The sequence below is a fragment of the Myxine glutinosa genome, chromosome 8 (genome assembly GCF_964187855.1).
Source record: "Myxine glutinosa chromosome 8, kmMyxGlut1.1, whole genome shotgun sequence".
Classification (NCBI taxonomy): Eukaryota; Metazoa; Chordata; class Myxini; order Myxiniformes; family Myxinidae; genus Myxine; species Myxine glutinosa.
The window spans coordinates 92860506-93004684 of NC_136268.1; the positions used below are offsets into that span (position 1 = coordinate 92860506).

The 144179-nt window shown below is 46.0% G+C and overlaps 1 protein-coding gene across 1 annotated transcript; it reads right to left on the reverse strand.

The window, feature by feature from the left end:
* Window positions 1–7329: 7329 nt before the first annotated feature.
* On the reverse strand, window positions 7330–66977 carry LOC137432713 (gelsolin). The gene is made up of 17 exons (XM_068124845.2): window positions 66847–66977; window positions 51336–51529; window positions 48385–48545; window positions 48048–48209; window positions 47339–47485; window positions 47081–47170; window positions 42173–42305; window positions 38509–38597; window positions 31518–31733; window positions 29558–29685; window positions 24299–24389; window positions 20315–20485; window positions 18689–18863; window positions 16765–16886; window positions 15980–16057; window positions 15444–15504; window positions 7330–7744 (listed from the first exon to the last, which is right to left on the reverse strand). Exons 2-17 carry the CDS (start codon window positions 51526–51528, stop codon window positions 7572–7574), a joined length of 2190 nt encoding a protein of 729 aa, XP_067980946.2. The 5' UTR covers window position 51529; window positions 66847–66977; the 3' UTR covers window positions 7330–7571.
* Window positions 66978–144179: the final 77202 nt, after the last annotated feature.

The following is a 144179-nucleotide window of genomic DNA, read 5'->3' on the forward strand; positions in this document are numbered from 1 at the left end:
CGGGGACGAGTCGTCAGGGCATCATCCATCATCAGCTGGCAAAACAGGTATTTCGTTGTACCACCCCCAATGGCCTAAGCCTTCGATGACAGATACTGATCATTAAGTATTTCTTACCTGAGGCAAGAAAATAAAGGGCGAATGTGTGACACGTGGCCTACTGCGACAATTACAAGATGGTCCAAATTGTTCCTGAGATATGGCTTTAATCTTACTTCCCCGATGGGCCATTCTGGACCATTTTCCCTTCTTTCTTGATTTTACCAGGGCTCGGTTTCAGAGAAATAGTCCAGGATACTGAGAAAAGGTATAAACGACGCAGAAAGCATCGTCACGCCTCTGGGCAGTCGTTTTGAAATGCTCCGCGAGTGAAGCCATAAAGCCATCAATGAAAGCTCGGACTACTTCCAAACTTCAGCTCCCAACGAGATTGCACCATGGAAGCACATCAATCAATTACCCTCACGAAAGGAGAGGATATTGCATTTGGGTCTGTTTGTTTGTGTGCACAGAACGTGAGTATGGGTATTCATTACATTAGACCCTTTAGAACCTCAAAACCCCTTAAAACCCCTAAAACACTCCACAACCCTAAGAAATTTGAGACCCATAAGTCTCTTCAGACCCCATTACACACATACTCATTTGTACCCATTAGACCTTCACACCTTTCAGACCTATTAATACCCTGAAGACCCTTTTGAGACAATTCTGACCCTTTAGACCCCTTCAACCTTTTAAGACCCTTTAGACACTTGTTTTTTTCACTTTCTGAACTTTTCAGACCTTTGACCTTCACATATTTACAACTAAACCACTTAGACCTTTCATTTAGTAATTTTAGTACATCCTTCCATTTATTTGCAAGCCTGGTGTTGGCTCAATGGTTAAAGTGGCTGTCTTAAGATCTTAGGGTCTTCAGTTTGTGCCCCTCTCATTCTGTTGAAATAACACCAGGTGGGTTGACTCAGCCTGTCATCCTTCTGACGTCAGCAAAATGTGTACCAGCTTACGGGGAAGAATGAGCCATTTGAGTACCTAGCTGCGGCGGAGTGGTGACCTGTCCAGGATTGTGCCCAATAGCCTAGGAAACCGCTTCGGCCGCCCTATGTATCTGAGGATGCACAAGGAGTGGTGTTATTTCATTTATTTGCCACACAAAACAAGTCCTGTCAAGGGCCTGCAATCTGATTGCTCTATCGTTTCTTATATGGCACTTTCCATTTTAAAATCTGTGCCTTGAAAACATTTTAATCACTAACAAAGGAAGAAATTAAGTAACTAGAGTAACATCACCTTGATCATAGAAATATAACGTATAAGCACCAATATAATAAATATAGGGGCAATACCCCTGGCGCTCACCTGGTAGAATAAACTATACTTCATTGACTAAAGATACCTATTTTGGAGACTAAAGACCCGACCCCCCCCCCCCCCCCCCCCCCGCCACCGTAGACGCCCAAAGGGGCAGATTTGTTTAATGCCGTGAACAAACGTTGGTACAGCATGTGTGGTGAAGGGTGTGGTCACGTTACATCGAGATAGTGTGTGTTGTTTCACAGGTAAAAGCCAATTCCTTTTTTTTTTTGAGGGGGAGGGGGTGGGGGTCAAACCTGGATCCACTTTGACCCCAGTAAACCCCCTTAGACCCCGATTTTATTTAATGCCGTGAACAAACTTTGATCACAACACAACAAATATAATTTGTGCCAAATTTGGTCGCAATCCCATCAGCGGTTTCAGAGAAGAAGTTTCAAGTGTTTACGGACAATATGCCATCACATAAGCTCCCCTGAACTTCATTCCAGGTGAGCTAAAAACAAAACGACAAAACAAGAAAAGAGAAATCTGGAGGAACTGGTAAAGTGACGGATGGCCCTTATAAGCCACGTCTGCTTGCAGCAACGCCATGGCCATTGGCACAGTGGAAGAGCCCCAAGGGTGACCATGGCCTGCAATGCGATAGATTATGCTGCAAGGAAATCCTGATAATCAGTATGCAGTGCAAACCCACAAGGAAATGCTGCCAAACCAAAACCAACCACAACCAGAAGTGTTCCACATTCAATCAGTTCCTGTTTTAACCAACGTACCAATCGGCTCAAGAAACTAGTTTGAAACAGTCACAGGCCTAACAAGAAACTAGTTTGAAAGTCATAGGCTCAAGTAGGATCAACAAGTGTTACGCCTAGGTCCGTCACTGAAGTGGCGAGTTGACAAAGTGGAAGACGCAAGGCGGCCATCTTGGATTTTGACGTGGCGACCCAATTTTCACTAGCGTTCTCCCTTGTGTAGATACACCCACACACCAGATTAGAAGTTCGTTTATTTTTCAAGATATTTCACTCAAAGTTCAGACATGTATATGGTGGCGGCCATCTTGGATTTTTACGTGGCGACCCAATTTTCAATAGCGTTCTTCCTTATGCCTAGATACACCCACACACCAGATTAGAAGTTAGTAGTTCGTTTATTTTTCAATATATTCCACGCACAAGCTTCAGACGTATACATGTGGCGGCCATCTTGGATTTTGACGTGGCAACCCAATTTTCAATAGCGTTCTTCCTTATGCCTCGATACACCCACACAAGATTAGAAGTTGGTACTTCGCTTATTTTTGAAGATATTCCGCTCAAGGTTCAGACATACATGGCGGTGGCCATCTTGGATTTTGACGTGGGTTGCACCCACACACCAAATTAGAATTCGGTCCTTCACGCACGCATGCACGTACGGATGGACGGAAAAACCATAGTCCCCCTTTCGCTCCGCGGTGCGACGGGGGGCAATAAGATAGTTCGAAACAGATGGACCAGGCATGAAAATAATTGTCCAAATTTGAAGAAAAACGAACCAAGAAAGCAACATTTGGTTATAAAATGGCTCACCTTCTCCACTTCAGTGGTCAGCGGGCAGCTCTTAACGGGATCCTCCAATATCATTTGTCAATCCTGGAGTTCCCCAGGGCAGTGTATTGGACCCATCCTAGTCCTAATATTAATGAATGATCTCCTATTCCCTGGAAAATCCTGCTCATCTCTTTGATGATTCCACCCTATGCAGTATCATTTCTCATCCTTCAGGCAGGCAGCAACCTCTTCCCTCTGCAGACCTTCATAGAATCAGGAACCGGTCCAACACTTGCAATATGTCTTCCAACCCTGACAAATCACACTCACCCTGTATCTCCTGAAGGACCAGCTGGCAAACCCTCCTAGTACTTCCTAAATCCACTTGCAGATAAAGTCACTCAAATGTTTGGAACTCACAATCAGCCATTATCTTTCTTGGGCAGATCATGTTTTCTAGATGGCCTCCAACGTCAGCTACCAGCTGGGCCTCCTTTAATGTCAAGGTCTTTCATTGGCCAGTCTGAACCTTGGATAAACTACAAGGCGGACATCCACAGCTTGGAGTACTACTTTCCTCTTTGGGCTGGCATCACTAATTGCACCTTGCTCTTGTTGAGGCTGTGGAAAGCAAGGCCCCCAAAATAAATCATTAGGATCTCCCACGACAAAGCTGAAAGCGTCTCGGCATGCTACCTTCGCATCACAGGCATGTGTGTGGCCTCTATTTATATGACCTCCTTTTCGATCTTGACTCTCCGCTCCATCTTGGCTGTCCCTCCTAAGTTTCTTCAAGGTGCACAGTCAGTAACACTCTTGTTAAACTCCCAAAATCCAGGCTCATGTCTCACTTCCACTCATTTGTTCCTCTTCATCAGTGGAACCCATCCTTCCCAGTCTGTCGGTCCCATTCTGTCAGGGCTCAAAACAGATATTCAGCACTACCTCAAGTCACCTCCCATCCATACTCGTCTCCACTGCAAATTACCCCATTTCCAAGCACTCTTTTCTGCTTCATTCAGCCCGAGTGCAGCTTGTTCACACCAGTGTCCGTCTCCCTCTCCCCTTGATATCTCACTTCTCTGCTGTTGCCTCTTCTATTTTGTTCCCTTCCATTCTGTTCTAACTCTTCTACCAGCCTCAATTAGAACAGCACTTGGTAGAGCACATACCCCCACCAGGCTGAACAGTTTACCTTTTGTATCCCACCGAGTGGACAGATCTGCATCCGAACCTGAAAAAAAATCGAATCCGCTTGTTCTCGTCACCTACCCAAATCATAATCTGTCCACAACTTTTTGAAAGCGTTTTTTTTTTGGAAATATCATTTCTGGCCCCATCTCTCAATGGTGAAGAATCACCTAAAATTGAAGTATCTGGATCAGAATATTCACCAAAACAGAATCAATTAATCTTCATCACACCCAACCTGTCCACCAAGATTCATCTGAATCCATCCACAATATTGAGATCGAGATCTGCTCAGACAGACGGGTGAAAACAACCTTCTGTTACTGAAGTAATCATGTCTACAATAAAAGTCATATGTTGGTTTTTTTTTCATGCATTGACTGTTGAGGGAAGGTCGTCTGTGTTGCACTGGCCTCCACCCAGTGACAACTCCATATACAATTCTCAGACAAGATAGACCAACTGAACCACTAATCCTAACCCACTTCATGTGATTGCAATTGGTACCATGCAAATTGGCTGGGTTGTGGTACCTTTCTCACCAGCCACGAGTCAACATTTCAGCAAAGGACTTCTGAGACTCCATGGGACCGACTCAATGCGTCACCTAACCAACCAGGATGTCTCCCAAATGGCAAATCCTCTTTTCTGAATTTGATAAACTTCCCTGCAAATGTCTCCTCGAATTGGTTCATATAATCATGATTGTAAGTAAACATCTCTGGCAATTCTCAGAGAGCTTCCTCAGTGCTGTAGAGTCTGGCAGGGACTACAAGCAGCCAGCACTTGACTGGTGTCCTATATCTACCACACCTGAAATCAATTCAGCTTCGGAATTATTCCACAGAAACCTGCTCTTATGCAAAGATCCACCTCTTCTTCAGTTATCCTACCCTTCTGCCCACCCATTGTACACCAAAGGTGGTGAGGCAGTTATTGTGAAACAACTTGCCTTCTCTTCCTGGAAAGTAAACCGAACCAAAGGCAATCTCAGATCATTCCAAAAAGCCCACAACAAGTGTCCATTCTCAGGAGAGCCAGAAAAAATATATATCTGTCCAACCACCAGTTTGAACTTTCCAACTGATCTCGCTCTAAACCATGGGGGACCGAAAAACTGGGGATCTGTCTGGAGTATGCTCCCCTTCCATTCCTTCCCTCACTTCAAATGTCATGACAGCCAACTCCGCTCATGAGAAGGCCAAATGCCTCAATTTGGTCTGCTTCCACATCTGGTCCCAACTGCCTTTCACTCTGTACCTACCCTACCCAATCATACTCAACTGCTCCTGGACTCAATTTTGTACCTGAGAAGATGGAAAACTTTCTGGCAACCATCGACTCATTCTGCAATTGGACCGGATGGCATCAGTTCACGAGTCCTAAAAGCCTGTTCTTGCACATCCTGTTTCTGCTCTTTTCACCCTATCATTTTCCCAAGGTAATGTTCCATCTGCTTGGAAATTGTTCATCACTGCATTGCATAAAAAAGAGCAAAAACAATCCCCTGAACTACAGACCTATCAGCGTTTTCCCACTCATCAGCAAGTTCAAGGAATCAATCACACAGTCGATATTAAATTATTCCTTTTCTCCAACAGCCTCCTCAGCTCACAAATTTGGTTTCAGACGAGGTCACTCTACCTTGGACATGCTGATTCTATTCAATGGGTGGAGGCTATCAAAGGCAGACGAGATCAGGGCCGACTCTAGTCGAGGAATATCTCATGCTTTCGATAGTCTCGCACCTCATCTTGCTCTCCAAACTCTGCCTATGGGATCCAAGAAACTCCACATGGCTTAGTCAGCATGGCTCAGCGGAATCCTTACATCTCTCCCCATAAAGGTTGGAATGCTCCAAGTGTTCTGGGCCCAGACCTATTCGTAATCTTCAGTGATCCCTCCAACTCTGGAGTAATCCGCATAAATAAATGGGGATTTTGCACCCTTTGCTGCAACACCCCTCATCCTTCAGAAAGGCAGGCAGGAGCCCATTCCCTCTTTCGACCATATGATCAAATCACAAGCTGGTCAAACACTTGGAATAATACTAATACGGAATTTAGTTGGTACCTGACGATTTTTGACCATGATACATTCGGTCGTTACTTATCCAATCACAACCAAACTTGATCGGAATACTAAGGGTCACACGATGGAGGTTGTAGCGATTTAACTCCCCCCAGCCCATATGGGGTTTCCCCACCATTGGGGTGCGTGTTTGTGTATATACGTTAAGTTAGCTTTGTCGTGGTATTTTTCCAAAGCCGCTTATAATAACAAAAGTAACATTAAATACAATAGCACAATGTTATTACAAAATAATAATACGAGGGCACGGCAGAGTTTATGCTGATTCTCATAGGTTTTCTCTGCCCTCAGGACATGACAGTTTATAGGTGATCCTCATCCTCAGCTGAAATTCAAACCCAGGATCAACAGCTCAACCAATTACATACATCACCAGGCTGCTCTGGCAACCTTCCTACAGACAGTCTTGTGAACTTGAATGGCATCTGGAAGAGGTATCAATGGCATCAATGTCAATTCTAGACATGGCATTAAGCCATAAAAGAAAGATGAATATTACAAATATGGGTTTGAGTGTTAAAATGTTGCATGAACCTTTGAGAACCTAGCTACACCATGAAGTACATTTTAATATATCCATCTCCTGCATGTCAGATAGATTTTCATATAATGTTAATGAAGCAAATTTGTAAGTATATTTTATCCCTCTTCAAGAGCAAGGCTTATAGAGTAGCAAGGTTACATTGATAGTGGTATAGCAGAACAATTGGGCACAAGCAAGGTAATAAATGAACATGAAAGGAAGAGAAGGGGAGGAAACAAACACCAGCAAGAGGGGTGGATTAGGAAGGGTTGGATGGGGTGAAAGTTGCAAACCAACTACTTCTTCCTCTTCATGACCTCAAAACTATTTCCTCACTTCAGCTCCAAATACTCATTCAGCACCCTCCATCCCAGCCTTCTGCATTAAACACAGGAGTACGAGCAAGCAAATGAACCCATATCAATCCCATATCAATCCCATACTCGGTTTTTGGCATTTCTGGTGATGTTTACGAGCGATAAAATAGGATGAAAACTATGTTGCTTATTTAAAAAGTGAACATTGATGGCTTCTATAAAAGACATCTTAGGACAATGTACTCCACTGGCCCTCAAAAATGACCAGATTGTACTTCGCAAGGTACAAATACATAAACAAAGCAGTTTTTAATTTTTTTTCCACTTTATCTTTTGAAACAAGGAGGCAATATTCCAGCAGAATTAATATTTATTGCAATTTTGCATATGTGAAAGACAGAACAATGCACATATAGTTGCATTAGCAAAATTAAGCCAATTTCTATTTCATCACTTTTGCTTTGAGAATGGCAGCAAAGAATAGCAATTAGAAAAAGTACAAAGTCAGCTTGCAACTTACGTCACTCGTGTTGTCTGGAGGTTACAAATTTTTTTTTTTTTTTTTTTAACTGAAGTGAGAATCTCAGCAAATCACTATGCAATCTGGAATTTATTTTTAGCTTTTTCAAAGAAGTCATCATTCCACATATCGGGGTCCCAAGCCAGGAACCATCCAGTGAAGGTTAGGGGTTCATGGCCTTGCTTTACAGTCGCAATCGAAATGTTGCTTCCACGACCGCTTGGGTCTGTCTCCAAGTATCGTTCAGCTGCAGAGGAAAACATAAGTTACTATTTTCCTGCACACATTAGCCAATAGGACTCGTACTATGACACAAAAAAAAAAATATATATATATATGTATTATATATTTATTATAAACTAGCAGGAGTACCTGGCATTGCCAGGAGGGGGGGGGGGGGGGGGGGCGGGGTTTGGTTTGGGAGGAAGCAGAAGAGGGAGTGGTGAGGAAGGGAGTGGGGGAGAATGGAAGGGGGAGGAGAGGGAAATGTGATAGGAGAGGGGAAAGATGTACTGCATATACATCTTTCGGTGAGGTGGGGAATGGGGAAAATTTTTCCCATGCAAAGTGCTTCATAACCTGTGTTGCACAACAACAACAACAACAACAACATGCATTTTAAGGCCATGTTCCCTGCTAGAGCGGGGGTTAGCCTTGCGGTCCCCATGACAATCTTCTCCATTTTGCCCTATTTTCTGCATCTCTCCTTGTTAACCCCCTTGCCCGCATTTCTTCTTCCACCATCTTTAGCCAAGTCTTTCTCGGTCTTCCCCATCCTCTACTTCCTTCTACATTAACTTCCATCACTCTTCTCAACCAGTCACTTTCATCCTTCCTCAATACATGACCAAACCATCTCAACCTGTTCCTCTTCACAGCATCAATCACAGGCAATATTCCCATCATCTTTCGCAATTCATCATTTGTCTTCCTCTCTCTCAACGATACTCCGCACATCCATCGAACCATTTGCATTTCCACCCTTTCCAGCCTTCGTTGCTGCTCTACGTTCATTACCCATGTCTCGCTCCCATAAATCATAACACTTCTCACACATGCAGCATACACCTTTCACTTCAGCATTCAGCGACACTCTCCTCCTCATCAGCACGCCACTCAGTTCCCGAAACTTCTTCCATGCACATCTCACTCGAGCAACCGTTGCCGAGTCTGATCCACCTTCTCCATTCAGCATGTCTCCGAGGTAGCAAAATGTTTTCACACCTTCCAGCTTCACGTCGTCTCCAAGATCCAACTCAACATTTCCTCCATCTGCAGCTCCCTCTGTGCACACCTTACATTTGAATGTAGCTGCCACACTGGTTAATGACCCTCTCAGACCACTACATTTTTGATGAACCCACTCAGCACACATTGTACATTGAATGGAGTTCACTCCGACACCCTTCCTGCACACAGCACACGGCCACTTCCCAGTTCTTTCCACCTCACCACATGCTTTACCACTTGCCATCACCTTTGTCTTTCCGATATTCACCTTCAGACCTTTTGTCTCCATACATTCCTTCCACTTGTTCATCTTTTCCTTCAGTCCATCCATACTTTCCGCAATCAACACCAGATCATCTGCATACAACAACTCCCACGGTAAACCCTCCTTTACGGTCTGAGCCAGCACCTCCATCACAGCTACAAATAGTAGTGGACTTAGTACTGACCCCTGATGCACTCCCACCTTCACCTCAAACTCACCACTGTTCCCGTCCTTCGTCCTTACAGCTGTGCGTGCTCTTTTGTACATTGCCATCACTACTCTGATCAACCATTCCTCCACTCCTAACTTCCTCTATGCCCATGTCAATACTTTGCGTGGAACCCTATCGAATGCTTTCTCCAGATCAACAAACCCAAAAAACAACTTCTTCCTCTTATCCATGTACTTCTCCTGCAACTGCCTCACAATGAAAAGCGCATCTGTCGTTCCTCTTCCTGGCATAAATCCAAACTGCATTTCGTCGATCTTCACTTTCTTCCTTATCCTCCTCTCCAACACCCTTTCCAATACCTTCATTCCATGCTCCAATAACTTTATCGCTCGGTACGAGCCACACTCCAGAGGGTCACCTTTCCCCTTGTATAGAGGGACGAGGGTACTCAGTTCCCAATCCACTGGAATGCGGCCTTCTTTCACCACCAGATTACAGATCTCTGTCATTCTCTTCACACCCCAACTTCCTGCTGCCTTCAACATATCTCCCACAACTCCCGTCGGCCCTCCCGCTTTTCCACTCTTCATTGCTTTTATCGCTTCCTCCACTTCCTTCTCAGTTATCTTCTCTGCCGGTCCTAAAACTGGGTTACTCTCTATGTTGCCATCCCATTCATTCTCTGTATTCAACAGCATTTCCATATGTCTTTTCCATCTTCCTTTAATTCCATCTGGGTCGACAACGATTTGTCCCACTTCATCCTTCAAGCAACTCACCCCCATCACATCTCTTTCGCTATCTGCTTTGCAATCCTGAATACTGCTTTCTGACCCTCTTCCGAATCCAAGCGTTCTCCGAACATTTTCCTACATGCCTCCTGCGCCTTTGCTACCTCTTTCTTTGCAGCCTTCCTGGCTGCCTTATAACTTTCATGCTCTGCTGTTTCTGCTCCCGTACCCTTCGCCTTCTGCCACTCTTTGAACTTCTTCCTCTTCTCGTCAATCCTCTTTCCAACCTCAACATCCCACCACCATGTTTCCGAGTGCCTCGGAGGTCCTTTTGTCCATCCACATACCTCACCAACGGGTCCCAACAGACTAGCTTTCATTGACACCCAACCACTTTCAAGCTCAACCACATCATCCTCTACCCTACTCAGCCTCTCTTTTAATGCCTCCCTTACTGACACCTCTTTCAACCTCCACACCTTCATTCTCGGTTGGTACTTCACCCGCCGAGCTCTCCTCGCACCTTTCACCCTTATGTCGCAGACAACCAAGTGGTGCTGTGAAACAGCCTCCTCCCCCGGGATCACCTTTGTGTCCCGGAGGTGCCCCCTATCTCGCCGACGCACCATCAGGTAGTCAACGGTTGTCGTCGACCCACCTGACGTGTATGTAACAAGCTTATTGTCCTCTTTCTGGAACTGAGTATTACAAATCAACAAATCAGCTCCATCAGCAAACTCCAAAATCCTTTCACCTTCTCCATTTCTCACACCATATCCGTAACCCCCATGAACTCCCTCAAAACCATCCATACTCCTTCCCACATGTCCATTCAGGTCTCCTCCCACCACAACAACTTCCTCATCTTTCACGTTTTCCATCAGCCTCTCTATCGCACACCAGAACTTGTCCTCTTCATCGCTTCGACCAACCTGCGGAGCATATCCCGAGATGACGTTCACCAAGAGCTTTTCAATCATCATTTTCACCATCATCAACCTATCACTCACTCTAGTCACTCACCACACTGTCTACAAACTCCTCAGAAAACAGGACACCAACACCATTCACGCCCTCCGGGCACCCTTGCCACACAAACTTGTATTTCTGTCCCTGCCTACCCTTCACCATTCTCACACCACTTCCCTTCCATCTCGTCTCTTGCACACAACATATGTCTTCTTCTGACCAATACTTCCACCACTTCTCCTGATCTCCCTGTCATTGTCCCCACATTCCATGTCCCAAACCTCAGAAACCGATCTCCACTTCGGGCTGCACCCTGCCCATATGTACTTGTGATTGTCATGGTTCTCTTTTTGAGGCAATGTTTTTTTTTATGGCCGGATGCCCTTCCTGACGCCAACCCTCTTAGTCGTCTTACGACACACAGGGATACGGTGTACCTATTCTGACCAGGGTACACACTGGGAAACGTTTAAAACATGTAAATTCTGGGGGGGGGGGGGGGGGCGTCAGCATCACGGCTGCGGTTTAAACATATTCCAACAATATCCAAACAGAACGATGGGGAAAAAAAAAAAAAAAAAAAAAAGCGTTGCACAGGCAAAATAGGAAATTGTAATACTCTGCCACCATCACCAGGTGACTACACTGTACACATTTGCATAGAGAATTATGCCCCTCTCCCGGTCCCCCACATCCCCGAATGAGGCCACGGCCACATAGCCTATGTTATCCCCCAGACAGTTTAGACAAAGTATTTGTATCCCAAGTTAAGTATAAAAGTGTTTATAGCTAGAGGACCTGGCATTGCTCAAGCAATAAAGACCAACATATTTGAAATGAGGGCAAATATAATGGAAAAGCAATTGCATCCAAATCAGAATCCATCACAAATGTCAAATCATTATTTTACTTTTGGTGAATATATGCTGGTGAATGTACTGTTGATCACGTTTGAGTCAAGTTTGATGACGTTCAGAAAGAAGCCTTACCACCAACTTCGACCACTTCCGGAAGTTTTATTATTTGTGTTCAAATTTCTGGTGATCGTTTTGTATTTATTTATGCAAATGTGCACTTGTATATAACTGTGTAATCAAAAAGGCTTCGGCACTATAGCGCGATTTTTTTTTTCATCCCCAAAAACAGGTTGTTTTTTTTTAAGGGAAATATTGCATTTTTTTATTTATTTTTTAACCAATCACAGTGTCAAAAACAGCGTTAAAGTGTCGATTTCACCAGTGACTTCACACAATGAACCCATGTTGATCCAAATGGTGGTTTACATAGAGCAACAGTGCATGAAGAGTTCAGATTCCGATACCACCATCATTCGCAACTCGGAAGGTTCTCCATGTTTAATCTAATCAGTGTGATTGTGAAGAAACTATTGAAGACAAAATTTGTGATGGAAACGCTTTCAGGGGAATTGTTGAGCCATATCGTCTCGAGCATTATGTGAAAGATTCAGCTGAAGATAGTGTTAGTGAAGATGAAAATGCCAGTCACATGTTCAACAGATTGGTTTGTTTTGTTTTTCCATTCAATTTCCATTCATTCATTTCCATTCATTCATTGTTTTTCCATTCAATTGATCAGGAATTTTGTATCAATTGACAAATCGGCAACATTATTCCAGAACAAATACAGCACGGACACCACCAACCAAATGGGCAACAAATTCATTGTCCCTCTGTAGCAGGCTGACCCTGTATCCTGTAGGTTACAGGATCATCCAGTTTCATACTTTTCCAGGACACCATTTGCATTCATGCCAATGTCCAGCCCCAGTGGAGGGAGGAAGGAGAGATGGTAGCAAGGTGAGATCGGTCACCAGCAGGCCAACACAAGCATTTGATTCATCGCTCAAATCATATTTCACTGCTCAAGCCATCTCTACCGAGCCAGTAGCTGGGTAGAGATTGTGTTCGTTTTGAGCAACAGCTGGGTTTTCCACCGCCCCCCCCCCCCCCCACCACTCAATTGTTTTTTTTTTGGCGTTTTTCAAGACGGACTTTTGTTCAATTCCAATATTTGGTGTTTAAATAAGTGAAAAGCATTTCATCTGGCCAACGAAGGTGGACGGACCCTTGTCTATTTGTGAACAGGATGTCTCAGTTGTGGACAGATTCAGACTAAATATGGTGGAGATATTGGGTATGTGACAAGGACAAAATGATTAGATTTTAGTGAAGATACTGATACGAAAAATTCCAAGTGATTTTTCACAATTGAGAGATCGGACCAAAACAATACAAAGCATGATATTTCAAAAAGTTGTGGATGAGTTGTGACAAAACAAGGTGAATGAGTTGGCTAGGTGACAAGCAGATTTGATTTTGGTTCATGTCTGAACCCAGATCCAGTCCATCAGTAAGATACAAAACGTAAACTGTTCAGCCTGGTGGAGATATGCTCTGCCCAGAGGCGTTCTAGTTACCTCCACCACCAAAGGTGGATGGTGGTTATGTTTTCACCCCTGTCTGTGTGAACAAGACATCTCAAAACGTTGTGGATGGATTCGGACGAAATTTGGCAGAGAGGTAGCGTATGGGACAAGGACGAAATGATTAGATTTTGGTGAATTCGAAGATCCAGATTCGGATCCAGCTAGTAGAATTTTTCAAGTGATTCTTCACATTGGGAGATAGGGACAAAAACGATACATAACAAACAACATACATTTTAAGGCCATTTTCCCTGCTAGAGTGGGGGTTAGCCTACAAATCGATACATAATAGGATATCTCAAAAACTTGGACAGATTTGAACAAAACTTGGAGAGGTTGGGTGTGTGACAAGGACGATTCGATTCGACTTTGGTGAAGATCTGCATATGGATTCGGACACGATAATTATTTAATTTTTTAAGTGATTCTTCAACATTGAATGATAGGGCTAAAACCAACATAAAGCAAGATATCAAGATATCTCAAAACGTTATGGACGGATTTGGACGAAACTTGGTGGATTGTGTGTGTGACAAGGATTGATTCAATTTTGGTGAAGATCCAGATTCGGATCCAGCTAGTAGAAGTCAAGCGATTCTTCACCATTGGAAGCGAGTGCCAAAAACGATACAAAGCAGGATGTCTCAAAAGGTTGTGGATGGATTATTTTGATGAACTGCGATTCTGTATTGTGATTTCCTAGTCTACTCTGGGATACAAAACGTAAACTGTTCACCTTGGAGGTATGCTGTCTACTGAGTGCCGTTCTAGTTGTCTGCTTTGGGGAAATATCAATTACACATTGCAAGTAAGTGCATAACCCCATCTTGTCCCATACAGGAACTTGCCCAAATTTTAAACCTTACTTTAATCATTGGATTTGTTCAAATGGTCAGGCATCTCATACAAGGCTCAACTGGCAATAGGGGTGAAGTGGGTTAAGTGGGACACTGGCGGATGCTCATACTTTCCATATTAGAACTGGACTAATCCAGAAGAGTGTGCGATCCATTTCAAATGTAAAGCAGCTTTTCTCTACCATTGTATTGTACACTCTACAATTATCTTTTCATCAACAATCTTGTTTGCAAAGTAATCATGATACTGCATACAAAAATGTATTTTCATTTTTCTTTGAACCGAAAGCTTATACCAATATTACATGCAGGATAAGGATAGTATAAACACTTCACAGAAGTAGAACCAAAAACAAACCAAGATGAACCAAAAATAAAACCTGTGCAAAACCACATTCCTAAAATATAAGCATGTACACAAGAAAAATGTGCATAGTCATTATTCCAGCACACCCATAAATGTACAATACTGAATGACCAAAAATAACAATTTATATTTTCAGCACCATTTGTTGATTACATCACTTATTGAACATTAGTTTTGAATACAAGTTCAACAACAACATGCATTTTAAGGCCATTTTCCCTGCTAGAGCAGGGGCTAGCCTTGCGGTTCCCATGACAATGTTCTCCATTTTGCCCTATTTTCTGCATCTCTCCTTGTTAACCCCCTTGCCCGCATTTCTTCTTCCACCATCTTTAGCCAAGTCTTTCTCGGTCTTCCCCGTCCTCTACTTCCTTCTACATTCATTTCCGTCACTCTTCTCAACCAGTCACTTTCATCCTTCAACACATGACCAAACCATCTCAACCTGTTCCTCTTCACAGCATCAATCACAGGCTCTATTCCCATCATCTTTCGCAATTCATCATTTGTCTTCCCCTCTCTCAACTATACTACGCACATCCACCGAACCATTCGCATTTCCACCCTTTCCAGCCTTCGTTGCTGCTCTACATTCATGACCCATGTCTTGCTCCCATAAATCATAACACTTCTCACACATGCAGCATACACCTTTCCCTTCAGCTTCAACGACACTCGCCTCCTCGTCAGCACGCCACTCAGTTCCCGAAACTTCCATGCACATCTCACTCTAGCAACCGTTGCCGTGTCTGATCCACCTTCTCCATTCAGCATGTCCGAGGTAGCAAAATGTTTTCACACCTTCCAGCTTCACACAGTCTCCAAGATCCAACTCAACATTTCCAATACTCAACATGTGTATCCAATTTGAATATACATGTCAAAAACAGAGTTTAAGCCTTCACTCACCAGAGGGTAATGCCCCATTCTTCTCGATTTCATTTGCCTCATTTCCAATCCACACAAAAACCTGAGAAAATTACACAAAAACAAACGAAAAATAAATAAACATCCTGCCATTTCAAGATATAGAAAAACATTATTAAATGTCCGACATCACAGCATGCAAAGAGAAACCTATTTAAGTTAGTCATAAAAATCAGATTCCACAGTTTTCTGGAGAATTAATCAATTGATCTATGCGATATTAATCCACAGAACATTGATTGATAAATTTACTGCGTACGCAGATTAATGTGTTGATGAACCAATACATTTTCTGCACAGGTCTACATAGTTTCCATGAACTTGCTTTGGGTCGACATCACACAGGCAAAGTTTAAAGCAAGCTGGACAGGTATTCTGTGGCAAAAATAAATGCATCTGCACTCAACTCCTCTTGCCTAGCAGCAGAAAGTGGATGTAGTGTCAACATGTACAGTCAATGTGCTCATGGCAATGAGGCATTGCAAGGGAGTTTTGACCTTTCATGTGAAGTATCATACCTGTTCCCACGTGTCCAACAACATTACATCATCTGGAGCCAAGTCACTTTGACAGAATTCGCCAGGTACCTCCTCAATCTGCAACATGACAAAAGTCATCAATTTATATTCAAAATTGGTCACAAATTTCATTCTTTCAGCTCGAACAACAACAAACTTTTAAAGTACCGTTCCTGTAAATAAATGCAAAGGCTGCTTTTTGTGGTGCACAAACCACATTGAAAGTTATGGCATTTATTTATTTATTTGTTTGCAGGTAAACCATTGCGTGCACAAAAGAAAAAAAATTCCACATACAGTAATCTCTATAAACTGACTTTTTTAAGCTTTTGCAATCAAATTTGTTAGTTGTATTTTTGACAGCACACATGGTCAGCCATATTGAACTTAGGATCCTCATTAACATAGCTTTTAAAATATTTCATAAAAGTGTCATGACACCATTTCCAACTGACACAATTGACTGACACAATTGACCTTGAGGGAAGGAAGCTCCAACAAATGTTTAATACATGCAAAGCATTCAAGCAGAGTAGACAGTTATATTGCAATAGAAAAGTTGCTGCCAAGTAAAACTGCAAGCAATGCAGTACAAGTTCAGCATTTTGCTAAAAACGTCTTTCTATAAATAGATTGGGGAAAAAAAAATTGTTAACCTGCTGGATGATTATGTTAACAAGCTCCTCAATCTTTCCATGTCCAAAGACCGTCAGTCAATAAAACTTAGTGCATAATTAAGGGAACACTTAAAAAGTGGAAATGGTGTGCTGATTGCTTATACTCACCAAGAAATTCCCAGATTTGTTACAACAGACAAACAAGCGGGGTGGATGCAAGTCTGTTGTTGTACGTAGCTGTAGTGTGGTTTGGTACTCGGACTTCCCACCAAGAGCATCCCAAAAGTCATCTAGGATAAAGTAAAAACGCACGTTTTTACAAATGGATGCAAACAAAATCCTATTCCATCATCGTGATCGACCAACTGATTTCCAACCTCGTCATTAACCCAAACATCAACTGTGAACCTGAACACTTGTTGTGTGGGTGGACAGGGTTTTGTAAATGTGTAACCAAACCACAACTTTTAACCATTGAGCTTTTGTCAAATTCAAAACTTTTATTATGAGAATAGGAAGAAGACAAATTAATAAATTGGCTCCAAGGGTCAATGGGCAAGGTTATAAAATCAATCATCTTCCTATGGATTTGAAATCCTACTCTCAATTTGCAATTGATCACTGGTTTGACAAAAAAAAAATAATTACGGACTCTAGGCATCAAAAAGCTACATAGAATTGAAGTTTCAAATTGAGCAGCACGCTGCCATTAGAGCATTTAAATTGCATCAGATGTGGCAATAAATGTGAATTGTTGCTCCCAGCTGGCTGGCTCGATGACAGAAGACATCATTTGCATTTTTTCTTCCCCCATTACTTCCCCATTTAGAATGCAGTGTTGCCACAGGCAACTTGCTAGTTTGAACAATTTGCATATCGAGTCATCGAATTGGTTCAATCAAAAGCAAGAACCCTATTGAGGTCCAACGGTCAAGGTCACAGCAACCAATTTCACAAGTACCAGTCTGTCTGGCCAGGCCACAATTATCAAATTTTCAACAAACTTCAGAATTTGAATAATTAATAATTTTTTTTACCGTTATTTTTGTAAACAAGGATGAATACAATGGTAGAATGATGGAGCCGATGCTTCACCCTATGAGCCATTAATTTGAGCTGAAATACATCGATTCATTCAATCTTAAGCAACCAGAATAACCAAAGTTTTGCATTCAGGTTTTAATATTTTAAAGAAAACAAAAATATCACTATCCAAAACAATACTGACGCCCTATCAAAAATTTTATTCAGAACTTCCCGTTTATCATACCAACATCATACAGCTCAAGATTATCATGATTAATCAGTGTAACATTAACACCTCTTCCATGGCTGCCAGTACTGTGGAACATACCTCCAAACACCATGACTAAAATTGCAAAAGTACTCCACATTGAATTATTAAATTGTACTCGAGATTGAGAGCTGTATTGAGAGAGTACTCCTAGAATCCGAGATGGGTAACCCAGAGCTCCCGTTCTTTCAAATCAGTCATCACTGAACAGTCTCAAATCAAGGAAGCCTTTCTGGATATATGGAGAAAGGCTCCTTCCTGCTCTCAGCATTGGACAAACTGGCACGATGTGGCGAGCTAGAGGTTCCCAAAAAGTAACTTTACGAACAAATAACTTGGCTCTCAGCTACCAAGAAGGCCTTCACAAATGGGAGATTCTGTAAATGTGGGGGCAGTTCAATCAGTCATGCCCCTTACATTCTTAATAGTTTAACAGATATCTACATTTCACCAAAAGCTTTGGAAACGAACATCAAAATTGTGCATTTGATGATACACACCACACACACCACATGGGAAGGAAACTGCATGCTGGCCAACCAACATTTTAGGTTGTGGATATGAACCCCATGGTATCGTTCAAAACGATGTTGTGCTGGCACCCTGGAGCAATATACTGTTTGGTGAGAGCTGTGCAATTATTATGACCAGCCTGCAGTTGATAGCAGTGCTGAAAATGATGTGGAACAGGCAAGATGGACCAACCAACCTATACTTATCCAAGTTATCTGTCAACAGCAACTAGGATCAATTCCACATATCAGCAATTTGACTTTCAGCATCCACAGAAGAGCTCACCTGGCTCAGAACCCTCAGTGATCTCTGTCGCTTCCACATCCAGCACAGACGACAAGCAAGCACCAGCCTCTTTTTCCATTGCGTTTGATCCAGCACCAAGCCACAAATACGTTGCGCTTGGCATCGTCAGCAAGAATGCATCATTTGAGTTGAGATTTGCTGCAACTGCATCAACCTGGAAAAGATTAAAGTTTTACTTCATTTGAGAAAGATTGAACTTTCCCCACAGTGAACACCAAATGGATGGGGGAAAAAAAAGAAGTAGTAAAGAAAAGGTCAAGGTATGCTTAGCACCCAAAGGAGAAACTGACGTTTCAGCCATAAACTCTTTATCTGAGCATACTCTTGCTCTGACGAAGGGTTGACACCAAAAAGTTCAGCTTCTCTTTTCTTCCCATGGTATTTGGTGTACGTTGATCACAGTTTTAAATTTCATGCATCGTTCTACCTGGCCACTAACAATTGTCTTTGAGTTTGACCAGCAAGGTTGACCAGCAAGACTAGGCCATTAAATGATAGCATTCCATAACACTAGGAGCATTATACTTTTTGGAGATAAAAGGAATTAGACATTGTTGGCAAAGTAATGGTCATGCCAAATAAAAAAATAAAAAAGAATAAACTTAATAAAAAAACTCAAATATTCTAAAAAGCAATAAAAGGAACACACCAAAGGATGTTAACAAGGATGAAAAACAACGCTTGCACAAAGCCCATGTTTAAGACCTCGATTCGTGCTTGTGGCTTTGAGCATGCAAATTACTCATGTACAGGCTGCCTAGCATTGACTGTTCAACATTGAAGTTCCACCTGTATTGCTACCATAGAGGAAGTGACTAAAACAGCAACCTGAAAAATATGTACTGGCAGAGACGATTGCAGAACAAAGTACATTGACATAGAGAACAAATGGGATTTCCCCCCCCCCCGCCCCCCCCTCAAGTTGCCAGTATGTGACATAAAACCTGCACATAATGTTAAATGTCCCTAGTTAAAGGCCAATGTAGGCAACAAATAAAAACTGGGAAGAAGTCTCGCACATCTTTGCTGATCCAGGCAGCTTTCATCAAAACTAGTAGATTTTTTTTTTTTTTTTTTTCGTATACAAGATCGAGGCTCGTGAAAGAGCGAACATTAATCACACAGAAAGACAAACCGACACATAAAACATATAACATCGGGAGCGGTAGACAAGATGGGGAGAGAGGGGGAAGGACACAAACATTTGAGAGCAGGGACCGAGAGACATGGAGACATGGAGACATCGAGAGATCAGAGAGGGCGAGGGCTTTGGGGGGGGGGGCATGGGAAGGGGGTGGTGGGAGAGGTATAAAACATATGGACACTGCCAGGACTTCCAGGAAAGAAGTTGGAATTTCAAACAAGGTGGATCTGGGGTGAATTAGCGGGGGTAGAAAAGATCAAGGTTTTGGATGGGGGAAGATAAGAGATGGTGATGAACAGCTGTTTTAAAGACCTGGAGGGAGGAGTGGGATTGAAGGGAGTGAGGGAGTTTGTTCCAGAGGCGGGAGAAAAGAGGAATGAAAGAGTGAAGGTGAGCAGAGAGCCGAGATTTCGGCAGTTTAACCATCAGATTATCATTATTCACCAATTTTAAATGCTCACCTCCACAGCACGTGTACCGCTGGCGGAATTCCTGCGTATTTGGAAGAGCCGAGTCTCTGCCGCTTCACTCTGGCCTCCCTCACGTGATGTGCCACCAGCAAATGTGATAAGGGGCTTTCCTCCAAAGAGGCTGATCAAATGTGCTGGCTCCTTTCCTTGAACCACTCGTACCTGCAAGAGAGAAAGTTGATTGGAATGCACAAAATTGAATTGTTCAGGTGCAAATTTTTACAAGTTAAAAAAAAAGAACAAAAAAAAAAGAATTCAGCATTTCATTGGCAACAAGCAATCAGAATTTGAGTAGTCATATCAAGTGTGTGCCAAGAGATTTCCCATAATTGGTAAAAAAGCACAGAATTATTTTTTAAAAAAGTTTTAATAAAGAAAAAGAATGAATAAATTAATAAATAGAACTGTGGCTTCAAACAGTGCTAACATAAATTACAAGATTTGCAGTGGGAAGGAAGCAGTTCCAATGTGAACTCTGTCGGTAAGGAAAAAAAAAAAAAAGTATTCAATAATTTTTTGGCATGTGGAGGTACAAAACTCCATTGGAGTGGAGTGGATTTGGCAATAATACTCCATTGGAGTGGAGGTACAAAAACCCCATTCATAGAACTCCTTACCCCAGTCTTAAAGGGCAAAGGAATCGTCATTTAAATTCTTAGTTTGCATTTCCAAGCACGATCTATATTTACTACGAGCCATGATTGTCTGAATCTATTCCCAACACCGAGTGACAAATTTGATTGGTCGGGATGGTGTAATATTTTGTCCAAGCGATGCTAAAGTGGAAGTTTTTGGAAGTGCCAACCAGGCGATTGTATTCTATGTTAAATTATACAGTACAATTGAAACGAGCAATCAGATTGCAGACCCTCACCAGGACGTGTTTGTAGTGTATTTTTTGTTGTTTATTTGCTGCTGTTTGCTTTATTGACGAGGTAGATTTATGTTCCATCCAATATGGCTGCCGAACCACATAACCGATAAAACCATCATTTTAATTTTCCCCATATAATTTTTGTGTATATCATGCTCAATTTAAAACTGATCAGATCAAGCATTCTACTCATCCATACATTGTCATAATGAAGGCACCAATGACATCATAAACATATGTTGTTGTTCATGGAGACAAGTACAATTGAATGCAGTACTTGACAATGAGACGTTTCAATTTTTTCCCTGCAGCGGTTTCAGAAATAAAGGTGCAAAGTTTTTTTCCAAGATGGTGCCCATACCACGAGACGCAGGAGGTCATAATTATTAAAAAAAAAAAAAAAAATTACAGGAGACACTCCTATGGTGAAAATTTCTTGGCAATCAGACCAACAGTTGCAGAGAAAAGCATACTTGCATTCTGTGCGGACAAACACCCAAATGCAATACCTCTGTTGAGGGTAATAAAGCTCGAAAGGCTGTAGAGAAATGTTTATCGAAGTTTACCGCTGTTGATGTATTGTCTTTTACACCAGTTAACACGTTAAATTAGTCCACTTCCTCCTGATGACTCCATCTTTGCTCTTAACTTCTTCTGGTTCCTTCTGATGACTCCTATGCAGTATTTCATTTTCCGTTTCATCCTTAATGTCCGTTTGGGTAATTTGTGACATACCTAAAGAAACAAAGTTTTATATATATATCCCTGTATGGAATGACTTTCAATCTTGTTTGACTGCCAGACAGGCAAACGGCATAATTACCTTACTTCAGCACGCTCAAGATGAATGAATGAATGAATGATCGTTTTAAGGCCATTTTCCCCGCTAGAGCAGGGGTTAGCCTTGCGGGCCCCATGACAATCATGGTTCCCTGTTTGAGGCAATGTTTTTATGGCCGGATGCCCTTCCTGACGCCAAATAAAACATTCCATACAATTTGCCAAATTCAGAGCCGTACAATTTGGGAGTGGAAAGTACTGCTAAATTACAACTTAGTGTTCCGATTAATGTTCCATCGTGATAAAAATCAAAAGTTCAATTGGGATGAATTAGTTCCTCTATCAGACAGATATCGATGACCCAATGGCTTAACCCCACTTGGTGCTTCAATTGTGGGGTAATTAGTACCAGGGATAGCATTTTCAGGCACAAGGTAGCAACACCAAACCAGCATGAGAAAAGTTGGGTTAGCACTCATTAGCATTTGCACCAAGAACTGGCCAAGTAAGTTGAGCTATTTGTGGTCTGGGAATTTTATTTTTTATTTTTAAACCACAGTTTGATGGAAACTGTCACCAGAATAGTCCATTGCGCTCAAATGGCAAATTCCTACTTGCAAACATTTATTTAGTGTGGCAAATACTCAACATAATGAACAAAGCCTGGTAGAGTATTTGTTATCTTAAGCCTTGCAAACAAGCTCCTTGATTCGTTTTTCCAATACCATTTCTATAAATTCTATGACAACAGGAATTCTTTGTAATAAAGTGCGATGGGCACAAACATGGATGGCCGCTCCTCTTTTTAGTAAGATGCACGACTCCATTCCATCCATAAACCTCCACTGTTGGCAGAAAAATGAATTTATGGCTGCACTTGGTTTTCTACCAGTAAACTACCCTTGTCAAAACTTGGCCACAACCTCCATTTGCTGCACCAAAATACAAACAGAACTGGGGTAACAAATTATAGATACATTTGCGCACTAGATTGTACCAATCATCCCAATTTCAAAATCAATTTTCAACAGAGATCTTAATCAAATCTTTTGAAATATTACTTGGCAATGTGAACGTTAAAAACATCATTTGGCTTAATCCTTCATCAGTCAAACTGGTGGGCCAAAAGCAGAGCCTTCATAATCGGATCAGAAATAGAATAACTCGAAGGGGAATACACCACCTGAGCTAAGCTGTTAGGCCCCAGGATGGAAATACCTTGAGAAGCATTTCCATGTTGGTTTTGACAATAAGTTTATTATGCATTTTCTCCATATTATGCATTCATTCATTTTCATTCTTTGAACCTAAAGCTTATACCAATATTACATGCAGGATAAGGATAGTATAAACATTTCACAGTAGTAGAACCAAAAACAAACACCAAGATGAACCAAAAATAAAACCTGTGCAAAACCACATTCCTAAAATATAAGCATGTACACAAGAAAAATGTGCATAGTCATTATTCCAGCACACCTGTAAATGTAATGTCCATATCCCGGTGTGTACCCCGGTTTAGAATAGGTACACCGTATCGCTGCGCATCGTAAGAGGCGACCAAGGGTTGGCGTCAGGAAGGGCATCCGGCCATAAAAACATTGCCTCAAACAGGGAACCATGATTGTCATGGGGCCCGCAGGGCTAACCCCTGCTCTAGCGGGGAAAATGGCCTTAAAACGATCATTCATTCATTCATGCATGCATGCATTTTGTTCATACATCTGGAAACTCGCGTTTGAAAGATTAGAGTTAATAGGTGCCGCTATCGATGGTTCTCCATCGCTTAATTTATCTGCCTTGCCAATTTTCCTGGTAAAGGAAAAACTTCCTGATTGGCTAAATTTGAAATGTATATCAAGATTTGCCATGTCAAATTGAATATTAAAAATGTAACTGTTGCAAGAAAAGATTGCTATATCTGTTTTGCTCCCACAATTTGAAAAATGTTTTTAAAAAGACCTCAAGAGATTCCATACGTGCGATAATGGGCTGCATGGATTCCTGATTTTGGGGAAAAGGGAAGAAAAAGTAATGCAAGGTGGGAGACCAAGTTGGCAAAATTTATCAAATAAATTTTGGTTATAGATCCTCAATGCACACAATTTGGTCCCACTGCACATACCTGTACCTTGGTTGGAGGAAGGGAATGAAGGTCAAAATAAAAAGTACCAATTCTTGTTGCAACATGGTACAACTTCAAAACCACGTAGTGCTTTTTAAAACAATTTCAATGTAGTTTTATAGGTCATTGGGAATTACCCACAACCACACAAAAAAAAAAGTGCCTTTAATCAGATTTATGTGAGAATATAATGTACCTGCACAGGTGCACCCCCTAAAGAGTCATCCAGCTCCACTGCCAGGAAGGCTGAACGGCCAATTTCATCTTGAGAGGCAGACAGTCCCTGCCTACAACAAAAAATAATAACATAGCAAAGAATACACTTGGAATCAAACACTAGATGTCACTCCAAGATATCAAATATATATAAATAAATAAAAGATGCATAACTTTTATTTTTAAATTTTACTAAACAGGTCTTCAAAAGATTAGTGAGACTTCTCCAAAGAAAAGGTTCACTTAAATTGTTCACAAATGACAATTGCATAAAAAGCAAACTTAAAAATAAATGTCAAAAGGTTAGTTGCATTTTTGAGAAGTATTTGTCGTGAAAATCAAGCTCAGACACGACTTGACCTCTGGGTAGGTTTAATATCATTTAGATCTGTAGTACACCCTGTAAGAATACATGCATGCAACAGGCATTAAAATCAGAGTATTTCATGAGCAGCAATGGTCGATTCAATATAACAATGGTCCAACAGAGAGGACAGTCAGCGCAGCATTTAGGGGCGTACATACCATTCAAACTACAGGACTATGTCACAGTGAGTTCCGCTGGAGTGTCCGCGCGCCCCGGTTGTCCCGGGTCTTATAGACGCCCCTTCTGTAGCGAGCACACCCTGGGTTCACCTTGGTATAATTTCACTACATTCTCCCCGCCGTTAGAACTATACTGCCGCTCAGCAGGTTGCAAGCAAGCATCAGCAATAAACGAATGGGTCACGTCAATCCACGTCAGTCGGTCCACCCGTAGCGGTCGGGGCGGCGAACTTCCCTGCCAGTTCGTGTTCGGAATCTACCGGGCACGGCGTCCCCAAGCCCGGAGTCCCCCGCGTCGGAATAGCCGCCGGAGGTGGGAGTCGGAGGGGGCGCCCCTGCGCCTTCGGGCACGGGAGTGGGGGACGACGGGAGTAACGGTGGTAGTTCCATAGGGGAAGCTTCGATAGAGTCCATAGACTCGTAGACGGGTTCGTCGATATCCCTGTCGTCGTCCCCACATGGGGCGAGATGGCGTACGGAGACAGTAGACTCGCGGCCATCCGCCGTTAACACGCGAGCATGCTCGGGATTAGCCTGGAGGACCTGCACCTTGTCAACAAGGGGGTCGTACTTGCTAGCGTGAACCGCTCGTTTGAGATAGGCGGGCCCCGGTTCAGCGAGCCAGCTGGGTAAAGATTGGATACTGCCGGAGCTTCTAGGGTGGTGGAACAGTCGTTCGTGAGGAGTCTGGTTGGTGGCAGTACATAGGAGAGCCCGGATCGAGTTTAGAGCGGCAGGTAGTGACCACGCCCATTTATCGAGGCCTCGGCCGAGGGTCCGAAGGCTTAGCATGACGGCCCTCCATATAATCCCATTAAAGCGTTCGATCTGTCCATTCGCTTGGGGCCGGTACGGGGTGGTGTAGCTCGAAGCGACATTATGCTGGAGCAAGTAGCCCCTCACCTCCTGGGACAGGAACACCGCACCCCGATCGGTATGCACGTGGGCCGGATACCCGAACATAGAAAACAAATTCTGCAGGCACCGAATAACCGTGGCAGCCGACATATCCCCGCACGTGTAAGCAAAGGGGAATCGGGAATACTCAGACGATAGTGAGCAGATAGCGAGAGTTGCTCGACATTGGCAGCGGCCCTTTGAAGTCCATCGCCAAGCGCTCCCACGGTCTAGTAGCCCTAACGAGTGTCCCCATAGGAGGGTTATAAAAACGCAGTTTGAGTTCCGCACAGATCGCGCAATCACGGCGGATGTCCTCAATAGAGTACGGCAGATTGCCCTCGCGCACAAAATGCGCGAAGCGCGTTACCCCGGGATGACAGTGCCGTGCAAAGTGCGCAGCCCCTCCAAAGTTACAACCCCCGCGCAAGTGGCCGGCCTCGATAAGGCGTCAGCGACCAGGTTATCCTTCCCCGGGCGGTATTTGATGGTGTAGCAGAAGTCGGCGAGTTCGATACGCCAACGGGTGATTTTCTCATTCTTAATGCGCTGAGCATGTAAGGTGTCGTACATAAACGCAACACTCTGTTGGTCCGTGACGATTTGGAAACTCCGCCCAAGCAGATACGGCCGCCATCGCCGAATTGATTCGACGATCGCGTACGCTTCCTTTTCGACAGACGAATGCCTCCGCTCGGCGGAGGTGAGAGTCCGCGAGAAGAAAGCCACAGGGCGGCCTCCTTGGGAGAGAGTCGCCGCTATCGCATGATCCGAGGCATCACTCTCCAAAACGAAAGAGGCACTCTCGTCAATCGTCGCGACAGCGGCGCCAGCGATGTCGACTTTAAGGCCCTCGAAGGCCGCCAGGCCCATGGGGAAAGTGTCGCAGGCCACGAGGGGGCGGAGCCATATCGAGCAAAGGGCGCAGACGCTCCTTATCCGGAGAGACGGAGCCATGGGTCACGGTGTACCCCAAAAGGTCTACCGTGCATAGAGAGTATCGACACTTAGCCGCATTCATGGTTAGGTGATATTTCCGCGCGACCTCGAGGAAGCGTTTCAGATCGTGATGCTCCTGGTCATACCCACAAACCGTAAGATTGTCCAGATAGACAAAGACATCGGTCAAATTCTCCTTCGCAACGAGGTCATCCATAGCCCTCTGAAAACAAGCGACTCCGTTAGTTACCCCAAAGGGAAGTCTCGTGAACTGGTACAACCGCTGACCCGATTCAAAGGCTGTAAAGACGCGATCAGCCCTAGAGATGGGGACTTGATACGCACTACGCAGATCGAGAGTGCTATAAACGGAATACAGGGCCACCTGGCGTACCAGGGCATCCATCCCCGGTAAGGGGTAGGCATCCAGCTGTGTAAAACGATTAATCGTCTGCGAATAGTCGATTACCATGCGCCGGCGGTGGGCCTCACTCCGCACCACTAAGACTTGGGCCCGCCACGGTGACCTACTGTGTTCTATGATACCGTCCTGTAAGAGCAGGGCCGTTTCTTCCGCAATGAATTGCGCGTCCGCGCGAGAGTAGCGCCGCGATTTGACGGCTACAGGGGTACAATCAGTGGTCAGGTTGGGGAACAGTGAGAGTGGCTCCATGTCCATTTGAGCGAGGGCGCACACAGCGAGCGTGTCCGGCCCTCCGAAGTCTATTTCCAAACGTCCATGCCGCTTAAGGAAATCAAGTCCTAACAGAACGTCAGCACATAAAGCAGGTAATACCATGAGATACACGTCCGGGAACGTGCGTCCCTTTATCACAAGTTTCAATCGACACACCCCTTTTGTGCTCAACCGAAGTCCCTGAGAGGCCATGAAGATCCGGCGGGTTGTCCCGAGAACCGGCCACCCATGTTGATGCACGAGTCGCTGATCGATAAAACTATCCGTGGACCCCGTGTCAATCAAAGCTTGCGCAAAAACGCCCGTGACCGTGAGCGGAATGATGGCCTGCGCAAGGCCGGCAGACCCGGCAGGTATAGTACCGGCCGGGCGAGAAGATCTCGCCTCGCGGGTGGATCCCACGCCGGCTGCAATCCTTCGGGCAGCGTCGGCAGGTTGGGCCTCAGCAGGAGCATTGAAGTCAGTTGGCTCATCAGCAGTTTCATTTGCCAGAGTGGGTGTGTGTTGGTCGTAAGAGCAGCCGCCAGATGGTGCTCGAGTCACGTGAGAAAGATCTCTGCCGTCTGCAGATTCATATGCCAAAGTGGGTGCATGTAATTTGTAAGAGCCGCCGCCAGATGGCGCTCGCGTCACGTGAGAAAGATCTCTGCCGTCTGCAGATTCATATGCCAAAGTGGGTGCATGTAATTCGTAAGAGCAGCCGCCAGATGGTGCTCGAGTCACGTGAGAAAGATCTCTGCCGTCTGCAGATTCATATGCCAAAGTGGGTGCATGTAATTCGTAAGAGCAGCCGCCAGATGGTGCTCGAGTCACGTGAGAAAGATCTCTGCCGTCTGCAGATTCATATGCCAAAGTGGGTGCATGTAATTCGTAAAAGCCGCCGTCAGATGGGGCTCGAGTCACGTGCTGCGTTTGCCGCACTTCGAGAGGAGTTTCCAAAGCAGGAGCATGTCGCTTGTTTGAAGTAGGCGTTCGAACGCCAGTCAAGGTCGGTCGCGCTGTGGCCGGTCGCGTTCGCGCCATTTGTTTCGGCGGCCCGGTGTATCTCACCAAGGTCGGGCGTGTAGCCAGAGGCCGCGAGAAGGAGAGCGGCTCTTCAAAGCCGAGTGAGGTGCCCCGTCCGGCGCTCGATCCGTTGGCTCCGCGATGAGCCCATTCAAGGTCGCGCGGGGACGCGTGCCCCGAGCGGCCTTCCTGCAGACCTTTGCAAAATGGCCCTTGGTGGAGCACAGGTGGCATGTAGCCTCCCGGGCCGGGCATTCAGAGCGAGGGTGCTGCCGATTCCCACAAAAATAACATTTTGCATACCGGTCAGGCCGTGGCCGGGCAGCGGCGGCAGCAGTGAGGCCGGAAGCGGAGTCCGCTTCAGGAGCTCCCAGAGACTCGGCCGTAGTGGTCGGGTCCTCCTCCGTATCCTCGGCGGTAGCCCTCTCCGGTCGCGCGAGTTGCGAGGTCCCCGCCACGACTCGTGGGTGATCATATGCGGTAGATTGTTCTCGGGCATCTGTGTATACGCGTGCCAGCCGTAGTGCTTCTGTAAATGTCAGATCCGCGACCTCCAAGAGTCGGAGCCGCAAGACTCCAGAATTAATTCCGGAGATGAATGAATCTCGGAGCAAGTCGTCCTGCACTTGCTCGTGGGTCCGGACGTCCTGCACGCAGTCTGCCAACAGGTAGCGCAACTCCTGCGCGAAGCGATCGATCGATTCAGATGGTTGCTGTCGCCGCTGAGAGTTGATGCCGGCAGTGCACAGCGCTCCGTGTCTTTACGTAGAGGCGCTTCAGCTCGGCTAGAGCCGTAGCGTACGTCCCAAATCGAGAAATGTTCCGGAAAACGGTGTGATAGACCTTCGACTGTAACACGGACAGCTTTATCGCAGCGGTGGGCTCTGTTTCGTGAGCAGCAAAGTCGATTCAATATAACAATGGTCCATCATGTTTCATTAATTTCACTACAGTATTGTTATGCCATTTAAACAGGACCATCTGCAGGTTGGAGCAGTTCCACCTCTATTCTCACCCACCCCATTTGGTTCTTCCTCTTGTCCCCTTCCCACAATCAACCTACTCCAACCCCCACCCCACCACAAACTGCTTCTCTGTCCCTCTAAGTTTCATTTGTGTAAATTCTTGCATTCAAGCTATCAAAATAAAACCTACCACATATATATTATCTGCTGCTGGCGGCCTCCCTGCGTGTACGTATAAAGGATGAGGTAGCAATCTCCACCATACAGCACCCCGACAGGATCAACCGCAACTTTGTCCAAACCTTCAATGCGCCAGATCTGGCAAACAAAGTAGGTACGAGTTAATGTCATCCATCCATCACCCCATTCTGGAAAACATTTGAACAATTTGGGTTTTGGTGCTATCCAGAAACAATTACTGAGACAAACAATTCTAATTACCTAGAAAAAGCAATTCTCCTGTGTTTTAATCAAATTACTTCATTTTTAGGGAACATACGTCACAAATGTACAGTTATATAGTACAATTGGCCACCAATTTCATCATCCAATCAGGATGTCACAGATGGTGTCTAATCTAACGTGCATTTGATGGCAAGCATCTCAACATGCGTCTCAAAGCGAAGACAAAGGTTCGTCAGATGCACGCACAAGACTTGCTCCATGCTAATGGTATTGGCTTAGTTTCGCATTACATGTGACCAACAAAAGCTTCTTGGCTAGTTTGCTACTACATCTGGACTCGATCAATATCCAAAAGACCAAGCTCCTTTACCAACAGGCCTCTGGAATGGTGTACATAGAGTCGACACTTTTGCCAAATGGCAAAACACTTCAGATCGTTGACTGCTTTGTTCATCTTAGCAGCACCATCTCTAATAACTTCAGCCTAGAGAAGCTGGTGACGGATTTGTTTGGCCTGAGCTGCTTAGTCGACCGCATGACTGACTGGAATATGTGCAGCATTAAACTCACTACAAAGTGAAAAGTATACAGCGCTGTTGTCCAGCTCTGAGACACCCTCTAAAGAATGTACACCTGCCGTTTGTCACAAGTCTCTCTGGCATCTGCAGAATATCTTAAGGATCAAGTGGTCTGATCATGCGACAGCGGTTCTTATCTTCCCCCATCTAAAACGTTGATCTTTTCTACCCCTGCTAATTTCACCCCAAATCCACTTTTTTGAAATAGCAACTTCTGTCCTGGAAGTCCTTGGTGTCTATACTTCTCCCACACCCCCCACCCCCCCCACCCCCCACTGGCCACGCCACCTCCCCCATGCCCTCCCTCCCACACATTCCCGATGTCCCTGCTCTCAAATGTTATGTGCTTCCCCTTCTCTCCCCATCTTGTCTACCGCTCCCCTTTTTATATATTTTGTTTGTCTGATTTGTTTGTGTGATAAACGTTAGCTCTTTCACGAGCCTCGATTCTGTATAATAAAATAAAAAAACCACTTTTAGAGGCCATTTTTCCCCGCAAGCGGGGGTTGGCCTTTTTCGGATTCTGTATACACAAAAAAAAAAAAAAAAAGGAGTGGGGGCTGGGGGGGGGGGCTGGGGAGTCCCCAGCTGCCAAGGACTGCATTATATAAGCGAGCTTTTCCCAGGGGCAACGCAACATTGGCAACCACGGCTGTGCTACTTGGACTGCATAGAGACATATCAGGGCTACTGGCATTGACGTACAGAAGTGGGAAGAGGAAAAGAACATGCATAGTGTGCATCTGTACTACATGCATCCTCTGCAGCAGAAGCGACCAGGCAGGGCAAGCAGTCGCCAAAATAAACAGCTGCCTGGAACATGCTAGAGGAGCACCACCAGTAGTGCGTCATCACCGAGGAAGATGGTTGGCCTCACTCATTAGGATGATCTCCCACAAGTGAGCTTGTGCTCGACACTCCATTCACGCAAACTGAAATTTCATTCATTCAAGTCATTCTTTAAAATGAGCTGACAGCTGACAAAATTAATCATTCCTTCTACAAGATATAGCTCATGGTTAAATAGATAACCCGGCCTATTCGTGTTGGAGGTATTTTACTTGGTGATTGTCCGACAAAACATTTCAAGTCAGAATTTGAATTGGATATTCTAATTAGCAAGAATTCACAGTAAACACATCTGACTAATCCATAAACCAGACACACCTCAACCTGCCCACTGCCATCATCAATCATCCCATGCTGAGCAGCCATTGCAGGTGTGTCATGCAGGGATGCAGCATCGAATGGGACCAACGGAATGTTGGCAATACTGCCGGATGTGTATGTTCTGCCCAGGCCTTCAGCCTCATCCCCATCTTTCCAATCCTTGAAGAACTGCTTGAAAAGTGGGGTCTCACCTTTTTCTGGTAGAATCTCCACCTGGGTGTTGGGGGGAGGGGGGGGTAAATATTTGGTGCGATCAAAATCGCATATTTGGTAAGGTGCGATCAAAATGTACGAGTTCCTGCAGTATTCTTCAAACAGAATTGTACCAGCAATAACCACAAATGATTAATGTCTGCATGATCACAAGGACCAATCAGATTGCAGCTTTCAAAACGTTCAATCAAGGGTGTGCTTACACAAAAAAGGCAATTTGGAAATAATTATGTGGCAGAAGGGCATGTGTGCATTGTGTGACCCTCAATCGAATTAGAACGAACGAGAACACACACACACACACACACACACACACACACACACACACACACACACACACACACACACACACACACACACACACACACACACACACACACACACACACACACACACACACCAAATTTGGCAGAAAAATCCTCCATTTGTTGCACCTCAAGCAAAATTTTCTTACCGACATCAGTTATTAAACATGATTTCTGCCTTCAAACGCCAAGTAAAACCACCGTTTAGAGGCCATTTTTCCCCGCAAAGCAGGGGTTGGCCTTTTTCGGGGACCGTGGTTGTTGTTGTTTTTTGGTCCCCTTTTTGAAGCAATGTTTTACGGCCGGATGCCCTTCCTGCCACCAACCGTTTGTCGCCTTTTTACGACACAGGGAATTACCAGTGAACTAGTACTCAATTTGCCGACCTCGGAAGGATGACAGGCTGATTCAACCCCCCTGGCGTTAATTCAGCGATCGACCAGGATTCGAACCCAGGATCCTTGGATCCTAAGCTGGCACCCTAGCCGCTAGCCCAACACCAGGGCTAAGTATACCAAAACGAAACCAGATGCAGGATATACAAAAATCTTCAGGAAATAGTTGATGTGGTGTTTCGAAAGGTCAAGCCTAGCAAGCAGGAAGCTAGGCTAATAGTACACCACTTTTCTCCAAGCCATAGGCAAAAGTTTATCAAGGTGCAGATCTGTATCTTCAGTCGTGGTATTTACCTGGCATAATCTAAGTACATAGACTGAGAAATCAGGAGCCACCATGCCAAGACTTAAATTATGACCAAGTATATGTCATCAAAAGGAAAGACCTTGATAAGACATTAAGAACCAGAAGCATGTGGTAAAGCACTTTACCAAGATAACGAAGCATGAACACATTTGACACTCAGCATGAGGATCTTGTCTAAATTCTGGCATACTGGCAAAAGTAGTCAGTATTCATCTGTTAAACCTTTGAGTACGGATGTCCAGTGCCGCAACCCGCGAAAATGTCGTGTACGGATGACGTTACTGCACGTCATCGACTATACCTATAAATAGATGGTCAGTACGTGGTTGCATTCCTGCAATGCCAAATTAATCCTGTACCGGGGGTATTTTTATCAAAAAAAAAATCCCGTACTCAAAGGGTTAAATGCTCATCACAGAAAAGGTTTCAAATTTTACATTGGTGCTTGCTAGATTTTCTGGGCATTAGAAATCTTAATCAAATCCCTGATGTGAAGACATTCGGCAACTAGAAAGAACAAAAACAAGATCAAAAGTCTCATCAGCGGCATAGACGGGCTTGTAAAATATAAACACAAACACATATTAGATTTTGTAAACAGTCGCTAATGGTGGTAATGGTGTAATGGTGGCTGTAATCTATATACCACACAAAGGTTGGAGGTGTGCTCATTTACCAAGCAGCTAGTTAGCGCTCGTCAAGCCAGCCGTTCCTTATCGGTTTTGAATTGAGTGCTTGCTCGAATGCCCAAACCACTTGACGATCTCCACAAGAAACTTGGTAAATGAACACACCCAATGTTCTTCAGACCCGACCATAGATCGACTGTAATCTATATACACCAAAGAGGAATGACCTTTCTGCCACAGTGAGCAGGTGTTTACACGGTAATGAATAATGACATAGCATGACGGCCCGACACAAAACTGCCGTTACTTTAATACATACAAGATATATATTTAACCTCCAGTAACATTGGTCACTGCAAATGGATTAGTGTTACGATTCGATTTACTGTAATAATAATGTTATTATTACGAAAATTATATTCTTTTAAAAACACCGAGGTGAATTCCTTACTTCCGCTTTCACACCGCTTCAATCCATCAACTTTCCATTCACGACATTGGGATTAAAGTGTTATGGTTATATTTACTGTAATATTATTACGTAAACGATACTACTGAAACTACCACTGTATTAAGAAACCTGGGTTTAATTTGCCCGAAGCATAATTAAGTCATAACACCTAAGGCCAATACATACCGTATTGTTGGAAGAGCCGTAACATCTATGCTTTCGATATTTCATGGTCATTTTAACAAATCGGGTTTTTGTGTTTCACACTGAATGAAAACCGTAAAGGTAGAGCATGGCGATTGTGATACATGACAGGTTCAACGATATGTTTGGCTTGAACGAAATATGAAACAAAATGGCGTGGTCTGGAGAATCAGCCGCAGCACCACCGTAACGACAGACGTAATGACATCACCCTATCATGTGACCAGATTCTCAGCTCTGATTGGTATACGTTTGAGGGGACATATACAGATGGACAAACTGTTCGAGACGGCTCTGCCCGATGGGCTACACCGTAAAAAATAAATTATGGGCGAGCCATGGGTGGGGTGACATGAAGTAGTGCACCACTTTGAAGCCCAGGAAAAACAAGTATGATTGACCACTCAGGAAGGTGCCACACAAAATAATTGAGATGTGCAACAAACCTGGAATTTTGAATGTTTGAACAGGAAGGGCTACTGTAAGAAAATGTACATCATGGAGATCATGGAGACACCAAGCAAATAGTGGGAGAACTCATTTAAAATAAATAAATAAAAAACTGTCTACAATATGAAAAGAACAGACCTTGGCACCCACAATGACACCAAAGTATAATAATCTTGAAAGCTTTAAATTCCAGTCGATAAGTATGATGCTGGGGCACCTGCCCATCAGGAGAACAGTGCTCAATTAACTTATCGACATAGGCCTTGTCAGCTGTGATTCTTAGGAATGACTGAACAAAGGATGACCAAGTCCACAACTGGATTTTGAGGCCAGCATTGATGCGGTTGGCCTAGCAGAGGTCTTGGCTGACGAGTTAAAAGTTGGAGAAACCTCTTACAGTAGATGATCGAGAAAGGTGGGTTTGTTTTTGCAATCCTTCCAGAGCAAGAGGTTGGGCCAGATTTGCCACACTTGAAAGACCATCCATTTGTCAGATTAGCAGCTAAAATAAATCTCATCAGCAGTGACACTTGCTGTCTGCCCATCAGTGGGATGGTTTACTCTACACCAACATGTAATCATCTGCCAATGAGAAAAGCATTCTCTTCAGCATCCGAGGTCATTTACGTCAACAAGGACCCATACTGAGCCCAATAAAATACCATGGAGCACTCAATCCTCCACTGGGAAAGCAATATATTCCAATGACTGCAATTGGAGGAAGAAAGTCAGCTATGAAGGTGCCCTTTGATGCGACGGACTTGACAAGCAGATCAGGATGCCAGACTGTCGAATGTTTGAGCTGTGGCCAGGGAGATGGTCCCGACCTTTTGTTTTACATTTAGAGTTTAACCATTTGAGAGGAGCAACACCATGTTTAGAATTGTGTGACTCGGCCATAACCCAAGCAGATGCTCAGATATCAATGTTTGAAAGGAGAGAATCTATGTCAGCACCAATGTAGATTCGACCGTTTGCTTTTGAAAGCACGCTTCATCTGTTGAGGCTTATTTATTACATTCTGTGGATGGTAGTGACATTTCACTACTTGCTGGTAAATGGGACATGGCCAAAGTAGGATGACAGGCTAACGAGCACAAATAAGCGAGAGCAGCAGAGCATGCTCTATATTCGCAAAAATGTTAAACTTTGAAAGTCTTGGCCTAAGTTTGGTTAAATTAAAACAATTTGGAGTCAGAATTTAATTTTACCTGATTGTATTCTGTGGTTAATGCATACAATATTCAAGAGCTCAATAATTGTTTTGAAGATTCAAAACAATATGGAATCTATATTGTTATTGATTTGTCACTTCCATCTTTGTGGTTTTCATCCACTGGAAGCATTTTTAGTTTCATATACTATTATTGTTACAGTTTGTGTGAAATGGAGATAACCGTCTTCAAAGGTAAAATTAGTGTTTTAAAAGAAAAACGAAATGGATCGGGAGAAACCGGAAGAGGAGCAAGAAGAGGCTGAGTGGCTCAAGTGAGATCGGGAAAAGAAGGCTAATCTGCTTCGAGGTGTCAAGCGGACGCTGGTCATGAACGAATATTGGTTTCCCCGGGAAAGGGATTCCTGTGACAGTGTCGTTATTGCTGGGACAGATAAACCTGCGTGGCGGGTTTTGCTGTTGGTTCCGAAAGTGAATCATCGCGGGAGAGCCGGTACGCCTCCATTTCACCTCGCACCAGCCATTTCACCTCGCACCAGCGATTCGCCTGGTTCTTGTGTGTCGTGGATTTCGCGGTTCTCTGCTTAGGAACTGCTGCTCGTTCATGTCAGCGTCATTGCCTGGTGAACGGAAGGTGTGAATTCCCAGTCGCCTTTTGGGTGAACTTTTACCTGATCGACGTCGGCCCGACCTCACCCAGCGGCTCTTCTGCAGCGTCGACTGTCAGCCGTCCTGGGTTCAGGTCTCATACTACTTTTTTTTCTTGTGATCACCAGAGCGTGGATCGATTTTGGCCTGGTGTCGTGACTGACTTTGGGGGTGCTACAGTTTGCTCACGTGGAGTACCACGAGTTATTGAGTTAAGAAACTGGTGGTACCATCATAGGAATTATATGGTGTTCGCTGTGCAATTGAGGTTTTCTTGTACTTGCGCAAGTTATTATTGTGCGATTTTAATACAATACTTTGGTTTTGTAACAACTGTTTGGTGTGATTTCACCATTTGTCATTGGCACTCATAAAAGCACATCTTTCTGCCATGACTCCTTGGTACACCGTGACCGGGGTTTGGGGAGGAGCACGTAACAATATATATATATATAATTTCTAACTACATTTTAAGATGTGATTATTTATCCTTCCTCTGATACACTTTCACCCAAAAATCAAAAAAAAAAAAAAAAAAAAACTAACGAAAAATTTAAAAAGTAGGACTCTCCTCCCATACCAACATAATGCTTATGCACCTCCCTGTTTTCGTTCTCTGCTCTCCTTTGTCAATCTCCTATCCTGTTCCTCCTGAACCTGTGCTGGAATCCTTAATCCCCCTTAGGAATCCTTCATGCCCCCATTTGGGGAATTCCCCTAAATAGTTTTCCCTAAATAGTTTTAAAATGTTTAAACTTTCCCCTGAAGTGTTTTATTCTGTTGTATATTATAACACATTTTTCTTCTTCTTTAAAAGGTTGTTTGAGTTGCTCACCAAATCTCTTCATTTCAAATAAAAATTCAATCTAACAGTTCTTCCTTCCTACATTCCCTAAACTCACCTGCATTCCACCCCTCCAACGTTTTTAAACGGATCTGACTTGAAAATCACAACTCATTTTGGCAATAAATGTTCGTTTTCCATGAATCGTCCAACACTTTCTAAAATCCGAACTCATCCTTCCCTTTCTAAACTCCCCCTTGCCCCTCCCTTCCTAAACCCCCTTGACCAACCCAAACTCCCCTCGCCGCTCCCCTCCTAAACTACTCTCACCCCTCCCCTCCCTAAATTCCCCTCACCCCTCCTCCCCACTTTCTCTCAACTCTTACCTCCATCTCCTTCAACCTTCTTCCTCACTTTGCCCACCCCATGAACATGTCTTTCAATCCTGACAAATTACTCACCACATCTCTCTGAAAAGACTATCTTGAAAACCCTCCCATCTACTTTCTCAACAATCCTCTCCAGGAAGTTCTGTCACTTAATCTTGGGTCTCACAATCTGCCATGATGTTTCCTGGGAAAAACAGTTCCAAGCTGGCCTCCAAAGCCAGTTGCCGACTGGGCATCCTCCGTCGTGCGAAGTCCTTCCTTGGCACACCTGAGCTCCTCACCACATACAAGGCTTTCATCCGCAGCTCAATGGAATACTGTTCCCCCCTCTGGGCCGGTGCTCCTGCCTCACACCTAGCTCGGCTTCACGCTGTTGAAACCAAAGCTTTCAGAATCATTGGAATCTCCTGCGATGAAGCTGATTGTGAGGGCCTTTCACACTCACATGATATCAAAGTTGGCAAAATCCATTTATATCCAATATCCAAGTTGGTGAAAATAATCGTACAGCTTTTTAAATGTTCTGGATGAAAGACCAGGGAGGGAGTCAATGCTGTTTAGTTGGCAAGGTAGTTGCATCGAGATTGTTAATGCACAACTTTGCTTTAAATAAATGCCCAGTGATGCTTCCAGCAGCACTACTTGTTCCAAAACGGTCACAAAACACATTCGCAAACAATCTCAAAACAAAACATGTTGCAGGATGGGGCACGTCTATGCATACAGAAGACTCCAAATATTCTGCTGCATTTGCACAAGCACTGCAGATCGAAGGCTAAAATATTAAACCTCCATGAAAGTCAGTTGGCACAAACAAACTGCAGTTATGACCTTGACTGCAAATAAAATGTACTTCGACTGCCAAAAATAACAAACTTCCATTCAAAAATGCCAAGACAAATGCAAGTGCAGGTTTTAAAACGGGTCGTCCGCAGCACTCAAAAATTAAAGTATCCGTGATCTCCACAGAAATGAGGAAATTTAATAACTCACTGACCACAACAAACAGCATGTGCATTGAACATATAATCAAGCTCACCTGAGTACTGCGAGGATAATTCTTGTTTTGAATGAAATCTTCTGCCATTTTGAGCGCATTTTGCCTCTCGTCTTTACTTGCAGCAGAGCCTAAAAGGAAGCATTTAAAGTTTGTACGTGCATCATATGATTGGTTTTTATCCCATTCAATGTCCATATAAACCAACCCTGACAGAACAGATAGCCTACAATATGTGCTAACTATTTTTTTTTAATGTTGCTCTGCTACATAAAGCTCAATTCATGTTTATACATGCTGAAAAAATATTTAACAAAATCAAACAATCTTTCATGTTGCCCAGGGGTACAACAAGTATAGTTTGTGTCGGGGTAGCACATCAGGGGAAGGGGGGGGGGGGTTCAGGGGTGAAGACCCCAATTCTCCCTATGTGAATGTGAATAGAGCGCCACCCAGTGGTATCGGTATTACAAATCTTGTATGAAGGAAGTTTAAACTTCACAATATGCATTACCGTGATGTTGAAATCCAGGTGAGAATAATCTAAAATTCAAAATCTCATTTCGCTCATTTTAAGTGAAGGTTAAAAGCAAAGCATGTGAAGTAAAACATGTCTTGATTAAATCAGTTAAACAGGTACTTTTGTATAATGATCAAACACAAGCTACCAAATGGCATGTTGTAAACCCAGGTGTTGAGATTGAAAAATAACATGTTTGGCAATGTGCAGGCATGGAAGTGCACAACAATGACAGGAGGAGGCCTGTTGGCCCATTGTGCCTGCACTGCACCATCCCCAGTATTGTTGCCATTATTCCCAATACCCTTATCTCTCCAATACGTCCAGGCACCTACCTAAATACCATTTAAAACTAGAACGGCACACCTCCACCAAGCTAAACGGTTTACATTTTGTATCCCACTCATAGGCCAGATCTGGACCCAGACCTGAAAAACATCTAACCGACTTGTTTTTAACCCAACCAACTCATCCACCAAGTTTTGTCACAACTCATCCACAACTCGACTTTCGAAACAGAAATCGTGTTTTTGTTACATTTGGCCCAGTGTTGCGATTTGTGTTTTAATGTCTAATCATACTTTGATGCTGTATTTGTCTAATTTGTGTTGTTCAAGGCAGACTCCTTGGATAGCCACTGAAAATTATAAGTCTTTTGTCAGTGTTTCTCGTTTTGTCCCCCCCATCCCCCACAACCAAACATTGTACAACCTCAACATTATCCCATTTCCCCTCTTCGCTTCAATATATTTCATATTTTTTCCACTTAACTCAAACTTCCTTCTGCCAATACTTTCTGTACTCATTTCTCAATATCTCCAATCTTCAATCTCCATTGAATGTAAATGCTTCTTCCTTTAATCAAAAGCTTTTAAAAAATGCTTAATTTTCCATATTTGTAAGGAGTATTTCCTTTGCTGTCCAAGTACCATCCCTGGGATGGTACTGTTTTGTCTCTGGATGGAAGAGGCCTTTGCAAAAAGTGCATAGAATATCCTTATGGAGGACCGGTGAGGAGTATTTCCCAGTATTTCCCTCCCCTTGTAAGGAGTCAACGTATTTCCCTTCAACCCCACACGTTCACCACAATCTATTCCTTAGATTTTCCAAAACTCCAAATCAGTCAGGCTCTTGGTCTACAAACCCTCCTCCCACACCAACAGCATCACCTTCCTCCGTGCCTGGAACAAAAATCATTATCACCCATCCCAAGACTGTTTGTCCAATTTGGGAATCTTGAAAAATCCAGTTGGCAAAGGTTGGCTGCTCATGACAATCAAGTCCCCTTTACGGCTGTTAAGTGTCAGAACCCACTCCCTACTGTAGCCAAGCATGGACAATCTCAAGGCTACAAGTCCATCTCCAGAGACCTTGATGTTCCTGCGTCCACAACGTTATCAGGAAGTTTAAGGCCCATGGCACTGCAGCCAACTTCCCTGGACGTAGCTGCAAGAGAAAACTTGATCGAAGATTGCAGAAAAGGATTGTTCGAATGGTGCAGAAAGCACCTCGATCAACTGCCAAACAGATTCAAACCGACCTTCAGACAAGGTACAACAGTTTGAACTCGCACCATCCGTCACCAACACAATGAAAGGGGGTTCTATGGTAGGAGACCCAGGAGGACCCCACGAGACAGAGACAGAGACAGAGACAGAGACAGAGACAGAGACAGAGACAGAGAGAGAGAGAAAGAGAGAGAGAGAGAAAGAGAGAGAGAGAGACACACACACAAGACTGTCTGGAGTTTGCCAAAACACACACAAACAAGCCAAAATCCTTCTGGGAGAATGTCCTGTGGACAGACGAGACCAAATTAGAGAGTCTTGGTAAAGCACATCACCTCTATGTTTCGAAAAAACAAAATGAAGCCTTCAAAGAAAAGAACACCTTCCCTACAGTGAAACATGGAGGTTCAGTGATGTTTTGGGGTTGCTGTGCTGCCTCTGGCACTGGGTGCCTCAAATGTGTGCGTGGCATCATTAAATCAGGAGATTACCAAGGCATTTTGGAGTGCAATGTTGAACCCAGTGTCAGAAAGCTGAGTCTCCATCAAAGGTCATGGGTCTTACAGCAGGACAATGACCCCAAACACACTTCAAAGAGCACCCAGGAATGGTTCAAGACAAAATGCTGGACTGTTCTGAAGTGGCCAGCAATGAGTCCAGATCTAAGTCCCATTGAACACCTGTGCAGAGATCCAAAAACAGCAGTTGGGAGAAAGCACCCTTCAAATATGGGAGAAATGGAGCAGTTTGCAGAAGTGGGTCAAACTGCCAGTAGAGGTGTAGGAAGCTCATTCATGGCTATAGGAAGCGCTTGACTAGTTATTTTGTCCAAAGGTTGTGCTACCAAATATCAAGTCTTGGGTGTCAATAATTTTGTCAATGCCATTTTTAATTTTATCATGCCAGTTGTTGTTCAACTGGTTTCTGATTTAAAAGGATATATGAAGTTCTGAATCAAAAACAAAGGTTCTGTAACATTAACAGTGAAATAAAGAATTGTAGAGACCAAATACTTTTGCCATTTTCAACTTATTTTTCGAGAAAATCGAGTTATTTGAAAAAAGTGCAAGGGTGCCAATATTTTTGGCCACAACTGTACCTACTCTGCCAGAGGGAGAGGGTAACAAGCTAATGGCTCACCTGCAATGACCTCCTCCCAAACCCCATATTGTGGAAACATTGGTACTTGCTGGCAATGGAGAGGAACAGGTGGACAAGAAGCAAAGAAACTAAGGGCTAAACAGGCACAATGGATAAAGAACGACTCACAGCACTATGGGAGAGCAGCATAGGTGTATCAAGGTCAAACAAATAGGACAGTAAATAAAACAGGTAATTTCAAAAAGAAAAGTGGACAGAGAAATGTAGAAAATGGAAAATAATGCCTCCGGCCACCGTCAGGTATGGAGACCTAAAAACCTTGAACAGGCACATCAGAAACCATTGGTGCCAAACAAGTACCACGTTGGGCCCAATTATGTTATTTAATACGTTACTTTATGCCTTCTGTTGCAGATATTTGGAGAAAATGGACCAATTCACCTAATCACCCCAAACCACGAGCCACACTACACAAGATATGAAATGTAGACAAACTAATTTTCCTACTTTGCCATTTCAAAGCTGTGCAATTAGTTTTTGTTTGAAATGTCACGATAGAAACTGGGAGATACTTCACCTTTCCAGACAAAGATCCGGCCTCCACCCCCATTGTCCAAGATGAAGCAATCTCCACTTTCAAGCATGCTTTGCTGGAAAGGGTTATTTGCAGAAACTTCAGTCAGTTTCATATCTTCGTTAGCATCAGACACCTTGGCATAAAATAAAACAAAAAAACAAAACAGGCCTGGTTAAATCACGCTCAGACAATGCAAACAAGAGATATATTAACAATAAAAGTAGGATGAGTTGAGCAATGTCGATGTTCCTGCCTGAATGCTGAAGCAACCTTTAGCCGAGGCATTGACGTTAAACATCACTACTATCAAACTTGCAGGATCCAAAATACATTTGAAGAAAAACAAGGATATACTTAGGAAGTAGTACATGGAAGCCAACACTGGGTATAGGTAATCAAGAAAATGGCAAACAAGAACTTACACCAAGTAACTGAGGGTGTGAAGGATTTGCTATGATCAAGCATCCATGACATTTAATACACAAACAAAACATTAACATTCTCTGTACAGAACTCAAATTCCCCCCCAAAAAAATTCTCAGGCAAACATTTTTCCAAAAGGAAGACTACAAATCAACTAGTATGAAAGACTTCAAATGTGTTAACACATGTGGTTAATATTAATGTGACAAGTACTACATGTCATAGTAGAATGACTTTACAAATAGAGCTCATTTGTGGAAAGGAAAGAAAAATAAATACGAGCACAAACACCTATTAAATAGCAAGATAAATTATACAGAAGAGTCCTATTAAGATGATGAATCTCATTAAGCCAAACTACACTTTGCTCAACAAAAGGTCTTCAGAGTACAACAGCAGGGGTGAAGAGGTGATTCCACAACAGACACCCACACGGAGTACTTCCACAACATCGCTACCCAGTCTGCATCCTTTTTTTTTTGTTTTGTATACAAGATCAAGGATTCCAATGATTCTGAAAGCTTTGGCCTCAACAGCGTGAAGCCGAGCTAGGTGTGAGGCAGGAGCACCAGCCCAGAGGGGGGAACAGTATTCCATTGAGCTGCGGATGAAAGCCTTGTATGTGGTGAGTAGCTCAGGTGTGCCAAGGAAGGACTTCGCACGACAGAGGATGCACAGTCAGCGACTGGCTTTGGAGGCCAGCTTGGAAATGTGGTTTTCCCAAAAAAGATCATGGCAGATAGTGAGACCCAAAAGCTTGAGGGACAGAACTTCTTGGAGAGGATTGTTGAGAAAGTAGATGGGAGGGTTTTCCAGTCAGTCCTTTCGGAGACACATTGTAAGAGTGTGAGATTTGTCAGGATTGAAAGACATGTTCCACTTGTTTGACCAGTCTGTGATTTTTGTCCAGGTCTGCAGAGAGTGAGGAGGCTGCAGACTGCTGATCTGAGGGATGAGGAATGGAGCGGCAGATAGTGGAGTCATCAGCAAAGAGATAGAGATGATTTTCCAGTCGGAGAGATCATTGATGAAGACCAGAAATAGCACAGGGCCCAGAACACTACCCAGAACAGGAAGGGGAGATGAGAAATCCATTCAGGGCCACACGTTGCCTACGACCAGAGAGGAAGTCCGCAAGCCATGAGTGGAGATTTCCATGGACACCATAGGAGGAGAATTTGGTGAGCAGCGCTGGGTGCCAGACCGTATCGAAGGCACGTGATATGTCAAGTGAGACAGCTCTGATTTCCTGTTTGGCATTGAGGACCTCCATCCATTGTTGAGACAGCAGAAGCAACATGCCCAGTCGAATGACCTGGTCTGAATCCAAATTGATGATCAGAGATCAAGCCATTGGAGAAGAGGAAAGATTTCATATCCGAAGCAATGATGGATTCCATGACTTTGCTGATAATTGGAAGCAGGCTGATTGGTCTGTAGTTGCAAGGATCTGTTTTTGCACCTTTTTGTGTAAAGCGGTAATGTTTGCCGATTTCCAAGATGCTGGCAGATGACCTTGAGCAAAAGAGGGTGAAAAGAACAGAGGGTGAGATAGAGTGGCAGAGCAGGATTTTTGGACCCGTGGGCTGACGCCGTCTGGTCCAGTTGCAGAATCAGAGTCGAAGTTTGATAAAAACTTCTCCACTTTGTCAGGAGAGGACACAGAGTCCAGGAGCAGTTGGGTTCGACTGGGAAAGGTGGGAACAGAGAGAGATGGGTTTGGGACACAAGATTTGGAGGCAAACACAGAGTTGAGGCATTCGGCTTTGTCACGTGCGGTGTCAACTGTGTAGCCATTTAAGGCAAGGGAGGGGATGGAGGGGGAACAAACACCAGAAACGGATTTGACCAGACACCACCAGGATTTGGAGGAAGGAGACAGGTTTGAGAGTTCAATCTTGTGTGGAGAGATAGTGCTTCCTGGCACTCCTGAGGGTAGACACTTGTTTCGAGCTTGGTGGAAGGAACTGAGATTGCCTTCAGTTGGATTTGCCTTCCAAGAGGCAAAGGCAAGTTGTTTCAGGGCAACTGCCTCACCACAAGATTCAGTGTACCATGGACGGGAGGAAGGGTAAGGCAACTGAAGACGAGATGGGATAAATCTGTGCATGAGAGCGCAGTTTGCTTTGGAAGAATTCCCAGGAAGAATTGATGTCAGAGGCAGTAGAGATGGGAGACCAGTCCAGATGATTGATGGCTGCTTGCAGACCGTGCCAGTCGGCCTGAGTGAAATGCCAGACTCGTCAGCGCTGAGGAGGCTCTCTGAGAATGGCCAGAGAGATATCCACTTTAACCACTTTAACCACAATATCCACTTTAACAAGCACATGATCAGAAGAACCGATTGGAGCAGAAGAGCAGCAGACATTTGCAGGGAAGTTAGTCATAACCAAGTCCAGAAGAGAAGATACTCCATTGACTGAGATCCGTGTCGGGAAATTGACAGATTGTGTCAGGCCCAATGAGTCGCAGAAGTCCTTTGCTGAGGTGCCACGACTGGTGAAAGAGGTACTCACACCCAGCCAGCTGGCATGATGACAGTTGGTCGCCACATATGAGGAAGAGAGTTTGGATGAGTTGATAGAAGTTGGTCCATGTTGTCCGACAGCGAAATGTAAATTGAGTCACTGTTTGGAGGACGGTACAGAACACATGAACAAAAGGTGGGAGCGGAGAGGAAGCCATAGCCAGAGATACTCCTGGGGGTGGGGTGGAGAGAGGGCAGTGCAGGGAGAGTGAGGAAGAGAGTTTTTGATAAAGATAGCCACCCCACCACCAGGACGAGGCTCAGGTCTATCGTACCGGAGGAGGGAGTAACCAGGAAGAGATATTAAGGAATCAGACATCTTGAAGGAGGAAAGTTAAGCAGATTAATTCTGGATTGTCAGAAGCAACCTGAATGGAGACATCAATCAGGTTTGAGTGAAGGCCCCGGATGTTTGAGGTCCATACCGTTAGAGGTATGGAACCGACTTTGTTTGTATTAGAACCGACAATAGTACAACTCGGTGCTGATTAAATGTCGTTAAAAGTGTTGAAGCTGAAGGGAAAGGTGTATGCTGCATGTGTGAAGTGTTATGATTTATGGGAGCGAGACATGGGTAATGAACGTAGAGCAGCAACAAAGGCTGGAAAGGCTGGAAATGCGAATGGTTCGGTGGATGTGTGGAGTATCGTTGAGAGGAAGACAAATGATGAATTGCGAAAGATGATGGGAATAGAGCCTGTGATGGATGCTGTGAAGAGAAACAGGTTGAGATGGTTTGGTCATGTGTTAAGGATGAAAGTGACTGGTTGAGAAGAGTGATGGAAATGAATGTAGAAGGAAGTATAGGATGGGGATTGGGGATGACCAAGAAAGACTTGGCTAAAGGTGGTGGAAGAAAAAAATGCAGGCAAGGGGGTTAAACCAGGGGAGATGCAGAAAATATGGCAAAATATAGAAGATCGTCATGGGGCCCACAAGGCTAACCCCCACTCTAGCAAGGAAAATGGCCTTAAAATGCCTGTTTGTTGTTGGTGCTGATTAAATAACCCAAATAATAAATTTTATACTTATGGGAGAAAAACTAAATTTAAGTGGGTGGTGATTGTGGATGCATTTTTGCTGATCAAATTCTAATGGAAAATATTTTGCTCATTTAATGCTCTCAAAATCATATATGAAACAAACATGAAGCGATGCGATATAGAATTCAGGATGCGGGGGTGGAAATTCCTATCAAGATGACCAATGAATAGCTAGTAAGTAGCACTATACAGTCAGTACTTGTATTGTTGTCCATCACACCGCGGAGCGAAAGAGGGGCTATGGTTTTACCCTCGGTCCGTGTGCGTGCACTGCAATATCTTTATAAAAGTAAGCGTAGGACCGAATTCTAATTTGGTGTGTGGGTGCAACTAGGCATATGGAAGAACCCTATTGAAAATTAGGTCGCCACGTCAAAATCCAAGATGGCTGTCACCATATCTAAACCTTGAGCGCGATATCTTGAAAAATAAATGCCTGAACCTTGAGTGGAATATCTTGAAAAATAAATGAACTACTAACTTCTAATCCAGTGTGTGGGTGTATCGAGGCATAAGGAAGAACGCTATTGAAAATTGGGTCGCCACGTCAAAATCCAAGATGGCCACCTTGCGTCTTCCACTTTGTCAACTCATCACTTCACCGACAGGGGACCTAGGCGTAACGCTTCTTTTCTATGAGTTTCAAATCTTCAAAACAGCAAAAATACATATCTCTTGCAAACAAAGAGCACCTGCTCTGTTTAATGCCATCTAACTTTTTTGTACAACAGACACTGCACTGCTACATCATTGGACTCCCAAAAAATGGACCCTTGCGTGTGCTACTCAGAAACCACAACTTCCATAGGAGAGGAGAGGGGCACATGTCAAAGGCAATGATTATCTTTTACAGATGCACAAATACAGAAGAAAAAAAAAAAGATAAATTAATGATATAAAAAGAAAGCCTTCCACCTTCCATAGTGATGCCATTTTCCTGTTTGAGGTATCTGCACTTGTGTCTACCACTTCTGCATCTGGAAGCTCTGGCATTGGACCCAACACCTGCAAAGACATCTACATCAATAAAAGCAAACCACAACACCGAGAGAAAATGATGTAGAAATAATATGCATGACAAAGGCAATAAATACATCAAGTACTGAAAGGAGTAATAAAAAAAAGAAGAAAAAAAAGAACATCGAATATGGTCGAGGGTTACACTAACATCACCTCGATCAACTCTGGAGGTGCAGATTCTTCCAACAAATTCACATTGCCACGTCCACAGCGTTCATTATCACGAATGCCAGAAGCCATCCGCATCGCCTCCAAACGTTCAAAGCGGTTGCACATTGAACCGCACCACATGTATATATTCTACAGGTAAAGAGGCGAACAGGAAACAAGATTCAGGAAAACTATGCACAGCAAGTATTTATATTCATGGAATATTGCAGGAAAACAAAGGAAAGGTCCAATCATGAATCTTGCACGTTTTGGGGACAATACAAGACAGTGCCCACTTTAAGGCCTTGGGGCTGTAATAAAATTTAATTCATGCTGCCCACTAAGCTGTGCAATCAATCATGCTCTAGTGGTCGAAGCAGCACCATGCCCAATTGGGTCAGAACAAAGAAACTGCCATTTTGTTACAACAAAAGGGGGAAGCTGCATTTCAGGGTGGTCGAAATGAAAATCAGACCAGCATGTCCAACTTCGTATTCACTGTACTTAAAAATTCAGCTTCACATTTAAGTTTAATTCATACAGGGAGTCAAGTCCATTGTTAATTCTTTCATGCCAACTTGACAATTATGCCACACTGACCAATCAGTTTTTCCCCCCAATGTCAATATCCCATAAGCCAGATAATTATTTAACACCTCAATTCTGACTCGACTTTGAGGCCCGAAGGTTTAACCTCCACCTTCTTACTCACTTCTCCCAAATCAATGATGAAGCAGTCCCCTTTGTTGAAGCTGGACCAAGACAGTGGAACTTCATAAGCTCGTACTGAACGCCGACCTTTCAAATGCAGCAAACGTTTCACATCCACTTCATTCGTTTCCACATGCTGAAAGCCTGATGCAACACCACCTGGCTGCAGTTCAAATATGGACAAAGCAAAGGGGACAAGACAAAATGTCTCATGTGAGATGACTAATAGCAGAGTGTTTTGATGACATTACAAATCAAGGTTTTGTCAATCCTTCAACACTTGGCAGTAGCCGAACCAAGTTAGAGCAAAACACAGAAGATTAGAAATAACACTTCACCTTGTACTTTATTCCTCCACGCGACTTAAACAAAGCCATGAACTGTGACGACTCGTAGCCCTGAATCTCACGACGCTGCACTGGATGCCCACCCAGATGGTCATCAAGTTGAACAGCAAAGATTGCTACTGCTCCACGTTCATCTTGAGAGCAATCAGTACCTATAAACACGAAAAATAATCTTAAAGTTGGCACACATTGGTAAAAGTTTTTTATTTTATAAACTCCAAATTTGAACAGCATTGTGGGAGAAGAGGCTTTTTATTGTATCCACTGTTGAGTAGAGGGCTACACTATAGCCCTCTACCCTATTGAAATGTTGGAGGGCCAACATGACAGTAATGGCCAGTCCAACTCAAAAACATTTTGCTCTTCCCCAGTAGCGAAATGTATTGAGAGTTTTAAAACCTATAGGGGTTCATCATCCAGCACCATATCTTTACTTCTTGGATTTCTGATCATGATGGTTTTGGCATTTACACAAGTTGTTTGCCATTGCCTTCTTCGTAATTGTCCGGGCAGTGTCTATACCAGCTGAGTGATCCAAGCTACTGTTCTCCACAAGAAGGCTCTGTCGAGCATCAAGACTTAGCAGCAATTACTGGCAATATGTGCATCGCCATCCACCACCTGGAGGTTAAAATGGGGTAGTGCAAATGGCCCAAGGACTGCACATTGGTTAACAAATGCAAAGGGCATCGCCCTAAACCTAAAGGATTGTTGCCTTTACCAGTTAAACCTTTAGCCTTTGGCTTCAAAACCAGAACCGCATGGCGGATTTAGATTCAGTTACATCCTTCAAAAATTCTCAAGTAAAAAGACTATCACTGGAACACCTAAACTTGTAGAGCATGAAACCATAAAACCTGTTGCTCAAAACAAATGCCTGGAACATGAACAATACATACCCAAACTATTCCCCGTTTCTGACAAGTGAATAAACAGCAAGAGTTATTTATCGACAAGTGAAGATTTTTCATTAACACGTACGTTCACTGCAGACTACAAGTATAATCGTAGTGCCAGGTGTACCACATTCTGCCACAGAGTATTATCGTAGAAAATATTACACTATTGGATTGTAAACAATATTCTGGTGCACAAGATAACAACAAACGATGTGCTGATAGTTTGGTGAACATAAACAACAACAACACATGCATTTTAAGTCCATTTTCCCTGCTAGAGCGGGGGTTAGCCTTGCGCTCCCCATGACAATGTTCTCCATTTTGCCCTATTTTCTGCATCTCTCCTTGTTAACCCCCTTTCCCGCATTTCTTCTTTGACCATCTTTAGCCAAGACTTTCTCGGTCTTCCCCATCCTCTACTTCCTTCTACATTCATTTCCATCACTCTTCTCAACCAGTCACTTTCATCCTTCAACATGACCAAACCATCTCAACCTGTTCCTCTTCACAGCATCAATCACAGGCTCTATTCCCATCATCTTTCGCAATTCATCGTTTGTCTTCCTTTCTCAACGATACTCCGCACATCCACCAAACCATTCGCATTTCCACCCTTTCCAGCCTTCGTTGCTGCTCTACATTCATTACCCATGTCTCACTCCCATAAATGCAGCATACACCTTTCCCTTCGACACTCCCCTCATCAGTACACCACTCAGTTCCCGAAAGTTCTTCCATGCACATCTCTAGCAACCGTTGCTGAGTCCGATCCACATTCTCCATTCAGCATGTCTCCGAGGTAGCAAAATGTTTTCACACCTTCCAGCTTCTCGCCATCTCCAAGATCCAACTCAACATTTCCTCCATCTGCAGCTCCCTCTGTGCACACCTTACATTTGAATGTAGCTGCCACACTGGTTAATGACCCTCTCAGACCACTACATTTTTGATGAACCCACCCAGCGCACATTGTACATGAATCGAGTTCACTCCGACACTCTTCCTGCACACAGCACAAGGCAACTTCCCAGTTCTTTCCACCTCACCACGTGCTTTACCACTTGCCATCACCTTCGTCTTTCCGATATTCACCTTCAGACCTTTTGTCTCCATACATTCCTTCCACTTGTTCATATTTTCCTTCAGTCAATCCATACTTTCCGCAATCAACACCAGATCATCTGCATACAACAACTCCCACGGTAAACCCTCCTTTACGTTCTGAGCCAGCACCTCCATCACAGCTACAAATAGTAGTGGACTTAGTACCGACCCCTGATGCACTCCCACCTCAAACTCACCACTGTTCACGTCTTTACAGCTGTGCACGCTCTTTTGTACATTGCCATCACTACTCTGATCAACCATTCTCCACTCCTAACTTCCTCAATGCCCATGTCAATACTTTGCGTGGAACCCTATCGAATGCTTTCTCCAGATCAACAAACCCAAGAAGCAACTTCTTCCTCTTCTCCATGTACTTCTCCTGCAACTGCCTCACAATAAAGAGCACGTTTGTCGTTGCAATAATTATGTTGGTCAACAAAGCGATGCAATAATCATCACATAATTTGTGTTGCACCATTACAGGTGATATTGAAAATCATTAAAGTGCACAAATACGACATCAGAATAAAGCTCACTTCAGCTCAAATAAGACTAAAGAAGACAGTTACAACATGGAAATAAATGGTTATACCAAATTTAGCTTGCTCTACATGATCCAGGGCATTTGACTGCTGCAGAGTCAGCAGTCACCGTTTAAAAAAAAAAAAAAAAAAAAAAAAAATCAGACGACATTCATTTCAGAGGTTATGTGATGCCCTTGGGGGGAAGAAAAAATAAAAAATAAAAAGATATCTTCGATCACCCACATACTGGTATGATGTATATGCAGATGTAAATGCACTAATGATCACGGACATATTGTGCCGAAGGCCGATTAAAGTTTGTGACCAATTAAGCTTATTTTCAATCAAGATTGCTGGGCAGCAAGCGGCATTGACTTTACATCTCAAATGCTGGGGACACAAAGCACGATACCTTGCCAGAAGAATAGGTCAGACTGCGCGCCACCACTGCGGTTTTTGATAGTGTAAAGGATCAAGTATGCATCTCCAGAAAAGAACTCCCCATGAAGATTGCTCGGAACAGGAACTGGGTGCATTTTTTCCACTCTCCATATTTGTAGCCCAGATTCTTGACCCGCATTCTCAAACGCTGCATCAATATCCATCCTATGCATGGGAAACATATGACAACAGAATTTAATTTCAAACAAATTCAGCAAAAATTATCCCAAACCAATACTGTGTTAAAAAAAATAAATAAAAAAAAAAATCCATTTTTACAATATATATATTGTTGTGGTTTTGGAATAAAGGTTAATTCCCCCTCGTAGGTAGACGCACCAAAACATGAAGCCTCGCGATAGTTCAGTTATTTCTTCGTGAATGTAAGCGTAGTCCTTTCCTGTGTTTAGTTTTGCGTTGAGTAGGCCAGTGAGCTTAGGTGTTCTTTTGGCACTAGCATGCCACGACTGCCACGTGGCAGGCCTGAACAAGTCTAGCGAGGCCGAAGGGAGGAGCTGCAGGAGGAGTGGCCGGTAAGCAACGAGCCGCCAATGGGAGGCGTAGCCTGGAACATTCGGGTATGGTCGGGGCGGAGCCATAAAACCCTGCTCCGAGTCCCCCACCTCAGATGAGTTGAGATGAGATGAGTTCTCAGTCAGTCGTGTGCAGTCAGAGCCGGAGAGTATCGTGAGTTCAAGTGCTGAGTTAGTTTCCTGTGAGACGAGTTCAAGTTCCCTGTGAGGAGTTGAGCTTGAGCACGCACTAGACCGCGCCACAGAGCGAGTGCATTGAATTGTGGTGATCGAGATTGCACACGAACTTTCCCCATGCCCCACGCTGTATTAATCGCGCGCTCGAGAGGACGACCCGTGCCGGGCCACAGACGCGCGATCTCCTCCTGCCTGCCTTCTCCTGCATATGTGCCGTGAACATCAGAGAGCCACTCCAGGCGAGCGACGGCAAAGCACGTGAACTTCTTCTCTTCTTCTCCCCATGTGCGTGAGTAGGCCGTGTCTGGGAATAAGTTAACATTGTTAAGCTTCTGCTCTGTGTCCCCTTTCCTTCATCCTGATCATTGTAAATAATAATAAAATGTGTTATTCCTTTGATTTGACCGTTCTAGTCTTCCATCCATTGGCTTCGCATGGTACGAATAGAACCGCTCGAATCGGGTTCCATAAAAGTAAGCACGAGTCACGTGATACGCATACCGCTCGGGCGTACTCGATTAAGCGTGGCTTGTGCGAGGTTCGGTCCCCACTTTTGTGGCAGCGTGGGTTAAAGGTACGTGTGAAGTTGTCCCGATACCCTTTTTCACGTTTGCTCCAGAAGTGGCGATTCTGCCCCGCGGACACGAAGACCCAGGGGGAAAAAAAGGGGGGTTTAATCCCCCCTTTGTAACGGGAAAGGGCTTCGGGAGATCCGCAACACACACACACACACACACACACACACACACACACACACACACACACACACACACACACACACACACACACACACACACACACACACACACCTCTGCTATCGAGTTTCTTTGCTATCGCGTTTCTTTGCTATCACGGCTACCTAAAAAACTGCACAACACACGACTATCACGCCCCAAATACGCGCTATAGCGCACCGGAAATGGTGGAAAGGGTGCTGCGTCATCACCAAGCGTGGGGAAAGAAATCAAGGGAAATCGAGAAGAGGAAGAACTTAACTTACGCTCAGAAATTCGAAATTGTGCAGTGCGAAGTGTTGGAAAGAAATTTGGGATAAATGAGTCAACAGTGCAAGGTATTGATCAAAACCGTGATTATCGTAGAAACGGACAAGATTTAACATTTAACAGTGAAGCAAGGTGCTCCTTTATTAATACGGCTCTGGCAGGTTACGAGGAGCAGCATCATGCCAACGTCAAATCACCGAATTCTTACGGCCAGATTCGGCGTCAGAACAAGTCTAATCGGGGGACATTAGGGTAACCGCGGGGGGGGGGGGGGGGGGCACAAACTGCCGTTCGAGACCTCAATCTATGATGTAAATGCTTGATAATAAGAGTTTGCCGCCAACAACCAACACACCAACCCAGTTCCAATTTAAAAACATGCTGCAAAGTCACACACACACACACACAACCAAGTTTGGCGCCAAAGGCTTGGCTTGCGGGGGGCGCAGCCCACGAATTCCCCCCCCCCCCCCCCCCATGACGCCGACCCTGCTTGCGGCGTCGCAACGAGGCACAGCCCTGTCTTTGACGAGCCCTCTGACGTTGAGCGCTTCTCTGGTGCTTCAGCTGACGCAATCCTGGACGAGTTAGAGGCACGTAGGGATGGTCAATAAGACCACCCAAGCCTCGGAACCTACCCAACCATCTGAGCCCCTCATCGTCCCCAAAAAGGTAAATAAAATGGTAAAAAAGTACTTTTTTAAACCATTTTATTTTTATTTACATATTGTGATTCTTGTTTTAATGTTTCTTTATATGTTAATGTTTCTTTACATGGTAGAAACACTTGGTTAAAAAAGTGGCAAAAATAGGTTAAATATGTGGTCAACTTGGGGGTCCTGGCACCAATTAGAATTATTACCATACGTTCTTCAGTTCGGCTATCGCGATTTCGGCTAACGTGCACCGATAGCGGCACCAATTAGGCGCGATAGTCGAGGGTTGAGTGTATATTGTTGCGGTTTTTATAACCCTCCACTTTGTAAATATTTGTAATAATCCCTTATAAATAATCCCCTGTAAATATTCCCACTTTTGTGTAAAGATCAAAGGTCGCACCCTAGTTAGGTCATATTGCAACATGTAGAACACCATAGGATCTTCTTTAGTTATTTCATTAGTATGTGTTCTAGTTAAGGATCTGTTTCCAATAGTTGAATCTGCGTTGTATTCATTAAAGAGTAGGCCCTTAAAGTTCCTTTCAACATCAGTGCGAGTGGTCTTCTATCCCGCAAGCCGCCATAAGCCACGTGGCAGAGTTGGAGAAGGGGGAGGAGTGCCAGGAATGAGGCGTGGCCCACCAACGCACCATCAAGGGGCGGACCAGTGAGCCCTCACAACCAATCAGGGCCGAGGCAGCTCACCGATTGGCGTATCCAAAAAGGCAAGCGGCTTAATACGCGATCGGCCAATATAAGCGGCCGCGTGGGACTACTCGGAGATGAGTGATATGGGAGAGGACGGCAGACGTGGAATACCCGAGTGGTGAAGGAGTCCTGCTTGCCGTTGTCACGGACCATTGGAGGCGCACAACTGGCCGAAGGCTAAGGGTCAATTTATTACATACGCCGCATCCCAGTCTTTCCCACCCCCCCCCCCCCCCCCCCGCGATATAATTGTCCGCACGTTAAACGCCACGCGAAGCTGCCGGCCGCTCGTTGCCGCGGTACGAGTGAACACCCGGAGCGTGGACCTGAGCCGGACCTCACTGCCTACCTACCACCTGCCCGGACCCTTCTCTTCCTTCCCACCAGCCCTGCCATTCCATCCTTTCGTGTAAGTCCGTTTGTTCTGTCCTGGGAGTGATAATATAAGTGTATAAGGTTGCCCTATGTCCTTTTATTTCCTTCTTTTGTATATTCTTGCTGCCTTTTGTTTCCTCGAGTGTTGTATAATAAATTCTGTGTTCCTTCTTATTCTTTGGGTTTTCCTCTCATCCGGTCGCTTTAGTCTTTTCCCAATTGAATACCGGTGGCACAATATAGGAACCGCTTAGAATCGGGTTTAGACTGCCGCTAAACGGCTCGAGCTTCGGATTGCTAAACCGCTCGGCAATATTCCATCTTGTCCGTGGCTCGGGCAGGAGTATCGCCCTGCTTCCAAACAGGAGCGCGATATCTTCTAAGGACTCGGACGGCCAGCTTAATAGACGAGGGGATTAACCCCCCCTCTGTAAGGGGAGCGCCATAACCCGAGATCCGCAACAATATATATATTGCCCGTCTACTCACCCATTCCCAGACGTGTGATCACATCACCCCCGTCCTTTACAAGCTTCACTGGCTCCCAATCCCCCAGAGAATCCAGTACAAAATCCTCCTCTTGACATACAAAGCCCTCCATAACCTGGCCCCATCCTACCTGGCTGACCTCCTCTCCAGACACACACCCGCAACCTCCGCTCTGCTGGTACCAACCTCCTGACCCCTTCCATCCGGACCAAATTCAGATCCTGGGGGGACAGGGCCTTCTCCATCGCTGCTCCCACCCTCTGGAACTCACTACCTCACACCATCAGACACTCCTCCTCACTCACCACATTCAAAACATCACTAAAGACCCACCTGTTCAACACTGCATTCAACCCACAGCATTTAACCCCTGACTATCTCTTCTCCTTCTCCCTCCTTTTGCTTTAAATATTTCCCTATTGATTCTTGTCTTTTTGCAATTGTTTTCATGTATTGTTATGCATTATGTTTTCCACTCTGTCAAAGCGCCTTTGGGCTTCTTGAAAAGCGCTATACAAAATAAATGAATTATTTTATATATATATATATATATATATATTGTTACAGATACGACTTTGATGGTATGGTGGGCCGAGCGGGATGGCCGCCGTATCCGTACAAGTTACCCCGATTGCACCCGGGGTTGACTAATCGCGCTATGCTAGACCAATGAAGGAAAAAGAAGACACCCGGCTGGGTTATAATGACACAATACGACACCAGGGGTTCAGTTCTCAAGACCTCCGGAGGAGGTTATATTAAGGCGGAAGGTTAGATTACAACTACAAGAGGTACATCATAGGAAGACAGGCACTTAGACACAACCTTATATTATTCCCGACAGACCACAGAGAAACAGGACAAAAACTGACTCACACGGGGTTTGATGGCTAGGAAAGGCAGATAGCGATGGCTCAAGGTGCACTCTTGGCTCAAAGCAGGGTACACGGTTCGGTCCAGAGATGCGGGGAGGTCTCGTCGCAGCGCTCAGAGGCGACGTTCTTTCTCAGGCCTCTCCAAACTCAGGCGCATCTGTTTCAGCGCTCGCAGGTCCGTCTTTCTCCAGCTGGGGGCGAATCTGACGTCACGTCCGGCAAGCGGCTGCGTATATCCGGCGGGGAGTGACACGCCCTCGGCTCGTTAGCTCCGCCTCGTGGAATCGGCACGTTGCTTCTCATTGGGTGCGTGCGGGGGGGGTTACTGGCTCCGCCCCTGACGAGGAGCTGACAGCCAGCCCCTTCGGGGTAACCCCGTGGAGCGCATGGTCTGGAGCTAATCGAGCCGGTGTGAGGACGCATCCTCCCCCGCTCCGCCGCCATCTCCTCTGTTGTTGTTGTAATTGTTGTTGTAGTTGTTGTTATTGTTGTTGTAGTTGTTGTTATTGTTGTTGTTTGGGGAAGAAGATGGGAGGAGGTATGGGAAAGGTCCTAAACTCACTACTGGTGCCATATAATCACATTCTGGTGCAACGAAGAGTCATAATTAATGGAAACGAGGCCTTAACTGACATAGATTAAGAATAACTAGGAAGATGTCCGAAAGTTGTCTACGTGTGGTGCGGTGGACCTGGGCACGACATTTAATGGGGGAATAAGGGGAAGGTCGGCTCTACTGATTGTTATTTACATGCAATGGGACTAGGGAATGGGGGACTGGGGAAAGTTGGGGAGTATTGGAGAAAATAGGGGAATATTTACAAGCGGATATGGAGGCCAAATTCCATATTCGCAACATTGCACCCTTCTCTACCCTCGGGGCGTCCCGACCCGATAAATTTTTACCTACTTTAGTGTGGCACGCAATGTAGTTCCCTCTACTATTAACTCTACCCTGAGTGCGACAGTTTTACAGATATTCACAAATGAGTAAATATGTCCCCCTGCGACGTTGCACCCTTCTCCTCACAGAAACACACCCACAGGATAACCGAATCCGGAAAGAATTCGCAAACTAAACATACAGCCGGTAGGGAGCATTATTTACACGACTACGCTGCTATTTACACTACGATCCAGGACCTGTTTTTGGAGGAACACATGCAGATGTTATGCATAGAGAGAGCGCGCTTGCCAGCATCGATACACCAACCCACGAGTGCTCTGTGGCCGACGGCCTTTAATAACGTGCAGAGCACCCTTTCCCAGCATCAAAAGCACCACCCCACCACACAGTCAGCACCATCCGGTGCAGTCACCATTGTTCATGGGAATAAAAATAAATTCGACAACCCCTAACCCTGCAGGTGTCTCTTGCTCTTCGTGTGGCCTTCAGTGGTGTTAACTATTAGTGGTTCACCTGTATGGCATAGGTGCCACGTCGACCCATAGGTCCATCAACGGGTGGTGCTTGGCCGCAAACGAACTGCGGTCCATTGTGGGTGGCCACAAACATTGCGGTCCATATGGTGTATCGATCCAGGCAGCCAACAGCGAAAGTGCAGGCCCACAACTGCGTAGCCAGCACCTCTCTCTCCTCTCTCTCTACCCCAAAGCCAGATCCTCGGAGGCGGGAGACAAAAGAAGCAGACAAGTGAGTAAGGTGGTAAGGGCGCAAAAGTGCACGCAATATAAGGTAATGCACACTGGCGGCACATGGGAACCAGGTGAGACAGGTACGTTCCTATCGTACGCCCCCCCCCACCAGGTAACCTACATGGCCCCTCCCTTACCCCTTACTGTATCCACACAACACAACACCACTCATAAACATCTACTTTACAAATCAACAAACATCCCTACTGTCTTCCCCGTTCCTCCCATATACCAAATTCGTCTTCTCTCCCTCCTAACCAATCAAATTTGCCATTTTCAACTGAACATCAAAATTGGCCATCACCAATTCATCATCAGTCCCTCCTAGGGAGGGAGAGATGGAATCACCCCAATGTCTCATCCACGTCGTGATGCGTCTCACAAATCCTCACAACAATTCTTACTTCCTGCAACACAAAACAAAGAAAACACAGGTGTGGAGTCATCATCACCACAGGTAAGTGGCTGCGTATGGTGCGACAGGTTCATTAATCCTAACTATTTCCTAAATGACTTTATCAACTTTACACTACCCGGGGTCTTTCTCCGGCCAAACCATTGGCCCTCTTACACTATGGGTTCTAAAAACCAATTCCCATTGGCCAAACTGTGGTGCTCTTCAATTTGGGGTCTCACTCCCCCGATTCATCTCCCGGTGCCCTCGTACAATTTCTGGGCTGCGGCGTGTACCTCTCCCAGTGGGTCTACCCACCTGCACACCTCCACCACTGCAGTTGCCTCCGAGCTTACCTGCTCCTTACCCTAACCTAACTACCTGGGGAAGGCCCTCTGGCGCTCTCCCCACTCGGTGCCCTCTCTGGCACTGGGCTACCCGGGTCCATCCTCCGGATCCTCGGGCCCCATCCACAACTCTACCGGCTCCCAGAGCCCACCTGCGGCCTCACCTGGCCGACATCCTCACAGTGGTGGAGTGCCCAACCAACTACACACACTAACAGGCTACACGCCCAGCCATTTCCACAACACTAATGCACCCATCCATGTACCATTCTTTCACCCGCACCACAAATGCCAATATCCAACCACAATTTACCTGTACCCTCTACCTAACACTTACACTACCCGCCCCGGGTATCCGTGATGGGGGTCCACTCTTCCCCCATTCACACCTTCACACCATGCACACCACTCCGTACCACTTACTCCAACTCTCTCCACACACCTGTATTTGCACACCTGTGCTCTCACACCTGGTGCCACCTGCACCCTTCTCTCCCCAAGCGCATTCGCGCTGATCCACACACTCACTACTCACACACTGCTCCACACACCTGTCCAGTTGCACACCTGTGCAATCACACCTGTTCCATCCTCACACACACACGGCATCATCTCATCTAACTACTCCCTTCTGAAACTTGCGCTTCCCAGTCGTCCCTTTAAACTATTGCGCTCCCTCGTCATTATCATCCATACCAATCTACCTGCGTCCCCACTACAGGTATCAGTCACTAACTAATCTTAACGTTACCTAAGGTCATCTTCTCTAGATCCCTACACACAATATCCTAACCCACCCGGGCTAGTTTTCACTGCCATACACCCCATAAGCTATTGCTCCTTTGCCCCCCCCTGTGAGGGATGGTGGATTTGCCATCCCACCACATCGGGGGTCTCTCACTACCAATTTTGCACATCAAATTTCAACAAATTAAAAATTTGCCAATCACTGCCCATCATCTGCCAATCACTACTGCCAATCCCTTGCCAATCATCAAATTTTGTTTTTCTCTAATTTTGGGTCCAAAACACTAACCTCATCACCCAGTCTACTCACTACTGCCTCTCGGTGCGCCAATTCCTGTCCAAAGCCCGGCTTCGTAAAGCCAAGCAATGGATGCTGGTTGTTTTGTGCCTGCGGCTGGATGCGTCCGGCATTCGGGGCAGGGACGGGGGCTTACCCGGGCCGAGATCCCACGCATCACCTCGGCGTGGAGCCATCCAATGTCCCGATCTCGACCTGCCGGCACGTCTCAACAAAACGTGGTCGCCATGACGACCCTTCCTATCCAGCCGCCCGCTCCGCCTAGTGGAGCACGGACGCGGCCGTTCAAAGCGAGGCCCGGCACGCACCGAGGGCCCGATTCGGCTATAAGTCGTTCTAAACTCTACCCCGTCTACCGTCGATGCTTCACCTGCATGCTTACACCCCGAAGCCCGCTCCTTTCTCACACATCCAGCTGTGCCCATGCTCCTCGTACCCTTCCTTACACACCCAGGTACACCCATTCCACTCACAGCCTTGGTCACACACCTGACCACCGAACACTTTGGCACACATTCGTTGCTCGCACACCTCACCAATACACCGCTTCGCGCCCCCTCCTCGGTCACCTCCTCTGTGACAATCACAGGTGTGCTCTCATTCGCACACCCAACCACGTGCCTCACCACCAACTCCAGCGTGCATTCCCACTCACGCTCTACCATTCCAGGTGTGCATCCTTCCATCCCAGGTGTACATCCTCGCTCACCTGTCACAACTAACTCACGCTCCATGTCACTCTCACTACTCTCCCCTCCATTCCTGACAGCGCACTCACCCTTACTCTTGACAGCACACTCTTTCCTCATGCACCTGTCCGTCACACACCTTTCTCGCGCACACTCTCCCGTTACACCCTCTGTAACACTCACCACAGGTGTACACTCTCTCGTTACTTCCTCCGTAACACTCACCACACCGCGCTTCCATGTACCCCCTCGCACACGCGCTTCGACCGGCTCACTCCTGACGGCACACTCACTCCTCGGCGTGCACTTTTTCCTCACACACCCCATGGTCGGACATTCTCGCACACCAGACCTTTCGCACACTTCACCAGTGGCCTCTCACGAACACCCGGGTCCATCTCGACCCCCAAGCTCATTAAATCCCCTGGCGCATCATACGCACGACCATATTGGTCACCACTTACACCGGGTCCTCTTTCTCTTCGCTTCTCCTCCATCACCTGCGAATCCCTCATCCGGTTAATGAGCACATCATCACGATCCGAACACAGACTCTGGACCAATTCTTTTACCTCCTCTTTTATCTCTTTCTTATCCTCTCTCCGTCGCTTTTTAATTTCGCTCACCCCTTCTTCCACTTCTTCTAATTTTTGCTTCATCTCCTTCATCTCTTCGTGCGCCCCTTTAAGTTCTTCCTCTAACTCCACTTTATTTTTTTCTATGTGCTCCCGCACCTCCCGCTCTTTAACCTCCATTACCTCTACCACCTTGTCCATTTTCCTCGTCAGGTCCTCATGTACCGTCTGACACTCTTTTTTAATTACCCCTACGTCCTTTTTCATCTCCTTCTGTGTCGATTTTAAACCCTCTATTACCGCTGTGTTCTTCTTTACCTGGTCCCCCCAACTCCTTTTGTCCCACTGTCAGTTGTTCTACTCCCAGCGTCAACTCCTCTATACCACCTTGCAATTTTACAGTCCCCTTTCTCACCTCTTTCTCCATGCGCTCCTTACAGTGCCTCACCTCCTCGCGCACTCCTCCGACCTCCTCACTCACTCCTCTTCTGATCTCCTCTCCCATCACTTGCATCTCCTGCCCAGATGCCACCCTCATCTGCTCCATTTCCTCCCTGTGAGCATCCAGTTTGGTTTCTACCCCCATTCTGACCCCCTCTATCTGCTGCTCCATTTGTTTAACTTCCCTTTCCGCTTGGTCCCTCATGTCCCTCAATTTGCCTTCCATACTGTTTTCTAACCCCTCTAACCCATTTTTCACTCCCTCTATCTGATTCTCCTGGGCAGCCATTCTATTTTCTACCCCCATTAACCCATTTTTCACTTCTTTTATCCCGTTGTCTAACCCCTCAAAATTATTGTCTATCTTCCCAAATTTCTTGTCTAACTCCTCAAAATTATTGTCTAACCCCTCACTGGTACCCCTCGCTTCGTCCCTCATTACCCCCAATTGCTCACTCTGAGCATCCATCCGGTTCCCCATTTGTTCCCTATCAGCCCTCATTCCCATCATTATTCTGCTTTCCATTTCTTCATTATTCTTGTCCATAAGGGCCTTCATTTGCATAAAAAACAAATTCCAATCCACCGGGGGCGCTGCCACGGTCGCTGGCGCGGTGATCAGCGAGGCGCCATTTTGCGCGCCCGCTTCTTCGTGCGTGACGGCGCTATTTTGCGAACCTGCCGCCCTCACTGCTTCGCTCTCCTCCTGTCCCTCATTTTGGTCCTGGATCGACCCTGCTTCACTCTCCCCTACCGGACCCCAGCTGTCTTGATCCGCCATAGCGCGACTTGCAAAATTCGAGTTTCGTAAAACAAATACAAATTTCGGCCGCTCCAAATTTTGACCAATTTTTTTTTTTTTCCTCTATTCGTTTTTTTTTTTTCAAAATTTGGTCGGGCCTCGAATCTCACTCCCGACACCAATTGTTACAGATACGACTTTGATGGTATGGTGGGCCGAGCGGGATGGCCGCCGTATCCGTACAAGTTACCCCGATTGCACCCGGGGTTGACTAATCGCGCTATGCTAGACCAATGAAGGAAAAAGAAGACACCCGGCTGGGTTATAATGACACAATACGACACCAGGGGTTCAGTTCTCAAGACCTCCGGAGGAGGTTATATTAAGGCGGAAGGTTAGATTACAACTACAAGAGGTACATCATAGGAAGACAGGCACTTAGACACAACCTTATATTATTCCCGACAGACCACAGAGAAACAGGACAAAAACTGACTCACACGGGGTTTGATGGCTAGGAAAGGCAGATAGCGATGGCTCAAGGTGCACTCTTGGCTCAAAGCAGGGTACACGGTTCGGTCCAGAGATGCGGGGAGGTCTCGTCGCAGCGCTCAGAGGCGACGTTCTTTCTCAGGCCTCTCCAAACTCAGGCGCATCTGTTTCAGCGCTCGCAGGTCCGTCTTTCTCCAGCTGGGGGCGAATCTGACGTCACGTCCGGCAAGCGGCTGCGTATATCCGGCGGGGAGTGACACGCCCTCGGCTCGTTAGCTCCGCCTCGTGGAATCGGCACGTTGCTTCTCATTGGGTGCGTGCGGGGGGGGTTACTGGCTCCGCCCCTGACGAGGAGCTGACAGCCAGCCCCTTCGGGGTAACCCCGTGGAGCGCATGGTCTGGAGCTAATCGAGCCGGTGTGAGGACGCATCCTCCCCCGCTCCGCCGCCATCTCCTCTGTTGTTGTTGTAATTGTTGTTGTAGTTGTTGTTATTGTTGTTGTAGTTGTTGTTATTGTTGTTGTTTGGGGAAGAAGATGGGAGGAGGTATGGGAAAGGTCCTAAACTCACTACTGGTGCCATATAATCACATTCTGGTGCAACGAAGAGTCATAATTAATGGAAACGAGGCCTTAACTGACATAGATTAAGAATAACTAGGAAGATGTCCGAAAGTTGTCTACGTGTGGTGCGGTGGACCTGGGCACGACATTTAATGGGGGAATAAGGGGAAGGTCGGCTCTACTGATTGTTATTTACATGCAATGGGACTAGGGAATGGGGGACTGGGGAAAGTTGGGGAGTATTGGAGAAAATAGGGGAATATTTACAAGCGGATATGGAGGCCAAATTCCATATTCGCAACAATATATATATATATATATATATATATATATATATATATATATATATATATATATATATATATATATATCAAGGCTTGTGGAAGAGCTCAGGCACAGAACAGATCAAGACAACATAAAAGGAACAGCAGGAGAAATGCCAATAGCAGGGCAGAGGGACAGTAGATGAAGCCAGACAAAAAGGATGCAGGCAACGATGAGGGGAAGGGGAGAACGCAAAGGGTGGACAAGATGGATACATAAGCAAAATTGAAAAGGATGGGGGAGGGTAGTGGATGGTTTAACAGGTGTAGAAAATATCATGGTGTTGGATGGGGGTGAGCAGCTGTCTTGAAGATCTGGAGGGAAGAATGGTGGGGAAGGGTGGGTAGGGTGGGGGGGCGGTGGGCTGAGGTAGGGGGCGGTAGGGTAGGGGGCGGTGGGGTAGGGTAGGGGGCGGTGGGGTAGGGTAGGGGGCGGTGGGGTAGGGTAGGGGGCGGTGGGGTAGGGTAGGGGGCGGTGGGGTAGGGTAGGGGGCGGTGGGGAAGGGTAGGGTGCGGTGGGGAAGGGTAGGGGGCGGTGGGGAAGGGTAAGGGGCGGTGGGGAAGGGTAAGGGGCGGTGGGGAAGGGTAAGGGGCGGTGGGGAAGGGTAAGGGGCGGTGGGGAAGGGAGGGGGGAATATATGAGTGGAGATGAACAGTGGTTCTGGGTGGTCTGCGTGTGCTGCAGATTCCTGCGGTAGGGGTCAGACGGACAACCCTAATAACCCATTAATATGGAACAGACTTGAAGCACCATCTTGTCTCAGCTATTTCTTACTTTGAAGACCCATCAACACGACTTTAATGTTTGGAGACAAACGTCGCGTTATTTTTTTTTAAACCTACAAGTTAAAAGGCTGTCTATATATGTACAATGTTTGAGAAGACAAATTGTCTTCCTATTGAGTCACGTCACATTTTGAGTACTGGAAGATAAGGTGGTTATTGATATGACCCATTGCATCAAACTCCAAGCCTTAATTTTTGGAATAACGTGTACACTTGGTGATAGCTCTGAAGCAAAATAAAGTCGGTCTTTATTACATTTCGTTACGAGCTTTCCAATGTCCCCCATAAAAGTAGTCCATCCAAGATTGGACAAAGCAGTCTCCCACCTCATTTGGCATCATATGAGTGGTGATTCATAGTAAAGCTGGCATGGATTGAAAGTTGCCTTGGAAAAACCATAAAAGGAGCCAAGTTTGAATTTGCAACTTGGGCTATTGCCACAGGAAGCAGATATACACGACCGACAAAAAAAAAAAAAAAAAAAAAAAAAATTGGACAGCTATTCCACAAAATGGTACGATACGTTAACAAAATGTGAATAATGCCAGAAATGGCAACATCGTTTGCCCGCTTCCATTAACCAAGCAAGCTGGGTTCAACCTTTGCAAAGCAAACCAGGAATGATTAAAAAAATGGAGTTTAATAACTTTTTAGGGCCAGTACAGCAGTAAATAAAGTAAATCTGAAGAAAACAAAAGCTTTCCAACAGAATTCCTTGCTATGTTATTGGCAGTTCATGCGGCCTCGGCACCAAAAGTCGTAGTTCGTTTATTTTTTAGTCGATGGCAAAACCTGGCATTTCTTTCAAGCTGCCAAGACCGTTACAGTCGTTATAGTGTTCTTGCTGGTGTGGAATGAGGCAATGGGGGTGTACATCACGCCTCCAATTCAACTCACTCCAGGCTCTAAATCAGCACTCATATATATATATATATATATTCTTTTTTTTTTTTTTTATACCATCGGCTAATTGGATACTCACCTTATCTCACTACAGCACAGGGTATCAACTCTGCCAATATTTATATAATAAGCAAGGCAAATAATCCTCTGCAAATACGAAAGCTTAGACCAAAGCAATAATGAGAAATTTAAGTTGGGGGAATTTAGAAGAAAAAAAAGAAAAAAAAAAACGTTAGGCAGATCACAACCATCTTCAAACTTGGCTGGTCATCAGCAATCAGCAACAACGTTGACTCGTTAAAAAAAATATATATATATATATATGCAATGTTTAAAAACGGATCCATGCAGATTCCCACAATTCCTTGCAGTAAGCATCACAATCTAATTAGGCCTGTGGACCATCAAGCTCAATCCAGAGATTCCATGGAACCTCAAATTCAAAAAGGACCTCTGGAAGGTCACATCACCAAATATGGCAACTCAACGATACAATTTCTCCATGAGAATTGATGGCGATTCCAATTCAACAATAGAGAAATAAATAAAAAATAAAATTTATGACTCATTTGGACGATTGCTCATCAAGGAACATTACTCGTATTTTGATTCCTTCACGAACATGTAGAAAAATAAATAAAACTACCTGGTCCGTTCCTAGTTTGTTTTTCTTCAGTTGGCCAGAAAGGTTTACTTGCTGCCACAGGCTCCTCTGCTCAGCTGGAGCAAATACCTAGTCATCTACCTGGAACATCTTAAAGCGATAAAGACCCATATTCTCACCACAGTCCTCCATAAGCTATGCACTTTTTGCAAAGGCCTCTTCCATCCAGAGACAAAACTACCATCCCAGGGATGGTACTTGGACAGCAAAGTTCTCAAATCAAAACCATGGTATCGCAAGTTAACCAACCACTACCACTTGGTCATAAGGCGGCGCTCTTGTTCCGATAGACAAAAATCCAGCCGTCCCGTCTGTATTTACATCTTGGATGTCTGGAAAGTCCAACAGCACCTCTCAAAGAAAATGGCAGGTCATTGTGTGCCACGACTGTATAAATTGCCTACAATAAATGTAATTTTTTTTTTTTTTTTCAATATTGAAGTTTTCCCAACTCGTTATAGAAGTGACAAGTTCGGTGAAGTTAACACACACAAGTACATGTATGTTAGAGGTGTGCTAACCGCCGTGGGAGGCTAGGTGGTGACGTTTCGGGCGTTAACCCTTCATCAGAGCGAAATATCAAACCGACTGAACAGGATAACGTGGTGTGGCTGAAGCCCAAACGGGATGGGAAAAATGTTCTGTTGAAGTTCCGTTAGATTTGGGCGTTAGAATAGATTGAAGTTCGGACACCAAAGCGGGATGCACAATACTTGGATGTTCGTCGACGGTGGTGGAGGCCGGGGATGGATTGCAGCGGAGGGGAAAGGGGGTAGTGCAGCGATAAGTTATCAATAAATGTAAATCACATCATCGATACAAATAGCTTTTGACGTCTCGCAAAGGAGACCACAGTTCGTGAAACCAATGATTAATACAACATGGATACACATTTGGATCAACGCCTCTTTGTCCAACTCCTCAAACGCGGACAAATCCGACAAACACAATAATGCGAGTCGAAGCCACAAAACACTCAGCCCTGTCGTTGATAACAGCACAAAAAAAAAAAATTCAGTCAGTATATAACTATACATGTATACCTGCTCCTTTGGTACTCGGACACACTACCAGCAGCAAGCAGCACGATCCTGCACGGCCAAACGTCACACGAGCCCACGCCCTTCCGCCTGAAACACGCCCACTGTAGCTCCTCCCCTGCAGAGACTAATGAGTCGCTTGGTTGGTCGATATTTATATAGTCACCGAATTGCTTCTTCTTCATTTATGAAACTGCAAAAGAGGTTTACACAGCTACAGTAAATATAAAAACGTCATACGCAGCTTCTTCTTCTTCAATATTGCCGCTATTTATTTCAATGAGGACGAGAATATAGATTGGACCGCACCGCTTTGTTTGGTGCAGGGTAAACCGTGTTACTGACATATTGAAGGGGAGTGCGGTTTCCATGGTGATCCAGATATGGTACGGTAAGGCATGTGGCCTCGGACTGGAGTTTACACTCATCAGATAAACATTTGATTTGAGATTATAAAATTACATTCATCATATGAACGATTTTATTATTAATAGATGTTAAAGAGGATTTAGTTATATCGTTTGTTTAAAATGTGTAAAAAAAAAAACGTTGTTTAAAATGTGCAATGATTTATCTATGATATCGGGAGTCCAGCGTTAATTATGGAGGATGAAGTGATGTTTATATGATCTTGCACAAAGAGTTCTTTATGTTGGTGACATTAAGAGGAGTTTGCCTCTGAGGTTGGTCGATGACTGTGGATGTGGTGGCAGTGTGGCAGGAATTTGACAGTGGCAGGAATTTGACAGTGGCAGGAATGACAGTGGCAGGAATTTGTGACGGTCTCATATGTGACTCAGATGTACCGAGAAATCCCAGGCCAGCACTAAATGGAGTTCATGAAGTTTGTCTTGTGTCCTTCCAGTCAGTTGTGTAACTGTCACCTTCCAGCGAAAAGACCTCCATGTAACGTGGCGGACTCGACCCTTTTTTTCTTCTTTTTTTCCCTTTTTTTTGTATACTGAATCGAGGCTCGTGAAATAGCTGACATTTATATTACTTCACAAACAAATCAACCAGACAAACAAAATATGTAAAAAGAGGGAGCGGAAGACAAGATAGGGAGAGAAGGGGAAGCACACAAACACTTGAGAGCACACAACATTTGACAGCAGGGAGATGTGTGGGAGGGAGAGGGCTTGGGGGGAGGAGGCGTGGGAAGGGGGGGGGGGTGGGGAGAAGTATAAAACACAAGGACACGAAGGACTTCCAGGACAGAAGTCGGTATTTCAAAAAAGTGGAATTGGGGTGAAATTAGCGGGGGTAGAAAAGATCAAGGTTTTGGATGGGGGAAGATAAGAGATGGTGGTGAACAGCTGTTTTAAAGACCTCGAGGGTGGAGTGGGATTGAAGAGAGTGAGGGAGTTTGTTCCAGAGGTGGGAGAAAAGAGGAATGAAGGAGTGAAGGTGAGCAGAGAGTCTTGATTTTGGCAGTTTAACCATAAGAGGGTTGCAGGCAGATCTTGTGCGACCTGTAGGAATATTTGCGGGACAGAGCCCTGAGAGAGCTGGGGGGACAAGGCCAGAGAGGAGTCGGTAGAAGTTGGTAGACTTTGTCCAGTACCATTGAGTAAGAGAAGCAAGTACTGTAGCTGGAGCTACTATACTGTACTATAAGGAGCGACTTAAGCGATCTTTTTTTAATCCTTAACATCTAAATGTATACTTTCAAATTGACAGTCAAGGTTGGCTGCCTGATATTGCAGCATCCCTGCTTGGGGAATGGATATCGACACACCCATGCCACATTCCGAACAGTGCAGAGCCAAAGGGAACAAAGGTGTGTAATGCCATGGCAGAACTGATAGAACAAGTAGAACGAAGGAGGAGAGATGTCTGGCCGGATAGCCTAGAGCCCGAGACCCTTAGAGATATGCACACTCACCTCTGAGCTGTATGGATTTGAATGCGATGGTGTCCTTCGTGAAGAATAGGTGAACCCTCAACAAATGATACATTTATGCTCTAACATACAGGAGGCACTGCATCAGTGGCACCATCTCACCACTGCAAGAACATGTGTTAAACCCCAGGCATGTGCTGCATTCAACATTTGGTGGAGTACAGCAAGCCTGCACATGTCAACTCAACCAAGGCCAGAAGAAAAACTAGAACAATGTGACTGTGTCACCAATATGCCTCCGCATAGTCCCACAACGGGTAGATGAACTGTCCTAAAAATAAACAAGTTTGATTTAAATCCCTTCAGCTGTTTTCAAGTATCACATTTTCACCAGACATGACAGGTTTCACATCGATCGGTGAAGCAGTTTCAGAGAAGGGATTTTAAAAAAATTAACATTTTTGGCTGTTACCTATGATGTCTTCACCTATGATGTCATCATTATCATGCTTTTGTTCCCCATTGGCAGTACTTAACAATGTGCCAAGTTTCAATTTTTTCCATTCAGCGGTTTCCGAGAAATAACATTTTAATTATTTGCTGTTAATCCAAGATGGCTGCCATACCACGTGACCTATGACGTCACAATTATCATAAAAACATTCTGCATGGGTGTCACTCCTACCCTCAAAGTTTCGTCTCAATCGGGACATATGGTTGCTGAGAAAAACGAGGTTTAGCCCGGACGGACAGACAGACAACCCGAAAACATAATGCCTCCGGTGACTTTGTCGGCAGAGGCATAACGAGACACAAGGGCCGAGAGATGAGAGAGAGAGAAAGAGAAAGAGAAAGAGAAAGAGAAAAAGAAAAAGAGACAACTGCCTAAGCCATGGCTGACCGCAGTGTCGGTCACATCCAGTTACAGCACAGCAGCCCAATATCACCAGTGATACTGTGGGAGAACTCTTGGCGTGATTGATGTCAAGGGCGGCCATATTGTTCATGAGTTGCAGTGCGTGCGTGCACATGTTTTGCCCTCAAGTGCTTTGTGGATGGCGCAGCACCTCTGGTGTTTAACACTGAGTGGCTGGAGGTGTCCCATTACATAATGTAGATGAAGTGTGATATATAATATACTATACAGTATACACACCCAAATGATTTTCTCTTCCTGTTGCCCTCTAAAGTCCATATAAATGCTGAGTTATTCATGTGGCCCATAATGTAGGGAAAATGTTAGAGCTCCATTGCTACAAATTCCCCTTGGATTTGTCCTCATACAGACCAAGTCTGATATATGGTGGCCATCGAGGGTCCTCAAGAATAGAGCACAGTTGCATTTCGTGCACAGTTATGTGTTTTTACTAAATTCAGTGCCAATTCAAAATAACCTCAGTTACAAAGACTACCAAAAAGTTAATGTGTACTCACAATTCCAGGATTGACTAGTATTTCTATTTCTATCCTTTCCCGGCATAATTCAGAAGTTTTTTGTTCCCCAATAAGTGAATGTACATATCTCTGCACTCTTCTGAAAAACGAATGCACATCTGGAGCTCTGCCTGCACATTGTCCACTTCCAATCTGTTTCTTTAATCGTTTCTCAAAGAAGTGTTTTCATCATTGAAACAAGAATGGCCGCACTGTGGTCACAACCTGCGACAAAATCCGGTAACAAGCCGATCGGGAAACGTGCATTTAATGCGCTATTAAAAAATTAACTTCACTCCTTATCCATGTCACCTTCCCCACGATTACATCAGAACATGATGATTTGACATTCGGTCATGGATTGCATGAACCACATATGGGGCCATTCAAAAATTACGTAACTCTATTTTTATGCCCCCAACGACAAAGTCGCCGGAGGCATTATGTTTTCAGGTTCTGTCCGTCCGTACGGGCTAAACCCCGCTTTTCTCGGCAACCATATGTCCGATTGAGACGAAACTTTCAGGGTAGGAGTGACACCCATGCAGAATGTTTGTATGATAATTGTGACGTTATAGGTCACGTGGTATGGCAGTCATCTTGGATTAAAACGAAATGATAAAAAATAATTTCTCGGAAACCGCTGAATGGAAAAATTTGAAACTTGGCACATTGTCAAGTACTCCCAATGGGGAATAAAATAATGATAATGATGACATCACAGGTGAAGTAGTATACCAGCCAAAAATGTTTTAATCTAATTCTTTATCCTAAAAATCTGAAATTGCATGCACATGATCTATGACACATTTGTATTGAAATATTAAATTTATGACATCATAGGTCACATGGTTTGGCAGCCATTTTGGATTAACGGAAAATATTAAATAATTATATCTCTGAAACCACTCACCCTATCGATGCGAAATTTTACAAATTTAATCTAACAGCACTGTTGCATATAGTTTGAAAATGATGATGTCATAGGTCACGGGGTTTGGCAGCCATCTTGGACATAAAAACGAACCTTAATGCTTCAGTCACATTTGGCTCGGCGGCCGTAGGGTCTAAAAAATCTACGGCCACTAGCAATTATAGGGCGGCCACAGTATTTCCACGGTCACACAATGTAGCAGTCACATATGTTTTTATTTTTCGGGTAGCCGCACGGGGTATTTAGAAATTGTGGAGACCGAAAACGTGGGGGTGCCGTACGGTCTTTGATTTGATGTCGCACGGTGACCTTAGGGCGTCCCTGTGGCGGCCATAGAATTTTCAAGGCAGACGCAAGGTAGCCTCAAGGTGCCCGCAAGGCGACCGCAGGGGGCCCTAAGGCGAACGTGCGGCCAGACGGACGGTAACGAGTGGGTATATATACCAGTTCTTTTTCATATGTATAACAGCACTTACAGTTGTCATGGCTACGGCTTGTCGAATTGCTACGGCCAACCTAGAAATGAAAAAAGTTATAACTCCGCGCTATAATTCCACAGCGACCCCTACGGCCTGTAAAAGATAGCCACACGCCCTAGGGCCACCCTGAGGCCACCTCAGAAACTCTGCGGCCGCCGCACGTTTCTGTCCATTTAGGGGGGGGTACGGCCGCCGTATCCTAGCCGAAGAGCAAATTGGACTGAGAAGTGCCGATCAACATGAAACTTCACAAACGTGATCCACTACCCATACATATGCAGAGTGATGGTATCTACCTGTTGTGGGACTATGTGGGGGCATATTGGTGACACAGTCGCATTGTTCTAGTTTTTAGTAATTTGTGCAACGTAATGCTTGATTACGTAATATAACATAATGCTTAATTGCCGTGCATTCTGACATACCGTGCGTTCTGAATTGCTTTACAAACTTTAGGATTACAAACCCAGGCAGTGTATAATCAGCAGAGGCTTAATGTGTTCAGCCCACCAGAAAACCAGGATAGCGGCCCATCATTTCATCTTGGCGCTATGTTGGGTGGAGTCAAGTGACAGATGTGGCTGTGTTCCGGCAGCTGTCTGGACAATGGGTGCACATTTCAAAAATTGACCCACACCAAGAACCCAACAATAACAGCACCACATACAGTCACGTGAAAAAGTAAGTACACCCCATGTAAAGTTTTGACTTTTTCAACATATTTCAACATACAGCTATTTGATCTTCATGTCAACAATATTGATAGATAAAGGTGATATAATATAACAAATATCATGAAACATTTACATTTTGTAGTCCATTGTATAATTTAAATAAACATAAATGCAAATTTTGCATGTGGAAAAAGTAAGTACACCCCTACATTTATCACTACTTCAAAGACCTAAAATTAGAATCAGGTGCCCCAGCTCAAGTGCAAATGATTAGAACATCGTCAGAGAGGATCTTGGAGGAACCTGTCTTATTTAAACCTCAGAAATTTAGTTTGGTTTGCTCTTTGTTGTTGAAGTGTGTGGCGTCACCATGCCAAGATCAAAAGAGCTCTCTGAAGCCTTCAGAAAAAAGGTTATAGATGCCTACGAGTCTGGGAAGGGATTTAAAAAGATCTCCAAACAATTTGAAATCAATCATTCGACTGTGCGGAAGATCATCTACAAGTGGAGAAGATTCCAAACAACTGCCAACTTGTTCAGGCCAGGCCGCCCCAGCAAATTCAGCCCAAGAGCAGACCGCAAGATGCTGAAAGAAGTCTCTAAGAACCCCAGAATGTCATCACGGGACCTACAGGTAGCTCTTGCCACTGTTGATGTCAAAGTGCACGAGTCTACCATTAGAAAGAGGCTGCACAAATTTGATCTACATGGGAGGTGTGCCAGGAGGAAACCTTTGCTGTCCAGAAAGAACATCAGAGCAAGACTAAAGTTTGCCAATGAACACCTAGGCAAAGACCAGCACTTCTGGAACAATGTGCTCTGGACAGATGAGTCAAAGGTAGAGCTATTTGGCCACAGCACCAGAAGACATGTGTGGCGAAAACCAAAGACAGCATTTGACCACAAGAACCTGATACCAACTGTAAAGCATTGTGGTGGAAATATTATGGTTTGGGGCAGCTTTGCTGCATCAGGGCCTCGGCAGCTCACCATCATAGAATCCACTATGAATTCTTCATTGTACCAGAGGGTGCTTGAGGATAATGTGAGGCCATCTGTCGGAAAGTTGAAGCTCAACCGAAGGTGGACCTTGCAACATGACAATGACCCTAAACATACCAGTAAATCCACCAAGGAATGGCTGAAAAGAAATAAATAGAGGGTTCTGGAATGGCCAAGTCAAAGCCCGGATCTAAATCCCATCGAGATGTTGTGGGGGGATTTGAAACGAGCTGTGCATGCAAGAAACCCCTCAAACATCGCACAGCTGAAAGAATTCTAAATGGAGGAGTGAGCAAAAATTTCTCCCAGTCTATGTCAGAGACTGGTAGACAGTTATAAGAAACGCCTACTTGAGGTTGTTTCTGCCAAAGGGGGCAATACCACCTATTAGAGCCAAGGGTGTACTTACTTTTTCCACATGCAAAATTTGCATTTATGTTTAAATTATACAATGGACTACAAAATGTAAATGTTTCATGATATTTGTTATATTATATCACCTTTATCTCTCAATATTGTTGAAATGAAGATCAAATAGCTGTATGTTGAAATATGTTGAAAAAGTCAAAACTTTACATGGGGTGTACTTACTTTTTCACGTGACTGTAGCTCTTGTAGACCTGCGACATGTCGCAGGTAAAAACCCGTTCTGTGTGAACATTGCTACATGGCATTGAGAATATTGTTGCGAATATGGAATTTGGCCTCCATATCCGCTTGTAAATATTCCCCTATTTTCCCCAATACTCCCCAACTATCCCCAATCCCCCATTCCCTAGTCCCATTGTCTGTAAACAACAATCAGTAGAGCCGACCTTCCCCTTATTCCCCCATTAAATGTCGTGCCCAGGTCCACCGCACCACACGTAGACAACTTTCGGACATCTTGCTAGTTATTCTTAGTCTATGTCAGTTAAGGCCTCGTTTCCATTAATTATGACTCTTCGTTGCACCAGAATGTGATTATATGGCATCAGTAGTGAGTTTAGGACCTTTCCCATACCTCCTTCCATCTTCTTCCCCAACAATTACAACAACAACAGAGGAGATGGCGGCGGCGCGGGGGAGGATGCGTCCTCACACCGGCTCGATTAGCGCCATTGACCACGCGCTCCATGGGGTTACCACGGAGGGGCTGGCTGTCAGCTCCTCCTCAAGGGCGGAGCCTGGTAACCCCCCGCACCCAATCAGAAGGGCGGACCGATTCCATCTGGGGCGGCGCTAACGAGCCGAGGGCGTGTCACTCCCCGCCGGATATACGCGGCCCCGCGCCGGATGTGACGGCAGATGCGCCCCCAGCTGGAGAAAGAACGTTGCCTGCGATCGCTGAGAGGAAGAGAACCCGCCTGAAAAAGAACGTCCCCTCCGAGCGCTGTGACCTCCCCGCATCTTTGGACCGGACTGTACCCTGCTTTGAGCCAAGAGTGCACCTTGAGCCATCGCTATCTGCCTTTCCTTGCCGTGTGAGTCAGCCGTTGTCCCGTTTACCTGTCGTGTGTCCGGGGTTAATATAAGAGTGTGTCTAAGTGCTTGTCTTCCTGTGATAAACCTCTAGCCCCTGTAATCTAACCTTTCCTTACGAATATAATTGAGAATCGAAACATTGGTGTCTGTCATTATAACCCAGCCGGGTGTCTTCTTTTTCCTTATTGAGCCAGCGTGGCGCGGCTTCGTCAACGTTCGGGTACAATCGGGTAATTTGTGCGGACACGACGGCCATTCCGCTCGGCCCACCTTAACATCAAAGTCGTGTCTGTAACAATATGTAGGAGATGATTGTTTTCATGTTCTTGAAGTGTTGTATCGGCTTTGCTGAAAAGTTTGAGAACAATGAGTACCTTTCCTCATTCGTCTGTATTGTTCTTTCGACAATTCTGAGTTGAAGGACGTCTTTGGCCTCGGCATAAATGTTGTGGTAGTTGTCAAACTGATTTTGAAGACAAATGTTTAACAGCGTCAAGCAACAACCGTAATGAAAATACATCATTAGGAAACGTGAAAAAAGACCTTTGTTGGCATTCACAGGAACAATACAAACACAGGATTAACATGAAAGAGCAATCAGAGATTGCAGACCTCACCAGGACTTGTTTTAGTGGTTTTTAAGGCTTTTGTGTTTAAACAAATATGGCGGCCGAACTACGTGCCCGATGACATCCTCATATTTTTTCTACACAAATTTATCCAGAGAAAACGCTCAAGAAATTTCATCTTTATCGGATGAAGTTTTGTAGTTGTTGAATTATGACGTCATACTGGAGGAACCTATGACATTATCACTAACATTTTATTCCCCGTGGAGAGTTCTTTACAATGAGCCAGGTCTCAATTTTTTCTATTCAGCGCTTTCGGAGATATGGAGGTGCAAAGGTTTTTGGTTTTTCCAAGATGGCGGCCCAACCACGTGACCTATGACGTCATAATTATGATTAAAAATTATACAGGTGGAGTTGACCTATGGTGAAAATTTCCTGTCAATCGGACCAACGGTTGCAGAGAAAATCATATTTATTCTGTAAGGACAAACATACAAGCAAACAGACAGACAGACAAACAGACTAAAATGCAATACCCTCTCCCCTGGCGAGGGTAATTAAATGACAAATATATTAACCTATAAAGACAACAATCAAAACTTAAATTGTTAGTGGAAAGGTTGGATGGCTCAAGAAGAAAATAGAGGACAGAGGACAGCGTAGCAGAAAACCGGACTGTCCTCTATAAAACTGGACGAATGGTCACCCTAGTCTGAAATGAGACGACAGCTTCTACCTATTTTCATTGTATGAAGTGTAAGAAGTAGCAGGTTTGCTGCTTTAAATTTTCTCAAATATGAGTACAGAGAACACAGATTCCATTCCTTAACACATCTCTTTGAACACGGTTTTTCATGGAACTTTTGTTTTTCATTTTCTAGAGTTAAAGGCTCACTTTTGCAAGACATTAGCCTCTCACTTCGCTGACGGGTTTAATCAAAATACAGCATGTTGTAATTCACAAACAAATTGCATGTCTATCTATGAGTGTCAATGAGAATGTAAAATGAATTAAAACACTTGAAAAAGGATATTTTATAACACGTAAAATTGTTCTGTCGTGCCCGTAGTTGTTGTTTGTGTGTTCCTTCCATGTAGTTTTATATATTTTTCCATAGCTTAGAGAATTATTACTCTATATAATTTTGTGTGCTCCTTCGGTGTCCTTATAAAATGTAAAGGGTTCTTGTTGTCGTACAATAATAAATGTTACCATAGGAACCGCTTCATTAATGCTCGAGGCCCCACTTCTTCTTCCTCAATCCCAGAAACATTTAGCCTTTAAAAACAGACAAATTTGTGATGAAAGAAACAAACATTTTTCCAAGTAAATTGATTATTAGCTTTCCAACGGTACCATCTATATTATAATAGCCGTAGATGATTCTGTCTGTCTGTCTGTCTATCTGTTGGGTGTCTGTCCGGGGTGTGGCTTACTCGGTTTGCAGAGTAGCTCCACCCATAGCTCCACCCATTCTGGGAGTGGCTATAAACAAATATCCACCATTTTACTAACTCGCATAGCTTTGAGTCCTGTTTTGTAGGCCCGTGGTGTCTTGCTCTCCCCCAGTTTTATTTCAAATCAAATTCGATAAATCATTTCATTTTTCTCAGTCGCTAACATAGTTTTAGACTCGGTTGAAAAAAAACGGGAAGAAAATCCGATGAAAGTTGCCGTTTATAGAACGAAATGAATTCTCAAAGGCCTGTAACTTCAAGGCCATTGAGTCTCTCTCACGCCTTTATCTCCAATCTAACTCACCATATGATTTCATTTTTATCGATGGTTTTACTTTTAGACTCGGTGTCAGCAATAATTGAGAACAATCCACACACGCGGGAAAATGCAGAGATATATTTTTTAAAATCGCGTCATGGTGTATCATACACCGCCCAACATGACACCGCCGGCAATGTGTCGATATATATTAAAAATTCGCTTTTGCTTTTCCGTTATGATATATTACTATTTCGTTTGATGATAGTCGTCACAAAAACGTCAACAATGATGCCGACATATATTTCTTCGTTTTTATTTCATTCAACATATTAGCCGGAAGTAAAATATGTTTCAGGAAATTACCGAGAGATATTTCTTCGTTTTTTTTATTAGTTATGTGCGCATACACTTTAAATAGGTTTATTTGAAATCTTTAATTTTCCACAAACATTCCACACACGCGGGAAAATGCAGAGATATATTTTTTAAAATTGCGTCATGGTGTATCATACACCGCCCAACATGACACCGACGGCAATGTGTCGATATCTATTTTAAATTCGATATATCATTTCATTTTTCACAGTCGCTAACATAGTTTTAGACTCGGTTGAAAAAAAACGAGAAGAAAATCCGATGAAAGTTGCCGTTTATAGAACGAAATGAATTCTCAAATGCCTGTAACTTCAAGGCCATTGAGTCTCTCTCACGCCTTTATCTCCAATATAACTCACCATATGATTTCATTTTTATCGATGGTTTTAGAGTCGGTGTCAGCAATAATTGAGAACATTCCACACACGCGGGAAAATGCAGATATATTTTTTAAAATCGCGTCATGGTGTATCATACACCGCCTAACATGACACCGACGGCAACGTGTCGATACATATTAAAAATTCGATATATCATTTCATTTTTCACAGTCGCTAACATAGTTTTCGACTCGGTTGAAAAAAAACGGGAAGGAAATCCAATGAAAGTTGCCGTTTATAGAACGAAATGAATTCTCAAACGCCTGTAACTTCAACTTCAAGGCCATTGAGTCTCTCTCACACCTTTATCTCCAATCTAACTCACCATATGATTTCATTTTTATCGATGGTTTTGGACTCGGTGTCAGCAATAATTGAGAACATTCCACACACGCGGGAAAATGCAGAGATATATTTTTAAAAATCGCGTCATGGTGTATCATACACCGCCCAACATGACACCGACGGCAACGTGTCGATATATATTAAAAATTCGCTTTTGCTTTTCCGTTAAGATATATTACTTTTTCGTTTGATGACAGTCGTCACAAAAACGTCAACAATGATGCCGACATATATTTCTTCGTTTTTATTTAATTCAACATTATTAGCCGGAAGTAAAATATGTTTCAGGAAATTACCGAGAGATATTTCTTCGTTTTTTAAAATTAGTTATGTGCGAATACACTTTAAATAGGTTTATTTGAAATCTTTAATTTTCCACAATATAATTTACTTGCCATTTATCATTTGATGATTACGAGACAAATTCCTCTTGAGGATCGTGACAATTCATGCGCTGCGTGGAAACTTCTATTTCCAAAATGAATGAGACGATCGATGAAGAACGCAGACTTGAACAGGATGCAGCAAGAAAACGAATGAGACGGGCGAACGAGTCCATCGACGAACGTCAATGCAAACTTGCGGGGTCACCCGTGGGAATCCCACGGGCATGGATGTGTGTGACATTTCGACATATTGAGTTAGATGCTGCACATTCATTTTTACAAAATGGTTACTGGCAAGTCATCAGATCCAGAAATGGTGTAAAAACCACAGTTTAGAGGCCATTTTCCCCCGCAAAGCGGGGGTTGGCCTTTTCGGGGACCGTGGTAGTTGTTGTTTTTTTGTCCCCTTTTTGAAGCAATGTTTTACGGCCGGATGCCCTTCCTGACGCCAACCCTTTTTGCCGCCTTCAACGACAAACAGGGAATTACCAGTGAACTGGTACTCAATTAGCCGACCTCGGAAGGATGACAGGCTGAGTCAACCCCCCTGGCATTAATTCGGCGATCGACCGAGATTCGAACCCAGGATCCTAAGCCGGCACCCTAGCCGCTAGCCCAACACCAGAAATGGTGTCATGAACACAATTTATTTACGCACAAGCACAAAAGCAAGACGGGCCGATTTCCGATTCCGACGGGCCGACGGGCGAGACGGGCCGATTTCCGATTCCGACGGGCCGATTTGGAGCAAGAAAAAGAACGAGACGGGAGAAAAAGGAGAGAAACGAGACGGGGAAAGCCGATTGGAGAGGCGAGTGAGGCGCGATTGGAGAGGAGTGTGAGGCGCGATTGGAGAGGAGTGTGAGGCACGATTGGAGAGGAGTGTGAGGCGTGATTGGAGAGGAGTGTGAGGCACGATTGGAGAGGAGTGATTGGAGGGGAGTGTGAGGCACGATTGGAGAGGAGTGTGAGGCACGATTGGAGAGGAGTGTGAGGCGCGATTGGAGAGGAGTGTGAGGCGCGATTGGAGAGGAGTGTGAGGCGCGATTGGAGAGGCGTGTGAAGGATTGGAGAGGAGAGGAGTGTGAGGGATTGGAGAGGTGAGGGATTGGAAAGGAGAGGGATGTGAGGGTTTGGAGAGGAGAGGAGTGCTAGGTGGAGAGAGGAGAGTGTCAGGTGGAGACAGGAGAGTGTCAGGTGGAGACAGGAGAGTGTCAGGTGGAGAGGAGTGAGGGGTCACATATTATGTGAAATAAATAAATTGTGTTCATCACACCATTTCTGGATCTGATGAATTGCCAGTAACCATTTTGTAAAAATGAATGTGCAGCATATAACTCAATATGTCGAAATGTCACACACATCCATGCCCGTGGGATTCCCACGGGTGACCCCGCTAGTCTTACTATAATTCACCAAATGTCCGTCCGTCCGTTCGAAGGTACCGCAAAAACGGCTCAACCGATCGCAACGATATTTTGGGTGGATATTCCTGGGACACCTGGGAGTAAAATAGGCTATATTGTTTTTCCAATTTTTCCAATTTTCCAATTTTCCCAAACATGGTGGAATAATATTTACCGATATGAACAGTGATGTTGCTTTTGTTGAAATTCTACGTACCAGGAGAGAGTAGATCGACTCCTGATGAACTCTTCCTCTAGAAACGTGCGGCTCTGAAGTAACACGGCAGCGTGTGCAAAGCGACTGAGAAACAGGTGTAGCGGCCGCTTCCGTGTTACAGATTCGGCGCGCACTCTTCACACATAAACGTGCGAATGAGAAAGACGTGTAGCAGCCGCTTCCGTGTTACAGATTTGGCGCGCACTCTTCACACATAAACGTGTGACTGAGAAAGACGTGTAGCGGCAGCCTCCGTTTTGCAGAATTCAATAGATTTTGATGATTTGTGTGTGATGTGATTCAACGGATGTTTATATGAATCGTTTAAAATAAAATAAAAAGCCTTCTGATATTTTGCCTCTTCATTTGGGCCTCCCAATTGAAGCCCTGCCTGGAGGTCGGATACCGTTGCTAATTTGTATAATTCATTGTACGACAACAGAAACTCTTTCGAGTCATAAGCGTTACGGATGGAGAAACTCGAAACTCGGTTCTTTTTACATATACTGTATATATATATATTGTTACAGACGCGGCTTTAGATGTTATATTGACCGAGCGGTGGTGTATTTAACCGCATCCGAACAGTTACTCCCCGATTAGAACCCGATTCCACCCGACGTTGACCAGATCGCCCCACAGATATTCAATCGGGAAACCTCTAAAACGACCGAAAGAGAATGAAAAAGAAGAAGAAGAAGAATACGGAGGAAGAACAGATTTATTATACACACACAAGCAATGGATGGAAGAAGCAGTAACACAGCGAATCGTTAACTTACACTATTCATTTTTACTTAACCCCAAGACAACGAGCAGGACAGGACGTTCACACTTACACAGGGGATATTGCAGGCAGGTAGGGCTTGAGGTGGATTGCTTGAGAGGGAGGCAAAGTCGGGAGGCAGCAGCTCGCAATTCCTCGCGGTTTTTGGCGGGAAAACCCTCCGTCGCGTATCCGTCACGCGCTGGTTCGGCACACCTGCTCCTCTTCTTGTGGTGGAGCCGTCTACCTCCTTTCAGCGCGTCTCTCCAAAGCTGGTTTCCTTGCCGAGTACCTCTCCTCTTTGGCTTGGAGCGTTTCCCATCTCACCGCTCCTCTTGGTGCAGCCTCTTTGCTCATCTCCCAGGTCATCTCATAAAGCAGTCCCTTACAGTCGCTTTTATCACCTCGGGCGGAATTAAGCCGCCGGCTCCGAGGGCACGCCTACCGGGTCGCTCACCGCGGTGGTGATTGGCTGTTAGGGCTGGTTCACTCCTTCCCTCTTATGACGAGGTGGAGACACGCCTTTCTTCTCCGACTCAAAGCACATGGGCAATGGCGGCCTGCGGGATTGAAAACAACTCCCCTTTTTAAAAGGAACTTTGGAGAGCGGAGATGTTTGGGGAAATTGGAAGGGCCTACGCTTATTTTGTTTGATACAATGCAAAGTCAATCTAGTGGGAAACACATATTTAGCCTACATGGAATAAGGAAATACACTATTTAAAAGATATATCGTGACCTGCGTGTAAGTTTCATGGAATTAACTAGGAGGCCGACTGCGACCATTATTTACATTAACAGGGTGTTACCGTACTTTTGTAACGTTCACATTGTAACGTTTCCACATTCGTTACACTGCACCCTCCTTTCTTCAGGCCCGCTCTCGGGCCTACTAAACTTTAACTTAGTGTGACACGTAGGTGTAATTCCCTCTACAATTAACCTGACCCTGAGTGTGACAATCTTAAAACACAAATAAGTATGTCCCCCTATTGCATTGCACCCTGTCTAACAGACTCAAGCCCACAGCTAACCGAATTACGGAATTATTCTCAAACTATACATTTACGGTGGGGAGCATTATTTACAATGACGTGATTTCTTATTTACAACGCAACCCAGGACCTGTATGTTTTTTTGTTTTTTTTCTTTCTTAGGGAACAAGAAAAAGAAATTCCTGTTGGGAGGGAGGAGACAGCACGCATTGCATCGATGCACCAGTACCAATACCACCAAAGCACCCAAAAGCACCAAAAGCACCACAAAGCACCAAAAGCACCACCCGGTGCGCAGTCACCATGGTTCATAATAAACACAACAAAACAACTGGTGGTGGTCTTCTCTTTCTCTGCTGGGCCGATGTTCTTCCCGACGTCTTCTGGCTTCATGCGGCCTAGTTGGAAATAATAAAAAGCACAACTTGTGTCCATTTTTATTTAGGGCCTCAGGGGCCAACTAAGGGTGGTCCACCTGTTTGGCATAGGTGCCACCTTACCGAGGTCCGCAAGCAAGATTCCCTGGCCACTATGGCCGGTCTCCAACAGAGGTGCCCTGCCCCAGAACCTGGGGTCCATCAAGTGGTACTTGGCCGCAGAACAGCGGTCCATACAGTGGTACATCAACGCAATGCATGCTGGTTCTGGGAATCTCGGGCGCACAATGGCCACCTCACGCACGCTCCCATCGGCACCCAATGGCGCACAGGTCATGTGGGAGACAAAAGAAAGACAATTGAGCGAGGGGTAAGGTCACAAGGGTACACGTCAATAAGGCAATGCAAGGTGAAATGCGTACGGAGGGCGAAGTGAGAAAGCTCGTCCCTACCGTACGTCACCCCCCTGTCACCTACCCTACCCTTGCCCTTGCCCTTACCCCATATGTACAAAATCTACACATTACCAATTCGTCACTACTGTCACGTCTTCCCCATATTTCCCCTATACCAAATTCGTCACCACAATCCCTCTACTTCAAAATTTGCCATCACCAATTCATCATCAATCCTCATAAGGAGGGAGAGATGGAATTACGCACAATGTCACACCCACGTCATGATGCGTCTCACAATCCAAACATTTGCATCATAAAAAATAATCAAAACATGGCATGGTGTGGAGTACCTGTCACCTCAGGTGAGTGGATGCAGATGGTGCGAGGAGATCCTTCATCCTAACTATCCTCTAAATGACTTTAACACACTTTACACTACCGGGGTCTCTCCCTGCCAATCCATTGGCCAACTTACACTATGGGTTCTAAAAAACCAATTCCCATTGCCCAAACTGTGGTGCCTCTCAATTTGGGGTCTCACTCCCCCGATTCATCTCCCGGTGCTCTCGCACAATTTCTGGGCTGCGACGTCTAGCTCTCCCAACAGGTCTACCCACCTGCACACCTCCACCACTGCAGTTGCCACCCGAGCTTACCTGCTCCTCACCCTAACCTATCTAACTGGGGACAGCCCCTCCTGGCTCTGTCACCCCACTCGGTGCCCTCTGGCACTGGGCTACCCGGGTCCGTCCTCCGGATCCTCGGGCCCCATCCACAACAACTACTACCGGCTCCCAGAGCCCACCTGCGGCCTCACCTGGCCGACATCCTTACAGTGGTGGAGCGCCCAAACAACTACACACACTAACAGGCTACACGCCCAGCCATTTCCACAACACTAATGCACCCATCCAAATACCATACTGTCACCCGCACCACAGATGCCAATATCCAACCACAATTTACCTGTACCCTCTACCTAACACTTACACTACCCGCCCCGGGTATCCGTGATGGGGGTGCACTCTTCCCCCATTCACACCTTCGCACCATCCACTCCACTCCACAATTTCCACCATTCTCACTCCACGACCATCCATTCCAATACTCCAGATATTCCACACTACCATTTATTCCACACAGCCACATACACCTGTTGTTGCACACCTGTGCCCTCACACCTGGTGCCACCTGCACCCTCCTTTCTTCCTGGACCATTTGGTCAACACAACACGCAATCACTATCACTCACTCATACACTGCTCCATCCACCTGTTCAGTTGCACACCTGTGCAATCACACCTGTTCAATTCTCACCTGTTCAATCTTCACACACACGGCATCATCTCAGCTAACTACTCCCCTCTGAAACTTGCGCTTCCCAGTCGTCCCTTTAAACTATTGCGCTCCCACGTCATTATCAACCACCCTAAACTACCTGCGTCCCCACTACAGGTATCAGTCACTAACTAAACTTAACGTTACCTAATGTCATCTTCACTAGATCCCTACAATTATCCAAGCCCTCCCTGGCTCGGTTGTCATAGCCACCCCATAAACTATTGCGCATTTGCCCCACCTGTGAGGGATGGTGGACCTGCCATCCCACCACATCGGGGGTCTCTCACTATAAATTTTGCTCGTCCAAATTCCAACCAATTCAAAAATTTTCCATTTACTGCCAATTCTACTCACTTTTCTAAATTTCGTTTTAAATCACTATCACTATCACCATCACCCGTCTACTTATTACATCCTCTCGGTGCGCCAATTCACGTCTACAGCCCGGCTTCGTACAGCCGAGCAATGAACGCGGATTCTTTTGTGCCGGCGGCTGGATGCGTCCCGCATTCGGGGCAGGGGCGGGGGCTTACCCGGGCCGAGATCCCACGCACCACCTCGGCGTGGAGCCATCCAATGTCCCGATCTCGACCTGCCGGCACGTCTCAACAAAACGTGGTCGCCATGACGACCCTTCCTATCCAGCTGCCTGCTCCGCCTAGTGGAGCCCGGACGCGGCCGCTCCAAGCGAGGCACAGCGTGGATCGCGTACGGCGGTTCTTTCGAAACCGCCGTGGTTCGGATCCCCGCTGGTCCTCGCGGCACGCGAAGCTGCCCGACGCGCACCGAGGGCCCGATTCGGCTATAAGTCGCCCTAACCGCTAAACCGGTTACCGTCGACGCTTCACCTGGACGCTTACATGCATACGCTACCCCTTTCTTGCTCATACATGCAGCCGTCTCCCTGCTCTTGGTCGTACCTTCTCTAACACACCTCGGTACACTCATTCCGCTCACCGACTTGGTCACACACCTGACCACCGAACACCTTGGCACACATTCGTCGCTCGCACACCTCACCAACACACCTCTTCGCGCCCCTTTCTCGGTCACCTCCTTTGTGACAATCACAGGTGTGCTCTCACCCGCACACCCAACCACGTGCCTCACTACCAACTCAAATGTGCCTTCCCACACACGCTCTACCATTCCAGGTGTGCATCCTTCCATTCCAGGTGTACATCCTCGCTCACCTGTCATAACCAACTCACGCTCCGTTTCACTCTCACTACTCTCACCTCCATTCTTGACCGCGCACTCACCCTTACTCTCGACAGCACACTCTTTCCTCATGCACCCGTCCGTTACACACCTTTCTCGCGCATCCTCTCGCGCACACTTTTTCGTTACTTCCTCCGTAACACTCACCACACCGCGCTTCCCTGTGCTCCCTCGCACACGCGCTACGACCGACTCACTCCTGACGGCACACTCACTCCTCGGCGTGCACTTTTTCCTCACACACCCCATGGTCGGACATTCTCGCACACCTCTTTTTTCGCACACCTGACCTGTCGCACACTTCACCAACGGCCTTTCACGAACACCCGGATCCAAAGCAACCCCCAAGCCGACTGAAGCTTTCCTCACATCATATACATTGCCACTCACCTCCGTACTTCGTCTCCGCACCTCCTTTGCCACCTGCAAACTCTTTATTTGGTTAATGAGCATCACATTATGAGTTGAGCAACGACTTTGTACCAATTCCATTACCTCCTCCTGGATTTCTCTCTTAGTTTCTGTTCGTCTCTTCTTAATTTCACTCACCTCTTCTTCCACTTCCTCTAATTTTTGTTTAACCTCTTTTATTTCTCGGTGCGTCTCCTCAAGTTCGTCCTCTAAGGCTACCGTGACCGTCTCTATGTGCTTCCTCACCTGCCGGTCCTTTGTCTCCATTATCTCTGTCACCTCGTCCACCCTCATTGTCAGTTCCTCACGTACCATCTGACATTGCCTCTGCGTCGCTATTAATTCGTTTTTAATTTCTTTTTGTGTCGCCTTTAACCCTCCGAGTACTGCAGTGTTCCTTTGAACCTGCTCCACTAGTTCTTTTTGTCCCTCCGTCAGCTGTTCCACCTCCTCCGTCAGATCTTCTATTCCCCCTTGTAACTTAGCCGTATTATTTCTCACCTCTTTCTCCATACGCTTCTCACCTCGCTTTACCTCCTCGCGTAGCCCCGAAACCTCCTCACTTACCCCTCGTCATATTTCCTCCATCTCTTTTGTAGATGCCACCCTCATCTGTCCCAATTCATCCCTCTGAGCATCCAGTTTGGTTTCTACCCCGATTTTCACCTCCTCTATCTGCTCTCCCATTTGTTTGATTTCCCTGGCAGATTGTTCCCCTATTTCCCGCAATTTGTCCTCCATCCTATTTTCTAACCCCATTAACCCATTTTTCACCTCTTTTATCCCGTTGTCTAACCCCTCAAAATTATTGTCCAACTTCCCAATTTTCTTGTCTAACTCCCCGATTTGATTTCCTAGTCGCTCCCCCATTCTGTTTTCCATTCCCTCCATTTCCCTGGCTCTTTTTTCGTTGTCGCACTTCGACTGTGCCATGTATTCGCTAAACCGTGCCATGAACTGCTGCATGTTAAAGCCCGCTGATACAGCGGGCTCGGCTACCGCGCGCTCGTGCGAGGCGCCTCTTTGCGCGCCTGATACCCCCTCAACCGCCTCCTCATTGCTCTCCTCCTCCCTTTCTTTCCCTAAGTCCTGGGTTACCCCTAACCCGTCTATTTCCCCCACCGACATCCGATCGCCTTGATTGTCCATGGCGCGATCTCAAAATTCGGGTTTTATAAAACAAAATAAATTTCGGCAGCTTATAATTTTGAGCGCGTTAAGCGCGCTTCGGGTCCGATTTCGGGTCCGATCTCCCTCCTCGACACCAATTGTTACTCTAATAGTACAATTGGTGTTCCAAAATTTGGGCCTAACAAATTTAGTCCCAGGTCCGAATCCAACTCCTGACAACCAATTGTTACAGACGCGGTTTTAGATGTTATATTGACCGAGCGGTGGTGTATTTAACCGCGTCCGAACAGTTACTCCCCGACTAGAACCCGATTCCACCCGACGTTGACCAGATCGCCCCACAGATATTCAATCGGGAAACCTCTAAAGCGACCGAAAGAGAATGAAAAAGAAGAAGAAGAAGAATACGGAGGAAGAACAGATTTATTATACACACACAAGCAATGGATGGAAGAAGCAGTAACACAGCGAATCGTTAACTTACACTATTCATTTTTACTTAACCCCAAGACAACGAGCAGGACAGGACGTTCACACTTACACAGGGGATATTGCAGGCAGGTAGGGCTTGAGGTGGATTGCTTGAGAGGGAGGCAAAGTCGGGAGGCAGCAGCTCGCAATTCCTCACGGTTTTTGGCGGGAAAACCCTCCGTCGCGTATCCGTCACGCGCTGGTTCGGCACACCTGCTCCTCTTCTTGTGGTGGAGCCGTCTCCCTCCTTTCAGCGCGTCTCTCCAAAGCTGGTTTCCTTGCCGAGTACCTCTCCTCTTTGGCTTGGAGCGTTTCGCATCTCACCGCTCCTCTTGGTGCAGCCTCTTTGCTCATCTGCCAGGTGTTACGTGGTCCCCTCAGTGCATACCAGGTCTCGGTGACCCCCGGACCGTGAGAGGACCTTCGCCAGCAAATAGTATTATATAGGCGCATTCGCCACGCAATCCATAGGAATTTCACCCAGGAGACAACTGATGTGCAAGTATATATTTCCAATGGTAATGATACCAAACACTTTCAAAGACACAACCACGGAGATTTTCCCAGAGCAATCAACAATACACAACCAGGCACAATCAATATTACAACCATGTGAACTCATCTACACAAACTCTAAGATGGCCATCTTAATCTTATACATTCCTCACGTGAGCCCCACTCCTGACTCCCTCCGTGGTCAATGTCTCTCCTCTCCGCACACGGGCGGTTGAACGAGCCCCGGGCGGACGTGCTCTAAACGTGCCGTCTCGGACTGGGGCCGCGGCTGCAGCGCACCTCCTTGCCAAGCCACGGGGCAAACCCAGCGCGGCGTCCAACGTGCGCGAGGCCCCAAGTGCGACCCTTACGCGTCCTTGTAGATGGGCAAAAACCCAGCGCGGCTTCCGACGCGAGCGAGGCCCAACGTGCGGACCCGTACGCGTCTTTGTAGACGGGGCAAACTGTCCCGGACGCTTGGTTTCGTGCACGAACTCACGGTGACTGGACGTGTCAAAAGGTATTTACCGCCCAGGTAACTCCTCTCGCCAGACGTTTCGAAACGGCGCGTTTTCCACCCAGCGCAAGGTCGCTTCCACCTTTTTGTCGGAGCCGGGCGAGGAAGAAGAAACCTTCCTTTCCCTCGTGTCTTTTTCCTCCGTTTCCCGTCACTTCCGCTTCCGGCCACTTCCGTTTCCTGCCACTCTTTCAGAAGGGCTCCTGACCCTCCAACCACAACAACTACACACCAACTTAATATACTACACACGGAAGCAAAGACCTGCATGGTAATTTACATACATTCACCTAAATATGTAACACTCCCCCCCCTTCAAGAAAGAAAGTTTGAACCCAGCGAAAACTTTCTTTGCCGGCCAATTTGGAGAAACAAACCAGATAACTCAACCCCCCCACATTATCAGTTCCCCCCGGGCACAGTTATCACTTAAAAATAAAGCCAGTTAAGCCACTCGATAGCACTTTTCCGGGAGGCCAAGCCGAGTATTCACTACATGGATGCCTTTAGGAACGTGGAGTTCACGGTTAGTCCGTGCAGGAAAGTTCACTACATGGACGCCTTTAGGAACGGCGTTCACGGTTAATTCGTGTAGGAATCTTGGCTCGGCGGCTCCGCCGCCTTCAGTGCTTCAACTTCTCAGAACGTCCCTAATAATTAGGGTGGGACCACTGGTCCCTGTAGTCCCCTGAATACCGGTCTTCTTCTCGGCCACTACTTTGCCAATTCTTCCTTCGGGAGCGGCCGTAACTCAGGGAGCCTCCATAATAATATTGACTGCGGCCACCACCAAAACTACCGCCCAGTTGTCCTCTCCTGTAGACCTCTCGACGCCTACGAAATGCCTTCCCTACTGTTATGGTCCGACCCTCCAAATCCTTGCCATTCCAATTCTTCTCTGCCTCTCTGGCGTCTTTTGTGCTGGCAAACGTGACAAAGCCGAACCCTCTTGACTGTTGCGTTTCCCAGTCTCTTACCAACCGCACTTCCACCAGCGGCCCATATCTGTTGAAGACAGAGGTCAGAACTTCTTCCTCTGTTTTGAAGTTCAGTCCCCCTACAAATAACTTGGCACTTTTGTCACCATCCCGAGCTGGTGTGGTGTTATTTTCCCTGCTGGGCTCTTTATCAACCCTCAGGTTACCATAAACTTGACCCCCGGCCAAATCATTCCTGAGAACCACAGATACACCCTCTACAGGAAACGTGGCTTGTAAACCGACGGTGACCGGTCCTGACACCAAATCGGACTCCAACTGGATGACCTGAAGGGGAGCACTAACACCGCCCCCGATCCCCTGTAAACGAACACTATCCCCCGTTGCCGTCTCCTCGGACCATGGCAAAATGCCTTCAAGCATTAAAGATTGATGGGCCCCTGTGTCTCTCAATATCCTAACCGGTCTCCGGTTAGTCGAGGCTCCATCCAGTGACACAAACCCCTCGGAAATAAATGGTTGGTAACCCTCTTGATGGCGATTTCTTACGCTAGCCATCGCATTCGGAGTTGTAATAGTCGGACTCCGCTCTGGGTTGTCCCTTTTCATGAGGTAACAACTGGACATCAAGTGTCCAGGTTTTTTGCAAAACGCGCAAGTAGGCCCGGAGGAAAAACTCGGGGTCTGCCTCGGGCCCCCCGAACTATAAGTTTGTCTTGGGCCCGCATCCCTCTGATTTCGAACCGGTGGGGTATCATAGTTGTCCCCATAATCATCTCGAGGCCGCCGCCATGTATGGTCGTTCTCCGCACCTGCTGTTCCCCACCTCCCCTGCGGAGATCTAGGCGAGGAGTTAGGTTCGTGGACCCCTATTCGGTGGGTTAAGGCATAATCATCTGCCATGGTGGCTGCGTCCCACAACTTTGGTACCTTCTTTTCCTGCAGGTACACTTTGATGTCCTCGTGGACACACTGCTGGAATTCCTCCACCAGGATCAAGTCCCGCAATGTCTCGAAGTCTTTCCCGACTCCTTTTGACTCACACCACCGATCAAACATGTTTTCTTTCACTCGGGCAAACTCCACATGGGTCTCACTCTCCCTCTTCCTGGCATTCCTGAATTTTTGCCTGTAAGCTTCCGGAACCAACTCATAGGCCTTGAGGATGTGCTTCTTCAGTACCTCATAATCTGCACATTGGTCCATTGGTAATGCCGAATAAATTTCCTGAGCTTTCCCCACCAGCACACTTTGTACGAGTATGGTCCAGGCCTCCTCCGGCCAGTTTAATTGTCGAGCCACTTTCTCAAAGTGTGGGAAGAATTTCGCGACTTCCTTTTCACTGAACGGTGGAACCAGCCTCACATGTCTGCCCACATCCCAGGTTTTCTGGTTAGGTGTCGACCCCGTCAGCAAGGGTGGTGCCTCTCCCCGTTCTCTCATTAACTCCAGCTCCTTGAACTTGATTTCCCGCTGAAGCTCCATGTCACGTTCCTTTAATTCCCTTTCCGCTTTTCTCTCCTCTGCTTCGAGTTCCCTTGTTTTCATCCTTTCTTCTGCTTGTTTCTCTTCTCTCCTCTCCTCTGCTTTCCTTTCTTCTTCTGCTCTTTCCTTTTCTGCTTTCCTTTCTTCTTCTGCTCTTTCCTTTTCTGCTTTCCTTTCTTCTTCTGCTCTTTCCTTTTCTGCTTTCCTTTCTTCTTCTGCTCTTTCCTTTTCTGCTTTCCTTTCTTCTTCTTTGATCCGTTCCTGGCTCCGTAATTGCAACTCCAGTTTCCGGAGCTCCACGTCTTCTGGTTCTTCGGGTAGCCACTCCCAGGCTAACTCGTCCCATGTTCCTAATCCCACCATAGATTGTATCACCGTGGCCTGCAACTCTGCCTTCCTCAAATTAGTTCGGACCTCCAAGTTAAAATGTTTGGCCAATTTCAAGAGATCCGACTTTAGCAACGCTCGGAACTGTGCCTCACTCGGGGTTACCCCAAAGTTCTGTGCCACAAACGCCATGGTGCCTATCGTTAACACCTGTTAACCTTCACCCCAAGACTTTCCCCAATTTCTCAAAAAAAAATATTACCAATTAATAATTAATTAATAAATTTTAATTACCAAAAATATTATTATTTTATTATTTTATACACTTTTAGATCCCGGACGTAGACCCAATTGCGAAACCGCAAATCGTAATTTGGACGAGCCCCCAATTCTGTTACGTGGTCCCCTCAGTGCATACCAGGTCTCGGTGACCCCCGGACCGTGAGAGGACCTTCGCCAGCAAATAGTATTATATAGGCGCATTCGCCACGCAATCCATAGGAATTTCACCCAGGAGACAACTGATGTGCAAGTATATATTTCCAATGGTAATGATACCAAACACTTTCAAAGACACAACCACGGAGATTTTCCCAGAGCAATCAACAATACACAACCAGGCACAATCAATATTACAACCATGTGAACTCATCTACACAAACTCTAAGATGGCCATCTTAATCTTATACATTCCTCACGTGAGCCCCACTCCTGACTCCCTCCGTGGTCAATGTCTCTCCTCTCCGCACACGGGCGGTTGAACGAGCCCCGGGCGGACGTGCTCTAAACGTGCCGTCTCGGACTGGGGCCGCGGCTGCAGCGCACCTCCTTGCCAAGCCACGGGGCAAACCCAGCGCGGCGTCCAACGTGCGCGAGGCCCCAAGTGCGACCCTTACGCGTCCTTGTAGATGGGCAAAAACCCAGCGCGGCTTCCGACGCGAGCGAGGCCCAACGTGCGGACCCGTACGCGTCTTTGTAGACGGGGCAAACTGTCCCGGACGCTTGGTTTCGTGCACGAACTCACGGTGACTGGACGTGTCAAAAGGTATTTACCGCCCAGGTAACTCCTCTCGCCAGACGTTTCGAAACGGCGCGTTTTCCACCCAGCGCAAGGTCGCTTCCACCTTTTTGTCGGAGCCGGGCGAGGAAGAAGAAACCTTCCTTTCCCTCGTGTCTTTTTCCTCCGTTTCCCGTCACTTCCGCTTCCGGCCACTTCCGTTTCCTGCCACTCTTTCAGAAGGGCTCCTGACCCTCCAACCACAACAACTACACACCAACTTAATATACTACACACGGAAGCAAAGACCTGCATGGTAATTTACATACATTCACCTAAATATGTAACACAGGTCATCTCATAAAGCAGTCCCTTACAGTCGCTTTTATCACCTCGGGCGGAATTAAGCCGCCGGCTCCGAGGGCACGCCTACCGGGTCGCTCACCGCGGTGCTGATTGGCTGTTAGGGCTGGTTCACTCCTTCCCTCTTATGACGAGGTGGAGACACGCCTTTCTTCTCCGACTCAAAGCACATGGGCAATGGCGGCCTGCGGGATTGAAAACAACTCCCCTTTTTAAAAGGAACTTTGGAGAGCGGAGATGTTTGGGGAAATTGGAAGGGCCTACGCTTATTTTGTTTGATACAATGCAAAGTCAATCTAGTGGGAAACACATATTTAGCCTACATGGAATAAGGAAATACACTATTTAAAAGATATATCGTGACCTGCGTGTAAGTTTCATGGAATTAACTAGGAGGCCGACTGCGACCATTATTTACATTAACAGGGTGTTACCGTACTTTTGTAACGTTCACATTGTAACGTTTCCACATTCGTTACAATATATTGTTACGGACACGACTTAAGATGTTGTGATGGGCCGAGCGGAATGGCCGCCGTGTTCGCACAGTTTACCCGATTACACTCGAACGTTGGCCAAATCGCGCTACGCTAAATCAATGATGGAAAGGACACAACGACTGGGATAAATGAAACGACACAAGGGGTACAGTTCTCAAGACCTCCGGAGGAGGATATAATTGGTGGTGCAGAAAAGGGGTAGATTACAAGGTAAGAGGTAAAGCACAGAAAAGATGGGCACTTAGACACAATCTTATCTATCCCCGACAGACCACAGACAAACGGAACAAGACTGACTTACACAGGGATTGATGGCAGGGAAGGACAGGCAGTCGATAGCACAAGGTGCATCTTGGCTCAGGGACAGGATACAGCACGGTCCAGTAGATGCAGGGAGGTGTCACAGCGCTCGGTTGGTGGCGTCTCTCTTCCTTCAAGTCCAGCGCGCATCTGACGTCCCCTCCCTCTTTCTGCGCATGCTCAGCGGGGAGTGACACGCCCTCGGCTCGTTGGCTCCGCCCCAGATGGAATCGGTCCGCCGCTTCTATTGGGTGCGGGGGGTTACCGGGCTCCGCCCTTGACGAGGAGCTGACAGCGAGCCCCTACGTGGTAACCCCGTCGGAGCACATGTTCGATGGCGGCTAACCAAGCCGGAGTGAGGACGCGCACTCCCCGCGCCACCGCCGTTGTTGTTGCTGTTGTTGTTGTTGTTGCTGAACCGTGAGGAAGAGCTGCGGGGATGTATTGGGAGGTCCTAAACTTCCTAACGGTGCCATACAATCACATTCTGGTGCAACGAAGAGTCAGAATTAATGGAAACGAGTCCTTAACTGACATAGACTAAGAATAACTAGCAAGATGTCCTATAGTTGTCTACGTGAGATGCGGTGGACCTGGATGCGACATTTAATGGGGGAAATAGGGGAAGGTCGGGTCTACAGAGTGTTGTTTACAGAAAATGGGACTAGGGAATGGGGGATTGGGGATAGTTGGGAAGTATTGGGGAAATAGGGGAATATTTACAAGCGGATATGGATGGAGGCCAATCTCATATCCGCAACATTGCACCCTTCTCTACCTCGGGGCGTCCCGACCCGATAAATTTTTACTTACTTTAGTGTGGCACTCAGATGTAGTTCCCTCTACTATTAACTCAACCCTGAGTGCGACAGTTTTACAGATGTTCACAAATGAGTAAATATGTCCCCCTGCGACGTTGCACCCTTCTCCTCACAGAAACACACCCACAGGATAACCGAATCGCGGAAAGAATCCTCAAACTAAACATACAGCCGCGCCGGTAGGGAGCATTATTTACACAAGACTACACTGATATTTACACTACGATCCAGGACCTGTTCTTTGAGGAACACATGCAGATGTTATGCATAGAGAGAGAGCACGCATGCCAGCATCGATACACCAACCCACGAGTGCCATGTGGCCCTACGGCCTTTAATAATGTGCAGAGCACCCCGTCCAAGCACCAAAAGCACCACCCCATACATACAGTCAGCACCATCCGGTGCACCAATAAAGTGTTCAATAATCACCGGTGGTGTCGCAGCCGGCCGATGTTCTGCCGCTGGTCTTGCCTTCATGGAGCACTTGGCCTTCTGGCTTCCTTAGAAATAAAGAAAGGCGCCAACCGCGTCCATTTCTAAATTGTGGCCGTCAGGGGGCCAACTATAAGTGGTTCACCTGTATGACATAGGTGCCACGTTGACCCAGAGGTCCATCAACGGGTGGTGCTTGCCCGCAAAAGAACTGCGGTCCATGGTGGGCGGCCACAAAAATTGCGGTCCATATGGTGTATCGATCCAGGCAGCAAGCAGCGAAAGTACAGGCCCACAACTGCGGAGCCAGCACCTCTCTCTCCTCTCTCTCTGCCCCAAAGCCAGATCCTCGGAGGTGGGAGACAAAAGAAGACAATTGAGTAAGGGGGTAAGGGCGCAAAAGTACACGCAATACAAGGTAATGCACACTGGGGGCACATGGGAACCAGGTGAGACAGGTACGTTCCTACCGTACGCCCCCCCCCCACCAGGTAACCTACATTGCCCCTCCCTTACCCCTTACTGTATCCACAAAACACAACACTACCCATAAACATCTACTTTACACATCAACAAACGTCCCTACTGTCTTCCCCGTTCCTCCCATAAACCAAATTCGTCTTCTCTCCCTCCTAACCAATCAAATTTGCCATTTCCAACTCTCATCAAAATTTGCCATCTCCAACTCAACATCAAAATTTGCCATCACCAATTCATCATCAGTCCCTCCTAAGGAGGGAGAGATGGAATCACCCCAATGTCTCATCCACGTCGTGATGCGTCTCTCAAATCCACACAGCAATTCTCATTTCCTGCAACACAAAACAAGGAAAACACAGGTGTGGAGTCATCATCATCACCTCAGGTAAGTGGCTGCGTATGGTGCGACAGGTTCATCAATCCTAACTATTTCCTAAATGACTTTAACAACTTTACATTACCCGGGGTCTTTCCCTGCCAATCCATTGGCCAACTTACACTATGGGTTCTAAAAACCAATTCCCATTGACCAAACTGTGGTGCTTCTCAATTTGGGGTCTCACTCCCCCGATCCATCTCCCGGTGCCCTCGCACAATTTCTGGGCTGTGACGTGTAGCTCTCCCAGCAGGTCTACCCACCTGCACACCTCCACCACTGTAGTTGCCACCCGAGCTTACCTGCTCCTCACCCTAACCTAACTAACTGGGGAAGGCCCTCTCGCACTCTCACCCCCTCAGTGCCCTCTCTGGCACGGGCTGCCCGATCCACACTCGGGATCCTCAGGCACCCACTGACACTAACGGCTCCCAGAGCCCACCTGCGGCCTCACCTGGCCGACATCCTCACAGTGGTGGAGTGCCCAAACCAACTACACACACTAACAGGCTACACGCCCAGCCATTTCCACAACACTAATGCACCCATCCACAATACCATTCTTCTACCCGCACCACAGATGCCAATATCCAACCACAATTTACCTATACCCTCTACCTAACACTTACACTACCCGCCCCGGGTATCCGTGATGGGGGTCCACTCTTCCCCCATTCACACCTTCGCACCATGCACACCACTCCGTACCACTTACTCCAACTCTCTCCACACCACTCATTCTCTGCTCCATATATTCCACACACCTGTACTTGCACACCTGTGCTCTCATACTTGGTGCCGCCTGCACCCTTCTCTCCCCCAAGCGCATTCGCGCTGATCCACAACACTCACTACTCATACACTGCTCCACACACCTGTCCAGTTCTCACACAGCATCATCTCATCTAACTACTCCCCTCTGAAACTTGCGCTTCCCAGTCGTCCCTTTAAACTATTGCGCTCCCTCGTCATTATCATCCATACTAATCTACCTGCGTCCCCACTACAGGTATCAGTCACTAACTAATCTTAACGTTACCTAATGTCATCTTCTAGGTCCCTACACAGAATATCCTAACCCACCCGGGCTAGTTTTCACTGCCATCAACCCCATAAACTAGTGCTCCTTTGCCCCCATTTTTGTGAGGGATGACAGAGTTGCCATCCCACCACATCGGGCATCTCCCACTACCAATTTTGCACATCAAATTTCAACAAATCAAAAATTTGCCAATCACTACCCATCATCTGCCAATCATTACTGCCAATCCTTTGCCAATCATCAAATTTTGTTTTTCTAATTTCGGGGCCAAAACACTATCCTCGTCATTACAGTCTACTTCCTAATGCCTCTCGGTGCGCCAATTCCCTTCTAAAGCTCGGCTTCGTACAGCCGAGCAATGAATACGGGTTGTTTTGTGCCAGCGGCTGGATACGTCCCGCATTCGGGGCAGGGACGGGGGCTTACCCGGGCCGAGATCCCACGCACCACCTCGGCGTGGAGCCATCCAATGTCCCGATCTCGACCTGCCGGAATGCCTCAACAAAAAGTGGTCGCCATGACGACCCTTCTTATCGGGCCGCCCGCTCCACCTAGTGGAGCTCGGACGCGGCCGTTCAAAGCGAGGCCCAGCGTGGATCGCGTACGGCGGTCCTTTCGAACCCGCCGTGGCTCGGATCCCCGCTGGTTCTCGCGGCACGCGAAGCCCGGCACGCACCGAGGGCCCGTTTCGGCTATAAGTCGCTCTAACCGCTAACCCGGTTACTGTCGATGCTTCACCTGCATGCTTACACGCATACGCTACCCCTTTCTTGCTCATACCTCCAGCTGTTCCCATGCTCCTCGTACCTTCTCTTACACACCTCGGTACACTCATTCCACTCACAGCCTTGGTCACACACCTGACCACCGAACACTTTGGCACACATTCGTTGGTCGCACACCTCACCAACACACCTCTTCGCGCCCCTTCCTCGGTCACCTCCTCTGTGACAATCACAGGTGTGCTTTCACTCGCACACCCAACCACGTGCCTCACTACCAACTCAAGTGTGCATTCCCACACATGCTCTACCATTCCAGGTGTGCATCCTTCCATTCCAGGTGTACATCCTCGCTCACCTGTCACAACTAACTCACGCTCCATGTCACTCTCACTACTCTCACCTCCACTCTTGACAGCGCACTCACCCTTACTCTCGACAGCGCACTCTTTCCTCATGCACCCGTCCGTTACACACCTTTCTCGCGCACACTCTCCCGTTACACCCTCTGTAACACTCACCACAGGTGTGCACTCTTCCATACTTTTGACAGCGCACTCTTTCCCCATGCACCTGTCCGTTACACACCTTTCTCGCGCACACTCTCCCGTTACACCCTCTGTAACACTCACCACAGGTGTGCACTCTTCCTTACTTTTGACAGCGCACTCTTTCCCCATGCACCTGTCCATCACACATCTTTCTCGCACACCCTCTCCCGTTACATCCTCTGTAACACTCCTCACTACACGCTTCCATGTGCTCCCTCGCACACGCGCTACGACCGACTCACTCTCGACAGCACCCTCACTCCTTGGCACGCACTTTTTCCTCACACACCCCAGAGTCGGACTTTCTCGCACACCTCCTTTTTCGCACACCAGACCTGTCGCACACTTCACCAACGGCCTCTCACGAACACCCGGGTCCATCTCGACCCCCAAGCTCATTAAATCACCTGGCGCATCATACGCACGACCATATTGGTCACCACTTACACCGGGTCCTCTTTCTCTTCGCTTTGCCTCCATCACCTGCGAATCCCTCATCCGGTTAATGAGCACATCATCACGATCCGAACACAGACTTTGGACCAATTCTTTTACCTCCTCTTTTATCTCTTTCTTATCCCCTCTCCGTCGCTTCTTAATTTCGCTCACCCCTTCTTCCACTTCTTCTAATTTCTGCCTCACCTCTTTTATTTCCCGGTACGTCTCCTCAAGTTCGTCCTCTAAGGCTACCTTGACCGTTTCCATGTGCGTCCTCACCTGCCGGTCCTTCGTCTCCATTACCTCTGTCACCTCATCCAACCTCGTTGTCAGTCCCTCACGTACCATCTGACATTGCCTCTGTGTCGCTATCAAGTCATTTTTTAGGTCATTTTGTGTCGCTTTTAACCCTCCTATTACCGCTGTGTTCTTCTTTACCTGGTCCCCCAACTCCTTTTGTCCCACTGTCAGTTGTTCTACTCCCAGCGTCAACTCCTCTATACCACCTTGCAATTTTACAGTCCCCTTTCTCACCTCCTTCTCCATGCGCTCCTTACAGTGCCTCACCTCCTCGCGCACTCCTCCGACCTCCTCACTCACACCTCTTCTGATCTCTTCTCCCATCACTTGCATCTCCTGCCCAGATGCCACCCTCATCTGCTCCATTTCCTCCCTGTGAGCATCCAATTTAGTTTCTACCCCCATTCTGACCCCCTCTATCTGCTGCCCCATTTGTTTAACTTCCCTTTCCGCTTGGTCCCTCATGTCCCTCAATTTGCCTTCCATACTGTTTTCTAACCCCGTTAACCCATGTTTCACCCCTTCTATTTGATTCTCTTGAGCGGCCATTCTGTTTTCTACCCCCATTAACCCATGTTTCACCTCTTTTATCCCATTGTCTAACGCCTCACCGGTACCCCTCGCTTCGTCCCTCATTACCCCCATTTGGCCCTCCAATCGCTCACCCAATCGCTCACTATCAGCCCTCATTTGCTCACTATCAGCCCTCATTTGCTCACTCTGAGCATCCATCCGATTCCCCAATTGCTGACTATTAGCCCTCATATCGTCCTTCTGCAGGTTGAGGGACGCCTGCATTTGCGCCATAAATTGCTCCATGAGGGCCTGCATTTGGGCCATCCCTCCCACTTGTGCAGCGGGTGCGGCCGCCGTAGCTATGTGCGAGGCGCCATTTTGCGCGCCCGCAACCTCGTGCGCGAGGACGCCATTTTGCGAACCTGCCGCCCTCACTGCTTCGCTCTCCTCATGTCCCTCAATTTGGTCCTGGATCGACCCTGCCTCACTCTCCTCTAACGGAACCCAGCCGTCTTGATCTGCCATAGCGCGACTTTCAAAATTCGGGTTTTTATTTTTGTAAAACAAAATCAAATTTCGCCGTTAATAATTTCGAGCGCGTGAAGCGCGCTTCGGGTCCAATCCCACTTCCCGACACCAATTGTTACGGACACGACTTAAGATGTTGTGATGGGCCGAGCGGAATGGCCGCCGTGTTCGCACAGTTTACCCGATTACACTCGAACGTTGGCCAAATCGCGCTACGCTAAATCAATGATGGAAAGGACACAACGACTGGGATAAATGAAACGACACAAGGGGTACAGTTCTCAAGACCTCCGGAGGAGGATATAATTGGTGGTGCAGAAAAGGGGTAGATTACAAGGTAAGAGGTAAAGCACAGAAAAGATGGGCACTTAGACACAATCTTATCTATCCCCGACAGACCACAGACAAACGGAACAAGACTGACTTACACAGGGATTGATGGCAGGGAAGGACAGGCAGTCGATAGCACAAGGTGCACCTTGGCTCAGGGACAGGATACAGCACGGTCCAGTAGATGCAGGGAGGTGTCACAGCGCTCGGTTGGTGGCGTCTCTCTTCCTTCAAGTCCAGCGCGCATCTGACGTCCCCTCCCTCTTTCTGCGCATGCTCAGCGGGGAGTGACACGCCCTCGGCTCGTTGGCTCCGCCCCAGATGGAATCGGTCCGCCGCTTCTATTGGGTGCGGGGGGTTACCGGGCTCCGCCCTTGACGAGGAGCTGACAGCGAGCCCCTACGTGGTAACCCCGTCGGAGCACATGTTCGATGGCGGCTAACCAAGCCGGAGCGAGGACGCGCACTCCCCGCGCCGCCGCCGTTGTTGTTGCTGTTGTTGTTGTTGTTGCTGAACCGTGAGGAAGAGCTGCGGGGAGGTATTGGGAGGTCCTAAACTTCCTAACGGTGCCATACAATCACATTCTGGTGCAACGAAGAGTCAGAATTAATGGAAACGAGTCCTTAACTGACATAGACTAAGAATAACTAGCAAGATGTCCTATATTTGTCTACGTGAGATGCGGTGGACCTGGATGCGACATTTAATGGGGGAAATAGGGGAAGGTCGGGTCTACAGAGTGTTGTTTACAGAAAATGGGACTAGGGAATGGGGGATTGGGGATAGTTGGGAAGTATTGGGGAAATAGGGGAATATTTACAAGCGGATATGGATGGAGGCCAATCTCATATCCGCAACAATATATACATATATATATATATATATATATATATATATATATATATATATATATATATATATATACATACATACATATATATTGTTACGGCCCGCGGATAAGGATGTTGTGTTTGCCGAGCGGATGGCCCCGCGGTCGTACAGTTACCTCGATTAACCCGATCCCCGAACGTTGGCCAGATCGCGCCACAGATATTCAATAGGGAAAAGACTAAGGCGACACGGATGTGAAGAAGAAGAAGGCAAAAAGATTGGAAATACGAATATGATTTATTTGCTATTTACAGGCTCAAAAAAACCAAGGAGAAGGAAAGATAAGAAAATAATTTACAGAAGATATTCGAGACACAGTGAAAATACTAGCTTATCTAACAGGCTTAACTTATTCCCAGGGACAAGACAAAAGACAGACTACGAACACACTTACACGGGGGATGATGATAGGAATGGCAGGATGTGGATGGCTGGAGGGAGAGGGAGGTCCAACGGGTCCTGCAGCACGATCGGCACGTTGGGCAGCCGCCGTTCCTTCGCGGCCCTGCTCCAAAACATCCGTCCAGGCCTCAAGCTGCTGTGGCTGCAGTTTCGGTGGTTCAAGCTGCTGTTGATGCAGCCGCGGTGGCTCAAGCTGCTCTCTTCAGGGATCCCTTACTCAACTCTCTTCTCGGTGATCTCTTCGCCGCAACTCTTGTCATGGACCTCTCTTGTCATGGACCTCCCTTGTCATGGACCTCCCTACGCAACTCCTGTCATGGACCTCTCCTGTCATGGACCTCTTTACGCAACTCCTGTCATGGACCTCTCCTGTCATGGACCTCTTTACGCAACTCCTTGCGCGCGCGCTTTTTATAGCGCCTACGGCGATCAAGCCGCCGGCCTTCAGGACACGCCCATCGGTGTGCTCACCTTGGCCCTGATTGGTCGGCACGGCCCTCTAGCTCCGCCCTTGATGACGATGGGCGGGCACGCCTTTCTTCCCCGACCCGAGCCTCCTGGCCAATGGTGGTTGAAGAAAACCGCCCAAAATGCAGTTGGCCATTGAAATGAAATGAAAGGGGATCTACTCTTATTTCACTTGGTGCAATGGAGTGTCATTTTAATGGAAGACAAGGCCTTACCCTGATACACATAATAAAGATATAACTATTGAACAGGGGTGTTCTATGATTGGCTAACGTGTATGCTTTATGGACTAATTATGGGACGCCCTTTGACCTTTATACACACTGGAGGCAGGAGGGGCCAGAATCAAGCAATATTACACAACAATTTACCATACAATACAACACAATAAAAAAAACATAATCCTCATGTCCGCAACACTGCACCCTCCTCCTCTTAGGCACGTCCCGGGCCTATAACTTTAATTTAGTGTGACACGTAGGTGTAGTTCCCTCTACTTTTAACCTAACCCTGAGTGCGACAGTTTTAAAACATAAATAAATATGTCCCGCTGCTCCATTGCACCCTACCTAACAGACTCACGCCCACAGCTAACCGAATTGCGGAATGGTCTTCAAACTATACACTGACGGTGGGGAGCATTATTTACAATGACTCTACTTTATTTACAAAACACAACCCAGGACCTGTGATTGTTTTTTCTGGGGGGGGGGGGGGGGGGGGGGACAGTCTGCTCTGCATCAATGCACCATGAAAGCACCCAAAACGCACCAATGCACCCTCGTGCACCAATCGGTGCACAGTCATCATTGTTCACTGAATAAAAAATAAAAACATCAACCCCTAACCCTGCAGGTGGTCTCTTGCTCTTCGGCTTCCTCTGCTGGCTATTACTATGTTCCTGATGTTGTCATCTTCCTTTGCTGGCGGCCTATTTGTAATAAAACTTGCACCCAACGTGTCCATTTGTATTTATTTATGGCCCACAGGGGCCGACTATGTATGGTTCACCTGTGGGGTATCGGTGCCCTGTGGCCAAGGTCCGCCAGCAAGATTTCGGGCCTTCATGGCCGGTTCCAGCAGAGGGGCCATGCCCCAACCCATGGAGTCCATCAGTGGTGCTCGGCCACAGACATGTGGTCCATAATGTGGTGCATCGATGCAGACAGCTGGTTCTGGGAGTTCCGGGCTCACAATGGCGGACTCACGCCCGCTCCCCTCGGCACCCAGTGGCGCTCAGGTCCTCATGTGGGAGACAAAGGGGGGAGAGACAGATGAGCGAGGGGTAAGGTCACAAGGGTACACATCAAACAAGGCAATGCAAGGCGAAATGCGTACGGAGAGCGAAGTGAGAAAGCTCGTCCCTACCGTACGTCACCCCCCCTGTCACCTACACTACCCTTGCCCTTACCCCATATGTACAAAATCTACACATTTACAAATTCATCGCTACTGTCACGTCTTCCCCATATTTCCCCTATTCCAAATTCGTCCCCACAATCCCTCGAGCCAAAATTTGCCATCACCCAAATTCATCATCAATCCTCATAAGGAGGAAGAGATGGAACAACAAAGCACAATGTCACACCCACGTCATGATGCGTCTCACATTCCAAACATTTGCATCAATAAAAATTAAACATGGCATAGTGTGGAGGTATGTCATCTCAGGTGAGCGGATGCAGATGGTGCAAGGAGATTTCAACCCTAACTATCCTCTAAATGACTTTAACACACTTTACACGACCCGGGGTCTTTCCCTGCCAATCCATTGGCCAACTTACACTATGGGTTCTAAAAACCAATTCCCATTGACCAAACTGTGGTGCTTCTCAATTTGGGGTCTCACTCCCCCGATGCAACTCCCTGTGCCCTTGCACAATTTCTGGGCTGAGACGTGTAGCTCTCCCAGCAGGTCTACCCACCTGCACACCTCCACCACTGTAGTTGCCACCCGAGCTTACCTAGCTCCTCACCCTAACCTATCTAACTGAGGAAGGCCCCTCCTGGCTCTGTCACCCCTTGGTGCCCTCTGGCACTGGGCTACCCGGGTCCATCCTCCGGATCCTCGGGCCCCATCCACAACAACTCTACCGGCTCCCAGAGCCCACCTGCGGCCTCACTTGGCTGACATCCTCACAGTGGTGGAGTGCCCAAACCAACTACACACACTAACAGGCTACACGCCCAGCCATTTCCACAACACTAATGCACCCATCCAAACATCATTCTTTCACCCGCACCATAGATGCCAATATCCAACCACAATTTACCTATACTCTCTACCTAACACTTACACTGCCCTCCCCGGGTATTCGTGATGGGGGTCCACTCTTCCCCCATCCACACCTTCGCACCATCCACTCCACTCCATAGTTTCCACCATACTCACTCCACGACCATCCATTCCAATACTCCATATATCCCACACTCCATGTATTTCACACAACCATTCTCCATACACCTGTCGTTGCACACCTGTGCAATCACACCTGGTGCCACCTGCACCCTCCTTCCTTCCTGGACCATTTGGTCAGCACAACTCATCACTATCACTCCCATCCATACACTGCTCCATCCACCTGTTCAGTTGCACACCTGTGCAATCACACCTGTTCCTCACACACTTTTCACAATACACTTCTGAATACACCTCCAACACTCACACGGCATCATCTGAACTACCTGTTGCCCTGCTAACTTAGTGCTCCCCGTCTTCCCTTTAAACTAAGCACATACCACGTCATTATCATACACACTAATCTACCTGCGTCCCCAATACAGGTATCATTGTCACTACCTAATCTTACCGTTACCTAAGGTCATCTTCTAGGTCCCTACACACGATATATCCTAACCCTCCCGGGCTAGTTTTCACTGCCATAAACCCCATAAATCTAGTGCTCCTTTGCCCCCGCATGTGACGGATGACAGAGTTGCCATCCCACCACATCGGGTATCTCCCACTATAAATTTTGCTCACCAAATTTCAACCAATCAAAAATTTGCCAATCATCTGCCAATCCTCTGCCAATCATCACTCTGCCAATCATCACTGCCAATCCTCAAATTTTGTTTTTCTAATTTCGGGGCCAAAACACTATCCTCATCATCATCATCACAGTCCGCTTTATCTGAGCCTCGGTGCGTCGTCACATCATTAAAACCCGGCTTCGCAAAGCCGAGCAATGAATTCGGGTGGTTTGGTCGCCTTTACTTTAGTTGGATCCGTCCGGCATTCACGACTCTGGGGAGGAGGCATGCTCGGGCCGAGGTTCCACGCATCATCGCGGCCCGGTACCTTGCGGTCCCGGGCCCGATGGCTGAGGCTCGCCCGGTCGGAACCCCGTCCCCGCCAGGGGGCACCGTTCCGCTTCCTCCCACTCGCCCTTGAACCGGACCTGTCGCCTCGCCCGACAAGGCCCGGACTCGACCGTGCGGGGCGGGACCAAGCCCGAATCGGCAACGACGCTTCGAAGAGAAGCGACGCAGTATCGATCCACGCCGGGCCTCGCATCCAACAAAGGGCTCCTCGCACCGAGCGCCTGCTATCCGTCGCCCTAGCTGCTAACCCGGTCAACGTCGATGCCTCACTTGCATACGCGACCCGTTTCACACTCACAAAGCCCGGCGTTCCAACGCCTCCAGTGCATCCCACACACTCCGTCCATTCCACCAACGCACTCCCTGTTACACACCACACCTCTTGCGCACACTCGCCGTTCGCACACTTCGGTCCACACCTCTCCTCCGTTATGTCCTCCGTAACACTCACCATGGGCGTGCACTCTTGCATCCACCCACTACCGCGCTCCGATGTGCTCCCTCGCACTCGCGCTACTACCAACTCAGGTGTGCTTTCTCGCACACCCTCGCCGTTCATCCCATACGTGCATCCTCGCACCCGCTCCACCACCAACTCACTCCTCGTGTCACACTCCGTACACCCCGACGTGCATTCTCGCTCGCACTCGGTTTCACTCCCACACTTTATAACACACCCACTCGCCGACGCACACTTTTTTTCACACGCGTGCCATTTCCACTCACACGGGACCCTTCACCAACGACCGGGTGCCATATCGATCCCAATCGCGCGACAATTCTCTTGTCGTCAAACATCCTCCTGCAAAATCTCCCCGCACAACACACAGCACGACTCACCTGGGGGATTCCCTTCTCCACGCGCACCTGCAAATCTTCATTTGGGTTATTAAGTACAGCATCGTGATGTGAGCAGGGACTTTGTACATATTCCATCTTTTCCTCCCGCCGCGAGTGGTTTTCTAAGTCCCCGGTCTCTTCAATTTCAATGCCCACTACCACTTTTTCTTTACCCACCTCGACGACCGTTGGCTTTAATAAAATTCCCTCTACCTCATCGGTCGCCGGCTTTTCCAAACCCCGTGTCGCGATTTCTATCCCCGTCATTGTACCCGCGCTTTCCTCCGCCTCGCTCAACCAGCGCTTCTCGACCCACGTTACCTCCTCGTGCACCCCTGGGACCTGCTCGCCCACCATGCGATCCATGGTCTCCCCACATTTTTGCATGCGGTCACCCATTCTGTCCGCAATTTTGCCGATTCGCTCCATTTTGCTTCCTAGCCTCTCAAATTTAGCTTCTAGCCGTTCCCCCATTTTGTCCATAAGGGCCCCCATTTGCAGGAAAAAAAGATTCGAATCCACCGGCGGCGCTGCTACGGTCGCGGGCGCGGTCGCCGTAGCCATGTGCGAGGCGCCATTTTGCGCGTCCGTAACCTCGTGCGCGAGAGCGCCATTTTGCGCGCCTGAAACCTCCTCAACCACCTCCTCATTGCCCTCCTCCACATACATTTCCCCCAGGTCCTGGGTCGATTCTACCCCGTCTATCTCTCCCACCGACATCCCGTCGCCTTGACCAGCCATGGCGCGATTTCAAAATTCGGGTTTTGTAAAACAAAACAAATTTCAGTGACTTGTAATTTTGAGCGCGTTAAGCGCGCTTCGGGTCCGACCCCGCTCCCGACACCAATTGTTACGGCCCGCAGATAAGGATGTTGTGTTTGCCGAGCGGATGGCCCCGCGGTCGTACAGTTACCCCGATTAACCCGATCCCCGAACGTTGGCCAGATCGCGCCACAGATATTCAATAGGGAAAAGACTAAGGCGACACGGATGTGAAGAAGAAGAAGGCAAAAAGATTGGAAATACGAATATAATTTATTTGCTATTTCTATTTGCTATTTATTTGCTATTTACAGGCTCAAAAAAACCAAGGAGAAGGAAAGATAAGAAAATAATTTACAGAAGATATTAGAGACACAGTGAAAATACTAGCTTATCTAACAGGCTTAACTTATTCCCAGGGACAAGACAAAAGACAGACTACGAACACACTTACATGGGGGATGATGATAGGAATGGCAGGAGGTGGATGGCTGGAGGGAGAGGGAGGTCCAACGGGTCCTGCAGCACGATCGGCGCGTTGGGCAGCCGCCGTTCCTTCACGGCCCTGCTCCAAAACGTCCGTCCAGGCCCCAAGCTGCTGTGGCTGCAGTTTCGGTGGCTCAAGCTGCTGTTGATGCAGCCGCGGTGGCTGAAGCTGCTCTCTTCAGGGATCCCTTACTCAACTCTCTTCTCGGTGATCTCTTCGCCACAACTCTTGTCATGGACCTCTCTTGTCATGGACCTCCCTTGTCATGGACCTCCCTACGCAACTCCTGTCATGGACCTCTCCTGTCATGGACCTCTTTACGCAACTCCTGTCATGGACCTCTCCTGTCATGGACCTCTTTACGCAACTCCTTGCGCACGCGCTTTTTATAGCGCCTCCGGCGATCAAGCCGCCGGCCTTCAGGACACGCCCATCGGTGTGCTCACCTCGGCCCTGATTGGTCGGCACGGCCCTCTAGCTCCGCCCTTGATGACGATGGGCGGGCACGCCTTTCTTCCCCGACCCGAGCCTCGTGGCCAATGGTGGTTGAAGAAAACCGCCCAAAATGCAGTTGGCCATTGAAATGAAATGAAAGGGGATCTACTCTTATTTCACTTGGTGCAATGTAATGGAGTGTCATTTTAATGGAAGACAAGGCCTTACCCTGATACACATAATAAAGATATAACTATTGAACAGGGGTGTTCTATGATTGGCTAACGTGTATGCTTTATGGACTAATTATGGGACGCCCTTTGACCTTTATACACACTGGAGGCAGGAGGGGCCAGAATCAAGCAATATTACACAACAATTTACCATACAATACAACACAATAAAAAAAACATAACCCTCATATCCGCAACAATATATATATATATATATATATATATATATATATATATATACATATATAGATAGATAGATATATATATATATATATATATATATATATATATATATATATATATATATATATATATATATATATATATATAGTTTATATATTTATTTATTTATTTCTTTATATATATGAAATTGTAACAGCATGTGTGCTGTCTGTAGACATAATGCTGATACTGTAACAAATTAAGTGATGGAGAATGAGCCATCTGCTTCCTCCCAAACCGCAGTTTCCCTCTCAACATCGCAGAACCTGATCCGCCTTTATCTGAACACCCATGTACAAATAATAAATTAATAACAATTTTAAAATAGCTTTATATTTATTCATTGGGTACAATTCTTACAATTTACATCTTTCTCATTGCAATCTTTTTTGCAGTGAGCAAAAGAAAAGTGTCTTCCAGTCTGGACAAAGCTGCAATTAAAATGGTTGAAATGCAATAGCAGCAACATGAAAGGGTTCTTTCAACATGAACCCTTTCAACATCAACATTTGAATCAACAATTTCAACATGGAATATGACAAAACGATCTGTTCTGAGTATAGGAGGTGGCAAGATGACAATTAACATTGGAGGTATAAAGAGGAGGAGGAGGCCAGGACAAGAGAAGAGCTTCGGAAACATCCATCAGTCATTAAGATGCACCTGGTGGCTCTAATGAATATATACTTGGCATTTACAAAAAAAAACATGAGAAGAAACAATTACTGTTGACAAAACTAGCAGTGTTGTTACCTCCGCCACCAAAGGTGGATGGAAGTTATGTTTTCATCCCTGTCTGTCTGTTTGTCCGTTTGTCTGTCTGTCTGTACGTTTGAGAACTAAATATCTCAAAAAGCTGTGGACGGATTCGGACGAAATTTGGAGGTCAGGTTGGGTGTGTGACAAGGACAAATTGATTAGATTTTGATTCAGGTCTGGAGCTAGATCTGGCCTATCAAGGGGTTTCATATGGAGATCTGGCCTATCGTATGTGACAAGGACGAAATGATTGGATTTTGGTGAAGATCAGGATTCGGATCCGGCTAGTATAATTTTTTAAGTGATTCTTCACCATTGAGTGATACGGCCAACCAGGCAGAGGTATGTTCTCTACTGAGTGCCGTTCTAGTTATTTATGTAACTGTTTGCAAATGTTATAGGTGGAAAAGTCAAACAGTGAAATGAGGCACTTTTTCGTGTGCATGCATTGGTCCCACTCTCTCCGCTCCTCAAAAGCCCACAGCATCTTGTTTCTCACAGTCTGAGAGTACTTTAGGTGCTTTTTTCCAAACTCCAAGCGGGCTTTCATGAGTCTTTCACTGAGGAGAGGCTTCCGCCGTCTGGCCACTCTGCCATAAAGCCCAGATCGGTGGAGTGTTGCAGTGACGGTTGTCCTTCTGGAAGTTTCTCCCATCTCCACACAGGATCTCTGGAGCTCAGCCAGAGTGACCATCGGGTTCTTGGTCACCTCTATTACCAAGGCCCTTCTCCCCCGATTGCTCAGTTTGGCCTGGCGGGCAGCTCCAGGAAGAGTCCTGGTTGTTCCAAACTTCTTTCATTTAAGAATTATGGAGGCCACTGTGCTCTTGGGAACCTTCAATGCAGCAGAAATTTTTTTGTAGGCTTCCCCAGATCTGTGCCTCGACACGATCCTGTCTCTGAGCTCTGCAGGCAGTTCCTTCGACCTCATGGCTTGGTTTTTGCTCTGATATGCATTGTCAGCTGTGAGACCTTATATAGACAGGTGTGTGCCTTTCCAAATCATGTCCAATCAATTGAATTTACCACAGGTGGACTCCAATCAAGGTGTAGAAACATCTCAAAGATGATCAAGAGAAATGGCAGGCACCTGAGCTAAATTTCAAATGTCATAGCAAAGGGTCTGAATACTTATGTCAATGATATTTCAGTTTTTTCTTTTTAATAAATTTGCAAAACTTTCTAAAATCCTGTTTTCTCTTTGTCATTATGGGGTATTGAGTGTAGATTGATGAGGGAAAAAATGAATTTAGACGATTTCAGCATAAGGCTGCAACATAACAAAATGTGAAAAAAGTGAAGGGGTCTGAATACTTTCTGAATGCACTGCATGTATCTACATGATAATTATTGTTCATCCTTGGAATCACGGATTTTGCCGTCCTCATCTGACGACTCGGGCAATGATGCTGTGTTTTCACAACCAATGCATGAACACATGCCCATGCAAAAAAGCTTGTCCGGAAGACAACTGCACCTTCTTTGAGTACCGGTGCATTGAGTCTTCTTGTATGCACAATGGACGACCTCCATAACACTCGATGGTGCATGGAAAAAGTGTCATCCATGAAGTTTCCAGTCATGGTTTGAAGGGATGGAACTTCAGGTTTCTTTCAAGACTTGTCTTGCAAATGGCAGCCTGGTAATATCTGTTTGTAAAGAGAATCCTTATTTGGTGAGAACTGAGAAGCAATTCTCTACACAACTTCCAGTCTCGAACAATGTATACCTGTCCTCATTCACATCTCTGCATCTAATTTTGCCCATAGAGCTCACAGCTAGGTGTATGCCTCAAGATCTTCAAACAGGGATTTTGTAACAATGTAGTTGGTCCTAACTTCTAAAAGGTAGAAGAATGCTCTGTGCTGAAGATTCGAACTTTCACTGACTCAACTTCCCCCATTTCGTAGGGAGCACTCACTGAATCACATCCCAAGAAGTAGTGAAACCCAATGAGAGTAGCACAACTAGCACATACATCTTTCCCAAAGTGATCAAATATATGACGGACAGTCGGACATCGATAGTGTGAGTGTTGTTTCCTCTTCCTGTATGAAAGTAGCTGTTCTGCTGCCATTCTAGTTATAATAGATGCTACCCTACATGCCAAACGACATCAACTGATGCCCTCTTCTGGTTATGGCAGGAATTGTGAATTTGTTCATGGTGCTTCCGACAGCGCGTCTAATCTTCGCGAAGGACACCATGCTATCTTTAATGTCCACCAACAACTTTTGGCAGACGGGACGCCCGTTTAACGTCCGTCAGAGGGACGGCACACACACATTGATGAATCACCTTGCCTGTGAAACACTGGGATGATAGTTTATAGCTGGGTCGGGATTCAAACCCAGGCTGGACAGCTTAGAAGCGAGTGTGCGTACATCTCGGGCCTAGGCCATCCTGTCAGCCCTGTGGCTTCATGAATTGAATCAATGCTATTGCATCCCACAACCAGGTTGAACCACTTGTGGGATCTCTTCCATGGTAGGTGAAGGCTTGACTCATCCCTCATGAAAGTGCATGAGCTTTGCTTTGTTTGTTTTGATGATGGAGCCATCATGATTTGCTAATGGTAAGGGCAATGGCCCTTGGGTATGGACCAGCATCTCTTTGTTGTCAACTTTTCTCTCTGTTCCAATGGCAACTACAAAGAGCAATCGAAGATTGCAGCCCCTCGCCGGGACTCGCCGGGATTTTGCCTGGCAAATAAATGGAAGGATGTACTAAATGAAAGGTCATCGATTGCAAATGAAAAGTCCAAATGGTCCAGTTGTAAATGTGTAAAGGTCAATATGTCTGAAAAGTTGTAAAGGTCAAAAAGACACATTCTAAAGGTCAAAAAGTGTAAAGGGCTGAAAAGGTCGAAAGGGGGTAATTTAAGGTCTAAAGGGTCAGCATTGTCTGAAGGGGTCTTAAGGGTCTTAAAACGTCTAAAAAGGGTCTAAATGTCCAAGGGGTCTACAGGGCATTAAAATATCTGAAAAGCGTGAAAGTTTAAAGGTCTAAAAGGGTCTAAAGCCGTGGTTCCCAACCTCGGGGCCATGGTGTGTTTCTTGGGGGGCCACGGGCCATGGGGTAATTTGAACCATTCTGCCATTCTCGGTGCTTCTGCCATTCTCGTCTACCTATCTCTGCGAAGCGGGGTTTTCCACGCTGTTGAATGTCAAATCGAAACAGCGTAATCGGCTCCACGTGGAAGATGACCTTCGCTGTGCCCTGACTGTGACTCAACCATGGATACCCCAATTGGTAGCTAAAATGCAATTTCAGCCATCCCACTGAGTTTTTAATTCACTTTTACGGCGCATGCACCGTGTCCCTAGTTTTGATTACCTGAGTTGTTGTCGAATTGAGTTTCTTTTTGTGAGATTATAACACACTGCGTTAAATACAGACACAACAGAGGTTTTTAGTTTTTACATATTCTTGACTTGGAACCTTTTCGTACTGTTTTCTTGTGTGACAGTTCTATTTTATGCTGTCCATAGTGTTGCTACTGATAATATTAAAATCTCATATCAAACATGCATCATTCGAGCGACGTTGCTTTGTTTGCTTCTTCCAAAAACGATGTAGTTGGGAGCCAGTAAGGAACAGGAAAAATACTATGGAACTAAATGTTCATGTTGGCTCCTTGGAATTCCTCATTTTCTGTGTAATAATTTACCAATTCTCATACAAACAAAATATCCAATTAAAGGAAAAAACACCTCTTAGAATGCACCACAGAGCATCTATAAATCAAAAAATTTCTGGGGGGCATGCCCCAAGACCCCACTCACCTACTTACACTCGCTGCGCCGCTCGACCCTCGCGAAAGGGAGGAGGGTGCTGGGGATGTTGGGAACTCCAAAAACAAAAAAAACATAACACAAAAAAGGTTGGGAACTCCTCGTCTAAAGGGTAGAAAGGAGTCTGCAGGTCTGAGGTGTTCTGAAGGGTCTAAGAGGATTTAAGGGTCTAAGGCTAAGAGAACACAACAAAGTGGGAAAGGGGTCTGGCGGTGTGAATACTTTCTCAAGGTACTGTATGCGGCATATATTTTTTTGTTTATACCTTGATATAACATGAACTTGCATTGAGACATCAGAATTTCTGCTTTTTGCTTCCACTTGATCCTCTCGGTATTGCACTTAACGGTGAATTGCGGTAGCACTGGCGATAGTAACTCATCCCATCAGGTCCATTATCTTGATGCAATTCAAGGTGTTTGATTGAACTTTCAAAAATGGTAGATTCTGGAGTATAAGTGTCTTTTCACTGGTGCAAGCAGCTTGGTAATTTATTCCATCTAGCTTCCGAAAAGGAGGTTATTTTCTCTTTGGCTTCTGTGACAACGTGCTTGCGGCACTCCATTGTTTTGGTGGAGTGCAGCACTGAGTAACTGCAGTCTCGTACCGAGGCCGTGATTGGCTGATTATGAGTGGCAGCCAAATACCGTATGGAAGTTGTGATTGGCTGGTTAAATCTCACAATGTGGTCATCATTTGGAGGTACTATTTATGTTTAAATGAAAATGGTTCCGAAACCCTCACTTATTTTTATTTTGGATACAAGATCGAGGCTCGTGCAAGAGCTAACATTAATGACTAAAAAATATAAACGGACACATAAAACATATAATAAAGGGAGCTGGAGACAAGATGGGGAGAGAGAGGGAAGCACACAAGTACAACAGTAGAGAACAGGGACATCGGGAGATCTGTGTGAGGGAGAGGGCTTGGGGGAAGGGGCATGGAAAATGGGGGGGGGGGGGGCTGGGAGAGGTATAAAACAAATGGACACTGCTAGGACTTCCAGGAAAAAAAGTCGGTACTTCGAAAAAGTGCATCTGGGGGAATTAACGGGGGTAGAAAAGATATGGCGGAAAATACAAGAGATGGTGGTGAACAGCCGTTTTAAAGACGTGGAGGGAGGAATGGGACTGAAGAGAGTTTGGGAGTTTGTTCCAGAGGCGGGAGAAAAGAGGAATGAAAGAGTGAAGGTGAGCAGAGAGCCTAGATTTTGGCAGTTTCACTAGAAGATGGTTGCTGGCAGATCTTGTGCGACCTGAAGGTATATTTGGGGGACGCAGCACCGACAGAGCTGGGGGAGCTAGGCCGGAGAGGAGTCGGTAGAAGACAGAAAGACCAACAACCTGCCTGCGGTGAGCGAGTGAAAGGCCCTTAGAGTTAGCTCTGCTTCATTGCGGGAGATTCCAATGATTCTGAAAGCTTTGGTTTCAACAGCGTGAAGCCGAGCTAGGTGCGAGGCAGGAACACTAGCCCAGGAGGGAGAACAGTACTCCATCAAGCTGTGGATGAAAACCTTGTATGTGGTGAGGAGCTCAGGTGTGCCAACGAAGGACTTCACACAACGGAGGATGCCCAGTCGGCGACTGGCTTTGGCGGCCAGCTTGGAAATGTGGTTTTCCCAGGAAAGATCATGGCAGATTGTGAGACTCAAAAGCTTGAGTGACAGAACTTCTTGGAGAGGATTGTTGAGAAAGTAGATGGGAGTGTTGTCCAGACGGTCTTTTCAGAGAGACAAAGTGAGAGTGTCACTTTTGTAAGATGGGACATTCCTTAAATATATAAGTGATCCTTAAGCATATGTTAGCTAGACTATCAGTATTTCCAACATGGAGATCGTGTAATTGCAACATTTCTCGCCATGGTCCATGGCCTAATTGAAGAAACTGAGGAGGTTGGTTCCACTGGTGGGAAAAAATATGAACGAATGAGTGGAAATAAACAGAGTATGGATTTTGGAAGTTTCTCAAGGTGGAGACTATATCAACCTGTCTGGGATGTGAAAGTGATATGCCCAGAGACTCAACTTAATTGTGGGAGATTCCAATTATTTTGAAGGCCTTAGTTTCCATTTCATCAAGCTGAGCAAGGTGTGGGGTGGGGGCACCAGCCCAGAGGGGGGAGCAGTACTCCACCATGCTGAGGATGAAGGCCTTGTAGGTAGCCAAACGTTCAGATGTACCATAATCTATAATACAGTATAATGTTAGCCTTCATACTGCAGCAAAAACTTGCACAAATCTGGCTGACTAGTGTATCTAGCATCCGGATCTGGTGTTTCTCACCTCAGGGAGTTTGCTTGAAGATTTTGGAGGAGTTGTGGTCGGTGGAGTGGCTAATGCTGAAGGCTTCGATAATGAAGGCGGCTTGATGTCGAGTGGAGTTTTATTCGACGTTGCCTTCGAGGATAGTGGGATATAACCTTTTGTTTATATAATACAGAAACTCATAAAGTTTTGTGCACACCATCAATACACTCCTATGCAAGGTCCGTTTGTCACGCTCAGGACATCAAGGCAGTACACAAGTTCTTGCCATGTTCGGCTCAGCAAGTTTGCGTCTACCAGTGCGCATACAGCTGTGATTCGAGAAAGAAGACCCTGCATGTTTGCCACCTTGGTGTTGTTGACAACGTCTTTGATAAAACCCCACAGAAAAGAATCAAGTGGGGTTATGTCTGGTGATCTTGGGGGGCAGGCAGTTGGTCCGTCTCTGCCAATCCAGCGACCTGGAAAATTTTCATTCAGTGCAGCTTGAACGACTAAGGCCCAATGAGGAGGAGCTGTTGCAAAATTATATTGGGTTACAGATCTTCAATCTGTGGGAAGGCGAATCCTTCCAGCAGGTTCATGTAAATTGTTGAGGTCACTGTATCCTCAGCAAATAAAAATGGCGGTCATGGAGAAGCGATCATGGAGAAGGCTACACCACACATTGACCATTGGACTGTCACGTATGTGTTCAATGACCACATGGGGGTTTTCAGAGCCACAGATCCTCACATTCTGCTGGTTGACCTTTCTCGATACATGAAAGCAAGCTTCGTCTGTGAACATGACGTTTTTCAGGTAATCTTCGTCATCGCCTATGTGACTGAACATTTCCAAGGCATTTGATTTGAGTTCCTGCAGAATCTGCACCTTGTAGGCATAACGCTTCAGTGTTTTATGCAGAATCTGTGTACAGTGGTGGTTGGTAGTCCCAGTTCTCTGAATGTGCATCGGATTGATTTTCTTTGACTTTGTTGAAATGATTCACGCACTTGTTCAACATCTGCTGCACTTGTGTTTGGTCGACCGGTGCTTTTATGTTTCTGACAACTTCCAGTCTTCTTAAACCTCTTGTACCACTTTCTGATACTAGTCCGCAATAGCAGATTCCTTCCATACCTTGCACGGAAATTACGCTGAACTTGCGTGTCGGATCTCGTCTCGAGGAGCCATTCGACACACTGAGCTTTCTCCTGTGGAGTTGACATTTTCTTTAAATTAAACCACCAGACCTGAAAATAAAGAAAACTTTATGAGATTCTGTATCACACAAAACAAAGGGTATCATATCATTTGTAGTACTAAATATTTTAACAACCAAAGTTGTCCATGTATTTTTGGAACACCCTGCACTTTTGTCGTGCAGTATCTACATATTGTCATATTCCTGGTGATTAAAATCTTCCAAGAAAATGGATTGCCGAACGAGCTTTATCTCTGAGGCGTTCAGTCAAAATATAGCGGAGAATACACGTGGGGTTGAGACCGAAGAGGCTTACCTTCATGGATCCCACTGGCAGTCCTCAAACCTGCAATGAGTAATTCAACCGACACAGGTTTAAAATGTTCAAGAAAATGCCGGCTTTATTAACCAAAATGCCGGTAACAAATAAAATGCATGATAAATGAAACTATATTCCTAACTAGCAGAGGTACCCGGCTTTGCACGGGAGTGGGAGGAGGAGGGGAGGGGGAAGAGGAGGGGAGGGGAACGCTAATTTTAAAACCCGAAATTTTTTAAATGTTTATGTCTCCGTGACATTCCTGGGACCATCCCGAGTCGAACAGTACTTTCCGCTCGCAAATCCGTCCACGGGTTCTCGAGATATTAGAGATTGTAGACCCGAAGTTTTTTTAATTTTAAGGTGTGCTGTAGTCAGAAGCGCTAGAAGCGCTGCGCTCCCTCCCTTCGAATCCCTCTCTCTTCTGCTAGTGCTAATAATACGCTAATTTTAAAACCCGAAATTTTTTAAATGTTTATGTCTCCGTGACATTCCTGGGACCATCCCGAGTCGAACAGTACTTTCCGCTCGCAAATCCGTCCACGGGTTCTCGAGATCTTAGAGATCATAGATAGAGGCCAACTCTACTTTATATATATAGATTGGAGCGCTCTCACACAGACTCGAATACAGACAAAGGATAAAATAACTGGAACATAAACGGGTGTGATTTAGTGGGCACTTAGCTCAAATTGGCTGGTGTATCTCGTCAGGAATCGTCAACGATCGTCTGAGGCCTCCACGTCTTCGCGCACAAAACGCGCTCGTTGGCGCAAAGTAGGCCTCCCGCGCGGCCCGCTCACTCATGGCTCAGTGCGCAAAGCAAACAGCCTTGGTGTGCAGCTTGCTCCTTCAGCCGTGCTTGTCCTTACGATCTCTGCACGGAAACCGCAGCCCTCTGTCCGCAGTTCCACCTCCTCATGACCAATAGCAAGATGTCAGAACACGACCGTTCGCGATGAAGCTTCCTTGCACAAGAGCAATAGTGACCGTTCACCACCAGATCCCAACATGAGAACCACCAAAAGGACGTTGTAGGGGAAGTATTAGGGGAGACTCAAGACTCCAATGACCGGACACAGGTTTTACAAAAGGTCTGGTTTATTAACTGGTTATTCACTTCATTCCAATTACCAAATAATACCGCTTAATTCAATGGACCAGGTTAACTCTTTTCGCATGGTCCTTCTCCTTCGGCCGATGTTCCTCCGCCACTCCCGTCGGGCAGAGGGTCTGATGATGAGTCCTCGTCCGTTCCGTCGGTCAGAGCTTCTGCTCACAAGTCTCCTTGACTCAACGTTTGCTCTCGTTTATATGGACAAACTGGACTTAATCCCCAGTCCGCTGAACGTTAATCCTTTCTCCGCTAATGCCCCGAGGTCATGCATGCACCAAGTCCTGGCATCAGCTCGCTCCCCTCCTGCTGTGAGTTCCGTTTACCAAACGATAGGGGGGTGCTCCAGCCAGGGACTGTGACCAGGTGGACAAGAGATTACCATGTTCGGGCACATTCCTGACACTCATTTACGAACTCGTCTTTCACAGAGTTTGCAGGTAAAATGTATCTGCTTCGTTACCAGTGTTAATTAATAAGTTACCAGTGCCAATTAATAAGTTACACTGAGTTACACTTCCACAATTCCCTCATCTTTTTTGTTTTTGTTTATATTAACCATTAATCTAAACATCAATATAAGTAAACAATCAATCACTACAAGTAAACATCATTACAAGTATAAGTAAATAATCAATCACTTTGGTAATCAAATTCCCTTGGGCATACACCGTCATCCTGCAAGAATCACAAAACATTTCGTTGGTCATTGACTCCTTCCATATCGTTCAATCTATTGCATTTGCATCACAAATATATTTTCAAAACAACACTTCACCATCACCAAGATACAACAATTTCACTTCATTTTCAAGTTTTGTAAAGCATCTGCACCATCTGGCAAAAACGTTTGCCTCCACACAAATGTTGACTTTGTTTGAAAGGAAGGGCTGATCACTTGTGTTTGAATCCTGGTATGAAACATTTTCTCCTAATGTCTTCATAGCTCCTGCACTACTTCGTGTAGGATTTCGCTGTTGTGGTAACATTGCGGAGTCATAGACTGACCCTGCTCTCCTTGTAGCATTCTTGCCACTTTTTGCTGTAAACCATAGTAATTCCTGAACAAGGCCTTCACCCAGTTGTAGTTGACTTGCCTCCTCCCTCATTGTGAGTGGGCAGCAAGTATTGGTGTGACGTTGATTGGCCAGCAAGATGTGGAACAGGGATGCCGGATGCATCCACAATGATGTTGGGACCATGGTGTTCAGGTCATTCATGGTCCTTACCAGGAGCAACCAGCAGAATCGTGCACAGCTGTTGTGACAAGGGCACAGCCGTTTTTTGCAGCTCCATGCTGGTTCCCCGGACGTTGGTGAAGTAATAACATATGTCCCCGCATTTCACAGAGGTTGCAGGTAAAATGTCGTTGTCCTGCAACTTCTGATGTGGTGAATGTTCGAAGCCTTCGAACAAGAGTAAGTGATCGCCTTTCTTTCATATGTTGCAGTGTGATCCAGGCAAATGGTCACATAAATTTCCTTGGTGAAGGTAAGCATTCATCTCCAAGTTACACGGGAGAATGTCTTCATCATTCTTTGAGAAAGAGGGTGTATGCCATGATTAACTTCATTTTTTAGCCACAAATTTTCTTTCTCGAACTTCTTCCCAATTCCGTTAGCAATCCCTCCAAAATGTGATCTCGTCTTATCCTTATGCTCAGTCACATCTGAATCTGCTTTCCGCACACACTGAATCAGATAGGGTACATCTTACCATGAAATCAGCATAATCATGTATATCTTCTGACAGTTTCACATTCAACAATTTGTTGTTTTTCTTTAACACAAAAGTTATATTCATTTATATGCGTCACACAAATAATATTCAATCAGGTATGTATTTTATTACTAAACTAAGAATAGCATCCACAATTGCTTTCAGGTTAATATAGTTCAAAAATTAACTCATGCAGGTATTTTAGCACTACTCTAAGAAAATAAATTGTATATGATTACAATCACAAACGGGAATACCTAATTCCCAACAACAATTTTCCCAAACCAACAAATTAAACATAATGTATTATTACCATAATTCCTCTCCACTTTTTCTTTTCCCTCTTTTTTTTCCTAACAGTGTGTCACTCGTGGTGATATGAGTTCACTGATATTGTAATTGACACAACTCATAACATTGTCGTTATGCCATTATCTTAATTCTACTGTATTCACTATTCATTTGCAACATCACTTGATTCATTATTTTAATCTCGGTATTATTCATATCATCATAACAATCTTTCTATTTTAGGTCCATATTTGTTTCTATTCTTATCAACCTCCTACGGTTTATCAATTTGTTCCAAAACACTGCAACCAAAGGTTTTAACCAAAGCTCTACCAAACTATTTCCAATTTGAACTCAAAATGCTAATTAAACAACAATTCAAAGAATTAACTTCAATGGGTCAACAAACTCATTTTATAAACAGATCTGGCTTTCCCATCCAATAATTTTCCTTGCCAAATGTCATATTGCAACACTTTAATAAACCTTCGAAAAATGTCTCCCAAATCAATAAATTCCCTTTTTACTTCCCAAATACTCATCTGTAAATTACATATTCAATTACAGTTTCTCCCTATTTGTTCGGCCTAAATGGCCACCGAAGTGGCTGCCAACATGCAGTACCGTTTTTATCTACCAAGCAAGTATTCGTCCACATAAGATCTCTACCAAAATGTTGTTTGTAAAAAACAAATCTGGGATTTCTGATTACATGGATGCACACTCTCAGGACATTTCAGGCTGCTTGTTAACAATCCACTACGATAAATTAATTCCTTTACCCACAATCAAATAATTAGTACAAATTGAGGATATTATCCCTATCACATTCATTTATAGATTCATTATGTTGGATCTAAATTTTCTCCCACTGCTGCAAGGAAGAACAATAGCTCTAATAAGTCTTTGTAATATCTCACTTCATTTACCCAGCATCGAAGAATTTATTTACTATCCATTCCCATCTGTTAACCAGTGACTTTGTTTGAACTCCAAAACTTAATTTGATGAATCCCATGTGTACAGCTACCACTTATTGAAACCCATACTTTTGTAGAAAATATCCAAGTAAGTGTTTTTATTTTAAACCCCCTTAACTGTTGCTCATCCATTTCTATGCACCCAGTGAGTACTACTGACACCAGTATGCCAATATAGGTGTGCGAGTTTAACAAATATGTTGCAGGTACACGTGACATCGCGTTCTGAGTATAAATAACGTAACAGCGCGTTCATGGCTGCCCCTTGGTTTAAGATTCACAATGCATTCCGTTTTAAAACTCACAATAGTTCAAATCAGCAAGATTTTCTTTACTATTTTCCCATATCATCTATGCCTAATACCCATCCATACATGCAGCACAATTTATATGCTGATAAAATTCAAGTTTATATATATATATATAAATCCATGAGCAGAGTATTCTGGGAAGTCAGTGTAAGACCTCTCCCAAATTTGGATAATTTTGTACTCCCTCATTTCCTTTTATGAAGCTCATATCCATAAATAGATGTTATTCTCATATAAATTCTATCAAAAATGGAATCCCAAAATTACTCACAATTTTACTATTAATTAATGGCTGCTCATAACCCAGCACATCAAATCTTTATATTCCATTTCCCTTGACTAAAGAGATAATGTTCATAATCAAATTATATTTCTATTTTATTTTACGGATTCTCTGGATATTCAATCCCATCCACATAAAACTATCCATTTCCAGACAGGCACACTGTCGGTGTCAACAATCTTGTAAGATTGATATACAAAACAACAAAAACAAAAACACTAACATTGACACACATAAACACACACACACATGCATTATGCGTATTTGTTTGCGTTGGAACCATTATTTACAGATCAAGATGGGTGTCAATTTTATTTCAATTTCATAAAATTTGTCCTTCAATTTTATAAATGCTAATACACAAATAGACCAAAAAGTTTATTCTTAGAAAACCCCTATAATGTCACATTGAAATTACCCTTTCAGTTCCCACCATAATTTATCCAAATTTGACTACACACCCATTTGCATGTCAGTCGACCACTGACCTATCAATCATGCGGAACACTAGTCCGAAATTCCCACCTGATCATCATGTGACTCTTGTCACTTAGTTTCAAAAATTTGCAAAGCAATTGTTCCAACTTTGTAAATTTAAAATTGTGTGCCCAACATAAAAGATCCAATTTCGGCATTTGATCAATTAATTACTAATTTGCTTATAAGCAAAAGAAAGAATGAATAATTCTTGCTCCGAAAACTTTTCAGACCCAAGAATCATCGACAGTTATTCATGTTTGTCCAGTAATCTAATTTGTTGAGGCCAATCGTCATTTGGGATTTGTCGCAATGAAGGCCTAATCATTGTCTGAGGTATCGGTCAGCACTGGTACCCTTGATCTTGGTTTACCCTATTAACTTGTCTTCCTTTTGGTATGCGGACATCCTCTTTTCCAATGTCCCATCCGTCCACACTTGAAACACCGGTTTCTGTCGTTGCCTGGGCTGTGCACCTGTGCACTTGTATTGCTGGGCTGCATCTCTACATCCCTGAGTTGCCACTGCAATCTCTCGTTATCTCCTGAAACACGAAAAAATTCTCTGTACCGTCCTTTTTGGGGAGACAACTGGAAATCAGATGGGACAACTGTCACTTTCATTCCTAATTTCGAGGGCAGTTGTGCATTTGTCTCCTCCACTGTATCCTGTATCCTTTTTATTTTAAATTCTAGATCCGTTATCCGTTCTTGCTATTCCCGTTGTCTGGATTCACCATCCCAAAGATGGAATGCAAGCCAGTCTACCGTTAGATTCTGTCTCTTTCTGGCTTTCAATCTTTGTTCTAATCTTTCCAATCGACTTCGCTCAAATGTACCATCTCTTGGAAACTCCTCATCATGTCCCTTTGTCCACAAATACCAATTCTCGACCTGCCTTATAGCTTCGGCACCATAACGGTCGTACATATGATGTGTACAAGTACCTTTTTGTGGAATCTCTGGTTGTCCTTGTGTATTCTTGCAGGCTCCATTTCCCATTCTGCCTTTTATCAAAGTAGCGTTGGATGTGTTGTAGTTTGTTCCTCTAAAGCTTCACTCGTACCTCCAGGAAGGGTCTCTCCACCTGTTCACACGGTGATTTCCAGAGAATCTCCCTCAGCTGTGGCTTTTGCACAATCCAATCTCACAGATCAGTATTTGCAGATGAGCCGGAGGGTCAGTATGAAATGGGTGAATCCTCAGGTGTCCGCTCTGTTGACGGGGAAATCACACAATGGTAACCGCACATATATATCTGTATATAAACTCACCACCTTGCTCAATTTTCCCAGGTTGTCTCCACATTGATAATATCTCGCAAAGATATCAAAGCTTCTTTCTTGAGACCGCATTTTCATCAATCAAACAATCAATATATTCAATTCAATTTATTCAGTTCAATTTATTCAGTTAAATTTATTCAATTAAATTCAATCAATTAGATTCAATCAATCAACAATTCAATCAATTATTCAATTTCAATTAATTCATCAATATTCATCAATAAATCAAATTAATCATTTTGGATGACTCCTTGCATAAGCCCTTTCCCCAATGATGTCAGGACAGGTCCATCCATTGACTGAGATCGAATCTCATCGGTCGTCACCTCTGGTTCGTACCTCATGTTAATTGATGAATCACCGTCCTGTCCTAGGGTCATATCTGACATATTTCCCCATTTTGCCTGGTCTCCACAAATTTTCTTTGCAACCACTAAAGGAAACTCATCCTTCATTCGTGAGACAGCCAAAATGGATGGCAGATATTAAAGTTCTTTGGGAAAAATATCTCATCATTTTTCTTTTAATAGTACCCAAATCTCTTGGCAATATAAATTTCGTAAAACTCCTGAAATAAGACTGTAAAATTCCTTCAATCATGCTAAATTTTGAAACTCCATCGCTTGTAATACCCAATTTATCCCATAGGGCTTGAAAGTTCTTTTCCAAGTTCGTGCAATCATTCTACATTTGAACCCTATGATATCATTCATAATAATCATCATGATTTTATAGTCATGGTCCTATCATAATCATCTATTTAAAACGAACATTTCCTTTATCACCACAGCTATGTGGTATAATCAACAATAGAATAAAACTGTACATAGCAACAGGCTACCTCATGGCCACTTAGTATACCTATTGACAATAAGTCATAACAATATCGAATAATCATTGAACAATTCAAAAATCGCTTCCACTGCTCCAGCCGCAGCATTCGTCATTTTGTCTGCTCGTCCGCATGACCAAAACGAAATAAAGGGAGCTCAACCATTACACAGCGCTTTTAATGGCGCATGCCATAGGACCTCAACGCAATTTCGACTCGGCCAGCAAACGAGCAAATTTTGCAGGATGTTAACTGGAATTAGTCGTGAAAATATATCCAAAATACACAAAAAATACACACCCACAAAAATAAACAACAAACCCAAACAAACCCAAGGTCGACCCTCTTACACAGTAAATTACATCATTTCAGCATCGTATTGATTGCTGAAATATTCCAGGGTTTATACACACCTTAAAAGAGGTATGCGTGGTGTTGCCCCCTCCCACGTTTATTCCAGGGTTTATACACACCTTAAAAGAGGTATGCGTGGTGTTGCCCCCTCCCACTTTTAATTCCTCATTAAATTCCTCATTAAATTACTCATTAAATTACTTATTAAATTACTTATTAAATTACTTATTAAATTACTCATTAAATTACTCATTAAATTACTTATTAAATTACTCATTAAATTACTCATTAAATTACTCATTAAATTACTTATTAAATTACTTATTAAATTACTCATTAAATTACTTATTAAATTACTCATTAAATAACTCATCAAATTACTTATTAAATTACTCATTAAATTACTCATTAACTTAACTTACATAGTTTCAGCATTGTATTGATTGCTGAAATATTCCAGGGTTTATACACACCTTAAAAGAGGTATGCGTGGTGTTGCCCCCTCCCACTTTTAATTACTCATTACATCGTTTCCATTAAAAAAAACATCGCTTCTACTGCTCCAGCCGCAGCATTTGTCACTTTGTTTGCTCATCCGCATGACCAAAACGAAATAAAGGGAGCTCAACCATTACACAGCGCTTTTAATGGCGCATGCCATAGAAACTCAACGCAATTTCGACTCGGCCAGCAAACGAGCAAATTTTGCAGGATGTTAACTGGAATTAGTCGTGAAAAATATATCCAAAATACACAAAAAATACACACCCACACAAATAAACAACATTTATTCCGTTCAACAGAACAAACATTTCCTCTATCATGACATGCATGTCTTCAAAATTATATGACCAAGAGAGAAAAAAGTAAAACTAATTAACACTGCGGGCAGTGATGATCCGGGGACCATACCGCTCCATCCTGATTGGACGGGTGCGTGCTAGAGTCGTTAACAACGACAGTCCAGATCCGATTGTTCAAAATTTCAACTCAATCGATCGAAAAATGAACGCAGGGATGCATTTTAAAGGTGCAGTGGCACTAACTGAGTTGCCACGAATATGGCCACGAAATTGCCAATATGGCCATCACAAAATATTTTCCTTAATCAATTGGCTCATAGCATAACCAATCTGCAAGTATTTCCTCCGAAGATGTATCTCTGAGGACTTTTAATTAAATAAGTCATTTATAAATCAACGAGTTAATTTATTAAATGATTAATCAATAAATCAAAATTTCCTTGACAGCCACATCACTTGGTCAGTGTCATGTCCAAATATCAGCTTCCTTACTCAAAAGGTGCCTGAGTTAATGTAATGTAATTACTGTAATAAGATTACTGCAATTACTGTAATGATTACTGTAATTACTGTAATTACCGGAACTGTAATTACTGTAATTACCTCGTGAATAACTCGTGAAATAACTCGTGAATTCTTATCCGATTTACTTAACATTTGAGTGTCCCCAAAACGTTGGAGCAAAACGTTGCAACAACGAAAGTGAAACGTTGTAGCGACGTTGTGGAAACGTCAGCAAAACATAACATTTGAATGTTCCCAAAACGTTGGAGCAAAACGTTGCAACAACGAAAGTGAAACGTTGTAGCGACGTTGTGGAAACGTCAGCAAAACACAACATTTGAATGTTCCCAAAACGTTGGAGCAAAACGTTGCAACAACGAAAGTGAAACGTTGTAGCGACGTTGTGGAAACGTTAGCAAAACTCAACATTTGAATGTTCCCAAAACGTTGGAGCAAAACGTTGCAACAACGAAAGTGAAACGTTGTAGCGACGTTGTGGAAACGTTAGCAAAACTCAACATTTGAATGTTCCCAAAACGTTGGAGCAAAACGTTGCAACAACGAAAGTGAAACGTTGTAGCGACGTTGTGGAAACGTTAGCAAAACTCAACATTTGAATGTTCCCAAAACGTTGGAGCAAAACGTTGCAACAACGAAAGTGAAACGTTGTAGCGACGTTGTGGAAACGTTAGCAAAACTCAACATTTGAATGTTCCCAAAACGTTGGAGCAAAACGTTGCAACAACGAAAGTGAAACGTTGTAGCGACGTTGTGGAAACGTTAGCACAACCCAACATTTGAATGTTCCCAATTTATCCCATTAAAATCCCATTAAATCCCATTAAAATCCCATTAAAATCCTATTAAAATCCCATTAAAATCTTATTAAAATCCCATTAAAATCCTATTAAAATCCCATTAAAATCCTATTAAAATCCCATTAAAATCTTCAGACAAAACACTAGCAATATTATTCCTAGGACTAAAATTACCAGGACCATTATCAAACATTTATCAAAATATTAGGACCATCATCAAACCAATGAATGACTCAATCCTTTAATGACTACATCCAAACCCAGACATTTTGAGTTCCGTAACTTTAATACTTCAAATTTTCCATTCCTTCCCTTCCTGATCCTTAGATGTAGGGATGGGTTCTTTTTAGGATCATGTTGCATCGAGCATTATTTCCAAAACAGTGTGAACATTAAACCACACCATTACCTCTGACATCCCACCATTTACACCACCTTTCCCATGATGTCGCGATATGACCCCATAATCCCACAAAACTCTTCGTTGCTTTATCATCCAATATGAAAATTCTCATTTAACCCGTTCAAAGAACGTCCATTTCGCAAAATCGAACCAACCACAACCTTCGCCATTAATATCTATTGTAAGCGTGCCGAATCAGTAAGCATCACCCCTCCTATGAGCCTCGACCAGAGGGTGGTTGTTACTCACAAACACTCGTCGCTAGCTGTTCCATTGTCTGCCGATTCCCACTCTGCTGCCGATTTCCACTGAGCCATCAGAGTGGAATTTGGAATTTTTTTATTTCTCTGAGCTCATGAAAGTGGTGGCAATGGGTGGTCTGCCATTGCTCTTCCACAAAAGCATCTTTCACCTTTCAATAAAATATTTGTACCAACCAAATCTGCGAGTATGGGGCGCAGAGAAAATACACAAAAAGCAACAGCCCTGGCTTTGCTTCCTGGAAGCTTCCTGGAAGCTTCCTGCAAAACGCTTTGCTTCTCGCAAAACGTCCGCCTATGGGAACTAGAGGGAGGGGAGGGAGAAGGAGCGGGAGCAAGAGACAAGGTGCCGGAATGGACATGAGGGACAATGAGGGACAGTGAGGGAGTGTTGGTATGCAATTTTCATCCAATCGCCATCTTTCACAATAATTCTGGACCGGCATGAGGTGGGGTATTCTGTCATTAATTTATTTGTTGATCGAACGAGTTTTAGACATGGCGGGAAAACTGAAAAAAAATTCTCTCCTCCACCCTCTTTTTTTTTCTTTTTTTTTTTTTTTTTTTCTTTGGACCCACTGCTTTCGTCCTACACAATTCCGTTTAATTTGTCTAAATCCGACCAGTCGTTCCAAAGATATAAGCCGTTTTGTCGCAATACCATAAATTGGAATGAGGTAAAATATATATATATAAATATAATTCCATTTCCCGGCTCCCTGTCGCACGCCGAGCAAGTCGCGTGTTTTGAACAAGTGCAAAAAAAAAAACTACTTTACACGTGTACGGGTGTGTAAACGAGTGTACCGGCCTTACACGTCTTGGAAGCAAATGGTCGCATGGTGCACGCATGCTCCGTTTGCTCCCAGGTCACAGTAAGGCCTTTAATGACCAGCGCCGACCTGGTGCATTTTATTTAGACAGCGCAAAAAATACGTATTTACAGAAATCATTGAGAAAAACACGAATAATAGCTACAGTCGTTTATCGAAGTACCATTCGTGATGGGTCACGCCACCTATATCGCGGCATCGGTGCGCACGGAACCCCCAGGACCACCTCCTCCCCCATGTATGTACAAAACTATTTCCAAGTTCGTAAATCATATTGGACAAAAACAAGCCACACTCACCTTTTAAAGACTTGTTTGTACAATTGATGTCAGCGGTGCCTCCAAATTGTAGGGGAAGTATTAGGGGAGACTCAAGACTCCAATGACCGGACACAGGTTTTACAAAAGGTCTGGTTTATTAACTGGTTATTCACTTCATTCCAATTACCAAATAATACCGCTTAATTCAATGGACCAGGTTAACTCTTTTCGCATGGTCCTTCTCGTTCGGCCGATGTTCCTCCGCCACTCCCGTCGGGCAGAGGGTCTGATGATGAGTCCTCGTCCGTTCCGTCGGTCAGAGCTTCTGCTCACAAGTCTCCTTGACTCAACGTTTGCTCTCGTTTATATGGACAAACTGGACTTAATCCCCAGTCCGCTGAACGTTAATCCTTTCTCCGCTAATGCCCCGAGGTCATGCATGCACCAAGTCCTGGCATCAGCTCGCTCCCCTCCTGCTGTGAGTTCCGTTTACCAAACGATAGGGGGGTGCTCCAGCCAGGGGCTGTGACCAGGTGGACAAGAGATTACCATGTTCGGGCACATTCCTGACACTCATTTACGAACTCGTCTTTCACAGAGTTTGCAGGTAAAATGTATCTGCTTCGTTACCAGTGTTAATTAATAAGTTACCAGTGCCAATTAATAAGTTACACTGAGTTACACTTCCACAACGTCAATGCTGAGAGAGATAAAATGTTGATGCTGAGAGAGATAGAATGTCGATGCTGAGAGAGAGCTTTTCAGCGACTGTTCACCAACAAAGTCCGGACCCAAGAGAGAAAATGTCCGCCGTCATAATTATTTTGTACTTGAGGCTCTGACGTCATCCCACGACATCTCCGTCTCCGCTCCTATCAGCCAGTCTCATCTTACCAGTCTCTGTGCCAATCAAATCCCTGCCAATCACTGCTCTTCAGGGCGTGGCTTCCCGGACCTTTTGTGCCTCAGCGCTCACCAAGTCCGTGTTATCAGCGATAGTGCTTGATGCCTGGTTTCCGGTTGGTTTTTAATTAGTGTGATTAATGACTTCTTACTAGATGTCTGTAGTGCGGTGTCATAAGGAACACAGGAAAATCTAACAGAGGCAATTACATACAGGGGATTAATTTACCCATAATCCCTCGCTAATTAGCAAACCCCACCCCTCTCATGGAGACGAAGTTACAAGCTTTTCCACGACATACGATCTACACAAATTTCGTACTTATGATACATCGAGGTTTCTCCCTCTACACGACAGTCGGAGCACACTAATCTATACACTCTACCTGGACTAAGGTATCATTGTCTAGCCCCTACAAACATAATAATATTTTATGCACTCTTCTTGTATTAATGTATTAATGTGAATTGTATTAATGTTTTGGTGCTTTGAGATTTCTGTTCTATTTCATTATACTTTATACCTATGAGTTTTTGTTCCTTGTATTAATGGTTTGTATACAGATACAGCGCTGTACAAAAGTTTAACCCCCATGTTTAACAATAGGCTGCAACCATTGCGTGTACGCAACGTTCTCCAGGTCTTTGACCTCGTAACCGGGGTCTCATTTTATCTAAAAGTTCAAACTTGGTTGATCAGACCAGAGTGCCCGATTCCATTGTTCAGTTGCCCAATCTTGGTGTTGCCATGCAATGTATTGTTTTTTCACCTTACTCTGTGGTCTCAGCAGTGGTTTCTTTGCTGCAACTCTGTCATGGAGAGCGCCGCCATCAGCATTCTGTGCACAGTGGTGATTGAGTTGTTAATGTTCAGGCCTGCTGTCATTTCATTTGTCAGCTGACGACTTGATTTTTACGGCGTAGCCCATTGGGAAAAGCCGTCTAGAACAGTGTTTGTCCATCCGCATGTATGTATGTCCCCTCAAACGTATACCAATCAGAGCTGAGGATCTGGTCACATGACAGGGTGATGTGATTATGTCTGATGTCATTACGGCGGTACTGCGGTTGACTCCACACACCGCCATTTTGATTCCAATTTCGTTCAGGCCAAACATATTGTTATGTCGGTGGGTAGGGGAATATATAGATTTAGGTAGATCTGCATAGGTATCATGCTCCGGTTGTCGTGGGTAGCTAGAACCATCTCGATGTAAATAAGTAGAGGACCTGTTTGCCCGAATGTTGGATTAAGTGTATCTCAATCCCCATTACGAGGAATGGGGCATGATAAGTAGAATAAGGACTAAGCTAATTCCCCTGTGTGTCAGACCTGGTGATCATTCCTTTGTCCTGTATGGCAGCACATCACACACATTAGCTAGGCCCAATAGCACACCACATTAATTAGTTCCCTCACCGCCACAAGACTTACAGGAAGAACAGGCAGGAAGCCAGTTCGGGGCCCCGCCGATGGGGCCATGGTCAGTCACATCACCGCCTGGCATAGCAACACACATCGTGCAAGGCAGGCAAAGGCCACGCCCACTTCATGCGTGATTGGTAAAAAAGGGTTTTGATGGGAAGATCACACCATGGGGGTGGGAAGCTAGCCACTGATTGGTGGAAAGAAGGTGGAAGGAAGCGGCAGACTGATTGGCGAGTGACCGATGGCATGAGACAGAAGTGACGTGGCCATTGGTGTAGGGAGCGCTGACGGCACACCACGTCCGGTAAAACCACGGACTGGCTGACATTTTCTCTCTCATTTTTGTGTCTTCCTTCTTGGCTGGACCTGTTCCCTTTGCTGCCTTGTGATTCCACTCCCTCGACCGCTGACTCCTTTCGCCACCTTCGCCCTCGACCCTCTCTCCTTCCTACACCACAAACGTTGGGTGCATCGGAGTTCCGTGACGAATCAAGGAAGACGTTCCACGACTGAAGGGGCGGTTTGCACGTACGCCCGCTCGCTTCACGCGAAGAAGGAAGCGTCGGGGACGAGCGAACGACAAGCGTACGATCGAGGCTTGCCGCTAGAGTAAACGGGACCTCGCGTGCGAACAACGAGCGTACGAGCGAGACTTGCCGCTGGAGCAGACGAGACCGGGGCGAGCGAGGCGCTCGGTGAGGCCTGACGGGGCGTGCACACCGGAGCCTGGACGATCCCTGATGGATGCTACATCCAGACACAAATAAGATGCACCACACCCGAACCACAACGTTTTATTTATTTAATTTCTCACATTTGTGTGTAGTTCGAAGTCCGTGTGTAAGAGCGCTCTCTAGGGGGATTAATTATTATCGGTGCGTTCTTTTCCTGTCCCGATATTTATTAAATAAACCCTTGTATTATTTTCCCAACCAACTTTAATTCCGTTTTCGTTTGTGAGTTCTTTTCAAAGGGTGAAGACATTGTCGGACTGACAGGTAAGTGGCATTCTCCCCCAAACCCGCTTCTCGTGTATGATCCGCCATTGAATTGATTGTCGCTTCGTTAAGCTCATTTGCATCCGTGGACGTTCTGTCTTCACATAGCCGTCCACAAGACAATATCGTTGAATCTGTCATATATCACAATCGCCATGCTCTACCTTGACGTTTTTTATTCAGTGTGAAACACAAACAAACCGATTGTTAAATGACCATCAAATATCGAAAGCATCGGCGTTGCTGCTCTTCCAACAAAATGGTACACATAGGCCTTGGGCTTCATGCCTCACCTCCGGGCCACTTCAGACAAATTAAGCCCAGGTTTCTTAATACAACAGTAGAGTATCGTTTCAGTAGTATCGTTTTTGTAATAGCCGGCGAAGCCGGTGTTGTCAATGAACGCGTACGTATTATGTTGAAAACCTGATTATGCCTTGGCTCGAGAATTCCGAAGCGCAGTGGACGCCGCCATCTTGCGGATGCGGAAGTATGCATAACAAATTTAAAACGTTCAATAGGAGTTTCTTTCACCCATCATTGTTTGATTCACAATCTTATGCACCTCCAATGTATTATTAAAATTCTTTAAGACCAACCTCGGGTCGCACGGGCCTGGTTATCTTCAACGAAACGCGTCACCAAACACCGGACCCAATGAGAGTCGAGCATTTGCAAAAATATTTCTAAAATGAAATCACTCAATGGTGGCCGCCATCGACCGGATGCGGAAGTTTGCATAAAACAATTGCGAAAGAGTTCAATAGGAGTTTGTTTCACCCGTCTTTCTTTGATTCACAATCTAATGAACCTCTAATTTGTAATTAAAATACGTTAAGACCAACGTCGTTATCTTCAACGAAAATCGTCATCAAACACCAGAACCAATGAGATTCGAGCATTTGAAAAAATATTATTACGCGTTTCGGACGCTGAAAACGGCGTCAAATATTCTAAATTGACGAAGAATGATTTTTTAGAAATCCCGTGGCCGTCGGGGATAGTTTTTCACGGCCATAAATACGGTATAAGCGGTTTACATATTTAGTTAGAAATACGGATAGTTTTTCACGGCCGGAAATATCCGAAGTTGAGACGGAATTCACCGAATTAATCACTGCAAGCTAACTTCTTCTGGTGGAGGAAGCTGCCGTGCCCAGAGAGAACCAGTCCTGACAGCCGACTGAAGTTAGAAGACTACACACAGACTGTGAAAACGTATGTTAAGCCCAGTTAAAATTTCTTAAAATAGGCCCTAAGCTAGCACATCGTGTAGTTACTTCCTTAAGCTTCTTGTGACATTTATTGTATGTAGGTATTGGGGAGGACTGTCTGCTCTTCTCTTTTACCAAGTCTTACCAGGTACGGTACCTACTACCTACTAGTACTACACCTACCTACTACCAACTACCTAACCTACTGATGCCATAGTGATGGGTAAAATAGTGGCAAGAGGCTTTGGCTTCGCCGGCTCATTGCGGCTTTGCAGTCGGTACTAGTAGTAATAATAATAATATAGTAAATATGACCATAACACTTTAATCCCAACGTCGTGAATACAAAATTGATGGATTGATGCGGTGTATGGTTCATGAATTGATGATAAGCGGTGTATGGTACTAACAACCGCGGAAGTAAGGAATTCGCCTTGGTTTTTTGATAGCATGTTATTAACCCAACCATTGTGGGGTATATAGATTAAAGTAGATCTTCCCTCAGTTCTGTAAGTAAAACCTACCTCACAGATGTCAGGATTCCTCAAAATTTATTTGTTTAATGTTATAAACAACATTAGCGACTATTTGAAAAGCTAATCATGTGTGTTTGTGGTTTATAATATTTTACAAGCCCAGCTACGCCGCTGTTAGACTTTCGGGTCTTGTTTTCTATCACGTAAGTTGAACAACTTCAAGTGATTGTCTTGCCATGGGGAGATTCTTCTGTGTTTTACTGGTAGTGTACGTACCTCATACAATTGTAGGAGATCTTCAGCTTTTCTGATATTATCTTCACAGTGTGCCCTTCTTCTCGCAGAGTTTGGATCTTCACACACTGTTCCATTGAAGGTTGGTTGCTGCCTTGGCACCATTCTGAACCCACTCACAGCCTTTCAAGCAAAGGAACAAGCTGATTAAAACGAATTTCACATATTCACGAACTTGCAACTTTTAATTGTGGTTTCTTAATTGTAATTCACATTCATGTTAAATGGTGATTGTACATTAAATAATAATACATTGTCAATCACCACAAAACAATGTACAGTATTATTATTTACAATACAAAAATCCAGTTTCCTGCATATTTTCTTTGTGGTAATTGGAGAGCTGCTGCTGAGCCCCTATAGTATAGCACATGATAATTAAATATAATATGTATTCAAAAAGAAAACTTTTTCAATGTCCTAATTTATTTTATCCACCCATCTATATACAGTACTAGCAGAAGTACCCGGCATTGCCGGGCGGGGGAGGGGGGGGGAGTGGGAAGGGGAGAGGAGGGGAACGGGGGGAGAGCGAGCCCCTTGGTAAAGCGAGCGATTTTTTTTCTTCATAGCGTCATAGCGTCATAGCATTCATAGCGTCATAACGTTCATAGCGTTTCATAGCGTCATAGCGTCATAGCATTCATAGCGTCATATCGTTCATAGCGTTTCATAGCGTCATAGCGATTTTTTTTTTCATAGCGTCATAGCGTTCATAGCGTCATAGCGTTCATAGCGTCATAGCGTTCATATCGTTCATAGCATCATAGCGTTCATAGCGTCATAGCGATTTTTTTTTTCATAGCGTCATAGCGTCATATCGTTCATAGCGTTCATAGCGTCATAGCGTTTCATAGCGTCATAGCGATTTTTTTTTTCATAGCGTCATAGCGTTCTAGGCGTCATATCGTTCATAGCGTCATAGCGTTCATAGCGTCATAGCGTCATCACGTGATCGCTCTGAGCGAATCAGCGCCCACCTGCTCTGATTCCGTTGATTCCGTGCGCTGAAATGCGCTGAGGTAAATATGAATAAAAAATATGGATCGTCAAATATTTTGAGTTTGGCCATGTTCGTCCCAGGCTCAATGGCCATGTCTATGCCAAATATCAAGCACGTAAGCCTCTCCGTTTAGGAGTCTATCGGTAACATTACACACACACACACACACACACAAACTGTGTTTTATATATATAGATAGTACTTAAAAGTAACTGGGATGTTAAATTGACTTTCACAGAAATTTGAATTATTATATACCTATATTGCAGATGGCGGCTCAACCGACACCCCTCACTTGTTTTGCTAGTGGGGAGATGACTGTGACACCCTACCAGGGCTAAAAACAACACCTGACAAAGGGCGGATGAACTCCTGATGGGAGCCAACGGCCATCCAGTACAGAGATGGCGTCTCCAAAAAATACACCCAATGGGTGTAGGAAAATTAATTTTACCGCCTGGCCTAGTTACTTCCTTCTGCACTGTGGTCCTATGAAGAGGTTTCCTTCTTTTAGGACTAGGTGAAGCTTTTGCCAGTTTTCCCCCCTCTTCTGTTTCTTTGTAGCCCTTTATGTAATAGTGGCTTTCAGCCTTGTTTAGGGCGAACTTAATTAAAGAAAAAAAATACTTCTACCCTCCCACAAATGTTTAATGGTGAATGGCGCCACAAAAGTGGAAATAACCCAAACTTTTGCAGTACATTTTATTTTGTCATAAAAACATCTCAAGTCTCTTCCTCTCTCTCTCTCTCTCTCTCTTCCACCCTCCCCAGCCACATCTCCCAGACCCACCTCTACATCAGCTCCTGCCTTTTACACCTCAATCCGTTCTGCTCAACATCCCAACACATGTTATACTGATGCCTGCCATTGGTCAATCACCACAAAGTAGCTCACTTTCTCTCCCTGAAAGTACCAATCGACAAATCCAACTGATCAAAATCTGTCGATGAAGAGCCCGACCCTAACATCAGGCACATGCGAAGTTCAATCTCCCAAGCCTCTCACCAACCTGCAATGCCTGTCGACTATGTCAAGTCTGTCACTGGTACATGCTAATATGTATAATGAAGGACAGAATCGGGTGGACGGAGGTTATGTTTTCACATGTTTGTCTATCTGTCTGTCTGTTTGTTTGTCTGTCTGTATGTCAATCGCCTTCAGGTTGCATTTTTACTCCGGTCTTCACAAAACCTAACCACCTGGTAGAGGTAATCATAAGCAAAAAGTCAATTGCTTTTGAGGTCAATAGGTCAAAGTCAATGCAACCGAATCATCAATTTTCATCTACTTCACTTGATATCTATATATATTGTTGCGGTTATGGAAAATGTAACTGGAGGAACGCTTTTATGTACACTTAGAAACTCCCAGACAGTTATTGTCCCCCGTCGCACCGCGGAGCGAAAGGGGGACTATGGTTTTCCCCTCCGTCCGTGTGTGCGTCCGTACGTGCGTGCGTGCGTCCGTGCGTGCGTCCGTGCGTGCGTAAGCGAAGGACCGAATTCTAATTTGGTGTGTGGGTGCAACTAGGCATATGGAAGAACCCTATTGAAAATTAGGTCGCCACGTCAAAATCCAAGATGGCCGCCGCCATGTATGTCTGAACCTTGTGAGCGGAATATCTTGAAAAATAAATGAACTACTAACTTCTAATCTGGTGGGCGGGTGTATCTAGGCATAAGGAAGAACACTATTGAAAATTGGGTCGCCACGTCAAAATTCAAGATGGCCGCCACCATATATATGTCTGAACCTTGTGAGCGAAATATCTTGAAAAATAAACGAACTACTAACTTCTAATCTGGTGTGTGGGTGTATCTACGCATAAGGAAGAACGCTATTGAAAATGGGGTCGCCACGTCAAAATCCAAGATGGCCGCCTTGCGTCTTCCACTTTGTCAACTCGCATCACTTTGCCGACGGGCGACCTAGGCGTAACGCTTGCTTCTATAAGTTTGTTTGAAGGTAGATCTTTGCCCAATATCTAGATTCTAGAGGTTTGGGTAAGAAGAAATGCTTTGTTAAAATAGTCTGTATATTCTCTCTGGGATGTCTCCCCATTTCCAGCAATTTTTCTCTCAATCCACCATCAGTCTGATTCACCAAAGCTCAATCTACCAGACCTCAATTCATCAACCCCTCCATCAACCCATTCGTCTTTCTTAAAAAAAACCCACGATCAGTTTATTCTCGTCCTTCGGTCTGTTTGTACATTCTTTTATTCCTTCACATTCAATCCATCTGTTCATCCAATCTCACCATTCTGACCCCTCATTCTTTTATCTCTCACAATTACCTATCTGTTTGTATACGTCCATCCATCCCGTACTCAGCTTGCTGGGATGAATGATCCCGGTGTGTACCCCGGTTTACAATAGGTACACCGTATCCCTGCTCTTCGTAAGAGGTGACTAAGGGTTGGCGTCAGGAAGGGCATCCGGCCATAAAACTGCCTCAAACAGGGAACCATGAGGTCATGGGGCCCGCAAGGCTAACCCCCGCTTTAGTGGGGAAAAATGGCCTCAAAACGTCCATTCTGTGGAGCTATGCTCTCACGATAAAGCCGGACAAAATGGACGACACCAGGAACGAAGTTTCACTGAGCTATTTATTTCTAGCTCAACTCAAAAGCACTGAATCAGCCGATCGAACGGGCGGCAATTTATAAGTCAAGTTCAACACACAAAAGCCACGCCTCTCAGGCGGGGTGTGGTATGCAAATAGGTAAGCCACACCTCTCAACAGGGCGTGGTATGCAAGTCAAGTGTTCACCTGGGAAAGGCAAGTCTGGACACATCCGGGCGAGTGCGGACAAGTAACCGCTCGCCGGTTGCGTCATCGGCCGGTGCAAGGTGATTGTGTATGCTTCCGGTAACCGCTACATGCGCCCCCCCAGAATTACCTTGCACCGGGAGAGTCAGTTTGAGGGGGGTCTTGATGACCCGGCCGAAACGACCCCTGGTGATTCGTGTGGGGGTGGTAGGTGGCGTGGCGGCGGATGGTCGGGTGGGGGGCTTGGTTGACGGGGGACGGCTCCGCCGTGGAGGAAGGGCCAACCGTGGAGGTTGGTCGAGGTCCAAATGGGCCAGTTTGAGGCGGTCCACGGAGATGTGGTCTGGTTTGCCACCGATGTCCACGATGAACGACTTGTCGTCCCTCTTCAGGACCCGGAAAGGTCCATCGTAGGGCGGCCGGAGCGGTCCCCGGTGTGCGTCGTTGCGGATAAAAACGTACTCCGCAGTGCGAAGTGCTGGGGGGACGTGAGGTTGGGGGCAGCCGTGATAGGACGTGGGCACGGGGGCGAATCTCCTGGCGGCCTCTTGGAGGATCGAGCGTTGGCGAGCTGCGGACCAGGGGCCGGTGGTGTCAGGGATGAACTCGCCCGGCACGCACAGTGGCTGGCCATAGAACAGCTCGGCGGTGGAAGCCTGGAGGTCCTCTTTAGGGGCCGTTCGGAGGCCCAATAGGACCCACGGGAGCCTGTCGGCCCAACCGTCGTCCTGGAGGCTGGACCTGAGAGCGGCCTTCATCGAGCGGTGGAACCGCTCGCACAAGCCGTTGGCTTGGGGGTGGTAGGCCGTGGTGCGATGAAGCTTGACCCCCAAGGCCTGGGCGACCGCGCCCCAAAGCTCGGAGGTGAATTGCGGGCCTCTGTCGGAGGAGATGTCCGAGGGGGCGCCGAAACGGGCAATCCAGGTGCCAATGAAGGCCTGCGCCACGTCGGCGGATGTTGTTGATGCCAGCGGGACGGCCTCCAGCCACCTGGTGGTCCTGTCCACCATCGTGAGGAGGTGGATGAAGCCCCGCGAGGAGGGAACGGGTCCCACCAGGTCCACATTGACCTGGTCGAAGCGCCGCGCGGGCACGTCAAATGGTGCCAATGGGGCCTGGGTGTGCCGGTGGACCTTCGCGCACTGGCAGGCGACACAGGCATTGGCCCAGTCGTGGACGTCTTTACGGAGCCCGTGCCAGACGAATGAGCTTCTGCGATGCTTTCCGGCCCAGGTGGGAAAGGCCGTGGAGGGCGTCAAAAATGTGCCGCTGCCATCCGGTGGGCACGATGGGGCGAGGTTGGCCCAGGGAAACGTCACACAGGAGAACTGTGCCTGTGTCCTCGAAGGGGACGTCGGCCAACCGTAGGCCTGTGTCGGCTGTCCGGAGGGCTTCCACCGTGGGGTCGGCGGTCTGGTCGGCCGCCATGCGGGCGAAGTCCACACCCAGGTGGACGGCGTTCACGCCGGACCGGGAGAGGCAATCGGCCATAGCGTTGTCCTTGCCCGCGACGTGCCGGATGTCCGTCGTAAATATCGGACACGGCGGAGAGGTGGCGCTGCTGGCGGGCCGACCACGGCTCCATAACCTTGGCCATGGCGAAGACCAGGTGTTTGTGGTCCACAAACGCCGTGAACGGGCGGCCCTCCAAAAGATGGCGGAAGTGGCGAACGGCCAGGTAAAGGCCGAGGAGCTCGCGGTCGAAAGCGCTATACTTGCGCTCGTTAGGGCGAAGCTGTCGGCTGAAGAAGGCCAGCGGTTGCCAAGCCCCGTTCACCCACTGTTCATGCAGGGCGCCCACCGCGTAGTCGGAAGCGTCCGTGGTGAGGGCGATGGGTGCGTCGAGCGCCAGGTGCGCCAGCATGGTCGCGTTGGCGAGGGCCAGCTTAGCGCCCGTGAACGCCTCGTCCATCTCTTTGGTTCAGGCGACGTCGTGCTTGGCCGGCTTGCCCCGGAGGGCTTCGTACAGGGGGCGCATGAGTTGGGCGGCGCGAGGCACGAACCGGTGATAGAAATTTACCATTCCCAAAAATTCCTGAAGGGCCTTGATGGAGCGGGGGCGCGGGAAACTTGTGACTGCCTCCACCTTGGTCGGCAGCGGAACGGCCCCTCGCTTCGTGATGCGGTGCCCCAGGAAGTCGACGGCCGTTACGCCAAACTGGGATTTCGCCGGGTTGATGATGAGGCCGTGCTGGCCGAGGTGCTCAAAAAGCATGCACAGGTGGATGAGGTGCTCCGCCCGGGAAGTGCTGGCGATGAGAATGTCGTCCAAGTAGACGAAAAGGAAGGTGAGGTCGCGCAGCACGCTGTGCATCAGCTGTTGGAAGGCCGGGGCCGCGTTCTTAAGGCCGAACGGCATGCGAAGGAACTCGACGAGGCCAAAAGGTGTAATTACCGCTGTCTTCGGCACGTCGGCCGGCCAGACGGGTACCTGGTGGTAGCCCCGAATGAGGTCGACCTTAAAAAGATCACCGCCCCGCCAAACGGGCGGAAAAGTCCTGTATATGTGGTATCGGGTACCGGTCGGGGGTGGTGGCGTCGTTGAGGCGGCGGTAATCGCCGCATGGTCACCATCCGCCACCCGGTTTGGGCACGATGTGCAGGGGCAAGGCCCACGCGCTACTCGAGCGCCGCAGAATGCCCAATCGCTCCAGTGTGCCAAATTCCGCCTTTGCCATAGCGAGTTTGGCCGGGTCGAGGCGACGAGCCCTGGCATAGACCGGTGGACCTGTGGTTGGGATGTGGTGTTCGACGCCGTGTTTGACGGCGACGGCCGAAAAAGTCGGCTGCGTGAGGGTGGGAAACTCGGCGAGTAGGCGGGTGAAATCGTCCGCGGCCGGGAGAGTGCAGGCTAGCTTGGTTGGTGCAGAGCCGCTCAATGAGCAAGCGAACGAGCTGAAGGTCTCCGCATTGATGAGCCGACGCCGTTTGACGTCAACCAAAAGCCCATGCGCGCAAAGAAAATCTGCACCCAGCAGGGCCATGGGTACATTCGCCATGATGAAGTCCCACCTGAAGCGCTAGCCCCCGAAGCAGAATGCGACGCTGCGCGAAGCGAAGGTGCGGATGGAGGAGCCGTTTGCGGCGACCAAGGCGGGGCCGCAAAGCGCGGCCTGTTTGTCCTGCACCGAGGCGGGTATCACGCTCACCTGAGCGCCGGTGTCGCACCAAAAACGCTGCCTGGACGCTGTGTCCGTAATAAACAGAAGGCTGCCTGAATGGCCGACGCTCATGGCAGGCAGCGAGCGCCGGCCTGGTCGTTTCCCGACCTGCCGAAAGTGCACGGTGGGCGGCACGTTCTGGCCTTCTGCCCGAACCTGGCGTGGTAGTAGCACATGGTCCGCTCTGGTGGAGGCTCCGGCGGTCGCGTCAGGTTCGGTCGACGTGGCGGCCGCTGCCGCCAGTGGCGCTAACTCGGCCGGTGGTGGCGCCGGTCGTGGTGCGGGCGTTGCCTCCGTCGGCCCAGGGTTCCAGGCGGCCGCTCCGACGTGTCGCCTGGCCAAGAAAAATTTATCGGCCTCCTTGGCCAGGGCGCGAGGGTCCGTGATGGGCGAATTAGCCAAAGCTAATCGTACCTGCCCGGTAGATGCCGGAGGAACAGCTCGCGGAAGAGGAAATCTGGGCTGTGGTCGCCGAGTCGAGCAAGCATGTGGTCCATGCGTTCGGATGGACGGGCCTCACCCAGCTCCGGGAGGTCGAGCAGTTGTCGCGCGCGTTCGGTCTCCGTGAGTCCAAACGCACTGAGGAGTAGGCCTTTGAGCGCGCCGTATTTGTCGGCGTTCGGCGGGTTCTGTAGGAAGCTCAGGAGCCGGGCAGCAGTGGAGGCGTTGAGCGCGGAGACCACATGGTGGTAGCACGTCGTATCCTCCGTAATGTTCCGCAGGGCGAATTGAGAACCCGCTTGGGCGAACCAGACGGCTGCGTGCGATTCCCAAAAGCCAGGTAGCTTCAAAGCTACAGATGACTCCATCGCCATGTTCTTGAAAAGGGGTCACCAATTGTGGAGCTATGCTCTCACGATAAAGCCGGACAAAATGGACGACACCAGGAACGAAGTTTCACTGAGATATTTATTTCTAGCTCAACTCAAAAGCACTGAATCAGCCGATCGAACGGGCGGCAATTTACAAGTCAAGTTCAACACACAAAAGCCACACCTCTCAGGCGGGGCGTGGTATGCAAATAGGTAAGCCACGCCTCTCAACGGGGCGTGGTATGCAAGTCAAGTGTTCGCCCGGGAAAGGCAAGTCTGGACACGTCCGGGCGAGTCTGGACAAGTAACCGCTCGCCGGTTGCGTCATCGGCCGGTGCAAGGTGATTGTGTATGCTTCCGGTAACCGCTACAATTCATTCATTCATTCATCCCGTACTCACTCGGACTCCAAATCACCCGCAACCTCGTCAAAACCTTTGCGGGCGAATGAGTCCCATATTACAAACAATTAATCCTTCAGACCAATCAAACTACCTTCCCATGTTCTTTCTTCCCTGCACCTCAGCATTCGTCACACGGGACAATGCTTCTCAAATACATACTGTATAGTGGAACATTTTGGGGATGTGAAAGGCAGGCCGAGGCATGTCCCTTATGGCCGTGGGTGCGTGAAAGGCGGGACGAGGGCACCCTCGAACACCTCCACAGAGTGATACGGGAATTTTCCAAAGCTGCATCGCGGGACCCATCCCTCCACAAGTGGCGCTGGGTTCAGACCGAAGTGAGGGAAACGCAAGACGAGCACGCAGTAACGCCACTGAATCCCTGGTGCACCGCACAGCTTCACTACACTACTTACACCACACACTTCCCACACAACACAAAACACTTAACCCCTCCCCAAACCCTCCCCATCTCACAATATTTGGCCTGACACAACCCACTTGGTTGTGTGAGATGAGCGAGGAGTCGTCACACACTCCAACTTGCCGCTTTTTTTTCTTTTTTTCTTTTTTTTTGTACACTGAATCGAGGCTCGTGAAAGAGCTAGCATTTATTTCACAAACAAATCAACCAGACAAACAAAATATATAAAAAGAGGGAGCGGAAGACAAGATGGGAGAGAAGGGGAAGCACACAAACACAACATTTGAGAGCAGGGAGATGTGTGGGAGGGAGAGGGCTTCGGGGGAGGAGGCGTGGGGGGGGGGGGGGGGGGGAGAAGTATAAAACACAAGGACACCAAGGACTTCCAGGACAAAAGTTGGTATTTCAAAAAAGTGGATTTGGGGTGAAATTAGCGGGGGTAGAAAAGATCAAGGTTTTGGATGGGGGAAGATAAGAGATGGTGGTGAACAGCTGTTTTAAAGACCTGGAGGGTGGAGTGCGATTGAAGAGAGTGAGGGAGTTTGTTCCAGAGGTGGGAGAAAAGAGGAATGAAGGAGTGAAGGTGAGCAGAGAGTCTTGATTTTGGCAGTTTAACCATAAGAGGGTTGCAGGCAGATCTTGTGCGACCTGTAGGAATATTTGGGGGACAGAGCCCAGAGAGAGCTGGGGGGCCAAGGCCAGAGAGGAGTCGGTAGAAGACGGAAAGACCACCAACCTGCCTGCGGTGAGTGAGTGAAAGGCCCTTGGAGTTAGCTTCATCGCGGGAGATTCCAATGATTCTGAACGCTTTGGTTTCAACCGCGTGAAGACGAGCTAGGTGTGAGGCAGGAGCACCAGCCCAGAGGGGAGAGCAGTAATTCCATTGAGCTGCGGATGAAAGCCTTGTATGTGGTGAGAGCTCAGTTGTGCCAAGGAAGGACTTCGCACGACGGAGGATGCCCAATCGGCGACTGGCTTTGGAGGCCAGATTTGAAATGTGGTTTTCCCAGGAAAGATCATGGCAGATAGTGAGACCCAAAAGCTTGAGTGACAGAACTTCTTGGAGAGGATTATTCAGAAAGTGGATGGGAGGGTTGTCCAGTCGGTCTTTTCGGAGAGACATCGTAAGAGTGTGAGATTTGTCAGGATTGAAAGGCATGTTCCACTTGTTTGCCCAGTCTGTGATTTTGTCCAGGTCTGCAGAGAGTGAGGAGGCTGCAGACTGCCGATCTGAGGGATGAGGAATGGAGCGACAGAGAGTAGAGTCATCAGCAAAGAGATCAAGGGGATTACAAGAGAGTCAGAGAGATCATTGATGAAGACCAGAAAAAGCACAGGGCCCAGAACACTGCCTTGGGGAACTCCAGCCTGAACAGGAAGAGGAGATGAGAGAAACCCATTCAGGGCCACACGTTGACTACGACTAGAGAGGAAGTCCGCCAGCCATGCGTGGAGATTTCCATGGATACCAAAGGAGGAGGGTTTGGTGAGCAGAGCGGGGTGCCAGACCGTATCGAAGGCACATGATATGTCAAGGGAGACAGCTCTAATTTCCTGTTTGGCATTGAGGACCTCCATCCATTGTTGAGAAAGCAGAAGCAGCATGTCCAGGGTAGAGTGACCAGGTCTGAAACCAAATTGATGATCAGAGATCAAGCCTTTGGAGAAGAGGAAAGATTTCATATCTGAAGCAATGATGGATTCCATGACTTTGCTGATAATTGGGAGAAGGCTGATTGGTCTGTAGTTGCTAGGATCTGTTTTTGCACCTTTTTTGTGCAAAGCGGTGATGTTGGCTGATTTCCAAGCAGATGGCAGATGACCTCGAGCAAAAGAGAGGGTGAAGAGAACAGAGAGAGGGAGCGAAAGAGCGGAAGAACAGGATTTTAGGACCCGTGGGCTGATGCCGTCAGGTCCAGTTGCAGAATCAGAGTCGAGGGTTGACAGAAACTTTTCCACCTTGTCAGGAGGAAAGGACACAGAGTCCAGGAGCAGCTGGGTACGACTGGGTACGGTGGGTACAGAGAGGGATGGGTTTGGGACACAAGATTTAGAGGCAAACACAGAGTTGAGGCATTCAGCTTTTTCACGTACGGAGTCAGCCGTGTAGCCGTTTGAGTTGAGGGAGGGGATGGAGGGAGAACAAACACCAGAAACAGATTTGACCAGACCCCACCAGGATTTGGAAGAGGGAGACAGATAAGAGAGTTCGGTCTTGAGAACGGAGAGATATTGTTTCCTGGCTCTCCTGGGGGTGGACACACACTTGTTTCGGGCTTTGTGAAAGGAAATGAGATTTCCTTCCGTTGGATTTGCTTTCCAGGAGACGAAAGCAAGTTGTTTCTGGGCAACAGCCTCACCACAAGATAACGTGTACCATGGACGGGAGGAAGGGTATGACAACTGAAGACGAGATGGGATAAATCTGTGCATGAAAGAGAGCAATTTACTTTGGAAGAATTCCCAAGATGAGTTGATGTCAGAGGCGGTAGAGATGGGAGACCAGTCCAGGTGATTGATGGCTGCTTGAAGACCGTGCCAGTTGGCCTGAGTGAAATGCCAGACTCGCGACGCTGAGGAGGCTCTCTGAGAATGGTCAGAGAGATGTCCACTTTAACAAGCACATGATCAGATGAGCCGATTGGAGCAGAAGAAGAGCAGCAGACATTTTCAGGGAAGTTAGTCATAACCAAATCCAGAAGAGAAGATGCTCCGTTGACTTAGAT

Coding starts and splice junctions, on each gene's coding strand:
- LOC137432713 (XM_068124845.2), bottom strand. CDS start 51,528: ATGGATATTGATGCAGCGTTTGAGAATGCGGGTCAAGAATCTGGGCTA. Junction 24,390..29,557: donor CAGCAGATAATATATATGTG/GTAGGTTTTATT, acceptor TTTTTGTTGTAG/GCAGGGACTGTCTGCCTCTC. Junction 7,745..15,443: donor GAATGGGGCATTACCCTCTG/GTGAGTGAAGGC, acceptor TTTCCTCTGCAG/CTGAACGATACTTGGAGACA.